The sequence below is a fragment of the Penicillium daleae genome (assembly GCF_028827525.1).
Source record: "Penicillium daleae strain IBT 16125 chromosome Unknown utg000001l_segment0_segment0, whole genome shotgun sequence".
In the NCBI taxonomy this organism is placed as follows: domain Eukaryota; kingdom Fungi; phylum Ascomycota; class Eurotiomycetes; order Eurotiales; family Aspergillaceae; genus Penicillium; species Penicillium daleae.
This window is the reverse complement of record NW_026623149.1, coordinates 2,907,774-3,045,967: the sequence shown is the minus strand read 5'-3', so window position 1 is coordinate 3,045,967 and position 138,194 is coordinate 2,907,774. Positions and strand designations below refer to the sequence as shown.

Genomic DNA, 138,194 nt, shown 5'->3' with positions numbered 1-138,194 from the left:
CCAATTTGAGGACAGCTCTCCCCTTATACCGATTGGCTTTCTAGACGGGAAAGTTAGCATTTAGGAGATTTCGCCCTGGCAAGGAGGCTTACTAACCACATTCTGAAAGACAGCTTCCGCCTGCTCCATCGGAAAGCATTGTACTTCAACCCGTACCTGCTTCCGCGCTGCAAAGGCCAAAGCCTCCTGGACATCTTGAAGGGAACCCGCATTGGTCCCTGTCACCACACATCCGGTTTGGATGAATTGAAAGGGTTGGACGGGGATGTCGAATGGTTCATGCGCTTCAGAAGGTTTGCCTAGTTAGCGTCTTGGAATTGAACCAGAGTGTGCTGTACTTACGCAGGCCAACACAAACCAGCGTTCCCCCGATACCAAGCATTCGTGCTCCCTAATACAGGAAAACTAAGTTAGGGCGATACAGGGAATTAAGAGATTGAAGATGAAATACCTGCTCATATGCGGAACGGCTCGCTGCGGTAACAATAACTCCAGCTACGCCGGAATCGGTGAGGTCAGAGACGGCACGCACCACATCCTTTACATCGAGGAAATCGACGAAAACATCAACTCCTAGTGAAAGACACAGTGCTTTCTTGTCTTGGCCTCCATCGATACCGACAACACGCATCCCCATGGCCTTGGCAAATTGAACTCCCCTGATAGGTCTCAGACTATGGAATATAAGAGGTCAAGGCCGGTTGAAGACTTACAAGTGACCTAATCCACCTCCGGCGCCGAAAATCACTACCCATTGCCCAGGCGATAACTTCGAGGTCTGATTTGGAATTCCGATCCGGAGTAAGCTATGAACACCAATAGAGGAGTGACTTTGGCTGGTGTACTTGCCTTCAGGGCCCGGTACATGGTGACACCACCGCACAACATTGGGCCTGCTTCCACATCGGAGACTTCTGGCGGGATAGGGGAGGTATACCTCGCAGGAGAGACAACATACTGTTGAAATGAGCCCGGATGGTGCCCTGTGCATTTTCAAATAGAACTTAGCATCCTGGACTCGAAGGAAATGGCTCGGATTCACCTTACGTCCAAAATGCTGCTGCTTCGGGCAATAGTGATCATTCTGTCCGCGGTTTGCTCGTTAGTCGAAAATTCCCTACCGGGCATTCCTCAAGACTTACCCCTGACAAGCAGTACTTGCAAAAACCACACGTGCTATGAATCCATTTTATGCCAACTCGGTCGCCTGGCTGGAAGTTTTTCACGTTGGTGCCGACTAAGTTAGAATGTCAGGGATTAACTTCAATCCGGCTCACCGACAGGGGGGTTCCGCATTACCTTCTGTAATGACACCTACTCCCTCGTGTCCATGGACCTTAGCGAGCCGTTAGTTACATACAAGAATCAACTGTGTAGCAGGGCCCGAACCATTGTTTCTTGGAAGTGAAGGCCAATATTCTGCCAGTCTCCGTAGATTAGGGACACGTCGCCATGACAGACGCCAGAGTGAGATAGTCGGATAAGAACATCGTCAATTCCAGGCTCAGGAATGGTTATATCCACGATATTGACTGTGGCATCCGGACCCTGTTGTGACACAACCACAGCCTTTTGCATTCTCTTCGATTCTTGGGACGTAGACATGCTTGGTGCTCCAGATCATTGCACACCCTGTGATAGGGTATGAGCTGCGGCCAGGTTCCCTTCACCTAGATATATTTAATTGTGATGCAGCTGTGGGGTCAGCGTGGATGAAAATTTTCGGCACTAGCCAATCGCGGGAGGCCAAGATTAACCACAGACACCTTGAACATACACTTGGCCTTAACCATAAAACTGTCATTTGGGGTTATGGTAATGTTGTCGGCTCCTCTTCGTTCTTTTCGGACGATCTTCGGGTAGTCTTCGGAAAACAAACCCCGCTCCCACCCCTCGAACACGCGTCATCCCCTAACCAAGAAAAAAGGATTGTTGCTTTCAAGCTATGTCAACTAATACTATCACATATATTTATATAAAAGCAAGAGTTTCGTCAATAGTAAGGCGTTGCTGCGAGACCCAAGTATAATCACATGCCCAAAGCCCTGGGAAGATATTGAGCCGATCAGTGATAATGAAAGACGGCCCAGCATCTCTTCGCATTCAGGGTCTCAGTAATCGGACCTTACGGAAGAGATGAAGGAGTACTTCTAGTTTAGGACAGAGGACCAAAGGATATTGATCGAACTGAATAATATAGGTGGTATTTCCCTACCTGATAATAGCCATCTACAGGGAGAGACTAGTACTCGAAGGCGTACATCCAGGACCATTTCAAAAGCTTTCAAGCTGCGATGAAGAACAATAGGCGTATTCTAAGCCGTAGACGAGAGATTTAATGAAAGCTGTAGGTGTCTTCAATCCTACGAGTAGGATCTATTATCTATTAAGCGCAAGACTGAGGAGAGCAGCACAATGCCTGTATCCCTCCTATATTAAATACTTGCAACAAAGTCATCGGTGGAGATACTTGCCTACAGCCGTTGATACCGGGGGGATGATACCCATTATATCCTCCAGAAGCCCCTACCGGGCTCTTCTCGTCCCATCCTGGGAGTGGTTTCCTCCATTCTCAGAAAAATAGAAAACCAGGATAAATACATTCGATCTTGCGGGAGTAAGTGCATGATAGACTTTGTTTCTATTATAGTCGAAAAGTTACGATTAATTAACCGAGAGGGAAGCAAAACGTACATAGAGGGACTACAGAAAGCAAAGCGCTGGTGAATAGGGACATGATTGGTGACCTTAGTGGATCAGGGTTGGAGCACAATCGAGTCAGCCCTCACCTGGACATATTCCCAAGTCAAACCAACTAGCTCTTGACAGGGGTCTAGGGGTTCATATTGTCACAAATCTACTTGTACAAGGTGGAGCGCCTGTCGATTAGGGAATGATATGACAGCTTTATGGAGAGAACAAGACTAGATCAGTATATCAAATAAATCCACGAACTGGTCCTTGAAGAAGGAAACTAAGTACAGGAGATATGCGAGATCGCCTGTCCCCTTTCTTCTGTTCCGGGATGACTCCATACCCTAATTGCGGGGATTTCGCATGATGGATCTACTTTCCACACACACTTCCTGCCAAAGAGGCGAAGATCGGATGATCCCTAACCGCTTTGTATCCTCTTATGTCCTCTTGATGCTGGATATCCGGTAGGTCTCTGATCAGCCCCCAGTCCGGTTCCTCCAGCACTAGAACAACCCTGGAGCAGGTGAAGAGGGAAAGAAGCTGGTATTCCAGGGCTGGGACAAAACAAATCAGGAAACATATCAAACATCGCTCCATCCCCTCTCAGATCTGGCACACTAGCATCGAGTTGGGCCACGTTGGCAGCCTTTGTGCTGCCTGTCATGGGCTGCAGAGAAGCATTGTTAAGCTCGACCCCGAAGCCAACTCTGCCGGCCTGGTCGTCGCTTAAAGCTACTTCTAAGGGCTCGTTGGGCTCATATTCTCCATTTAGTGATAGTGGCTTTATCGAGCCAGAGCAAGGTATTCCAGCTTTTAATAGGCCAGGGCGAAGTAGGTCCAACGATCGCCCAGCCTCAGTATATATCTCTCGAAGTTCGTACAGGAGTGTGACGCTTGTACTAATCTTCCGGCATAGATCACTGCGGGTAGGGCCGTGGCTGAATTGTATCTCCATTAAGTGAACCGTAATAGCAGTCACTAGAAGAATTACACTGATTATTGGATGGTAAGCATTTTATGGAGTCACGAAAAACTCTCAAGAGGAAAAAGCTGAAGAGCGTGGGTTTGGTACCTGTAAGGGGGCATATATCTAGAGAGCTGCTGCAGCAGTATAGCCTCAGCCAGATCTGTCGTCCGTGTTGCCACATGGTGCATGCGGTCCTTCGAGAGCATTCGGACGCTGATGTTGATGTGCGTTGCGAGTGCCACCTCCGATTTTGAAGGGAGGACTTGCGGTCGATGCAAGATGGAGAGAGCAACAAGGTATGTCATACGGAGTAGGATCTGTTGTAGCTGCAAGCTGGAGTCGCCTGGAGATGTCCCGTCCGGATTGACTGGCGACAGAGTGGCGTCTCCACTCAATTCCTTGAGCCAATTTGTCAGATCGGCATCGTACAGGCGAATCTTGTCGGAAAGTAAATCGCCGATCGCCGCCCCGGAGGTCCCATAACTGAAGGCCGAGTGTGAGCGAGTGAGAGCAGCGACGGAGACATGTGTTTCAAGAATGCGGTTGATGTAGATGCAGAGCTGAGTCTGACTAATATATATGATGGCCGATGTATGGACCCAGGTGTTGGAATCTTGGGACACGTTGAAGTCATCGAGTGTCAAGGGAAGGATATCACTTTCTTCTACCTTGGTCTTTGACGGAGCCATCAGTTGCTCAACAACGAGAGTATCTCGCACGAAGCAACACCACCATAGCTTGCGAAGCAATTTCTGACGCTTGGTTAATGGCACTGAGTTCCGAATTAAGCCGGGCAAATCCATTCCTTGAACGAAAGATGTAGAGAAATCTAACAGGCGACATGAGTCGCGCGGATTATCCGTCTCCTTGAACCGATATGACATGAGTAGGACTGCTTGGAGTAGTATGACGGAATCTTGCTCAATGTATAGGTCGTAGAGCAATTTTGACCTCCAAAACAGTGCCCTCCGAGCTACTAGACGCGAGTCATATCCCATTTCTTCCAAGACAGATATATGTACGTGCTAGGGGATTTGGATTATCAGTATTGGACTCGTTATGCGGAGTGATAATGCAGGAAACTTACTGAGCTGGCTGCGAAGAGAATTGCCCAGTATAATATTAGACTCAGCCTGGGATCTGCCTCGCCTTGCACATGAAAATCTGCCCCGCTATGAAACGCACGGAGCAGATCCTCTCGGTCCAACACCAGCATATACGGGTGGACAAACCGCAGGTACGTGTCGAGCAGTGCTTTGCGGAGAGAGTCAGGTGGCAGATCAAAGGCACCCTTGGCCGATAAAAAATCAAGGTCGACCTGACTGATGGCCGCAGGTAACGGCCGAATGTACGGTGGCAGGTTAACTGACAGCCTGGTCGAGGAGCCGCTTTGTGACGCGTTCCGGCTAACACATCTAAGTGGTGACAAACCGTCCAGATCGTCCTTTTGTGGTGTTGTGGTCGTCTTCATGTGCGAGGCCTGCTCTGAATACGAGCTGGGAGTGCTTTTCTTCGCTTCATGTCCAGGACTTCGAAGTAGCCCTGCAGAAAAGTATGAGTTCAACTAGATACCCTAAAATCCGTGGATAATAGACATTGCCACATACCGCTTTCCCGCCAAAGAGACTGTCCAGGATGCAATGCCTCCCTGTCCCCAGCGTTCAGCGCCGCAGCCTGATCATCTGTCGAGATACCGGCTGTGCGGGACTCAGCGGTTAGTCGTCGTCTCCGTTCTCCTCTAGTCAAGCCACTTTAGCACCACTCAATTAACTGGAACTATGGTATTGGTTTCAACTCACCCGCCCCCTCGTCTTCTCTCCCCAACGAAGCAGTGAACCTCGTCCAATCTGCAATTCGTGCATGGCTCTCCGCCTCTGACCACGTCGCAGCGCACTTTGCGCAAGCTGCAAGGGTGACAGGCCTTCGATGCCCGTCGGTGCTTGGGACGGGGTGGAGGATCGGGATTATCCTCACCACTCCGATGTTGAGTATAGGTCCACTTGCATGTGGTGTTGAAGCTGGATCCGACAGTTCCAGGCTCAGCCAGACTGGTGGACATGTTGTGCCAGTAGGGGTAATTGACCGTAGTTAGTTAGACGGCCAGAAAAGGGAATGAAAATGGATTTGTCTTTTGCTGGGGATATGTATCTTTCGGTAAGATTAAATGCGGGGAAAGGTGGGGTGTGGGGAGTTGATTCTCACCCGTTACTCGGCCATCCATCAGGCAGCTAGCTAGAAGATCCGACTGGCTCCTGCAAAGAAACTCCTCCATGTACTTGTACCAGTAGTATACATATCTTTATACGGGTGGATGTAAAATAATCGCAGTCAATATCTATAGTAATGGTGACTTATGGAGGGGCAGTTACTAACAACCGAAAATGGACCAGTTCGTCAAGATCAGTTAGTACCCACTCAACATTTCAATGATTTTACTCGTAGCCTTGTCCTCTCATCATATTGCCCGCTCCTTCTTGGCCTGGATTATTGAACTGCTCCACCCGACACAGTCGTTTTCCATCTTCCAGACTCGTCCCACCATCAATCCTTCCAGTCCCGCACTCGTCCTTCTCAATCAAGTCAACTATCACTTCTGCAACGGTTTCTGGTGTTACCCATTCGTCACCCTTGGCGATCATTTCCATCTTTTTTTTTTTTTTTTTTTTTTTCACTTGAGTTCATTACATCTTCACAGTCTGTGAACTTACGGATGAAACCACTCACGAAGACTCAGCCCAGAGAGGAGTCTTCACAATACCATGGGCCACTGCAGTCACCTTAATCCTTGAGCCCTTTTCCAAAGGCACCAGGCTTCGCACAAAACCACTACTGCTCAATTTGCTGGCGACATACATGGGCGTGAGGAGCGCCGCATCCTGCCCGGAGATACCTCAGATGTGCACGATGCTTCCTCGATTCTTCCGCTCAACGAAATCCCCGATAGTCAGCTGAGTAACTCGAATGTTGTGAATGAGGTTGATGTCTAACATCGGGTATCTATCACTGTCCGTGCTGTCAGTCGATAGGCTGCTGCCAGGAGATTACCAGAAGTTGGGCTAGAGTGGCTCGTAAGCTCTAGTACTAGGACAAACGATATCCACGCGGCCGAATGCTGCCTCCGGACGGGTGAACATGTCTTCAAGATGCCTCCATTTCGTCACATCGCTTCTTCAATATAACGCGCCGGGGGAGCTTAAGGAACGAGGTTGGTTGTCGAGGAATTCCTTCGCTTCCGGCCGAGCAGTAATATGGGCAAGCAGAACGTTGCAGCCTCGAGATAGAAGATCTTCCGCAAAACAGACATTGAGTCCCGTGATGATATGAAACATCGTCAAATTTCAACAATCCCAGAACTAACGAGGCGTATCACTTACTAACCCCCGACCCAGTAATTATCGCAGATTTGCCAAGCGCAGAAAAATACATTTGTCAAGGATTGTACGCTATCAACTGTTGCAATTTCCATAACCAATTTTTGATTGCTCTCGGTTGCAGACTCGAAGTAAAGTACTTCTTATCGCTTTAGTTCCTGCCGAGGTTGTATGGCTTCCTGCCCACCTCAACACCGGGCTCGGAAATGATAATTCCGGCGACGAAGAGGACCAACCGCCGTTGTTTGAACTAACGAAGGTTTAGCTGTGACTGCCCCTTTGCTATAAAGACGAATACGCCATTTTAGTCATCTTTGGTCACTACCGAGGCCTACGACTCGAATCAAAACTTGCCTTGTATCCCATACACAGAAGATTGGTTGCAAGTCAGATATTGCCAACAATACCTTTCTTACACCGAGTGTAACAAGCTAACATTCACAGGTAGAGGAGGCGACTTGTGGCAGATTCGTATTCAGAGAAGACATAATATCCAGAGGCAATATAGTAAGCTGGGCGAATGCCTCTGACCATTTGCCCTACCGGTGGCGGAAAATATTATTACAAGTGGGCGAAGCCAGGTTCTGCGACCTGTTTTTTCTCGTCATCCAGGCCATTAATGCCTGAACCGTTGGACGCAGAGGACTATCAAATTCCCTCCGGCATTCAACCTCAGCAGAGAGACGATATATTTCCCATTGGTATATAGTATTTTAACCAACCCAATTTAGTATTACTTATCCTTTAGGTTTGTATAACATAGTGTTAAAGTTTCTATGGCGGAGGATGGGTCCTGGGTGATCTCGAGAGCGAGGACGGTATGTATCACGATCATCAATAAGGGTCTTGTGAGGATTGCACCGATTACGATGGACTCATCTGTCGTCGCCACTGAATTCAAGGAACGATTTGAAAGACTCCTTGAAAACAAGACGGACTCATCTATGATTAACCCACCAGCTCTGGAGACTTTTCGGGGTGAGAATTGACGACATCCTTCCTACTCTAAGATCAACGTTGACTTCACGTGAATGATCTAGCGGCGTACGGTGCTACATCCCGATCAGACGCATTCTATTCAGTCCCGCTCCATAAAGAGCTGGCGATACTCCCAACAACCTATCTTGTTAAGTGCGAGAAAAACCCGCTTTGGTGAAGACCGTCGGATGTTTCATGAGACTCTCATATGATCTGGAGTCACAAGTACACTGGATTACTATGAAGGCTACCCCACTATTTCTGGACATCTCCCGTACAGAAAACCGAAGAGTTTATGAGGAATCTCATATCAGGAGTAAAATGTGTTATTAAGTCGATGTACTAGCCGCGCTAGTCTTAGCTGTTGATGATGAGTTTATGCCTGAGGCAGCCATGCAGATCATTGCCCGGTTCCCGATCGGTTCGATTGTGGTTCTCTAAAACCGAAAAATGCTTTCTCCTCCGGACTTTCTCCGCTGGGTCCTCGGGCGGAAAGTATGCGGAGATGCCGTGAACCTTCCTAGTAGGGATGAAAATCGGAAATCTATCCAGATTTGTCAGCAGCGGTGATTCAGGAGTCACAGGAGGTCTCTTGTCTTGGTAGCTTGTTCAGACCCAGTGCTGGCCAGGTCAGCGGCATATCCAGGGCAAACCTCCGCCTGGGTAAATGCTGGATGATATGACGATGTACAGTATTGTACGATTGTGCATGCGAGGCGCCTAGGGAGTGCTCCTGCTTCACCATGAGCTAACCACATGGGCATGACCAGTCAATTGTTGCGGACCAATTGAGTGGGATGATTCTTCCAAGCTAGGAAACCGGATGCATGGCCGAAGACGTCAGTGGAAGAGGGATCTCTCCCTTGCCGTGGATATAACTGAATTACCAGAGTCATGGGGCTGAATGTGCTGGTCGCAAGTGGCCCAGGGCAGCAAATGCTGTGTTGGGCAAGTAAGCGCGCCCTGGGGCATGTTCATCATTGTGATTAATGGATGGTTCTCTCTACTCAGTCCACTGGACTGAGCTCGGTGCAAACGACAGCAGGATGATTCAAATGCCCCATAAATACACCGCATGACTGGGGCGTTTGTTGGGGGATTCGGCAGGCCCAGCAGGACCAGCTAAGCTGCTTCGCAAGCCAGAAAAGGCGTCCCGGGCGAGACTTCAACGACCAATCGACGCTTCCCAGTCGTTCGCCCAGTGACTCTGACTCTTTCCCTTTGCCCTCCCCGCAAACGCTTTGAGCGCAGTCGGTGGGCCCGCCGAGAATGGGTCTATCCAATCCCGCACCACATGGCTCGTAGCGGACGGCGTTGCTGCCGAACATCCACGTTTCTCGGGGGCGCTGATCGAGGGGGGTCGATGGGAGTTGAAGGATTCACGGAGATATCGAGTGAATGGAAATCTAGAAAAGGCTCTAGCAACTTTCTTAGCCATTGAACTCAAGTTCATGCTTTTGATGAATATCAATATGGCCCCCATCGAGCATCAAACCCTAAAAAACAAATGGCGCAATTATACAAGGATGGGCCGCCCGGTGGTTTACCGTGGCTTACGGCCGATGTGTGCACTGATCTTCTTCCGAACTTTCCTAATGCTGACTCGATTCCAGGCTGTTGGGGGGGGGGGCGGAAGGATGGCAAGCCACCCAGAAAGAGCGAGTGCTGACGTTCGAAAGAGTCTTATCTTGCCCGAAGGAGTGTCTGGTGTGGTGACTGGTTCTGCTTTTACCCCACGGGGGGAGGGGGGGGTTGAAAGGCCGAAGCTTTAAATGCTGTGGAGTCGCCAACGTTCTTCCCCCCCCAGGGTTTGCGCGCCGACTTGTGCACTCAACTCAAGTGAGGATTCAAAGAAGGATTCATCGCGTGCGCTATTTCTCAGAGCTGCACGTTCACCTCTCCGCACCCCTTTCCAACTTCATCTCCTAAACATCACCCTCTCGACTCACTATCTCGACACCACTTTCTTCACACCACTGCGTTAACTCCAACTCGTCATCCATCATGAATGAAAAAGACGAAAAAGATCTCACGGGCAAGGACCCTCTTGCCCATGATGAATTCGCGACTCAAGCTACATCGCCCACCATTGGCGAGGAAAGACGTCCATCTCACGCTGCGGCTCTCAACATCGTCGTGAACCCTCTGAAGGTAAGCTTTGCCCAGGTCAACTCCCAAGACTGCGCTTGTCGCACTCTATCAGGGAGGCATCGAATATTCATACTGACCCTCTGGCTTCACACAGCGCTCCTCCAAGGAACAAGTCTACGAGGATGCCCGCGGATTCGCGGAAATGCACGACCTGTCCGAGCACGCTGACCTGTTTGGCCGTGCTGCCCTGGTTGCTCGCAGCCCCAAGGACTTTGAGGACATCACCGAGCTTACTGAAGATGAACGTGCAGCCCTGATCTATGAGCGAGACCACAAGTGGCACGGCCCGGTCATGCTGTGGTACTCGATCGCACTGTGTGCTATTGGTGCTGCTACACAAGGTTGGGATCAGACTGGATCCAACGGAGCCAACCTGTCCTTCCCTGAGGCTCTGGGTATCAATGGCAAGGGACGTGATGAATGGATTGTCGGACTGGTCAACTCGATCATTTTCCTGACTGCTGGTCTCATGTGAGTATCTAGGAAAAGGTCGATCTTTCTTGTTTCTAAGAACAGAAAACTAATTTCCCATCCAGTGGTGCTTTCATTGTTGATCCACTTAACCACTACTTGGGCCGAAGAGGTGAAATCTTCTTGACAGCTGCTTGTCTCACTGCTACCCCGATTGGTTCTGGTTTTGCAGAGACATGGCAAGGTCTATTCGCCGCACGTTTCATCATGGGTATCGGCATCGGTGCAAAGAATGCCACAGTTCCCATCTACTCGGCTGAGATGGCACCGCACCGTATCCGAGGAGCTTTGGTCATGTTTTGGCAACTTTGGGTGGTGGCGGGTATCTTCTTGGGGTTCTGTGCCAACGTGATTGTCAAGGACACTGGAGATATCTCTTGGCGCCTCCAACTTGGTTCGGCTTTTATTCCATCGTTCATCCTCATGATTGGCATTTTCTTCTGCCCCGAGTCTCCCCGTTGGCTCATGAAGCATGGCAAGCACGCCCAAGCTTTCCGATCGATGTGTCGTCTCCGCGCTCATCCTATCATTGGCGCGCGAGACTTTTACTACTCGTGGATTATTTACGAGGAGGAATTGAAGGAGGCCCGTGGTGCGGGCTACTTCTCTCGTATGCGGGATCTGTTCACCGTGCCTAGAATCAGACGTGCCAACTACGGTGCTTCGACCGTTATGATTGCTCAGCAAATGTGCGGTATTAACAGTAAGTGGTTCATCGCCCTCAATCAACGGTCATCTCTAACACCTTGCAGTCATTTCGTTCTACAGTTCAACTATCTTCGAGAATGCTGGTTATACCGCAGTCCAGGCCTTGTACGCTTCTCTTGGTTACGGTGCCATCCAGGTCGTGTCGACAATTCCTACGTTGTTCCTGATTGACACCAAGGGTCGTCGAACTTTGACATTGATCGTAAGTTGTTCGTGACAGTATAAACAGAATACGACTAACATTTTCTCTCTCAAGACCTTCCCCCTGATGTGTATCTTCCTCTTGGCCGCTGGTCTGTCTCTTCTGAACTCAGATGATAATCGCAGCCGAGGAGCGCATATTGGACCTGTTGTGCTGTATGTTTCCCATGTCGAGATTTAAACACCGGAAATACCTAACAGAGAATTCCCAATAGGTTCGTCTATCTCTTCACCATCTGTTACTCCCTGGGTGAAGGCCCCGTGGCCTTCCAGTATTCTGCTGAGGTCTTCCCTACCATCCAGCGTGAGCAAGGAATGGCGTGGGCCGTGTGCATTAACAACACCTTCGGTAAGTTGATCAAACTCAAAACACATACTTGAACTCTACTGACATACCTGCCTAGCCGGCATTCTCGGCTTGACTTTCCCTCGCATGACGACCGTCATGACTCCCACTGGAGCATGTAAGTACCCACCACCGAGTACTGCTGTGAGGGAGTACTAACCCAACTATAGTCGGCTTCTATGCTGGCCTCAACCTTATCGCCTGGTTCATGATATTCTGCTTCGTCAGAGAAACCAAGCAACTCACCCTGGAAGAGTTGGACCGTAAGTGACAACCCACGTAGAATATCCTCCAATTACCCCGCTAACATCCCCCACAGAGGTCTTCTCCGTTCCGACGAGCAAGTTCATCGGCCACGAGCTCACCGTGTGGCTTCCCTACTTCTTCAAGCGCCACATCTTCCGCAGGAATATCCCTAAGCCACCAGCGATTATCGCGACTGCCGATGAGGCGGAGGGTAAGGATAGCGACTGAACTCGATCGGGCGGAACTCATACAAACATGGGATTTTTCTTGGGGTTGGGCACATAAGATGTGTTTTTGGCAGGTTTTTGAGGGGCATGGTGGATTTGTTGGGGACCCACGTACGTGGTGCCTGATGTCTGGTTGATTAGTACCAGCTGCCGCCGGCATCGACGTGTGATTTGGATCTCCTCGAGTCATTCCTGCTTCCTCTTTCCTCGTGTTTAGTACTGTTGTGAATACCACTATCACTAGGGTGGTTAACCTTTGAATCTTTGTAACTGGTTATAATAAGATACTTCACTTGAAAGCATGCGTTGTAATAGAGATTGGTTTGCTTAATGCTAGAACCAAAGCGACCTTCTAATCCAAATATGAGCTTCGAGAATAGTACTGCAATACTTTCAATTTTCGTAGCCAAATCCAGCTGCTTGAGTGAGAATAAACCACAGTCGATGCTGGCTTCTACGCGTAGGTATGCTTGGTCCTGCTGACTATACTGAAGATGTCCTCACCAAAGCCTCCTCTGAATTGAACCCCAATTCTGAAGGGAAATCGCCGTCCCTGCCAAGCTTTGCGCGAAACAAACGGATGACAGGATGAACAGGTAATTCCTCTGCTAGCCTTGCAATATGCTCGAGAGCGAAGGCTCGGACAAATTCAGATCCTCCCGGTAGATACAAGCCCCATGGCGCAGCAATGCTCTCCTGAGATCGCTTGGCCAATTGCACTTTCACGGAGACCTGGCAAAGTCCGGGTCTGTGCCATAGGCCAGAAGGAGGGTGACTATTTCCTTCTGATCGTGCTGATTGCGTCAACTAAGGTAGCTTCTACATTGAACCCTTTGCCTAGGAGCGTTTGGAACGTTTCTTGTCGCTAGTCTCTATGGCCACAGCCGAGAGATTGATCCTGATCTACGGTCATGTTTGGCGTGAAGCATTTCTAGTGCTATACCTAGTAGGGGCCACTCCGTGCGCCTAAAGCCTATCCTTTTATCACATCCAGACTTATCCACATAGACAAGGTAAAACGACTTGAAATCTAGGATAAAATGAAAGTATTCGTCACGTAGGTCTAGGTTGCGCTCTCGGCCCTTGACTCGGGCAGTCTTTTTTGACCAGCCTTTCAATGTAAGAGCGTGGCTGATACTCAATTTTGTTGCTTGACTAGCGAACTCGTCCCATATGAAAATCGTCATTTCGTCAAGAAAAAGGTTGATTGAGATTCCCATTACCCATGTCAGGTGACTACAGGTGACCAGCTTTCCCCTGTTTGGCCTGTTTGGCTTGTTTCCTTTGTTTTCTATAAAAGAGCCTCTTTCCTGGCTAGAGACATGGTCTGCATAGATCGCTCGATACAGAACGTGTCTTTCGCTCCTTTCCCTGCTTCCCTTGCGCAGACAATTCGACAACTCGCCCTTGACACTCTCGTCCTTTGTACTGGTTAGACCATAATAGCAGTCCTGTCATCACAGCTTGGTCAATTTAATACCGAGGACGGACCAATAGGGTTGGTCATAAGATTTAAACGTGATGGAGAGACACATGCTGTAATTGGGTCTAGCCGGGCCGTAAGATTTGCTTCGCCCCCACGTCGCACCCTTTTCCTTCGAGGGAGGGTTGTGTCCAAGCCAATCCACCTGGCAGACACTGATTGTCAATGGCTACTTAACTTCCTTCAAGGAGAGATTTCACCTATTATGATATGTACGGTAACGTCATGCTGTGTCAGAAAAGTGCCAACCAACATAAATTATGGTCATGGTAATTTGGTCACGACAAGGGAAGAGGTTCTTTTGGGTCTGAAAGTCTATATCTGCTCATCCAAGGAATGTGAAAAATATCCGCCTAAGTAGTAATTGGCTCTGTATAGAGATAGGTCTAAGACGAAATGTATCATCCATCTTTAGGGGCCTGGAATTTGTTTGCAGGGTATCAAGAGCCTGTTAATCAGTGGTGAATATGTTTGCAGTTCCAGCCGAACTCACCTGAATGGCCAAAAACAGGTCAACTAAGCCAATTCGCTACGAACACCCCTCGGTATGAGCCTTATATCATGTAAAATAAAATGTAGCGTTTCCATTTTAAAGATCAAAAAGCACACAAAATATGGAAGTCTTTGGTAAACTGACGAGGGTTAGTTGAGATAACCTTTGAATCTACGCAATATGCCAGGGGTGATCGCTCTCCCTGATGTACGGCGCCATGGCCGAGACATTTTCTTTCAAGGCTGTCGCCTGAACATTGCCATCCCCGAAGTAGGCGAAGCGCCGACCGCTCCAGTACGTGAATTTATAATCCTCATAGCGTGGTGGCGCATTGAGCGTTTTCAGGTAGTGGATAGTCTACGGTTTGTCAGTCAAACAATTGTCATTCGCCAGAACCGGGTTCTACTCACCGCGCCTGGCCAGATCCATGCCTTGCCGTTCTTCTTATACCAGCTGCGGCAAGTGTCGCTCCAGACAGTTTCCTTGGACTTGTGGAAGAGGTCAAGATGGTAGATGAAGTCGTCGCATGCTTCCTGTGTCACTTCAATTGACTTAATGCCCTCCTCTTGCATTTTCCGGAATATCTTAATAAAGTGTTCGGAAGCGGTCTCCAGCTGCATAGGAAGCTTGTCAGTCATGGTCGGTTGTAAGATAGGGAGCTCGGGAAGGGAGGTTGATTTACCGCTGGAAGGATGGTTCCGCTGCAAATGCAGTCAATATAAGCACAACGTTCAGGGAAACAAAGGAGGGAGATGCTTACTTGGCCCATGTGCCGCCCACACCAACCATGACGAAGTAGTTGGGATACCTTGGAGCGGTCAGTCCAAGATAGAGGCTGCACGGCGGTCAGTACAACGATTATGCGAGCGTCAGTCCGTCCACTTACTTTGGATCGTCCTTCCACTCGTCCTGCATGTTAATCCCGTCTCCGTTGGTAAGTTTGAAATGAGGGGCGTAGGGAATGTCGAACTGCGCGCGTGATCAGTGTGAATCGATCAGATTTCTGCAATCAGTGCCAACTTACCCCGGTAGCGCACACCAGGATGTCAACCTTGTGAAGCACTCCATCGGAGTCAATCAGGCCTTCGGGTACGATCTTGGAGATTTCGTTGAAGATTGGCTGAACGTTATCCTGAGTGAGAGCTTCGAGATAACCGTCTCCCGGAGTAATCCGACGGCAGCCTGGGAGCCATTTGGGAATCAAATGTTCCTGAAGCTTCGTCAGCACGGCTCAATCTTTCCCGCATTGGGCAATGTATCGCCATACCTTCAGCTCCTCATGTCCTGGCCCAATCCGATTGTGCATCTCCTCCGTCATCACGACATGCATCTGCTTCTGCAGATCTGTTCCTCGCTGGAAGAAGGGGAACAGGAGATTCACCTCCGCCTCGATTTTCTGTCGCATATTGAGCAGGAAATCAGGGTCCTCCCTGAATTTGCGTTTCTCCTCATCGGTGAAGACGTATTGCCGACTTGCAGCGTTCTCTTCCCCCCCCTTGAGGTCTTCCTTCAGCACATTTCCCCCGAAAGGAGGACTGATCCAAGTGGGTGATCGCATGAACAGTTTGAGGCCCTTTGCAACTGTTTAAACGAGTCAGCATGTTCTGGAGTTACCTTCGTACACACCCTACCTTTTTGGAGCTCTGGGACTACCTGAATGGCGGTCGACCCAGTACCAATAACTATGAAACAGATCAGTCAGTGACAGAACATGTCATATCGAACAGCGAGGCCTACTGCCAACCGTCTTGCCTACGAAATCCACCGACTCGTCCCAGTGCGATGGATGCATCTTTGGTCCTGCAAAGTCATATAATCCTTCGATTTCAGGCCCTATGCAGTTGTCGTCAGTCATCCACATCCAAATGATGGAGCCGAACACCAACATTTCCATTTATTGAGGTTTCCCGTCGCGTTCACTAGGACGTGCGACCAGTCCTCCCTGGTTTCTCCAGTGTTGGTGTCCTCGATAACGATTTTGTAGATTCCTTCCCTGGGATGCCATGTGGCCTCCACCACCTTCGAATTCACCTGGACGAAGCGCTGGCATTGATGTTTATCCGCGAATTCTACCGTAACGCATTTCATCAGTCCGGGCCCACCCGCAACCTCGGCTGAGCGAGGGTGTTTTACTCACTGCGGAAGTACTCCAGGATTTCCGGCGCATACGCGAAGTAGGTAGACCAATCGGGATGGGGTTCGAAGCTGTAGGTGTAGATCTGCCCGTAACTCAGCTGGTTGCTCTCGTCTCTGGCTATGTTCAGACTATACTCACATGCGACGGAATCTGTCTCGACTCGTTAGTCGACGTATACCATACGAAGGTGCTTTTCTGGAATTGACTTACATCACAGGCGCAACCTATAGGAGGAACCATTCATTAGTCTTACATCGCCATGGATTACAAATGGACTAATTTATAGTTACCTGGGTATCTGTAAAAGGCACGAGGTTAGCAGCGTTCGACGTCAACCACAGCGACTTGGGACACTGACTTATTCTCATACCATGTCCCGCAAATATTGTCATTCTTCTCGTAGATAGCCAGCTCCCAGGTGTTGGGATCCATCTGATGTTGCATCTTGTAGGCGAGACATATCCCTACATGCAAGTGAGCAGCGCGTCGTGTCATGCGAACATGGCAAGCCAAACGTACCTGAAGCCCCAGCGCCAATACATGCTACGCGGATCTTCGTCTTTTTGGAGTGCCATGTATTGGGCAGAACATAGTTGCGACCTGACCCGTTCTGGGGATATCCGAACTCGTTCAGACGATCACTGGAAACAGCTGGTTTGTCTGCTCCGTTGGAGTGTTCACCTTCAGTCGAGACACTCTTGATGCCGTCATTGTGCACCCCGTTGGAGCCAGTCAATGGACCCTTCAGCGCTGGAGACATTGGGAAAGACCTGTTCGTCAATCTAATGGTAGGTAACTGGAAGGGCTTGTGGTTGTCAACTACTGATGATGGCCAAATATCAGGTACTAAATAGTAGCGAGATGCTGCGATACTCCATCAACCTAAATCTCAGCTCGGAAGCCCTTCAGCATGCTATAATCCGTTTGTTTTACCGTGGATTTCCAGATGGCCGTCAAAGCCGTCCTCGCGCACGGAAAAACAATTTCCGAGCCCCTCGATCATGGGGCAACGGTCGCCAACCCCGCGTCCGGCAAGAGTTTGGCTTCCATTAATAATTAGGTGGTAATGGATGTGGGGCAGTTTTCGTCGCAATTGTGAAAGAATCCAACAATCTAGTCTTCTTCTTGCTAACAATGGCCCTCGTTCTTTCTTCCCAGCCAGTTACCACTCGGTAGACATTACGGTGCCTCTCATCTATTCGCGGTGTCTTCAATGGGACTGCACACAATCAAATCATTACTGGTGGAGTATTAGGCATAGGCGAAGCAACGACAAGAAAACTAGCCAGTTGCAGCATCAATGTTGTCATCGCGGATCTCAATGATGCCCAAGGTAGGGACTTGGCGTCAGAGATCTCGTCGACCTACGTGGTGGATGCCCAATTCATAACGACGGATGTTGCAAGAGGAGGAAGCTATTTGGATGATTGACGTCGTTGTGTAGCCATGGGGACGTCAACTATGCCGCAAACTGTGCCGGCATTTGCATCGATAGCCCGCGATGAGGAAGCCAACGGTTTGACCAGCATATTTGAACAGTACGTATGTAATTATTATCATCAGTAGATTTAAAACTTGGAGTCATAGCACCTCATCTTGATTATACAAAACCAAAATCAATCAACGTGGACTCTGGCTTGTCAGATGTATCAGATGTAGAAGCAAGACCCAGCTCCCGCTAAACCAATACCCTTGCCAACGTTCCCCTTACCCCTCAACGGGGGGGCCATAATGAACGGCTCATCCTTGCCCGGTTTAACTGCCATGGGCCTTGCGGCTTATACTCCAACCAAATTTGCTATTCACCATGAACTCCGTTGGGTTCTATGGGCTGTACAGCCTCTGGATGAATACTATGTATCTTGGCCTAACAATGACCCAGATGCTTGGGTTTAATTAAGAGAAGGATGGCAGGAGGGCAGCATTGAGATCTAGAATACTTCTGCGGTTTCTTGGACTCATTTGTCTCGTATTGTATTTATACCGGACCCAACAAATGTATCACCTCTGCATGGCCCCAGAACTGAGTTAACCCTTGTTCGCTGGATAGGAAATGCCCGAGGTCTGTGAATAATGAACTCAGTTAGCGGTTCAATTATTATTGCAACTATATTACATTTAATTAGAGCTTGATCGAGGCACTCTTTTGTCTTAAAAAATTTTTGTGGGGCTTAGGCGAATGTGGCTACGCATTTTCATGGCTGGCTTCAAACCCGGTCATCATAAGAATTCCTGTCGTAGAATATGAATTCTCAGGGATAAAGTATCCAAAATATATCTACTGTTTTCTCTACAACTTAATCAAACATGAACTATGGTATTCCTGCCCACATCGCTTACCGCAATGTGGTAAGCGATGCGGGTGGGCATGCTACGGTACTAGGCTCTCACGACGGAGAACTAATTTTCGTAGCCCTTTAGTGGGACTGGATTTGGCAGCTACAAACGGTGGACAATTCCATGCCTAGAGTATGTAGAATTGCTCTTTGGTAATGGCTATCCAGTTAGCATACGATTCGAATGCTATTACACCTCACTAGGTAACGAATCTAATCAATATATTGATCAGAAAATAAGCCTTATATACGCGTCAAGACATGTATCAAAGCCAGTAATCTCTCCACTTCTCTTTCTGAACCTGATAGTGCAAGACTCCCCCGCGGTATCCCTCCACAGTCCCGAAGGTCACCTATAGCGGCCGAAGAGGCTTCAGCGCCTTTGGTGCAGGTGGCTTGGCAAGGAGCCCGGAGGCCGCAAAGTCCTTGAATTCTTGGCTTGCAATATGCTTCTCAAAGGCTTCACGGCCGGTGTATTTCTCGTAGACATGGAAAGTATCCGGATTGATATCGTCGCGCGAGATAACATAATCTAGAGTTCCCGGCTCGCGGAGTGTCAATTTGAGAAGGCCACGAAGATGACGTTCAACGTCATCACCACCATTTGGCACGGCACAAACCTAAGATAAAATCAGGCCGTCAGTAGAGGAATGATCGAAAAGCAAAGGAATAGCCACGGACAGTAGCGTATAGGACGAACTCATCCTCAGGTAAGACGGGGAACTGCATATCCATCCTGGGCAAATTGTGATTCGCGAAGTCAATGAGCGGTATTGCTGTGAGAGAGCGAGGCCGACAGTATGGATTCTTTTTCTTAAATAATTAAAAAATATGGTGTATAATTATATTCTGAACCCTTGAGCTTCCCGAGGTTAGTTTTGTGAACTCAATCCCTCGGCAAGCTATTCGTCTTCGTGTACCCCAATTGCTAGGGTGGAACTTGAAGGATTTCACGCAATCTGATCTCGGAAGTTGTCTGACTCACGTCCATCCAATACTAAACGTTTGGGGTCGAAATCCAACTCGGATGGACGAAAGGATGATCGCCTCGCCTCATCCAATACAATGCTTATCTCCATACCCATACCCTAGTAGTTATGAAATAGTTAGGTGAGAGGTGTAGTTGTGTATAGTACATCATAGTAGCAGGAATGGTGCCAGGATCCTGTGAACTAGTTTTAATGGAAGGCGTGGATCTCGGGTGATGCAAGGCGATGGGATGTCAAATGTCCCCGCCTTTTCCTTGTTCACATGACCTTCCAAGGCAGGCGATCGTGACTTCCCCCTCCCAGGACAAATGGGTCTCTGGGTAACTCATTTCGAACTGGGACTGAAATCATGTCAACCCGGAGAACTCGAGCCTCTGGAATTTCCGGCCGGGTGAGAAGGAAATGGGTGTTATGTTAAATCTTCTTGATCCAGCATAGGTCACTACCCATACCTATTATGACTTTCAGAGCACAACAGCTGCTTGTTGTTGGCATGACCGAGGAAAGTAGAGGCGAAGATTTTACGATTGGTAGATTTATGCAAGGTCTGCAACTGACTGACCGGACAATTGTCATGGTAACGAGACGCAATGCTCTACCCTGGAGATCCACGGTATTGAATGTACCTATCGATCCACTACAGACAAACGCACGTAAATCCCATGCCGGCACATCTTCATAGTTAGATACTATTGAAAAGGCCCAAGTTCTTCAGTCGACGAGGCCATACGCCGATCTTATCATATGCAGAGGCCTCGAACAGCTAGCTTCTGTTGGACATGGCATTCTTATCCCTTCTCCCACGCCAATCCCGAGACAGCAATCAATTGTGCTCCATGGGTATTTGGCACCAACTGGACAAATTACAGGATCAAATCGACAGCCGGTTTCATGAGAAAACCACACAACGGAAGGTGACACCGATATTCATTCATGACTGACGCGTTTGACTGATCTGTTCGTCTGGGAGCCAGAACCACATATTCTGTGCGTGGGGGGTAAGGCCACCATTTCATAAAATAGATATGGATCCGCAACCATCATTTATAATCCGAGCCGGTTCCAGAGGGAGACTGAAATTTATTGATGACAATATTGGGATCTATCCTGGTTGCCAACAATGGAGGGAGGTCTATGCTTCTTTGGAGCCCCATCGAATCCCCATTTGGCACAGCAACGGCCTTTTGATCCTTTGTTCTATCGTAACGCTTTACGCAAGGATCCTCAGGCAATTTTCGAGAAAACTGGACTGGGACAGGAGGTTCTAGGAGACCTAAAAGGCCATTTCATTAAGTTGTATCTCTCCTCGGAAAGCCCCGATCCGTATGTTATCCATGGACACCATTGTGAGGCTCAAAATCAAGGTCTAGACCATTCACATAATGTGGAATTCTTGCTCCTATTCCTTTGAAGTGCTGGGCAATGCAATATTAATGGACATCCTCTACTGGATTTGCTGAATCCGTTTGCCCTCTCCCTGAAGGTTTGTTGGAAGTCGAATTGGACAGCCCAAGTGTTGCCATGTTACAGTCGCTGGTTGTGTTGTGAACAGATGAGGCACCATTCACCCAGGATTCTCGAGGATTGTGGAACAGGTGATGCTAGCGGTCGATCTTAGCCTCCGCGCAAACGTGAGGGCTTGCATAAATATCGGCGTATTCAGCAGGACCGAGGCTAAAATACGACCAACAGCTTACTTTGGGTATATATGCTGGATCTATGCGCCTCATTGCTATTAATCCAGAACTCTTGTATGCCGACTTGGCATGGAAATTGGAGTGAATCCATGGGATGTCCGCCAATGATAAATGCGGTTAATGCTAGCATCCAGATGTCTCAAGTGAATGATGATCGGAATTCCCATGGAATATAGCAGCCACATAGAAATGACCGAGAGATGACAATCGGGTCAGGGTTATTCTGGAGATCTACTGATCCAGTGTGCACTCAATGCAAATATACCATAAATTCCCAGTTTGCGGCGATCTAGCTAGTCTGGGCTAAATTCATTATCATAGATATTGAAGTGGGGAAGCTCAAGGCAGCCTGGTGGGCACAGGGAGGTCGAGGCACGAGAGAGAACAAGGGCCAGGGTCGTAGGCAGAGGCAGAGCAAACCTCCAACAGCGAAGCTGCCATAAGAGAGGCAATAAGATGATGCAATCGCACGTTTGGTAGTAGACCCGTATCCATCAGCCTCGATAGAAATGCATAAACGTCACGTCCAGAAATAGGAGCTAGAAAAATAACAGGAAAAACTTCACAGAAAGCACGTCCATTCTCGACCTTCTCTTCGCTCGTATGTGTTGTGTTTGCCCATATTCTATATATCTTTCACTTGGCCGCTCTAAAGCCTACGATTTCCGCAGAAATCCGCCCAAAAAAACCAGACAAACAGACAGCAAAACAGGAACGACTAAGCCACATAATGTCATTGGATCCCCCACGACAATATATATTTTACAAAGTGATGGAATCATTTCGTGAAACATGGTAGGCTACGTTGCAGCAGTGGCCTTATATTCTGCCGAACAAATAGTCAACGAGATATACACCTGTCCCCATTGTCCCAATAGCTTTACTGCTTCGTGGTTTTTTAATGGACAGAAAACCTTGCTAGATCGTTCAATCAGTATCCACTGACATTCGGTTTACCCTGATAATTCGGACAATATATATGTGCCGTTTTTCATACAGTTTACATACAGTGCTCTTCTAATGTTTTTGTAAAAAAAAAATCGAAATAGTCTATTAACATCAAGCAGTATGAAATATTCATATAGCAAAATCCTAATCTTTGGTAATCATTGTTTCGTGATCCACAGCACACTCAGTGTCCCCGACGCGCGAGACATGGGCTGTATTTGCAGAAAACCCGCATCAGCCATTGCCCGGATGTTAATGTGTACGAGCAAAAATGTACTCCCTTGCAAACGAATTACAACATCGGCTTCATTGCGTGTTGGTTCATTTGTATGTCAACTGCGGCCACACCCTGGAGAACACGTGCTTCATTGATTTTATCCACCTCTGCCTATTTGACTTGTAACTATGTCCCTCATGGTCACAATACGAGCGCTCCAGGTAATTCTACTGGCCAAAGAAACTATGAAGATAAAGAATGTCTCGCCGCCGTTGCACAGGGGATGGCCTCTCTTGAGTTCACCTTCAAAAGATAGTCCTTTCGGTTTTATTGTAAGAAGGTACAGAACTATGCAGCTGCTCACTTCTGACTGCCCAGACGCTTCAAAAATCTTTTGCGGGGGTTTTTTTCAGTGGCTATGGAGTAGTTCGATAAATGACACTTCCATGAACAATAAGTTTCACGTAACTGGAAAAGAACCTCGGTAATACCAACACTACCGAGGCATGCCGGGACGCAACTAGGATATCCGAACAATACGATCCATTTGGGTTGGATGTGACCGAACCGGCTAAACGCTAGGTATCCATTCCTTTAAAACCACAACCTGAAGATTGGATGAATCGCAGATTTCCACTCTACTACTGCACTATCTGACTTGCCCTCTGGACTAAACACAGCTTTCTTTGTTAAAACAAAGCACTCTTCCTGCTAATAGGTGGCTATTCATCATGGCGAGTCATAAGCAAATTGTGGATGATGCCTACAAGACCCCATTACAATCCCACTTGAGCTATAAAGACAAGACGGCTGTGGTTACAGGTTTGTTGGGCCCACCAGACACTGTGTCTCTTTATCTGTAACACCCGGATGGTATTGATTTTTGTCTAGGTGGTGCCAGAGGTATTGGACTGGCTTTGGCTCGCCAGGTAGCAGAATTGGGAGGGAATGTTGCGGTGCTGGACTACCTTCCGCAGCCCGATGACGAATTTCACGAGTTAGAGAAGGTTTTTGGCATCAAGGCCCGGTATTACCGGTATGTCAATTTTTCTACGTTGTAAGCAGAATATCAACTTGGGTCAGAGCTAATGTGGCTATCCCGTACGAATAGCACAGATGTGACCGAGAAAGAATCACTAGAAAATTCAGTCGCTCAAGTCGTTGAGGAATTTGGGCGAATCGATGGATGGTGAGGCGCAATATTCAATCTCTTTGAATCAGCCACTAATGGTGACGGGCAGCGTTGCTGCGGCGGGTATTGTCTACGATGCACCGTTCCTTGAAGATACTTGGGAGAGCGTCACCCGGGCTCAGATGGTCAATGTAGGATCACATTCCCCGGGGTTCAGGTCCCATGTAGCTGAGATAATACAACGTTCTAGGTGGTCGGCACTTACTTCAGCGCCCAGTTGGCTGCGAGACAAATGGAGACTCAAGGCACCGGAGGCAGCATTGTGCTGATTGCGTCCATCTGTGCTCACCAAACTCTGCCGACTCAGCATGTCTCCGCATATTCTGCTTCTAAAGGGGCTGTCAAGGCTCTAGGCCATGCACTAGCTGTTGAACTTGGACCGAAGAATATCCGTGTGAACACTATTTCTCCAGGGTAGGATCCGGCTTTCTATTTCTTGATCGAATTTGTTTTGCCTTCGAGACTAACCGTCTTCAGATATATTTATACTGCAATGATCGAAGGGGTTATGGAGCAGTTCCCATCTCTCGCAGCTCTCATGAAAGAAGACCCCCCACTTGGTCGTATAGGCAATCGGGCGGATATCAAAGGTGCAGTTGCCTACTACTTGAGCGATGCATCATCGTACGTAACCGGGAATGATATCCTTATAACCGGAGGGCTGCATGCTGGACGTAGCAGTCCACCTACGACTCTGGCCAAGTGAAGTCAGAGTAACGACTCGAATCAATCAAGGACAATTGTTACGTTTTCCGCACTTTATCTAATTTACGAGGTTGTCAAGATTGTACTCCTTCATCTGAACATCTTTTCAAACGACGTGCAGTATCACTATTGTTGCATCACCCTCCCTATTGTTGTTTAACTTCCTCTCCGTTCTGTAAAATAGTGGTAATTGCACTGTCCGTTGTAAAGAAACTAGCAGAGCAAAAGGAAATAAAATCTGCCCTTTTAGGAAAGTCAAGCAATTATTCCCGGCAGTGCGACCACGTTGACTCCGTTTCGTACGAACATGAGAGCATAGTGAAACTGGCGGATATGTAATGAGACGGATATGTCCTTATGTGAACACGAATACGAACATACGCAAGCAGTGAACAGCAGCCCGACACATTTCAACAGAGCAACCCTGCTTTGCTTTATTCCAACCTACTGGTTCCGTAGTCAGAAACGTCCCTTTGACGTTGGATTATAATTTAGTCGTGACCACTTTAATATGCTTCAGTGAAAAGTGGTGGCACCAAGGATTCTGTTTTCCATTAGAGCCGTTGCAAGATTTTCGGCTAGTTACAGTTTGCGACGTCCAAATCAACCAGGAGTCAGTGGTATCGCCACACAGCTAAAGGCAAGCTAGGCCAAACGACTATCAGACTAAATCCCCTTTCTCAGACTTGGTCCACCTAGTCTTATACCTGAGTGTTCAACGCTGCCACAAGACCTTGGGACAGGAAAGCAGCATGGTCGAATTTAGCAAAATGGTAGTGGTAATCAGACCATAATACTGATACCTAGGAAGTGAGTTGTAATTATAAAGGTTGAAAATCGCAAAGGTTGAACTGCCCATCAGATTTTCGAGTATTAGAGGGTGAACCTAGTACGTAGCCTCTGGGCAAAGTGTCTGAATTCGAATAGAACGATGAAGCCGAAGAAACTGACCAGATCAGATCCATACCCTTGGATCCATTTCCAACTTTGTCTTCGAGCTTTATACTCGCTAAAACCTGTGCATTTCTTCGGCTTCTCGGGGAGTTTATATTGGATTATATCGATAATCCCCCTCTTGTTCGCCACATTTACATAGTACCAGTGGGGTCTGCCAAAAGGTACGTTAGAGCTCGTCACATGAGACAGTAAAGGTGTCTATATTCCAAATAGAAGATTTCGAACAGCTGTTCATTAGGCTCAGAGTGGATAATTAAGCCCACAGGGGTAGAATAGACATCACGACAAGGGAGGTGAAGGTGAAGCGGGACTGTAACCCAATTCAAAATGGCTAGCCAGACTACGGATTCTGACGAGTTTTAAAAGCAGTTAATGAACCAGGGCCCGTAATTAAACCGCAATGGTCAATGACGAGGCGGTAAACCCAGCGCTTTACCCTAATGGTATCATGAAACGGTCTCGTACACTGAACTCCTCCCAGTACACCTGCATCATAACTGTAAACTACAAAGTTCACTGCAGCCGCTATTTTAGCGAGCCGGAGCAGGTTAATGCATAAAAGTCCTTGATAAACGGTCGGCTCCATAGAAATTTATGTGTCACGTGTATCTGTAAAAAGCTGTTATCCAGGATACTTCTTGTAAATTTCCCCTGGCATACGATTTTCCCTCTTGTTCTGTTCTCTAAGCCTTGGACGGCGAAGTCACTGAGCCAGCTCCGCATAGTCGGCATCACCCCCGTCCCGCAAAATAGTGAATAAGTGATCTTTGTTCCCCGCCCCCTTGTGGGAGGTGGCCCAATGCGGCGGTGGGGAGAGGAAGACCCAGGGCAGGATTTCAATTGTGTAGTTTAAAAAATGGTCGGAATTGCAATTTCCGACACTAAACCTAAACTAAACACCATTCCCGCTTATGACGTCATAACAATGCGAAGGAAGCCGAGATCATGCGAGTCCACCGGGATAAGTGGCCGAAAGGTCTCTGCAAAACGGCGTTCGTACACATGCCGACGTGGGGCGTTATCGTGCACGACGTCAACGTGCGATCGCTTGGCGTTAACAAGGCCTCGGAGGACATACCGCAAGACAGGGTGATCAAAGACCTATTAGCTAGCAACATGCAGTACTGGGGCGAGGGGGCAGAGATTACCAAAATTAGCTGGCTTCGCATCCCATCAGGGAAAAGCGGCTCGTTAATCGTCGAATTCACCTCGCCAGTGCCGGCCAATGTGGCGATCGATAAGGGGGTCCTCTGGGATTGCGACAATCTGACAGCTGTCCTATACGATAGGGCGGCTCGTGTGCATCAGTGCTTCAACTGTCAACAATATGGACACATAGGATCCACCTGTGCCAACACCGTTAAGTGCGTGTACTGCGCCGAGGGCCATCAGTCTCGGGATTGCCCACGGAAAGACAGTGACACAGCAGGAAACAAGTGCGCTAATTGCATGGAAGGCAATATAGTGGTATTGTAAGGGGCTGCTGAACAACACGATCAATGAGTAATTGCTATATTTGCCAGCAGGCGACTTCATATCAATATCGCGGAACAGTAACCTGCTATATTTTGGCGTTGGCTTTTTGTTGACATATAGAACCAATGCCATTCCGGGTGTTTTAAGAGCCAGATGTTAACTCTCATCTATTATCCATGAGCCGAGCCTTGCATTGAAATCTTCATTATCCGTTCGCAAATCATCGTGGGCCTCCCGCATTGTACTTCTACAACAGGAAAGTTGCATTCAGGTCACGTTAGGTTGCCAGTGCCTTTTATTTCATGGAAGGTTTGAGAATAAGGTTGCTTATGGGGCAATTTCTTGGCTTTGAATTCATGAAATTGTTGAAAATTTTAGCCCGCTAGACTTATGAGTAGACCACAGTTGGAAAATAAGACTGGTTCGCTAACACCAGGAGCTGACGATATTTATTTTGAATTATCTTTCAATAGGAATATCAACTGTGCTGAAGGGTACATTGGCTCGATTTACAGTGTCTCTGAGCATTGTCTTTCCGGGTGAAAGTTGTTCCACACGAGCAATAAATGAAAGTTTTGACGCCCCAAGTCTTCTTTGCCAGTTCCTTGTGAGCAACAGTGACATGCCGATAAACGTCTCTCCGCTCAGCCGCAGCGTAGAAACATATCTTGCATTTGACAGGTAGAACATGGACTCGCATGTGTTTTCTAAAAACTCAGAATGCGGGAGGCTTTTGTAACGGATAGGAAGCTCACCTTAAATCACACTTTCGAAGGAAGCCAGCCTTTTCACGACATCTCAAAACTTGGCAGTGGAAAAGCCCATCGTGTGACGACGGCGCGATGTTATCATACGAAGGCATCTCAGCCTCTTCGAATATAGCATCGCCGATAGATGGCATGTCTGACGTGATGGGGTTATCGGCTTCCGTTTCTGTGATGTCGCTGGTGAAGTATGTCGGATTATAAGAACTGACATCGGATTCCAGATGAAGCAGATAGTCTTCACAAATCTTGCTCTAAAGAGACTCATTTGTGCGAATAACTTCATCCATTTTTCTCTGGTCGGTTGCCAGATCATCTGACACTCGCTATCTTGAAGGAGTGGAGTGTGGCTGTTCACTTCGTTTTCTCGAGGTTCGTTCCCTAAATTTGAGGATATATATACTCAGATGACTCGCAATGTCCGTTCCGGGCTACATATTGGTTTCCAAAAGCCCACTGTGCCCATTTGTCATTCGCCCACGTCATCGCTAAACCAGTCTACCTCATGCATGACTCCCAAGTGAGTGAGGTGCACTCATGCACAGTGTGTTGGCAAAATTCCGTCTACCGTTAGTGGACCAACCATATTGGTTGTATCTTCGGTGACGCGCAACGCCGTCTTACTGGCTGTGGGAGAATCTGAAACCCGGCGATCGTCTTTGGGAAAGAAACCGTGTGTGCCTGGGGGGTAAGTTGTTTTCGAAATCATCTGTAAATAAATTTGACTGTACATAGACCACGGCAAATAAAGTACCTAAACTGTCAAAAGAATATGGTAGTCAGTATGCGGGAGGATGATCGGATTTGGAAAACTAGGTTCAAGAGACCTTACATTGAGAAAAAGCGATGCAGATCTATGGAATTGGGAAAATCGTTTAGATTTACCCGGGTCTTAGTTAGTATAGGAATGATCATATTCCAAATCAGTTTATCGGATTTGGAAAACTAGGTTCAAGAGACCTTACATTGAGAAAAAGCGATGCAGATCTATGGAATTGGGAAAATCGTTTAGATTTACCCGGGTCTTAGTTAGTATAGGAATGATCATATTCCAAATCAGTTTATCGGTGAAGTGGATAGACTTCACTGTCAATTTGAGGATAGCTGCGATTTTTAATTACTCTGGTCGTGCAAGATCTCTTTCTGCGACTTCAATTTTTTACAACTTGAAGACAAGACCGGTGAGAACTTGGCGGCTTTTGGTAAACTCTTGGGCACAAAGCTTAGAATTGTTAGACCGTATAAGAAAAGATGAGTACTGTATTCGATTTTGTGAGTCAATAATACTGTAAGATAATCCAGAGCTTCTCCAATTAAAGATCGTCTCATTCGATTTAAACATAAAGGGGGACGCCTCCGTTCTCAACGTCAAATTCTTCATCATTTCCAAGTTCCTCAAAATTAGTGGACACCTTGTGAGGATATAACGTCAATTTTGACAACTTCTGGCCAATGGAATGCTCGGTGAATGAGGTTGTTAGGTTTTCCTGCTGAAGATTGCAAACCATCGCAGATGAGCTAGGGCGTGGAAGTTCTGTGATACCTGTCCTTGAATCAGGATGCTTGTTTACAGCTGACGATTTCCCAAGGATTTGATTGATAGCCAGTTCTCGAAGTCGATCAACCATTTTATTTAGTATATCCAATTGTTCTTTGGCCGCAGAATTGGATTTAGAAAAGTCGCTCACGCAAGGCGGTGACTAATTTGTCCAGATATTTTGATGCGATTCCGGAACAACCACTCGAGCAGGGTGATACTGGAAATACATCTCACAACAAAAACAAGCAGCTTTGCTACAAGCAATGAAAGCATCTTCTCCCGAAAAATTCATGCAATTGCGATAAAAGTATTCCAGAACCTGTACCTCCGCGTGGATGCGTGGACGTAGATTCTGGTAGTCGTTCGTAAACCTCTGGAAAATGGGTTCGATACGATTCCATTTAAGCAGACCACTCTCAACCTCAAGTCGTTCACTATTATTGTTTTTGAACATACGATTCAAAATACCGTGAAGGTTGGTATGTCTGTCAGGTGCCGTTGGGGGTACGGGTGAGATGCCAGCGACAGCATGAACTTCAAATGTCTGAAGGATGTGGCTCATATCCCTGGAGGTGTCGCAAAGCTCCTTCGATGCTCGGATGTGGTGGGCAAGTCTTCCAATATAATGTCTCGCGGATGAAAAGGGTTCATTATAATTTTCACGAGAAAGCTGGTCGTCTTGCTTTTTAGACAGGATCCGCAATTGTGAAACAAATTCCGAATGTCGATTTTCATAGACAAATTTGCAAAGCTGAAAGTGATCCTCAAAGTTTAAAAGTAAATCCAACCACTTGCTCAATTCTGTGGCTGTCAGGATGTCAGCGGTCGTAGGTTTTCACGTCATATATTTCAAGAAATACCTTCTTTCGTGTCCTGAGAAGACAATTCCCGTTGGCAAGCTTTCACTGCCGCAGAAAGACACTTGCTTTCCTTACAAATGCGGGATTTCGCAAAATCAACACAAAGGTTGGAAAATTCTTTTCCCTTGGGTTGGAATTCTGATTCTGGAGAGCTCGAGATCTCACCCAACCTCTGAAGGGTAATTGTGAGGAACTCCGGGATTTTGGGTGTTCCTTCATTTGATGCAGTCCAAAACCTGTAACATGCATCAAGCTCTTCAAGCCTGATGGCGGTGCAAGTGTCACCGCCCTTATCGAAGTCACAGATATAGGCAAGGTTTTGTAAGAACTGTCAACGATCTGACTGGGAGTTGTCTAGATCATGTGGGTACGTTTTGTGAGTGCCGCGGCTCTGCCCAAGCAATCGCAGAAGCACCAAGGGCTCATAAAACCTACTGAGAAGTTTGTGGTAAAGACCCAGCCTGGGGGGACCGGTCACGTCAGGTTTGACTTCAAATCTGTCTAGAAACATTTCAGGCCGAGGCTTTTTGTAGATCTGAGAAGGCATTGGAATAAATGCGTTGTCACGTATTATCTTCAAAACGCCGCCGATTAGCGGGGCAACGGATTCATTATAAAGACAGAATGAGTACCTGTGTTCTGGAGGGGACGGCTTTAAGTATGCGGATATTTGGGGGCAACTAGCTGGAAACTTGAGAGTTCATTATTACGGACATATTTTGTAGGATGTTGAATGGAGATGAATGAGTGGCGTAGCGCCGGGCCATCAAATTTGCGCATGAACAACACAACAATGCGGGAAGCCACCGATCCAGACTTCGACCAATCAAAAATCTAAAATTGTGGGAACATCACCAGCCCAGATGCAAACCCACGTGTCAATAGATTTGCTCATGACTGCCCGCACCTTGTCTGTTCGTATAGTTCTGTAAGCATTAGTGAAAGCTCTACCTATTTCATACTTTCACGGTTTCAGCAACTGCATTTTTAACAGAAAGCATATCAGTCGCGTAAAGCCGGATTTCCCGAGACAAGTTCCAAGTCATTTGTCATCATACTAAGTAGATAACTATAGATAAAAAACCCCATTAAATGAAAAACAAACTTACCTGTTTCCTCTGGCGCCTGCAAATCAAGACTATTATCTAAGTCTGGGTTAGTTGTTGAGTAGAAAACAAATGTATTGCTTTTAATACGATGCTACACTCTATTAAGCAATTTTTGTCTCAGACTAGACGAATATCTGCTCAAGTAAAATTAGGTAGAATTGCATCTTTTATCCATTCATGTATATCTCGGCCAGAGTCGCTGGAACTTGGCTGAAGGGTTTCACAGTGATATTTTAAAACAGCAAAACTAAGAATGAGAAGATAGGACCATTCTGGATTTTCTCATTCACCGTTTTGGTAACAATGATACTATTCTAAACTAGATCAATGCGAAGTCAAATGAGTTGCACATTATATTTTTCTCTGTATGGACTGTGTTTTGATACAGTATTGAGACCAATTGTCACTTTCCGCCGTCAAACAGGTGTTTCTTTGTAGAAGCACTGAGTCCATTCCTACGTGCAAGATCACCTATGGCGCTCCTGATAAGGCCCTTACGAAAATGGCATAGCTGAAAGATGACACGTCACCATCTACATAATTGACAAGACATCCACCGATACACCATCATATTATTAATCTCTTTCGCTCTTGGCTGAGCGCAAGTGAGATATTTTGCAGGACTTGGGCTTCGGTGCAGGAAGCAATCAATGCGAATTTGACTTTCCTTTTTCATTTTAAATTGGGGTTTAAAGGGTGGACGAGGGAGGTCATCCAGGTTACATCCTCACTCTTCGTTATCATCGATTTGAATCACTGCTCTTATTTTACCCCAGAGCATCACCATGGCCAATTCACAAGATGATATTCAACTACCCGGATCCGATGGTAAGCCTAATAACTTTTTTCTCTTCGTATCGAATCGAAGCTGACACTCTATAAAGACTATCTCATTGGGAATCTTGTGCATCGCTTATGGGTCACTTCATCCGTCGCAAGCATCGGAATGTCGCGTAGTGAGGTCGAAGTGAGTTCACCTTTCCGTCCTTCTCGTTGGTTTTCGAACTCACGCATACGCAGAATCATGTGAATCATGATTTCCAGACATTCAACTGGCATGGGATGATGGCCTCACTGAAAGATATTCATGGCTTGAACGAGCGAGATCTTGGAGAAAGCAATGTTCGAGATCATACAATCACTTTATTAGGACAGATCTATCGGCACTGCCTTGATTCAGACCGACCTATTCTTCTTTGGGGTCTCGCCGATCTCTTTGCATGTCCCACTTCGGAACAAACTCGCCATAATAGCCACGAAGTATGTTTACTGGAACCACCGTCAGCTTCTCCAGCTTGAGTCGAATGCAACATGAAAAAAGCACCAATCGCACCGGCGGCCTCCATCGTTATACGTCCAGACTGAATGAGATGGCTCAGAAAGAGGGGAGAATATTTCGGCGAACTAAAGAAGAAATCGTCTCACATGACCCGCCTTTATTCAAGATAACGGTTGAATACGGAGATATGACTTGTGCTGGCCAAGCTAGGACAAAGAAAGAAGCGGCACATCTGGCGGCAAAGGGGATTTGCAAAAAGCTAAATGAGAACCTGTCTCTTTAATACCACCACTTACTACCACCAATCACCAATTTGGATAGCCAGAAATATCATTCTGAGCCCTTTCGGGGAACCAGATAATTCCTTTAGCCACTAAACGTACTTGCCATACATATTGTGGCGTCTGAATAGAGGTCACGCGCTGTTCTGTCCGATTATGTTCTACGGAAAAACAGACATATAGCCGTGTACCCACCCGGCCAATAAGCCCTTTTGCCATCTAGAATGAAAAGTGCAGGTTTCAATAATATACCCTGGCAGCGCAGAATTTTCGGAAACTGGTGATTGGACAGCTCGCATCGATCTCGCAGCTTGTATTGGAACACTGTTTAATATCTCTCGCACGTTGACGACGCCCTGCATTATGGGCCTCCCGCATCGTGGGCCTCCTGCGTTGTAGGCCTCCTGGATTGTGGGCCTGCTATATTCTAAATCACCGTCTAGCGGAGATAAAGGTATGTTGCGTCGTGCGTTTCAAGTGGAACGTCACTGAATCCAACCTCTGATATATTTTCATTAACATCTGTCTGGGTGCTATCATTTTTCCCGCATGATTGAAACTCCAAAGGGCGACACTGTTCAGGGCATTTATTACCGCAACAATACTCAACATGCCAAGCTTTCTTCACATGCAACACAATCGTCTCCACTGAAAGTCAAGGAGTCTCAAATACCAACTTACTACCCATGTGGGAAATATTTGTCTTTTTATAGAAATATATTGTACAACCATCTTCACGTAAAGTACAAATTTGCAGCTTGCACAGTCTGTCTACGACAGGGTGACGTGAATAAAGACTATGGTCATCTTTGAAAAATTCGATTCGAAATTGCGACCTAAAATTTCATTCTGGCTTCGGAAAAACGCACAAAAAAAGATCAAGAGTCACAAAAGGTGATAAAAACATCAAATTCGGGCTAGAAGTGTCAGAAACTCCTCCCTAGTCTGCGCGTTTGAGCGCATGCATCCCAGCATGCAGCTAGTGGTGGTAGTGCTTCCAACCTTCTGTATGCCGCGCATAACCATGCAAAAGTGGGAGGAGCTCATCACGACGCCGACACCATAGGGTTTAAGGACATCTGAAATGGCAATAGCAACTTCTTTAGTCAAACGCTCTTGAACTTGGAGTCTGCGAGCGAACATCTCTGCCAGTCGGGCTAGTTTGGAGAGACCAAGGACACGGCGATCTGGAATGTAACCGATGTGCATCTGCCTCGTACTGTCAGTTCAATACGCGAGCAACTTATACCGAAGTCCATACCTTTCCAGTGAATGGAACCATGTGGTGTTCGCAGAGAGAAGAGATATCGATATCTTTCACAACGACCATTTCGTCATGGTTCTCATGGAAAATAGCCCCATTAACCAGATCCTCAACTCTCTCCTCATAACCCTTGGTGAAATAGAGCATGGCCTTGGCATATCGCTCTGGAGTCTGGAGTAGACCCTCTCGCTCCGGGTTTTCACCAACGCACTTCAATATTATCCGCACGGCTTCCGCAAGCTTCTGAATTCGCTCTTCATTTTCGTCACCTATCGACCCCAGAGGCCTTTTTTCGCTTGGGCCTAGATTTATAATTTGGAAAATATAAGTCCAACCGGTCCACAAAGGTTCAGTTTGAAATAGCTTACCAGGCCAGCTCAGATCATTAGGGTCGACTGGTGGGTTTGGGCCATCAGCAGGAGCGGGAGGACTGACAGTCGACTGTATGGTCAATTGTCTACTTCTACCTGGTAGATCACAAATAATAGTTGATTGGTCGTTGATCATAATAAACCCAAATGATCCAATAATATATCTCAGTAGGCTAGCGCAGAAGCTCTATGTTACTGGCAGCTTCTGTTTTTGTTGGAGGGGAAAGGTGATAATGAGCCACAGAAGGAGATAGGACAGTAGAGCATAAATCTCTTCCTTCGCTTAATATCGCTGAGAGTCGTTGCACGGAGCGAATAGTGCTGAAATGGAATGACTACAGGCACGAGTATTTGAAGTAAGACCTGCAGGTGTCAGAGGGATAATTGCCGCCCAACATGCGAGAGAGGCTTTATTACGGCGTTAGGGCTCTAGACCAGGGGTCAGTGCTTGATAGTATCATCTGGTCAGATACTACCACAAAACTATCCCCGTTAGTCTGAAAAGGTATTACCAGTTATTACCAGTCTCGAGATAATGACTAAAATTTGATTTGCACATACACCGTCTCACGGGAGCCAAGCCTCACTTGTGCAAAGTCACACTCAAAATCCTTATCCGATGACAGAAGGCAGAAATCTATTGGTGTGAGATAATCCCCATAGTAGCTATGGTAATGGCTTGATGCCAACCTATGAGTTTTACCCACGTGGACCCCTACTTACTAGACACGTGCTGGTTTGGACTAGAACTCGGAACCCCACCGTGAAACACTCTTCATCCCAACCAACAACCAGCTGGAGGAATTTATTATCGATCAGAGACGCTACATCGATTATCCTTTCAAGTCAAGATATGGCTGATCTCAACTATCTCCAGCAGGCTCTCCGAAAGGAGGCCTTTGAAACAACGGCATCCCTTCAAAAGCCGTTATCAGACGCACAATATAGCGCAGGATTTGATATCTTGGTGCAAGGCCCAGGGTGGATCACTTATCGAGACTTCATTATCCCTCAGGTCTCCGAGCTACTGGCGCCTCTTTACGCGTCTCGCATTCCTATCTCGGTATTGGAAATCGGGCCCGGTCCGAAAAGCATACTTGGACATCTGCCGGCCCATCTCAGAGCGACAGTGAGTAAATACGCCGCGTATGAGCCTAATGGTCTGTTCGCCACCGAATTGGAAAAATGGCTTTGCGCCAAATCAATCAAGGAGCACCCATTGCCCAACCTGAAGCAACGACCGTCCATCCATCGAAAGCCATTCGTCCTGAAACACAGCGGTAGGGATAAAAGTGGCAGTCCGAGTGAAGCTGGCGAGAGATTCAACGTCATCATACTCTGCCATAGCATGTATGGCATGAAACCCAAACATCAGTTCCTTGAGCAAGTGCTTGATATGCTGGTTGAGCTGCCCGAAGCTGGTATGGTAGTGGTTTTCCATCGCGGTCGGTCTTTGGACCTCAACGGGCTGGTGTCTCACAAAATGGCGTCTTTCCCCACTGGAATAGTTTCTGTGGCGAATGAAGATGATGAAATCGACCGCTTTTCTCGTTTCATGGCCGGGTTCGTCATGCAGGATGAAGAGACCGACAAAATCGCCCAACTTGAATGGCGTAACTTGTGCCGCAGCCTGGGCGGTCATGAAGAAGCTGAACCACACCGTCTTCTCTTCAGTTCACCCAACCTCATGGCTTCTTTCACAAGACATGCAACCGCATTACAAGAGCTAGTGAGACAAGTGCCGTTTTTGCAAGGCAATGAGACGATCAAAAATCGAGAGGCACGCCTTCACCATCCCGCTCGAATTATTAGACCGAAGGAGATCAGGCATGTCCAGCAATGTGTTCGGTGGGCCCTAGAATATCGGCTTAATCTGACCATTGTTGGTGGGAGTCACAGCGGCCACTGCCTTTGGCCGATTGTTGTTTCAGTCGATATGAGTGCTTTTAACCAGGTACATGTTGTGAGGGCAGTGGGTGGCGAGGAAAAATCCACTCCTGATTCAGAACTGTTGGTTGTCGCAGAGGCCGGCTGCAAGTCCGGGGATATTGTCCATAAAGCCATGTCAGAGGGCGTCACAGTGCCTCTGGGAGCTCGCCCAAGCGTTGGGTGCGGGTTATGGCTACAAGGGGGTATCGGACATTTGGCGAGATTGCATGGTCTCACGTGCGACGCCATCGTCGGTGCTGTGGTCGTCAGCGTTGATTCAAGCCGGGTCTTCTGTATTGGCCATGTTCCGAGCGAACACCAGCCTACCGGTGCTGAAAGACCCAGTAACGAGAACGAGCTGCTATGGGCAATTAAAGGGGCTGGTACCAATATTGGCATCGTGATCAGTGTTACTTTCAAAGCTTGCGCGGCTCCGTCCATCTTGATTCGAAATTGGGATGTGCCAGTAAGCGACGGCATCGAGGCACGCCAAAAGCTTAGCGATTTTAACGAATTCGCGGGAGGCCTTTCCCAGAACTGTTCAGCGGATGCATATTTATACTGGGAGACTGGCCAGATGCATCTTGGAGTCGCCCTATTCGAGACCATTCCGGCTGAATCTATGTATGAAGAGTCAAAGCCACAACATATGCCACCAGAGACACCTTTTGGCCCGGAAAACAGTGTTAAAGTCGTGGACAGCGTTGGTTTGTTCGAGGCCGATACCTATGTGTCAAAAATGCACGGCGGGCACGGGGGCGGCAAGACGTCCTCTTTCAAACGATGTTTATTCTTGAAGAATATTGGAACACTGAGCATTACAGACTGCTTAGTGGCGGCAGTTGAGAATCGTCCGACATCGCTTTGCTACCTCCATCTACTGCAAGGCGGGGGAGCGATCCGCGACGTGGCGGCCGATGTGACCGCTTTTGGCTGCAGGGATTGGGACTTTGCCTGTGTCATCACCGGCGTCTGGGCTCGCAGCCAAGACGGAACCAAATCTGCTCAAGCAGCCACGAAATGGGTTTACAATGTTACCCGCGATCTACTCCCCTTCAGTAGTGGAGTTTACGGCGCAGATCTTGGGCCAGACCCCAGAGACGCCTTCCTCGCAGCTAAGGCGTTTGGGAGGAATCGGAACCGCTTGGCTTGCCTAAAGCAAAGATCAGATCCAAAGAACGTGCTGGCATACGCCTGTCCGCTTCGAAGGATAGCGATGGAACAAAAGCTGATAATCCTCGTTACGGGAGAAAACGGCGCCGGCAAGGACTATTGCGCTAGCATCTGGGCCTCCATATTCATAGCGTATAACCCTGAAGGTCTCAAGGTGCGCGCAGTTAGCATTAGCGATGCGACGAAGAGTGAGTACGCGATAGCTACAGGGGCCAATTTGAATCGCTTGCTTGAAGACCGTGCCTACAAAGAGCAGCACCGACCAGCGCTCACAAGGTTCTACCGCGAGCAATTGCAGGATCGGCCGGGGTTGCCGGAGGAGCATTTCTTGGACATCGTGCGTGACGCCCAAGAAGTTGACGTATTGCTAATCACCGGAATGAGAGACGAGGCGCCGGTAGCAGCCTTTTCGCATTTGGTGCCCAGCAGCAAATTGCTGGAGGTCCGCGTCCAGACCACTCACGAGGCGGGGCGTCCTCCAGGAGAGTGCCATCGCGATAATGATTTTGAGTGCCACCTGGAAGCTGAGAACAATAAGAAATATGTCCCCAATCTGAAAATTCATGACGATTGCCCAAACTTCGTGTTCCACAACAACCATATGGGAAGCCAGGCAGCAGCAGAATTTTGCCAAAACTTTCTGCTTCCATTTATCGACGAAGATTTTCCCCAGCTGGCCAACATGGTTCGCTCGGTACCTGACTTCCCATGCCAAGGAATTGAGTTCCGTCACGTGCTCAATATCTCCCAGCAGCCTGCCGGGCTAGCCCTTTGTACTTCTCTGCTGCAAAAGCACTTCACAGGCGACTGGACCCAAATTAAAGCAGTAGCGTGTTGTGAGGTTGGTGGCTTTGTTTTTGCCTCGCCATTGGCTACACAGATGGGGATACCTTTAGCCCTGATTCGCGAAGCCAAAAAGCTTCCTCCCCCAACCGTTTCGGCTGGTACAATTAAGTCGCACATCTCGTCTGCTGCGTTTGAAAGTCCATACGAGAAGTTCCTCGAGTTGGAACGGAACTTGATTCCCAAAGGAGCTTCAGTAGTGATGGTCGACGACGTCCTCGCTACGGGAAAAACGCTGTGTGCGGTCCTGACTTTATTAAAGAAAGCTGGCATCGATGCCGAGAATGTCAGCATTATCGTGGTGGCCGAGTTCCCTGTTCACCGTGGCCGAAAAAATATACGGGAGAGTGGATTTGGCAGGGCAAGCATTCAAAGTCTTTTGGTTTTTGACGGGGCTTAAAAATGGGCATGCTACTGTAGTCATAGGCTTCTGATTCAATTGAACTCCTAATACCCTGTCTGATGGGCGTACAGATCCTTCACCGGGCTAGCAATGGCAGACTTCACCTATTACAGGTTGGTAGTAGTAGACTTCCACTAAAATTCCATGATCAGCTAATGCGAGTTACAACGCACTTGATTTCTGCATAGATAGATCCCATATGGAAACAGACCATGGGACGCGGCGCGGCCAGTGTTGTAGACTTCGGCAGGTACAGCTTTGGCAGCAGCAATCCCATTTTCCGAGAGGGTCAATTAATCCTCTTCATCTCCGCTGACGTCGTGCTTATCGAGATCATAGATAAAGATGCAAGTCAGCAGGGTTGAGCTTATAGCCGTTGCTGGACGGACGACCGGTCGGGTAATTACCATGTCGGGAGCAGAATTTGATGTATCGCGCATGTCAAGATTAAATGAACCATTAGATGGAAGGAAAGCGAGAGTATTCATCGGATTATCGCGGAAACTATTGAGGATCGTTACAGTAGAGTGGCGACCGACATCACCTTCCATGTTGGGGAACGCTCTTCCAGACCATAATCACATGATATGGTAAACTTACACGCTTTGTACCTACCCGCAATAATTCAGATTCATGTTTCTAACCTGTAGGATAGAAACAAGAAGCGAATTTAGAACTGAAAGATTCCACGCTAATGAGCAAACAGGACAGGACAGGCGAAGCAACGTTTGAACTTGCAAAGGGTCAACTATCCCTTCCGCATCTCGGAGTTGCATCGCTGCAGTGATCGTCGGACTCTCAGTAAGTTTTCGCTTCGGGTCTTCATTATCGCTTATTATAAAGCTGTAGACTCACATCTTGATTGATACCACAGAATACTGACTGTCGCCTTCCAACTCTACTTAGGTCATACATAGTCCACTAGTTAGTTAACTGACTGATGAACTCATTGGAAGTTGTTTGCGATGACTCATAGCTTTATAGTCACAATGCAATCAAACCCCAAAAGCCGACTGATGGGACGGAAGTTCAGATTATGCCCCCACTTGTTCTCTCCTAAGTACTGCCCGAGGTTGTGCCACAGACCAGCGTACGGGGCCCAATAAATCCCTCTGTGGTCATCCCCTGATCAGAATTGGCTGACACCCGGGCAGAGATTACTATCTTGAAGTGTGCTATTGCTTTCTTCCCCTCTTCAAATACTATTGCCAGCTTTGGATAGCTTTGCAATCCTGCCTCTCGAGGAGTGAAGGAAGTCATGCCACAGCACAATGAATACTGCGCAATTTTTCCCGGGCGTGTAGATGCACCTACAATATTTTCGTCATAGTAATATGCTATCTTAGATCACAGGTATGATCGGTCCTAACCGAAGTGGTAGGGGAGATCCACACCCCCGAGTGACAGGCTGTTCCTCATTGCACGGTGCCTTTGAAACGCTCGAAGACGCCCGCGCCTACATAAAAAGGATGGGTGCGACCTAGGCCAAAGGGGTAATAAAGGTCGACGCAGGACAAACAGCACCGTTGAACGGGAATGGGTTCTATGCGGTTGCCAATGGGTTAAACCCTGGTATCTATGAATTGTACCGGTAGGCACTGTAGTCGTCTTCTACAGAGAGCATGATAGCTAAGTTGAGAATACTAGCGGTAGGTGCGGCGCTGATAGGGAATTTAGGAAGGAGGCTGGTTCTTGTCACCAAAATATAGAACGAGGGCCTAAGCCGAAGCTTTCATCAAATATTGGAAGAAATCTTATGCTGATGTTTGGCGGGAAATGATAGAGGAGGTATTGGACCCGGATTTCAGACCTCGTGATTTTGAAGCTTTGAAGAGCGGCCGTATGAACTGGATCGTTGAACAGTTTATGTACAAGCCGGGCAAATCTACTGAGATGGGCGAACTCACGAACAAGGCCATGCAGCGAAAGATGCAACACTTGAAAAGGAAGAATTAACGCTTAAATCAAATTTGGCATTCGAATTTAATATCAACTGAAGATTCTAGCTGGTCTTCATAATAAAAAGGGAAAAGCAAAGATGAATGAAAAATGGTTACTCTTCTCCCTTCTACCAAGAATTCCAAGGCAGAATGCCCCGAGTTCTGGTGATGCTAGTGATGCATTGTTGAAACAAAAGGTACTATATGATACCAATAGCAGCCTAGTAGCACTAACATAACCAGAATTAGCAGCATCATAATCCATGACCTGATAGATAGGACTCCGTCACTGTTTATTCAGGCAAATCTGAATGATATTTAAGCCCATTTCTTCATTATCTACTTACAAAGATCTTTTGTGCGAGCCAAGTGTGTACCGTTTGTTGTTAGGACTGCCGTACTCGCAGGGTAGATCCTTGCAGGCATAGAGAACTAGAGTAGAGGAACCCCCAGAGGGTGCTTTTGGATTAAGACTAAACACTAGAAAGCTAAGCTCTACTGACATTATGCGGGTGTATGGTAGGGTCGGGTAACCTCCGGGCTATCTGTGCAGGCGTTTGGTAGGCGTTTGGCGAGGGACCATAACATTTGTGTATAGTCACCTTAGGGCCCGCTATGGCCGTGATAAGCACCTCTCAAAGAGAACTTACTTCACTGAACCATGACCATCATAAGAGATGCTGATCTAGGGCCGGAACGGCGATAATGGGTAACAACTTCTGGTGCTATTATTGCTGTCATTAGTACGGCTATGTCCAGCGCTGCACGTGGTGGTGAAAGCTATTTCTGAATCAGTAATAAACGAACATTACAGTAATCGTCTGTCTCGAATTTTACAGTTCGGTATTGGAACATTATCTAAGATACTGGAGTAGCCATAACTACTAGTTAACTTGCAATTCATGCGGGAGGCCACTCATGCGGGAAGCCACTCATGCGGGAGGCCACTCATGCGGGAGGCCATTCATGCGGGAGGCCATTCATGTGGGTGGGCATTCGTGCGAGAATAATAAGCGAAACAGTCAAAGTTCTTCCACTTAGTGGCCCTTTGGTGTAAAGCAACATTTTTTGCTTCTGGGTGGCATCCCGAATAGAGACTAGCTCTCTATTGATCTTGTTGATCGAAGCTAACGAGCCTATAATCAGAGCCCTTCCAACACAGCTCTGTATTATACTCACCGCAATTTACATCTTAATAGACCAGGGATTATTAGAACCAGTGACTCACTATAAGAGCAAGTCATTGGAACCATATTGAGGAAATATTTCTGGAGAGCATATTTCCAAAATGTCTTCATCTATGTGTCATGAGAACCGAATTGGTATGTCTCTGAGGAAGCATACTGTCTCTTGCTGTCACCAACTTCTTGGTCAATATCAGAGAAAATTCTAATGATTTCAAGATCAAAATTTGACATATCATTTAAGTTTGCTGAAACTTGACAAATCAAATAGCCCTTCTCGCCCCCATTTTGACAAGCGCAGTGCTCAATCAACCTGCACTCGCTCCATTGCAATATGGGCTTCTGGGGGGTGTAAAGGAAATTGAGACACCTCATCAAGTTGGCACAGAAATCAAACACCCGAAAGACAATCCCCGGTTGTTTTTCAATGTCTCATCACCCTCTAGTGTGTTTATCTGCGGATCTCAGGGTTCTGGAAAGAGTCACACACTGTCCTGTCTACTTGAAGGATGTTTGATCCCATCCAGAGCTGGGAGGCTTTTGAATCCACTCACAGCTGTTGTCTTTCATTACGATACATTTATCTGTGATAATGGGGGTTCACCCTGTGAAGCTGCATTTCTGGCGTCTCATCCAAACATCAAGGTCAGAGTCCTCTGTGCTCCAACCAATCTCCGGACTATACAGGTAAAGTGAGCATACTGCCTACCTTTTACATTGCTCATAATACCATAGGGAACCTATTCAAGATTCAACATCAAAGTGGAGCCTTTACAGATAGACCAGTCCGATCTAAACACTAAACGTATGCTGGATCTTATGGCAGTCGATCGAGATAATGGTGCAGTTCCATTATACTTGCATACGGTACAGCGAATATTGCGAGAAATGCGGCTGTTGCAGCAAAGTGCAGGATCTCAATTTGACTATCAAGATTTCAAGAGCCGAGTTCTTTGTTCAGGGCTTCTGCCGGGTCAACTTGAGCCTTTGAAGCAGAGGCTGGATACCCTCGAGAGCTTCATGGCACCCCAACAAGCAGGCGCAAGCTACCAAATGAAAGGGAAGACTAAGAAAAAGAACGCAGGCTCCAGCTGGATCCCAAAGGTAATTTCCTTCAGCACTTTCCCAGTTTCCTCAAAGGCTCATCATAAATCAGGCCTCACAATTGACGATCGTTGACCTTTCCTGTCCGTGCATCTCACCCGACACGGCCTGCAGCCTCTTCAACGTCTGTTTTGGAATTTTTATGGAGCAGGAAACCAAGATTGGTAGGATTGTAGCGCTTGATGAGGCTCATAAGGTGCGATTTACAACTGAGATCGTAATTATATTGACATTAATTGGCTTTCAGTACATGAAGGATTCTGTCGAAGCACAAGGGTTCACAGATACTCTCCTCTCAACGGTTCGATTACAACGTCACCTTGGCGCCCGCATCTTGATCTCGACGCAAGAGCCAACAATCTCCAGTGACCTTCTCAGTCTGTGCTCCGTCGCTATTGTCCATCGATTCTCGTCGCCTGCATGGGCACGCACACTGCAAGCTCATGTGGCTGCGGCAGCCTTGAGTCTGCAGTCAACAAAGGAGAACCAGGCAAATTATGAGCAGGGAGCGCTTGGGATTCCCACAAAGCTATCCATCTTCCACCGAATTGTACACCTTCAAGTGGGTGAGGCCTTGCTCTTTTCACCCAGTGCCGTGGTCAGCGTTACGCCTAAGCAAGCTGATTCGCCGGGCATGATCAGGCTAGGTTCGGGCTATGTGGCAATCAAGATAAGGGACAGGCTTACAGAGGATGGTGGAAAAAGCGTTCTATCCTCTAGATACGGTAGAAAGTTCTCATTCAGATGGTGGACCAGGTTCTTGTCTTTGCCTTTTGAACGCGTATACAATGTCGTAGGGATTTAGTACAGGGATAAAATTTTTCTAGAACACCAGTTACGAAAGTCGCAATGATAGACTTGTTATGCAATATCACCAAAGAATTCAAACCGATGGTCCTCTTGGATGAGAGATGGATTCATAGAGAAGCGTATAACTTACTAGGATACTGGTAATCGCCCACCACCATCATCAGTCTCCGAGAACTGAGATATGGTCAAGGATCTTTTTCTTGACTTTAAATGGGAATATTTTGCTTGATTTTGCAATCCATTTGGTCATCGAGGATAAAGGCTTAAGCAGAGCGTTCCGCAAGGGTCTCCGCTCAAATTCCGAACAGGGAACGCAAGCCACAAGGTCTGCCATGGAAGATTTAGCATACAGAGCGTTTGTATGCAATTCTCGCTTGGTGGTTGTCATAGACTAGATCGAAAACGTCGCAGCGATTGCATATGCTCTTGCCGAGTGGAACGCCACCGAAGTGAGATATGACTAGCTGAAGTTCGCCGCACAATCAAATTATAGATCTCGAAGTTTGGCAGACAGGGGATATATAAGGAGTGGATCTCCTTGCATATGTGGACAAGATTTGTTCAGCGGTTTGGGTCCTGTTGAGGTATTTTGCTACTATGCATTCCATGGAACATGCTCCATAGCCATCTTGAAATTCCCTTCAACCAATACAAGTGGCCACAAAGGCACAGTTTGGTCGTGTTCGCATGGTACTTCAGTGCGAAGCTGGAGTTGGACCAATTTTCCGTTGCCCGCACATGTTCCGAACTGGACAGCGTACCTCAGGGCATTCTCTCCTGTCCGATTTGCAGACAAAAGTCAACATTCTTATAACCGAGCAAAAATAGGTACGTCGGTAGGAAGATGGGTTTTCGGAGGTGCTGTCCAGATCGGCTGGGTTTTATGTTAGGATCCCTACCTCCCGAATCCACCTATCCTTCTGCATTCCGATAATGGAACAGAGAGGGATATTGCAATCGCCAGGAAAGAAGAAGGAAGCCAGCAGCCCTGCCACTGGTAGAATGCCATCACACCTGGATGGATACTGGACCCGGTCTGAAGCTTGCCATCCTGGGTGCCAGGCTCCAGTGGGTCGGTATCCATGTATCCTTACGCCGTGAGCACCACGTCCGGGCTCGTTTCATCCCGTGGTTCGGCGGCCAATCGCGCTGACTGCCAACCGCATCCCAGCCCCAAGGGCAGACAAAAAGCATGTCAACGCTGGCCACTTTGAAATATGCCTTCTATGCAGAGTGGAGGTCTTCGAGGATCCCACTCTCAAAGACGGGCCAAACCCCGGCCGCAGTGAGTGGAATTTTTCTGTCCAGGCTTCAGTGATATGTCAGGAATGGAGGGGCTGAGTGGTCTTGCGATTAGCAAGGTGTCGGGAAAGCTCGTGGCAGAAGGATTGGAGACAGAAGTGTTTCAAAGGAGTCGGACGAGCAATGCAGAGTGGAAAAACTAACCCAAGCGACAGCAACAGCTATCAACCACCACACACCGAGTTGCGATTTTCTGACTGCTCGGCGTGAGGGCTCACCGTTGATCTTTAATCCCAACCACAGGATGTCAATCGCTCGTGCCGCAAATAACAGGAGAGCACCATGTTGTACGCGCTCTGGAGAGATCCATGCTTCCCCTCTATCAACCTCTAGGCCTTTCGGTCTGATACGAACGTCTCGCAAACTTGTTCAACTCCCAGCTAACATCAGCTAGAAACTCCTCTGCATTAACAGGTGCCATGTATTGATCATATTGGACGATAAAAGGTTCGTCCACAGAGCACGATCTTTTACGTTTGCGTGAATCAAAGCCAAGTGCTTCAACTTCGCGCAGTTTCCAGTCGTCCGTCTTTGTCCTTGCAGAGAAAGGATAGCTATCGTCGTCTGAAAATGAATCATCTGGTGACTCAGAGTGGTGCTGCTCTTCCCAAAACTGTCCATCTTGAGCCCGCTTAGGTGGATCACCGGAAATATTTTGACCAGCCTGACTGTCTGGGTTCCTTGACACTGAAGTTGACTCCAACATATTTATACTTGATAGTTTGGTCAGCTTGCTTCGTGGATCGAGTGGTGTATCCTTGCCAGATGTCGTTGCACTCTCCGACCATGGCATTGGCTCTACAAAAGCCATCTTGGCAGCCATGTTCTCAATACAGGACATCTCGTAGTGATGCCGCAGGGCAGCCCGATCTACAGACCTAGGCACTTTGGCGACAGCCCCATGATACCCAAGAAGGACATCATACGGCATGAAAACTCGTATCTGCAGGGTCTTGGGGTGTATGGAAAATAGCCGGGCATCGAAAAGTTCATGGAGGTGGCTTAAGAGAAGAATCCCATTAGTCGGATCCCATGTATTTTCCCAGGCCTGCATCAAGCGACGGTTACTGGACATTGCGCTCTGAGGTTGTACTTCGCCGGGAACCGCTTCCGGGTCGGGATATAAATGGTAATGCTGCTGTGGCACAATATGGCATGCGTGTAATGCAGGGCCGATCGTCGGATTGGCGTACCATGACCGCCCCATGCCCGAGACCGCACACTGGCGAGCTGATGCGAGACATGAATCTCGGAATCTGGCAATGACGCGTTTGGCGCGTTCGGCCTGGATGTTTTCTTGGGGAGGCGTAACCATGTCGGGGAGATCGTCTTCTTCGACCGAAGGCTGGCCGCTCTCCGAGTCCTTACTCGGGGATACAGAACCAGACGTTGAACGTTTCGAGGGTGATCGAGAGCCTTTCCGTACCCGTGCGGTCTTTCGAAGAGGGTATGCCGCGAATCGTGGGTCAGCAGAGGGCTTCTTCGGCGGTAGGTAGCGTGGTTCTACGCGACGGACTGGTTTGGAGATGTGCTTTGCACAGCCAGCTATGGGTATGGTTAGCGATAAGCCGTCACGCACATAGTGCAGCGCGTGTACCAACCGATGAAATGAGCGTCCACTGGGTGGTCAGTCGACAGGGTGCACCCCCGGTGGATAAACACACGGTACTGAATTACCGGCCGATCGTCTGGCATCTGCGATGTCCCTTGTGAAAGGGCTGGGACTGGGCGATCAAGATTCTTGCTATGTACAAATGTCGGGATAGGAGGGTGATCGTCGGATATGTTTATCAAGCCTACCACGCCGAAAGCGACGTCATCCCAGATATCCGCAGAGCCGGTACAGCTGATAGAGTTCCATTCGTCGTGCGGGATCTCGAAACACAGTCGCATCTCATCCACGATGTCGCGGAAAGTAATAAATGAATTTTGGTCGGGTTGAAACGTGCCAGCAAACAGGATGTCCCCGCGCGTCGCCAGGAGCTCGATGTTCCAGCCGAGCGTACGCATCGTCGGCGTCACAGCTGAACTGGACATCCTGGGTAAATGGACAAGACCAAGAGCGTAAGGGCCGGATTTGAAGGATTCGAAAGGCACTGTAATATTAGCAGTCTCAAAATAACGATATTGTGTCGCTGCTTAGTGGGCGACGGATTAGTGTTGATCCGAAATGGTTCACTATTCTTATTGGCTGCCCGCACCGATGTCCCGGCTTATGATGGTTGGCCCAACAACTGAAACTTCGCATGTGGACGCGAATGGACATCACGCCACTCACGGCGCGAGGCAGCACTTGTGCACGTGATCGGAGGTCGCAAAATGTCGAACACAGACAGGGCATAGTACCGCTAGACTAAAAATGCTCCATGGGCGACGTTCTTAGTCATACGGGCTGTTTCTTGTTCCGACACACCCCCTCAGGATACAGCGAATGTCATGTGGTTGTGTGCTGTTTTTTCATATGAGGTGGATCCTGAATGCTTGGAACTCTAGCCCCTATCCATGATCTTTCTCTGCTAGGTCATTGGCCATCATATTTTTGTGAGCGGTGAGATCCTTTACACCCTCATCGGAATTTTTCTTATGGCTTAGAGAAAACACCTCAAAAGACCTGTCCTCGGCTGGGTTCGTACCCGTGACCTTCTAGCAAGCATAGCGCGAAACGACAGTCGGGCTCATAACTGTCGAACACAGACAGGGCATAGTACCGCTAGACTAAAAATGCTCCATGGGCGACATTCTTAGTCATACGGGCTGTTTCTTGTTCCGACACAAAACCGCAGGCGGTTCGAATCACTCGGATGAGGGGAAAAGCAACTTCTTAAGTATACAAAGAGACCATGCCAACGCACAAATCGAGACGGGTATAGAGTGTTCCAGGTACTTGGGAATTAATTCCAATAATACGGCTCCGTTCTTGATCTGCACCAGCCTCATATCACAATATCACAACAGGTAGGAACCTGCCCATCTGTTAGCATCTCCGAACGCGTCTGTCTGCTCTCCCACCAGCACTGACAGTATGCTGGAGCGGATGTCCAATTCTCTCGCCTTCAACGTTGTTTCCCTACATGTGCTGGCTTAAAATGTCCTCCCTAAGGGCACTTTTACTTTTGATATACGATATACTTACCTGTGTGAAAACACCGACCCAGAGCCGAACGCGTCATGGTGATCACCAGACTCCACTATGAATTACAATTCATACCCGTCAACATTCATTTACTACCCCCTATCACTGTCAATCCTTCGAATGCATATGCAGTAAGCCCGGTGGCTCACACCCAGCCATAGAAATGTGGACATATGGCAGCTGCCCAGAATCAGCCGACCCCAAATCCCTTCGATCGCTACTTGGGAGGGACAGGTGGAGCCAGCACAACAATGCCGATGTCTGAATACCTTTTATAATGGGATACGGGTGACTTAGGTGGGATGTAGCCTGCTAGAGGCAACCGGCAAGGTGTGAACCTGTGACGGCAACTTATGGTCGGTCAAGTATATAGGGGCGCACCATCGCCCGCTTTCTTTCTGATTTCTTCCCTGGTGCGCGGACATCTCACAGCACTTTTGGGACCAGGTAGCTATTTTCACCTTCCTCTTCGTCTAATGATGAAGGGAGAGCAGCGGACATAAGCTAGGATCGGACCTTTTTCGAGATGGCGGACGAACTGTACTTGCCTAATGAGAAGCGCTGTTGTAGTAAAAAGGCTCTGAAAATCGAGTACGTCGGAAAAACGAAGCAGAATGGGAACGCGGGCCGTGGTTACTACCGGTGTGGCCGCTACAAGCGGTTTCGCTGGAATGATTCTCGGGGGATACATGAGGAAAATCCTCGCTGTCGCTGTGGGCTTCTTAGCCGCTTGTATGCTGAAAAGGCGTATATTGACGGCGAGAGATATTGGGGATATTGGAAACTGTTTTACAGGTGCCAGGACTCATTTTGCCGCAAGGTTAGAAGGGGTTTGATCTGAGAATGGGGTCGAGGCCTGCCGCTGAGGATGATGTTCTGCAGGTTTGGACGGCAATACTCATTATGCAAGAATTGGAGACCATGAATTGAGGTAACGAGACTGGACAAATTAAATTGTGGCGATATTCGTACACGGCAGATGATAGGCGCCCTAGAAGCATTTTGCGCTTTCTTGGTCTTAATTGATGGGGACATATGAACTGTGGATTCAAGCCTGTTAGTCTTCCTCTTCGTAGAGAAGCTTGACTAGAGACTCGATCGCTTGTCAACCAGATACTATACAAGCCTGGCGGCGCAGGTTGGACTTGGCTATACATGTGGACTCTGGGGTCAAGAGAACCCTACTACCGCCATAGTCTCTTCGGAAACGGCCGACCATTTCACGCTTTTTTGTCCCGGCCAGCTGCAACGACCTGTCCCGCCATTACAGCCAATATCTATGCCCATGTGCTTCCCACCCATGTGCTGTTTAATATATGTAGGTATCATTATCATTGGTCAAACCTTGCGTCGTGTAGTTAGCTATCAAAGATAGATTTTGAACCTGAGCTAGCTATTGTAAGACTTATTAGACGTTCAAGTACCGAGACTACTTTGGAGAATCCATTTACTACGATTTACCCGCCCGAGGGGGACATGGTAAGTGGTTTTGTGCAGTACAACAGACATTTTCGGGTCATTTCCTTAGTACAATTTGACCAGGAAGATAGATCAACATCTGGCAATCAACATCTGGCAAGGCACTGCTAGGGTATAGTATCAGAAGATTTACAGCCGACAGTATCGGATACTTAAGGGACACATATCCTACTGTCAACGCGCGAACGCTCGAGGGAGAAATTTTATATTCGTTGTCGGAAAGTAATGCACTTTGACTTGTCATTGACGATCTAGTGTTGAAAATCTGCTTCAGAACTCATGTATTCACCAAGGATGAATAAAGATCTGTGGCGCATTAGGTGCTATTTTCAACAATGTAGATACCAAGGTTTCATGCAAGACGTATGCGTGATGGTTGCTGCAAGATAACATACCTGTACATAAATTTCTACCAAGCACGAGCTTGAGGATACTTGATTATTCCTCTCTCTCTGGCTTTGTAATTCAATTCTCAAGCTAGGCTCGTTCTTATCTAGTAAACCAACTCGTTATATGTGAACCTTCCAACATCCATACGTTGGACCAATCAGATGCCTTATTCTGATTGAGAAAATTAAAAAGCTTTGTCTTGTGACTTTCCCCGATCATCAACCTTGTAATGATAAACAGTAAAATAGACAGAATCAGGAAACTTCTTGACCCGTCACTCTAACACAAGCTAACCTGATCCCGACAGCGCTATACGAACAAGCAACAAAGCGATCATGTCCTTTGCCAGAGACTATTCAGGCTACGTAACGCGCATTTAGGGCTTTTCATTTTAAAAAGTGTTGATGGGGTGACGTTCTTCTCGCCTCGATACTGATGCCTTGAGCGTCTCAAAAGACGGGTTTACTCTTTGGTCTCCTCCATATTTAGCCGCTTCAGATTCGAAACCAAGCTTTCAACCGTATCTCCTTCGTTTTCCATCTTGACCAAGGCCGATGCCGGATTTAACCTGAGGCTCTTTGCCTTCCATCCGCCGTGTAACCCTTTTCTAATCTCCCTTCGCCATATATCAGCGTATGCATCGTTCCAGTCTTCAATGAAATCTTTAGCCTCGCGCTCGGTATTGAAACGCTGGTGACAAGCGTCCTTATATCCGCTGGTTGACTTCTCTACTGCCCTACTTCGCGTTATTAACTCCCTAATTTGCTTTAGCATGATGCGTACCTCCAATCTCTAAAAACGCCGATAGTTCGGCCATTTGCCACAGCATAGTAATAATTTCCTCGAGGTTGCAGCGTAGCTGCGTCGCTTGCCTCACATTTGAGAGCTTCGTCAAATTCTTCAAATCCTTTTCGTCTCATTGAACTTCGCGCATCTTCGAGGCTCTTGAAATCTTCATGTTCTGCGCCATCGAAACCTGTCACCCTAGGATGTACATGTCCCCTTAGCGAATCAGTAATTAGCGAACATATCACTCGTGCTAGAACTAAGTCTTGTTTACCAGGAAGAATATATGGCTGGTCTGTCAACACGCCCCTTATATATGACGTAAAGTTTTCCTTCATGATGATCTGGTGGACCCATTGCTAGTATGAAGCATCAAACAGAATGATGGATGTACTGTAGGTTGTCACGAAAGCTTGGGATGCAAAATAAAATGGAAATTGTGAGTACCGGCGGGGGTTTTACTTCGCTGCAAGAAAAATCTTTGAGCGCGTACCGCTGCCCTTGGAGGGGGCTTGACGTGTCTCTGCATAAATGGGCAACTTCCGCACATGACTTTGGGAGGTGACGAGGAAATGGAGGAGTACTGTAAAATACACCCGAAATAGTTTAGTTTCATTTGTGTCGTGACATCTTTCTTTACGCTCGGGGATTCCCGACATTCCGAGAATTGGGACTTTTGACACCCTCCCCCTCATGTTAAGCAAGGACACCCTGTTTAACGTAATCCCTATGAAGCGCTGAAAAAGTAAAGCATGACAATTGAAAGGGGAGGAGAGGGCGGTTTTATTGAGGTGTTGCAGATTTCAAGAAGCCCTAGCGGTCTCTTGAACAATCAAATAATTCAAGTGTTCAATATCCTAACAACAGAGCATTCAAGTAGCTCTACATCCGGTTTCCCACCACATTGATGCAGGTCAAATATTCACTCCTGATATAGTGCAGTAAGAGCACAGGACTGATAATGACGTTTTCCCCTCAATCTTCAAGAATTACCGACATGAGGTCTGTGCTGTCCCTATCGAAACCAACATCCTTCCGAACTCCAGCTCCCAGTCCACAAGCCCTCTGCGTTTCGCGACTGAACATTAATCTTTCTCAAATTATGTGTAGTAATATTCAACTAGGGACTTGAATTCCCTACTCGCCCCGACCTGGACGGCGTCAGTATATACCCATAGACCAGCTGCAGTTATCACGAGAATGTCCCGTAGGATGCTTCGCATGAGGGTTGGCCTACTGTTTTAACATGGAGATCCTGCACATCTCGGGCGAATCCTTCAGACTGATCTCGAAAAGCATTCACTTCCCTTCTCCAGGAGACCCACTTGGCAAGAATAGCGTCAAGTCGTCACCTGTCAAACATGATCGGGTTTTCCACCGCAGAGTCAATTCTATTCTTTTCGATCTTTTTATCCTTTGAAGCACAACTTACCCTTTAGCTCTTTGTATGATCAAGTTAAACCTGATCTGTCTGGGCCATTTTTGGGTCCTCAAGGCTTTGGAGCCACGATCGCATCCTTGATCTGACTGATTCAATCTCCAACCAGCTGTCCCTAACAACTTCATCATCGGACTGTGGGGGAATATTGGAAAGATTTGGTCAAGGGAGCGAAGGGTTTGTTTTAAAAAGACAATGCGCTCATCAGGACTCGGGCTATAGCCGAGGTTTTTGAATGATCGTTCGCTGTTATCTATGCAGGCTTCGGCGGCTCTCGCTTGGGATAGCATTTTGAGCCCGATCCGAAGTGTATTTATGTCTTCGTCCGAAGGTCGCGAAGCAGGGAGAGGCATTATCTTCCGACGAGTCATGTCGATGGTCGATATGAAGGACAAAAGGTTGTGCGATCAGTTGCCCGATGTAACCAAAGGGCGATTTTAAGAAAAGTGAGTTTTGGCAAAATGACCGCCCTTGGGCCAACTGTTTATATGGAGTGGGACCTAACCCTGGAGTGTTTCCTCTAAGCCTCGAGAGCGGTGTTGCGCGAACGATCTACCAATGACCATCGGTTTACAAGGATTTGCCGCCTAACAACCTCCAGTTTGAAAACTTATTCACGTGTGAAGAAGCGGGGAACTACGTAACAGAGAAGTCAGGATCCAATCATTTAGCGCCGGCACCTGACCCCGCCCATGACCATAAATGTCTACGGAAAGAGGTTGTAAATATTACCATATTTTACGGACCCTCCCGTACATTTGCAAGAGGTCAGTTATTTGCTACCTTCAAGAATACTGAAAATAACCCGGGAAAACCGATCAAGTATTTTCTTTTTATTGCCGCAGGGGCAATACATGATTTCCTAAAAGATCTACCGGTGATCAAAGCCGCAATTGCAGATCTGACACCGTAAGCCGGGCCTATTCCTATTAAAGTCGAGGTTCCGAGCGAGACGATGCTAGGGCTGATAAGATAGCATCAAATTAGGCAATTGGAATGAGCCAGAGCTCCATGGTGGTGAATTCGACCATTCGCCATGTTCTTGGCCTATTTGAGGATGAATTGTCACCCAATATTGAGGTTCGGACGCCCTGGCATATACATTGGCTCCGACCACAGTCTACTTTATCCCCGCATCTTGCGTGTAATGACATCCTTATATTCCGCGTCATATTGCACCAGCGCCGATGGGCCCTCTCGCTCAAACGTCTCCCAGTCAATCACAAAATTGACGAAGAAGACTGCCGGTTCGGTCTCGCTGGCGTTGGCACTAATCCGATGGTGACAGCCTGGCGCCTCGTACCAGGAACCACCTTGGTCAATCACTTTCATCGGATCGTTGTTCATTTTGTTCAAGAGAGAGCCATAGATGACATAGGCGAAGACCGAGGCGCCTCCGTGGCGGTGAGGAGGTGTGGCACCGTTCGGAGGATATTCGACGAGCATGCCGGCGATGGTTGTTGCGGGACAGTTGACCAGTTGATACTGACAGGTAATGGTGGTCTTTGCCATAGGGCATCTAGTGAGGTTATGCGGTGAGTTATCTGGTCTGGTTGGATGCGCGGTCTTTGGACGACCTACTCCGGGTTGTAGACTGGCTCTTGCATTGTGACAGGACGAAGGTGATGGGCTTGGTTGGTTTGGTGGGTTATGAGCGAAGGATAGTTCGAAGATGTAGGGCGCCCATATATGTGTAATGTCTTCGGACCTCAAACTATTCAACATTTACTCTCAGCGAGGATGATTGTATTGCGAGTAAGGGCGCTGCTGATAGGCTAACCGGGTATCCGACATTTCTCGGAAAATACTACTTCTTCCCGGCGGCCGTGATCTGCGAACATCGGCCTCCTAGATTAGACACTGTTGGGGCGTCATAGTTGTCTTAAGCCGTTGCTTCCGTTGAAGTCGATGACCGACAACAGCTCCCTGGATTATAAAAGTCTCTTTCTGCAGGAAGAAGAGCGGCGCAAGCAGCCCGAAGCACAACGGCATTGTTATTGGCGTATTAATTTTCTCTCTGAGGAGTACTTAGATCGGGTTGAATTGATAGCAGCTATTGCCAGTAGCCCCCTTTCTCTTTGGGGGCCCGATGGATATGAATGCACATGTATTTATTGTACGGGAAAGCATCAGATACACGAGCTCCTTTCCGGCATAGATCTGTTAACGGAAAGAGTCAAAGTCCCTAATCACATGATAAGTTACAATGAGTCGCTGAACTGCGAAGTCCAGAGAATGCTCCATCGTCGACCCACATCCCGTCTCCCCCCACTCCTGTTCCAGATAATGCATGGAATCAAATTATAGGACGGTATCAACAGAGTCAATCTCAGCCGCAACGAGATTGTGTCGAGACCGCACGGCACGTCTCCGAGCTCACACCGTGGGTGAAGCGTACCGGCATTTACATCCATCTCCTAGGGCTTGAGCTCAAAGAACTCGGTCCAAGCTACTATCTCCCTCGGGAGCATGAAGAGCCGTCGTTATTCCTGATCTGTGAGAGTATCGGACGGGTTCTAGAGAAAACGATGACGGTCCTTGTGCACGACCAGAAAGTAGAGGCCCGATGCCTCAGCCGGCGCAATGCACGACTGCTCAATACTTTTACGCGGAGGGAGACCTCCCAGGATCCCATCACCGAACTACAGAACCAGCAGTCTCGTCGGAAATATATCGATACCTAGCAGAGGCTGATCTGCTACTGGGACCGCGTCGTCGAGCAGGGCCATCTCCGGGACACGCTGTTGCAGCCAAGTAGCCGACAGCTCGAAGCATGGTGCGAGGTGACGGAGGCAGCGAGCGAACTCACCAGTCGAACAGATCCCGATCGCGACGAGGTGGACATCGAGGCTTTCCATGACCGGCTCGATCGGGCTGTTCTCAAGTTTAGCCTGGCTAATATCCAACACTCCGTGCGCCATCGCAAGTTCGATTTTGTCCTTGTGTCGTATGCTGCCGTGCGGTCCTGGAGCCATAAGCAAGGCGCGTGGATGCTCATCGGGAACTATACATCGATTCTATCGCAATTAGTCTACGACTGTCAGATGGTGGTGCTTGCCCAGGTATTAGCAGAGACCAGGGATGACCGGGATGCGGACATTGGTGCTATGATCGTCGAAATTCGGGATCAGTGGTTGTTAAATGACACGGAAGGCCCCGTCGTTGAATTTCCGGATTGGCCAGACCGAAGTTCCACCGGCACAATTCCGCTGGCATGCCGATGGAGAGACACTGGTGTGGTTGGATGTGATCTTCCACCTATCAGACCTTCATCGGATCATCTTTGAAGGGATTGCGGAAGCTCGGCGGATTTTTGACCAAGAGCTATGCCTGAGTGGCCGGTCTAGCCCTGCGTGTGATATTCCTGGTCTGGACCTCGGACTCCTAGTCGATAACTGGGATGCTACCGCGCCGGGTCGGTCATTCCTGACTGACTCACGGAACGCATCCTATTTCGACCCCCTTAAGGACTGGCTGGTCTCTCGGGTAGGCAAGACCCAGGCGTTGTTCCACACGCTCTGGTCGCAGACGGCAGCGGGTACGTGGGAGGTATGCGCAGACGCCGTGCAACAGTATGAGGATGCGGTGCAGCGGTTCCTGCGCGCGCTTATGGTCCCGTTTTTCCTTTGGTCTGGCCAGCAGGGACGTCGTACGGAGTTTATTGCGCTCCGGTGGAGAAATACTACCTGGATCACGCGGGACCTATTTCTCCTTGACGGGCAGATGCTATTTATCCTCAGTTACCACAAGACCCGAAACCAAAATAATGCATCTCGATGGCCGGTTCGTTTCCTTCTCCCGCAGGTCGCTAAGCTCGTTACCCAGTACCTCGCTCTCGTTCAGCCATTCCGAACGTTCCTCCAGCACGAGACACTAGGGTCTCGGCGCATCTCTGACTACCTATGGTCCCGGGGCCCTGATCTGTTGGGAGCGGATGGGATGACTCGGGTCATTGTTGATGCAGGGAAACTCACATTGGGGAAGCATATCCATGTCCAGAGCTGGCGACAAATCACGGTGGGTATCGCACGACGGAAGTTCGCGAGGGCCGAGGCGAATCTACTGATCGAGGATGGTGGAGATGACGAGGAGGCAGATCCTGCGCTCGGTAGTATGTCGGACGGGCTCCACTGGCAGGCCGGCCATCCCCCCTATACCGGTAACCGTGTCTATGGAGGAACGGTGAACTTTCGGGCCGGGTTAACGGGCACTGGACTCCAAGAGTTCCGACACGTTAGTCAGCTCTGGCACCGATTCTTGCGCGATCCGGTCCATTTCCAGCCTGCACCAACCCAGCCACATCAGGCAGTCGTACCCCGAACGCCGTGGGTCTGGGGAGAATGGGATCAGACTCCAGGTAGTCGTCCTAGCATCACTCGGAACGAGGCGGCCAGTGGTAGGAGTGTGCCCGGCAGTAGTTCGATTCGAGCATCTATTACTCCGAGTAAGCAACGCCGGGATGAGGAGCTAGAGAGCCCGATTGTACGGCGCATCGCGCGACGGGAGGCGCCTGCTCGGACACGGCGGTGATGGCGTATGGACCAGGCGATGGAGGTGCTCCAGCGGATGTATGGCTGGAATGCCCAGTATCGAAGCAGTGGGCAGCAGCAGGCGATGGAGTATATATTGGCGGGCAGTGGCCAGGTCTTAGCGATCCTGAGGACCAGCGAGGGAAAGAGCTTGCTATATCTCCTCCCCTGTCAGCTTCCTGGTGCCGGAACGACGGTGGTCATCCTCCCCCTTGTGGTGTTAAAGGCTGAGATGCGGCGGCGGTGCGCAGAGGCTGACATCGAGGCGCACGTGTGGGAGGCAGACTCTGACCCAGATCGGCTACATTCCTGTCCACTTATCATAGTTGCGGTTGAGCAGGCGTGAAACATCGATTCCGCGATTTCTTAACTCGGTTACCAATCGCAAATGAACTGGACCGGGTGGTGTTCGACGAGTGTCACCTCGCCATCACGGCGGTGTCGTATCGGACTGCAATAGGGCTCCTGCAAGTGCTCCGGAAATTGGCCGTTCAAATGATATTTCTGACGGGCACAATGCCACCATCTAGGTGCCCGAATTCGAGCAGGCGATGTTATTACGTGGTACGCGGATGGTTCGCAGCCTTACCATGCCGCGGGATATATATTTCCACGTCAGCCATTGCCCTCCGAACCGTGATTTTGTTCGTGATTTTGCTGTCCCTGGAATCCAAGATGTTATCAGAGGTCCTGCGGTTGGTACGCATGCTATTATCTACTGCAGCCTTAAGGATGTGGCGGAGGAGGTTGCCCAGATGATCGATGCTCCGGTGTACCACTCTAAGTCTGGCAGCGTCGAGGAGAAGGCGGAGGTCCTTCTGCAATGGCGAGCTGGAGAACCGTCTTATATCGTGGCTACGTCTGCATTTGGCATGGGTATCGACCATCCGGCGGTCCGGTGGGTAGTGCATGTCGGGGTACCGTGGAGTGGTATCGACTTTGCGCAGGAGGTTGGACGACTTGGACGGGACGGAGGCGGAGGGCAATCGGTCGTTTTAATTCCCGCGCAGTGGAAGGCCACGACAACTGACCGAAATGGACGACCACTGGACGGCGCTGAAGCGGCAATGCAGAGCTACATCGGGGCCAGTGGCTGTCGGGTGTTGGAGCTATCGCGTTTCCTCGATGGTGACGGTAGTCCTTGCACGCGAGAGGCACTAATGTGCGATAGGTGTCGGGATGCTGGTGCGGTCCAGCTACCTGCCAGTCCGTCTAACGGACATGGGCAGAGTTTAGAGGAGACGGACGGGGATGATGACCTAGGAGATTTACAGGCTGGGGCGGAGCTACTTCAGACTCGGATACAGGGGCAGGAACGCGGATTGGCGGACTATATAGCGTCTCTGGAAACGTGGCGCGGAGTATGTATGATCTGCTACCACCTCCCCCGGGCGGGGTCCGGGCAAGCCGGGCATGCACGGCATGGGCTCGCAGGATGCGTGAATCCGGAGCGGTTTTGGTTCTTCGAGGCGAAACGGGAGGCACAGTCCCACGGACAAGGACGTGGGGGGTGGTTCGGACGGTATAGTAGTTGCTACCGGTGTTTTAACCCGCGGGTTTTGTGTGAGCAGGTGGGGGCCGGAGGGTGCGAGTTTGCAGATCTTGTGATGCCTACTTGCTGGGCGATCTTTCAGAACAAGAGCTGGGTTGCGGGGAACCTTGATGAACTCGGCGGCGGACATGTGGCGGAGGACGAGGCCGGGTATATGTTATGGCTTAGAGAAGAATAAGATGTGTTTGGGGAAGCAGGATCGCGGGCGATTACAGTAACGGAGGTTGTATTTCGGCAGATGGCAGGGCAGGAGGGGAAGGAGAGGGCTTTGAGAAAATAGTTAGGTGTATAGAAGGGTGGAATAGAGAACTGGGTGATATGGTTCAAGGTTGGAAGATTGACATAGATATACGGCGAGTGCCGAACGTTGGTTAAGACTGTTGATATCGGAGAGATCCGCTTCTGGAGGCTGTGGGAAGAAGACCTCTCGTAGTACCTCCACCTTCTCCTGCATCTTTTCCGCGACTATTTCATCTCTTCCCTTAAGCGCTGGGATAATGCCACTGCTCACCTGACTCCGGTTACGGGGCCATTTCGCAGTTCTCCAGAGGCCCCGGGGCCCCTGGTTAACTGTGTCTTGAACCTATGAACGAAACCCTTTGCGGAGAGCCTTCGAAACGGATCCTTCCCTTGTCATTCCTCGCCAATCGGTATATTTCCCAGTCTTCTTCTGTGTGCGTGGTGGTGTATTGGCGTCGGAGTCGTCGCCTCGTTTTGACGGCATCACAGCATCCCGTTGTGAAGCCCTATACTGTGTATGCGGACGGACGGGGCCATGGCGTTGACTCTTCGACACCGCGCTGCACGATATCAAGTAAGTGTCCTACTGTGTCGTCGATCTCCCGATGCATTAATCCCGGTCGAGGCACATCCACACCTTTCCGGAAAGGTTCATTTTCACGAATTTGACGAACTTTGCCCTGTCCATCGCTTTCCAGTTGCGTAGTCTAGTCAGTTCCATAGTTAACGTTGCTATGTCGAGTATCGTGCATATCGGTAAGTGATCTGAATCCGCATGGATCCTCTGGTTAACCTCGCACGCTACCATTCTTTCCTCTAGGGTACCCGAAGCGAGGACCAGGTCGATCGTCGTTTGGCATCTTGCCTGGTCGGGGGTGATCGTTCCTGGTTCGAGCCATAGATCCAGACCGGCCGTGTCCATAAGCTCAAGTACATCCTCCGACTTCTCATACTGCACCGCTTCATCCCCTTCCCAGGCCGGATGATGGAGTTAACTATGGATAGTATTGCTGTGCCGTAAGCTCGAGATCTCCGTAGCCCGCCCAGGCTGCCCCCAACCCCCTCCCCTGTTGTAATCTTGCGCCAGCTGGGTCGAGATTCGGACTCAGTTCCCTTTGAAATCGAATCGTCCATTCCGGAGCTCCTAAACCAAATCCGAGGAGTAGAAGTCTAGCTTGTAATAAATTGACAAGTAAATGGTTTGTACCGTGAGAGATTATGCACCTACCACACAAAGTCGAATCTTCCAAGGTCTGGAAGATGGAGAAGTAAATTTGGGTACATACGCCCCTCTATATTATGAGCAAGTAATCCTGCTATTGGTTCCCTTTTCTGCAAAAGCTTGTACTATAAATTACGCAGATAATATAAATCATCTTCTTCCAGCTTGGCCGAGCGGCCTCTTTTGCTAGTGTGGCATACTAAGCCCGAGGGAGTGTACAGGCCACAATACTGTTCAGCTAGCTGCTCCAATAAAGGCCTAGATAACTGGCGGGATTTGAACAACTCCGCCACAGTGATTCATGGGATAACCGTTCCTGCCAAGATTCGGGTTGTGTGTTCGGGTGAAAGATTTCTCGCACTAGGCGAACCTAACCTAGGCTGCGTGACCGGTGGTGATTGTCGTAGGCACGTTTGTGCTGTTGGAGTTCATTCCGTAGTTATTCGCACCAATATGATAGATATTATCGCGGTAGACAAGAATTTGGGGCTATGCTTTTCCCTAGCCTGAGACAAACCCCTTTGTCTACTATTTGATGTTACACCCTACTTATCTCAACCTCGACAGACTTGCTATAACTAATACAAAAAAATATATTATATAATCGAACTGTTCATCCAAGCTTGTGGGTGGCCGGGGCCGTGCCTTTAATGAGATGTACTGGCTAGCCGCAAGAATCCCTGGTTAGGTTTAGAATTCTACTATACTTGTGGGAGGCGTCCTATAGTATTGATTACAATAACCATGAACAACCGAAATCATATCTATTAGATATGATGGCACTAAATATATCAACACACCGCCAGAAACCCCGTAGAAAGAGGTACAAAATGTTGCTTCTCTCGCACTCGACAATCAATCATCAATCCCACTAATCCCAACATACATAAACATGACAGCCATAATCTTATCCTTCCGCCCATGATGTTGCATGATTGGATGACTTTCTTCATCAAACTGTGCAACAATATGTAGTTTATCTCCCTTTCTAATTTCTCCTGCCTCGTAGCAAGCCCCGGCTCCTGACAAATGAACTCCATTGGGAGATGAGTACCCAGGGCGTCCCCCATAAGTTTGTTGAGACTCGCAGACAGGTACTCCATTGATATAGAGAGTCACATTTTGTCCACCATCATGCATATGCCCACGGGCTTCAAGAATAGGCCCGGATACTGTTGAAACCCACACATCTGAAATATAAGTTGTACGGCCAGGTTCGGCGGAAACCTCGCCATCGCCACATGGCGGCCCAATATTGACCCAGATTAACTCAGCATCCCTGTACCTTTTGCCTTCATCGGAAGATGCAGGCACCCATTCATAGGTTACAGTTACCTGAACATCAACTGGGCTTGGTCTCTCATTCATAATTTCAACAGCAGTTACCCATTGGTCGGTAGGGTGTACATAGTAACCCCATTCACCATTAGCATTAAGCCTCCACACTGGTCGCTCATTTCCCGACCCATAGAAGTAGTGACCACTTAGACTTGGGCAAACAAGGTCGGTTTGATTGTTATTAAACTGCATGAGGTGGTGCAGCCAAACGCCAGAATCCATGTGAAGTGAGTTGCTGTTGGTATCTTCAAGTCTCGTTTCCATCATCGTGAGATAGCAATCGTTGCACGGTTTTTCATAGGTGAGTTGTGGTGTATGGGGATACATTTTTCTCGCGCCAACATAGAAAGGTCCATACGTCACATTGGTTCTGGTTGCGCCCGGGGTGATTGGGATAACATTCATTCCATTGTCTTTCCATGAGGTCGAATTGGCAAGGCAGGGCTGTAGTAGTGTCGTAAGTGTTATGGCTCCCGCTGCGAAATACTCCAAGAAATACTTCATTTTCGGGAATAGAAGGCGGCGGGCAACGACCTCAGTGGCTTAAAAGGTATAGAGAATAGGAAGAGTGCAGTTCACAGCGTTAAGTTAGGAAATATCCTAGGGAGGTTTGGGTTCCTCTCATTTTGTGTAGTGACTTCCAGGATACTTATAAGCCTTGAGATCTCTGGCATGACCATTTTCTGGCATAAGAAGTGCCCCTGAATACATAGCCGAGGGCAACCATAAAAAGGTGGTGGGTCTAAGGTTTATTCCAATTTACAGTTAGGGCCAGGAACACGGCCGTAAGGGCAAACTATTTCCCTCTTTCTGGATGATTATTATACCAAATTTGAAGAGCTATACCCAGGTTTCAGACGGAATAACGGACGATTCTAACAGCTTCATTAGAGCCCGGAGTTAATAGGAACTGCCTATAGCTTCGCCCTATTCAAGCATTCATGTGTATTAAAGCTAAAGGCACCTGTTGAGCTAGGAACATCCAATTAAAAGTGAACTTCGCAAGTCCACATTTGGGCCAAAGCTCAATCTCCGAGGTTTAAAATTGTTGTGTTAATATATCTTACAATCTTAAAGAGCGTACTGAGGTACACTGTGGGTGTGTTGGACTTTGCTATTTGAACTTACTAATCATATCACGGCATTTAACACCGTGCTCTTAATATATAAAAATAGCTGAAACAGTGATATATCATCTCATAATTCCAAATAGACGCTTCCAAACCGACGTTTGGGGCTACGGCCGTATGTAGATCAACAGAGTGATAGCTGAAGTAGTGATATCTCATCTCACGCTTCTAAATAGACGTTTGGGACTACGGCCGTATGTAGATCAACAGGGTGATAGCTGAAATAGTGATATCTCGTCTCACGCTTCTAAATAGACGGTTGGGACTACGGCCGTATGTAGATCAACAGAGTGATAGCTGAAATAGTGATATCTCGTCTCACGCTTCTAAATAGACGTTTGGGACTACGGCCGTATGTGGATCAACAGGCTTATTTTTTTCTCCCTCTTTTTAGTTTCCTCCTTATGACTATTCGCGTCAGTAAATTTAATAAGCTGAAAAATGTGCCACTGGGTCAGACTTAAATAGCCCATATTACGTCCCAGTGAACAGCTACTAATTGCCATCTGCGACTTTCATTGTCTATTATCCCTGAAGCAGCTAAAGTCGCGTATCCAATTCACTACTATTCAATTCCTTTCATTCTATTACACGAGCAGCCTTCCCAATCAGCTTCGTTTAGGTCCCTCGTGGTCTATACAACAGAGACTATGAAGATTCTGGATGTTATTGCCTGTTCCGCCTCTATCGCAGCACTACTGCCGGGAGTGGCACTAGGTGCTCCTAAAGATGCAAAACCCCTACACTCCCTGGAATCAGCACAAAACCCAGAATCCAATTGGAAGGAAGAGCCTGTCCCTGGCTGGGCACCAAGTAGCAATGAAGAGGACATCCCTCCTGAAGATGAACCAACATATGTGGAGGTCAGTATGCACAAGTTACCCGTTAAAATTAATATTCGCAGTATATTGACCATCTATCCAATATTTTAGAGGCGTGAGCGTATTATAAATAATGGAGATTCATACTGTGCGGTGATGTAAACTTCTTAAGTTTCTACCTTTAGGGGCCAAGTGAATCATGTTTCGTGGAAGTGAGTTGTATGGATATACATATTTAGACGGAATATTTAAGACTTCGGCTTGGATCACATAATGGAAACGCTGTTTTGCTATATTATATTGCCAGTTTCTGATCAAGCGATTTGAAGTTAAGAGTTTCAACACCTGTTGTAAACGCTGTTTGTTTGATTGCTTAAGAGTTCTCTGGAGGGAATAACAAGTATTATTCAAATTGGGTCACAACGTTCTACGAACGTTGGTCCTGGTAGGTAGTATCGTGCTATCGCTGATGATGATGATAATGATGAATCTTATAACCTGATAGAGCCTAACTAGTACGTAATAGCTATGCAGGTGGTCTCCAAGAATCAGTCTTGTTCTTATCCTTCTTCTTATTCCAATCCGACTTGGTCGCTTCTATCTCCAAACACCTTCTTCTCCTTACCTAGTTAACAGGCCCCTGTCCTGATAAACAGCACCCTCTTACATTGACGGGCTGCCCTAAATACCCTAGCTCCCGCGGTGGGGTCTGCGGTCGCACCCCATCAAAATTAATAGACCAACTTCAACCGCGCCAAGCTTACAGTTTTCTAGACTGGATTGCTCTGAATTCCGTAGCGTCAAAGACCGACCAAAATGGCCAACTGGTGAGTTTATTGGGGCATGGTGTCACTAAAAAGATGACAGGGATTTGGGTTGAAAAATGGCTGGTATTCGCCGATACCAGCGACCCCCATGAGATGCCACAATTCTCGTTCACCGTACATAATAAACTATCGGTATAAGTCGCTAACCCCTCGATGGGTCGCTGGACATGCGTGGGGAAAACTAGCTGCTAGGGATCGTGAACCCACCCATCCCACATTAACAACAGTCTCCTGCACATGCCGGGCATACGACGGGAAGATATTGTGGTTACCCCGTCGTAAATGCTCTACGATCCCCGTGGGCCGCACGGCATACTGGCACTTGCGACATACGATGACCTGATACTTGGGTAACCGGATGAATAACTGGTCGGCGGTTAGGCCTGGCACGACGGGCGGGTGATTGATTGATTGATTGATTGATTGATTGATTGATTGATTGATTGATTCATACTCGGATCTGTCAGGCGGTAACCGGCCCCTTACAAAAAGCACTTCTTCCTCTCGATATCCATAGCTCTCTAGCGGCGTATAAGGTATTCAGGATGGCGCTTAAGGAAGCGGTTTAACCACATGCCGCCGATAGTCGGTGCCGGTACTGGTCGGTTTCTACCGGTCGTATTGCTAGCAGGTTGGCCAGTCGCATCGCTAGTAGGTTGGCCAGTGGCTTCAGCGTAGGCGGCAGCGAGGATAGCATTAGCAGCAGCAGCAATTTCTGGGCGAGAAGGAGGCGCATATATCGAATCAAGGATGTCGATATATCGGCAGAGGGCAGATTCTTGTGCTCCATCAAGCTTCCGACCGCTAGGAGAGCGCTCAGAGCGAGAATGGCGGCCCTTGTAGCGCGCCAGAAGCCGCTGATATGGTAGGTTATGAGAGCGCGCCCACGCTTTGACATTAGGCTTATCCACACTCTCTAATTCGTGGAGAGCGATTTTGATACGATATTCAATAGATTTATAGGATTCGGCCATAGTGGTAAGTAGTAGACACGTGTTGAATGAGAAGGGTGATGCGGGACCGGGAGAGAGGCTGGCGGTATTAGAGAGGGTCTGCGAGGTCAATGGCTACTATTATAAGCGATATAATTAGTATTTTTGAATTGGCGAGTCAACGCCATGGCCCCGTCCGTCCGCATACACAGTATAGGGCTTCACAACGGGATGCTGTGATGCCGTCAAAACGAGGCGACGACTCCGACGCCAATACACCACCACGCACACAGAAGAAGACTGGGAAATATACCGATTGGCGAGGAATGACAAGGGAAGGATCCGTTTCGAAGGCTCTCCGCAAAGGGTTTCGTTCATAGGTTCAAGACACAGTTAACCAGGGGCCCCGGGGCCTCTGGAGAACTGCGAAATGGCCCCGTAACCGGAGTCAGGTGAGCAGTGGCATTATCCCAGCGCTTAAGGGAAGAGATGAAATAGTCGCGGAAAAGATGCAGGAGAAGGTGGAGGTACTACGAGAGGTCTTCTTCCCACAGCCTCCAGAAGCAGATCTCTCCGATATCAACAACGACCGAATCCTTCACGGACAACAACTTCAGTTCCCTCCAGTCACGCAGCAAGAACTGCTCGATGCTATGCGAAGGGCTCCGCCAGACAAAACACCAAAGGAGGACTCATTACCGAACAAGATATAAAGGATCGTGTCCGCCAACGACGATTTCTTTAAAATTGTCACCTCGATCCTCGACTCCTGTATACGAACCGGATACCCCCCCCCCCCCCCCCCTGGAATATATGATATTTAGATGTAATGAATGAAATATCTTAGTTTTCGGTGGGAAAGCCAACTAGAAAAATTCCCCTGCCTTAGTTCCGAAGGAGGAAAGGCCAATAACAATAGGCACACGGGTAACGACGTATAATCATCGTCTCATCGTGCCGTCGTCTTACAATGGTCAACAGGAGTGGGGGTACATAACATAGGACCCATCTTGTCTCTCTGATTCAACCCATCTTTGCTGTTATGCTTGATGACTCTAATCATCAGTGGATCGGCGCACAGAAATTGAAAGCTGAGTCAAAGACTAAAACGCGATTTCCACAAAGCTTCTAGGTCTTGTCAACGAGGATCGTCGCAAACAATGGCTCATAATCGGTCACCTAACAAAAGGGGCGCGTGGACGGCCGCGGGAGATAGGGAATTGCAGGAGCTGAAGATGTGTCTGGCCTAACGTGGTCTTTATTCAGATACAAAGTACTCGATGGCCACTTGATGGCCACTTGATCTGGTTCCCGGGTGGACCGGGTAAAGTTCATTGTGCCTCAGTTGCCTATACAGTCACGATGAACACCCGCCGCGGTCGCGGGTTTATATATTGGTTGATAATTGGAGGAGAGAGAGCTTTCATTCGCGTCAATTTTTGAATTAGATCACGCCGGCTATAGCTTTTCAATGACGGACCTTCTGGAAAAATTACGAGATGCATCAACTACCAACGCCACCTGTGTTGCAAGAGCTACAATCTCCCCGCGCTGGTCCAGCACTACAACGTCTAGATCCCCACGACTTCCACGGACCATTTTTGTGGTCACTCGGCTGTGGAGCCATTCAACTCCTTCCGGTGGAAGCCTCCTTTTTAAATCAATGGTCATTGTCACAGTTGGATACCAAAAAACCTTTTCGAAAGAGCGGACCTTCATACCGGTATCTCCCAGTAATCCAAGGGACGAGAGGCGGCTTATTTCCATCGCACACATCCGGTCTGATGCTGCGGGGAACATATCCACTAGAAACATGACTGCCTCATTTGACCATCGCGCCGTTGTTTGTCCCTCAGGGCAGAACCTTGCCCATTGATCGACCGCACGTTTCATTCGGCTGCCAAGAGTTGCTGGATGCTGGGAGCGAGGCCCATATATCTCCAATTGCTTTGTTGCTTTCAGGACAGGTGAGAACGTATGTCGCATCCATTGACCATCGGCACAGTCCTCCAGTAGCGCTGGAAAGTTGATCGAACCGTCAGCGAGCGAGCCAGGTGCTGGCGGTGGATAGAGGCTCCAAGGTCCTGCAATGCTCGGTCCCCCTTCTGCCTCGGGAGGGCTAGCAGTGATATATGCCGCCAATTTAACCTCAAATTCGCTATTGTGTCTGGTCAAGGGCGAATGATCGCGTTTGAAGTCCATAACCTTTGTCAGATGGCTGTCAGGAAGCTGAGATAATGTGACATGAATTGTGCTTATCCGTCCCCCAACCTTCATGTCTTGAACTTTAAGGAGCGCAGGGCCAACACTAGTTCGATTCAAGAATGATATTTGGAGTGTGGTAGGCTCAGGGATTGTTCTAAATCGAGAAGAGTGCGTGTTTTTGAAGTGCGTTGCTCCTAACCTGTATAGAATACTTGCTGTGTATCCCCCGTGCGGCACTGCGATATAGTACTGGATCAGCTATTGAGTTTTTCCTGACCAAGTATGAAAACCTACCACTCCCCATACACCAATTTGCATCGAGGAAAGCCCAATAGGTGTGAGAGTCCACCGGCGTAACGCAGATCGCCTGTTCAAATGTCGTTGAGTGAGAAGGCTTCTCCATAACTGGAGACTAATTCATTGAACGATATTGTAAAAGACCTGGGTTTCGAAAACATCCTAGGGTATGGTAAAACTCGATAGTCCTACCGTTGATGATTTTATCTCGCTTTTCACACGGCCGTAGGGTGCATTGCGTCATCCATTAAGGTGTTTCTAGCCTATTATTGCAAAGCCTCCTATTGATACAGTTACGGCCGTTGCGGCCGAAACGATTTGGGAAAAGAGAAAAAAGCACGTCCCTCTGCATTAGTTATCAGGTCTTTTGCTTCAGTCGAAGAAATGGAGCGGTAACTTACCGCTAGGACAGGAGGATTACAGATTGACCCACATTTCCTTATGATTTGTACAGTAACTTGGTATTCCTGGTAACTTGGCTGTCGTAACCCCAAGTACCAGAAACATTCAAGGGATATTTCAACTTACCCCAGGGCATCTTCTATTTACTTAACCAACCATCTTATTCATCTGATGCTGGTTCCGCTTGATCTCATTCGCCAATATGCATACTAGTCTATACTGTATCAGCTTGCTCTGACAGCTAGTTAGTAAAACGTGTTGTGTCCGTATCAATTCCCGTTTAGCTAACTGTCAGAGCAAGCTAAAACAGTATAGACTAGTATGCGACAGAGCGGATGGGATCAAGGATCTGTCTATTGATTGTGGTTCGTTGTGTCTGGTTGTTCTGTGTAACAAACGAAAAGGGGCACATGAATATATGCGTAAGCGGGCGGATCTAGCTAGATGTGGCTAGTAGCTAGCCGGACGATACCGGTGGACCATATCTCTCGACACTAACTACAGCAAACCCGAATCGTCTAAGTCATTCATGTTGCAGTAATGTACATAGGAAGCTTGTTATTCTCATTCATGACGGATACAAGACGCTACTGTCAAGGAAATGGAGCCGATACTTACGGCTAACTCGTTTCGGCAGTTCCACCTCCCCATCTCTCTTTGCTTTTTTGTAACTCCATGCTTTTTCTACAAGTAACCTTGGGATCCTTCGACATCTTTGTCAAGCCTCTCACGGGTATTTCGGCATTGCCCAGTAACTTGGCCTTGCTCGAAGGGTATTTAACATGCCCTCTCACCTTCCACACTTTTAATTATTCAATCAATTCAATCCTTTCAACCCTTCTCAATTGGTTGCCCTTGGTAGATTTCTCCACTAAATGCATACTAGTTTATAGTTACTGTTTTAGCTTGCTCTGACAAAAGAACTGTCATGGGGCAGGTTGAACTACCCCATAGATGGTTAAGATACACGGTGTTACGAGAACCGTAATGCCAAGGATACTAAATTACTATACAGAACACGAAAGTAGGTCACTCAGTATAACCCCTGTCCTGGCGGTAAGTTACCGCTCCATGTCTCGACACTAACCTGCCGTGCTGGTAGTAAAATGTGCGGTGTCTGTAGCAATTCCTGTTTTGTGTCCATATAATTGTACATACGGCCGTACCCCCACATACTTTGCGAGACATTAATAGTTTCTTTCAAGAATTCCCTTTACAAAAAGATTTTCGAGCACTTGCGACGCCGCATAGCCTCCTTTCAACCCTTACAGTAACATCTTTAGGCAATCTCAAGCGGCCGTGAACGATCTTCCCTATGATATTAAATCATATATCAACAAAAATCGCTGCAACCTGTGAATCCAACATCATCTTCCCAAGTGAACATGGCGCTACTTACCAACTTCCGCAACGACTTGCAGCAACTGTATCGTCAGTCTGCTTTTTTTGTCACTGATTGGTCTATTTGGATTTGCGGCTGTGCGATCATCGTTGGTTACTTTATCATTCGAATTAGGCGCGCCCGGTTTTCATACCTAGACTTGGTATGTGATGGCAGTTGTCCTAACCGGCACTGGAAGGGAATCACTCTCTTACTGCGATTTGATAGCCTCAACCACCTCACAATGCTGTTTTTGGTCACCTACTTGCGATGGGAGAGGTTGCCCGATCCCTTCCAAAGGATATTTCACCGCACATTATGTTTACTCAGCTACAACATAAATACAACCTTGGGTCGCTCTTTACGGTGGACTTACGCCCGTTTGCCCCGGACAAGACTTTAGTTATTGCAGATCCGATTCTAGCGAAGAAGGTTACACAGGCACCAGTGCTACCGAAACATCCCGTGAATGGAACTATCATTTCTCATGTTGTCGGCCATAAAAGCCTTATACTATCAGAAGGTAAGGAATGGCAGGCAATACGTTCTATCTTTGCACCAGGCTTTGCTCCTAGTAAGATCATTGATCTTGCCGGTGCAATCGTGGACGAAACACTTGTCTTTTGCAATATCTTACGTCAATATGCGCAAACTGGGGAAACATTCAGACTTTGGGATGCTGTAATTAATCTCACCATCGATATCATTGGACAAGCAATCCTTGATGTTAAGCTCAAGTCCCAGACTACCGAGAACGAATTTGTGGTAGCTCTGCGCCATCTCATCTTATCTACACCGAATTTCGGCAGTCTGAACCCATTTGCGAATCTGAACCTGATTCGGCCAGTCATACACTGGTACTATGGACGCAAGGTAGACAATTATCTTTCCAAAGTTATCGATATGCGGATGAAACTCGTGACAGAAACGAAAACCTCAAAGCCTGTTCTGGACTACGCACTGGAAGAAAATGGTCGAAATGGCCGGACAATCATCCCCCAGCACGAGCTGAATCGCGTTGTTCTTGATAATATGCGTTCTTTCATCTTTGCAGGTCATGATACAACAGCTAGCACTATTTCCTACATATATCTTATGATTGAGCGCCACCCGGATGTACTCCGGAAGGTACAACATGAACATGACCAGGTCTTCTCGACAGATTTATCCCAAACGGCACAAAAAATTAAAGAAACCCCCACGCTCTTGAACCAACTTCCCTATACACTTGCTGTGATCAAGGAGGTCCTCCGGTTATACCCTATTGGCCATCCAGCGAAAATTGTTAGTGACGGGTAAGTATCAATCTTGTTTCATGAATATCTAACGTGGATCCTTTTGAATTTTCTGCTGACTCCGATAAAGATATGAACTTACTCATGATGGAACAAAATATACTTTGAAAGGTAGCTACATGATGATGATAGCCACACACACAATGGGACGATCCGCGAACCTCTTTGCGGACCCCGACGAGTTTCGACCCGAACGCTTTCTACCTGGTGCATCAGATTCGATTTCCACCGATGCCTGGCGCCCTTTCGAGAGGGGGCCTCGCAACTGTATAGGTCAAGGGCTAGCATTACTAGAGATGAAAATTGTCATGGTGCTTACATTGCGCGAGTTCAACGTGAGGTCAGCCTTTATAAAGCAGCAGTGTGGAACACCAGATTCCTTGCGAACTATGAACGGTGACCCGGCTTACCAGGTACAAGGCATCGCGGCGAAGCCCAAGGATGGTTTACCGTCCAAGGTTATCGAACGCGTGTTGCCCGTTCACAAGTAGCCTTTCTGATTTATAATCCAGCACTTGAACAAACAGACCTAACTGAGGTCGTCTACGTTATCGGCAATGAGCCACATTTGTCTGCCTGAGATTAACGAAGACCCATCCAACTCTACCATGTAACTCTACCATGAAAGTATCGACTTTTGTCCTGGTGCAAATGAGTGTATTCGAGTACTAAAGTCGGTACTGATCGTCTATTGCGTAACGTGGGCGCTGGAAGATCACTTGCTCTTGTTGGCGAGCCCGAAAGATTATCCCAAGCCCTGAGGATCCTTCATGTAAATGTAAGCTTTCCATTGTGTATTAATCAGTAAATGTTTTCGGAGTGGTCGGGCTGGAGGATTGTTGATATCTAACATATTGATTATGCCGGGTCTAGATCAATCTTGTATCTATGTCTTGAGCGAGACCCGATGATGCAAGCACTGTACATGATTCAATGAGCCTTTTTGGTTCATATACCTTAATTTCCAGCTTAGAGAACTGTTACCTAGCAAGTTCATTAAGCTCACGTTCTTAGGTGGAGTTGGGTTTGCGGTAGGATGATTCTTACTGGCGATATTGTCTATGTGTAGAGCAATATCTCGGAAGGCACTTCTTTTGCTGGAGCAAAAGCCTGGCTTAAACAACAGCCTAAACATAGTCGGGCCATGCCCCGCCGCCGGGGGGGGACGGAAATTTAAGGTTTAAATTCCCCGCCCCCCCCCCCCTCTCTCTACTAAATAATGGAATTTTCCGATCGGCTCTTCGAAATCTTTTAATAAGATAGCCTAATCTAGCTATCTATCAAAAAATATTACTAGATTTCTAGCTCGAAGGGGGTTACCCTACAGGGCCTGGGTTATATGAATTATTTTTTTGATGGGGGATGCTAAGGCCAGGTTTAGCGGGTAGACTATACTACTTTCGGCTATCCTTTCTTAGCCTATCTTAGTAGCCTTAGCAATCTGGCTATCTAGGGCTAACTTAACGTGGTCGGCAAGCGAGCTGCGCAGCCAAAAACACATAGTAAATGCGATAAAATACATCCTAATATCTCAACAACAATAACATATTTCAAAGTCTTATTATAGGCTAATGCTCTACATAGTATGTCTAGCATGTTAATGAGGTCCAGGAGTATTTATAGGCAGCGTGCTTGGGACATATATATTTGGGTTGCTACATTCAGTGTAATTTTTGGTAATATGGTCGACCAGTAATAGGGCAAACTTCAATTTGATAAATAATACTTAGTTCACCGAGAAATGCTAGTACACTAAAAATCAAGTAAGAATATCTTGTGGTTGTTGATATAGCATCTTGCATTTTCTATGTGTTTTTGGCTGCGCAGCTCGCTTACATGCGCAGCTCGCTTGCCGACCACGTTATAGGCCTATTACTACGAAGCCTAATAACTAGCTAACTAGCTATGCTATTCGAATCAAGTTTTTTGTATTAGCTAGGTAGGAAATCTAGCTAGAAGGCTAGTAGGGGAATTGATAGGGACACCGCAGATTTGGCTAGTTAGTTAACGTAATTCCCAGCCGATCTGGACACCCGGCCGTCCTGGACACCCAAAACACCATAGTAAATGCGATATTTTACGACTTGATTTTTCAACACTCAAGGCTTAGCATTAGGTCTAAGTTTATCCTATCACTAGATGTCTCTCTAAAGATATTTATCAGGTTAGTAAGAATTTTAAGGCTTCACACCATTAAGATATATATCGGCATCAGTAGACCAGAGCGTATTTTTGGTAATGTGAGTAAATAATAATTTTTCGCATACCTTAGTTATGCCATGCTATTTCTAAAGCTCAGAAATGCGATACTACAAAAAATCGAACAAAACCATCTTCTCGTTGTTGATATACTGTGACCTAAGAAATTGTATTTTGTATGATGTTTTGGGGTGTCCAGGACGGCCGGGTGTCCAGATCGGCTGGGAATTACGTTAACTAGTTAGTTAGTTAGTAAAAAGCTGCTGTGTCCCTAACAATTCCCCCAACACCGGGAATTGCTATAGACACCACACGTTTTACTAGCGGCACCACACATTATGTAATATCCCGATCACATAATCAACTTTGCCAAGAATCCTTACCATACATTACCGCAGCAACTACATTACTTACGACTATAGCAACTATATTCTATTAACTACTATTATAAGAAGCCCTCTCTTTTTCAATTGATCTTCCTTCATTTCATATTATTTATATACACTATTATACCCTGCAGGAACGGATTGTATGGCCAATTTCTCCGCAATTGGAGCACTTCGAGGGCGCTTTCTTCTTAGTGTTCTTTTGGTCTGATGATTTGTTGTTATCTTGGTTTGATTTCCTTGGTGGCGGCGGTGGTAATGTATGGTAAGGATTCTTGGCAAAGTTGATTATGTGATCGGGATATTACATAATGTGTGGTGCCGCTAGTAAAACGTGTGGTGTCTATAGCAATTCCCCCAACACCCCTTTAATTACATAATATACTGCTGGTCGCAAAACCTCCGCCAAAACTCCATGAACATATAACCTACTACATAACTAACTAATACACACCTAGCGGTCCTAGTAGGGCGTATACCACCCTTCTGATTCGATAATTGCTTGCACCCGATTAGGCATAGTCTTCTGACCGCAATTGCGAGAAAACTATTCTTTGCGTCATTGCTCGCTGTATTCTTCAAGTGATTCGTATCCTATTGTGGTTATTTATTTTCATTTATATCAGTTGCCGGGGAAAGCTGACAGAATAACATACTTTGCACTTTTTCCTCGGAGGAAAAGTATCACAAATGGTCATATCATGTGAAATATCGCGATCGTGTCGAAAACCTGCTGAATGTTATAAAATGTGAGTTTCAATCTATCGGGTCGTCACTGAGGACCCATCGGGAAGGCTACTCGAACCCTGCATTTCGTTCTAAAAAGTCATCCCATGCACTCCGGCTTTTGAGTATGGAACCTCGAGTCTGATTCCGCACTAGCAGTCTCAGTGGATTCCAAAAAATTTGTCATGCGTCGTTTTTCCTTTGGCGGAGTGTTAATCACAGGGCGTCTTACTTGCGCAGTGCGTGGGTTACAGGAATAGCGGGGTTGGATGTGCAACAGAATAGTTCGACTCATTATCCGTCTACAGTCCATTCAACTCACTCCATGCATAATTCTCCTCCTGGCCACACAGACCATAAAAAACTTGCGCGTCTTTAACAGGAGCTCCGTGGTGTTCATGATGACCTGATCTGCAAATTGTTAATTCGATTAGGACACCAATATTCGCTGGCTATACCACCGAATGTATAAAGTGACCAATCGTCCGAGTCTGAGGAGATCAGCTTCGGCAAGGTCAAGATGATTGAGCGCCGCCTGAAATCGCATGTCGATAACGTCGTCGATAGTGCAATGAGCGAGTGTCGTGATCAAATCTACGACGAATGTAAAGCGAACGAAGCCGAACTTCGAGAACAAATTGACGATGGTAACTCCGAGATCCAGAATACAACCAATGAATGTATGAAGGAAACGAAGAGCAGACACAAAGGTACATGCATGAATTAGAAGACCAAGCCCAACGATACATGGACGGTATCGAGGACCACGGAATCGAGGTGGGGTTGTGTGCGGAGGAAAAAATCGCAAAGCTCGAGTGCTGGTTCAATGGTCCTGTCCGGTCCCCAATTGATAGCAAGTCTGGGCCTAGCCATGACCTGGACGCTAATGCCAGACGCAGACTAGGCTTGCTTCTGTCATTCACCGGGTAGATGATTATTGACACCCGGCAGAAGATGCGACAGCCAGCAGCATGTGGAGGCCAACAGGTAGATTCAATATTCTGCATTGATACTAGTAATCCTGTATCAGCCCATGCATTGAGAAGGGAGGCTCATTACCCCAGTTTTGTCTCACGAACGTCGTTTTTTCAATCACCATTCCATCTTGGCTTCTCGACCTGAAGCTGACTTGGGGGCTATCCTGCGCGCGTCGCGTGTTGTGGCCCTCCTCCTTCGACCCTTCCCACGTAGGTGGGTTGGTACTCATTTCCGTAGATTCACTGGATCCCCCTTTTTGTGTTATCCTGTGATACCGTTTGGTCTCTCTGTGGACTCCGAACATCAAACTCAAGACAGACATATACATATGGAAGGTTCCCCAACATGTCCACTTGGGACCTTTCCTGAATTCCTGAGTTAAAAGAGGCAAGCCTAATTCACTCAAGGGTGACATGAACTTACGAGGATTATAGAGGTGGCATGAATATCACGAGGAATACTACTGCACACCAACGCGACGTCCCAATCCATCTCGTTGCTGGGCATGCTGCGTAAACGATGCTTTGCGAAGTGCTTCATCCTGCATTCGCCACACAGGCCGTATCATTTCGAGAAACCGGGGTCCGAAATTATCTTTGATTTTTCCAACGAAATCATCATCGCGCCCATATTGAGTTGAAATCGGTTCTGCGATATTCGTGAACTCTTTGAAAGTCAGATATTTCCAGAGGTCTTTCCAGTATGATATTGATGTTCTCGCAACGGGATGCTCCAAGTTGACATTTTTGGCGATCAGATAGAATGAGGGCTTTATAGCATGTATCCTGGGGTGTTTGTAGAGTTGAACGTCGGAAAACTGGTTGAATGCGTTGAGAATACACACAGTATCCCAAGACTCTGGAGTAGCAACAAGATCGAACCCCTTTGCTTTAGACGGTTCATTGCAAACACCAGTTGCGAAACTGTTAGTCGCGATGACTCACGTTTTTCCCGGTATGGCTCCCCCTGGTGACTTTTGCCAACAACTCCCCCACAGATCACAATGTCGTATAGATTTCCCAAGAACGGCCGCCCCTTCTGGAATTTGCTGTGGTCAGGGTGTTTACTGGAAATATCCTCCTCAAATGCCATTTTCCTTGCATACATCATGATATCGGCATACTCGATATTTTGGCAGACTTCCTTGTCAATGACCTCGAAACCACCGTCTCCAGAAGGAAGCGTAACGGCATCGACGACTGCCCCTGGAAGGTATTTCTTGGCCGTTGCAGAAAAACCACCGGGCGCCATGCAGAGGTCAAGTACATTTGGGCATGTAAATTCCAGTTTGAATATCCTTGTTCTTTTCGCTAACCCATTCCCTACTGCCTGCGTCATTCTGTCGAAGCCGTCTTTTTGTTTTCTGGCTCGGATTCATTGCAGCTCGATCTCGACGCTGAAAAAATCTGTCGCCGGCTTCATTTGACCATCCCTTCACACTATGATTAGGTTTCAGCCTGTAAAAAAGCAAAGACGAGCACACTTGTTCTTTCAAATCTCTTAGTTCTTGATAGAGGCTAAAAAATCTGTCCACCTATGGGGAAAGCCATCCTTCTCTTCGATTTGAGGTCTAGCAATAACGGTGGCTTGGATTGAAAGTGCCGTAGAAGGTTTGCACAATCAGCTCAAAATATTGGAAGAAAACGGTGAGCTAGAGTGGATGTCGAGGGGGCATCAAGCGCGGAATGAGGCTCTGCACGAGATTTAGGTCTTGGCAAACTATCGGGATTAGTGAAGCACCCAATCAGCTTAGACCACATCACATACGTTGTACACCATGACCACGTACACTGTGCAGCTGCATCATACCACCCCCGCTTCACACGTTAGCATGCACAGATTCTATTGAACGATACGCAGAAAGATCCTTGCAAGCATACAGCGATGATGACAACCACGGTAACCAAATCCCAATAAGCATTGACCACGATACCTTACATGGTCGGTGTTGACATGCTGTACGATAATTCACGGATTACCAACCTGGGCTAATGGCTTCATCTGTGTGGTACATAAGATCATTTGCAACCGCCTTAGTATGATGTTGCTTGAATACCAAAAACAGCACCCGAAGAATGAACAATACAAACACTATGGATTCACCAACACACATTATGGATCCGGAAGGGGAAGTAATTCTATGTCTGATCAATGATGATGGTCCATTCGCGGTGTGGGATGACATCTTAGTTCCCCAAAATCCTCCTGAAGAAGATTTGAAATCAATGATTGGTTCTGATAGCAACCATCCAGAAATTCAAGGAGTCGCATTTCCAGGACAGAGAACCTTCGAAGTGGAAATGACTTCAAAAGAGAGGAGGAAAGCAAGGAAGAAGAAGAGTAAAGGAGTCCCTCTCTCTACCTGCGACCAGGCTTCACTTGACTAACCAACCTCCTTGAGAAGAGTTCATTGTAGAGCCTGTGGAAGTCGCCGAGCCTGTTGAAGCAACCGTAGATCTCTCTGCTGACTCGCCGGTTGAGGAGTTAGTCGTCGGCACGATTGACGAATCTGCCGAATCACCCTCTGCAGGGATCTCCCACATCGACGGAGCCATGACAGAGCGGTGCAAGAGTAACGAAGACTTTTCCAAAAAGAATCTCAGAATCCAAGTCTCGGCAAAGCATTTAACACTTGCATCGCCCATTTTCAAGAATATTCTGACGGGTGGTTGGAAAGAGAGCGTCACTCTCTTACAGCAGGGCTCTATGGAGTTGACGACGTCAGGATGGGATCTCGAGGCACTTCTGCTCTTACTGAAAATCATACATTGTCAGCATGACCACATACCTCGGAAGCTCTCTCTCGAAATGCTTGCCAAAATCGCTGTCATAGCAGACTACTATGATTGCAAAAAGATTTTGAGGTTTTTCTTGGATGTGTGGATTGGAAACCTGGCTGAAGTGCCCGAGATATATTGTCGAGACCTCGTCCTCTGGCTATGGGTATCCTGGGTTTTCAAGCTCCCTCGTCAGTTTGAAAGAGCGAGCTCGATATCCATATCACAGAGTAAATATCGGATTAGAGGCTTGGCATTACCGATCCCCAATCATGTACTTGGTGAGAATTCTCAGACCTCCCATATGCCTGATCTAATAGAACGTCAGATGCAATGAATAGCCGGCGAGAACATAGTATCGAAGACCTGGTTCATCTGCTTCACACGCAACATGCGACTTTTCTGAATGACACAAACGGTTGCAGTTTCGAATGCAGGTCAATCATGTATGGTGCTCTCACAAAGCAGATGCAATCAAACGAGCTGCTTTCGCCAATGCCTGTAACTCCTTTTACTGGATTGAGTTATCAAGGACTTGCGCAGAAAGTGCGGTCGTTTAAGTCGCCACAGTGGCGCAGTTCATCTCCAGGTTATCCAAGCTATGGGCCCCACAGTTGCTTCCATTCTACTTTTGAACCCCTTTTTGGTCACCTACATGACAGGATTGGAGGCCTTGCGCTCGATGATGATAATCTAGACGTACAGGCGTAAATTCCGCTTTCATTGTTTATTTTCCGGATTTCCTCTAGCAATAGAGAATTATGAACAGCCGCGCAGCCCAATTCAGGTTATTCCATTTAGCATCGTGTTTCTTTTTTACTAAAGCGGGGGGCGTTTGTAAAACCGTAAGACTAGATAAGTAGTGGCCTACGGGAGAAATCACCTCAGTCTCACTGGGCGGAAACAAAATATTTGCGTAGAATTGCCTTTCATGCCTGTTCCTGTACTTCTCAAGCCCTGCCGCCTCAATCACGGGTAATACTCGTCCACGGGACAGGGGTGGGAGATCTAAAGTTCGCCAAGTAGCTTCGTCCTTTTCCTTGAATGGGATTGTTTCTGGCTTCTCGGTGGCTATACAGCTCTTTTTTTTTCTCTTGATCGAACGGGACGTTTCTTGTGTTCCGGTGGCAGTGGCGTTCCTGCCTAATCCGAGGTATGGCCATTAAAACATGGTATTGATTCCTTCCGTTTTGGGACGATGATGACGTGAGGGAAAAAAGCGGCCAAATTCTGACCGTCTGCGAAACATGGTTAGCAGGCCAGCCTGTCCTATATAACGAGTTTAGTCTCACTATCCTCCTTGCATTGAAAATGCCCTTTGTGTTTCATAAATGGATCAGTTTTTCTCTATGTTCAAGAACAAAAAATTTTGATATGTAAGCTATGCGCTTATGCAATCCCACCAACACTCCTACACATTTGAAAGGCCACCGGAACCAATGGCCAGGTGTAGAAAACGCTGGGGATATATTAATACTGGAACAGAAGCTAAGAGAGCTTCCTTTGGTCGATCCATCGAAAGACATAGTGAAGGTTCCTTTACCAGATGCGACAGCCTTGCCATACTTAGCAGTTCAGGAGGGTCTTTAATGCAAAAAATGCGGCTATATCGTCTGCGCCAAGGCTCGGACCCAAAAGCATATCTAGAGTCACTGGTCGGTAGAATACCCGCGCGGTCGACTTCGCAAAATAGCGGAGAGTATAAAAGACTCTGAGGATGCTGGCCAACGTCTATGGGAGAGGGTCCCTTGCCAGCGCCTTTTTGACTCAGGCCCCAGAGGCGGTTCTTTCGAGTGGCTCCGCCTCTTGAGCCTACAACTAATCTGGTCGATATCATTCACGCCTAAGTCGACGAGCAGATCCAGCAGTGTGAGCAGAAGGAGAACTAGTACTGCCAAAAAGTCCCGGAGAGGGCGGAGAACAAGATTACATTATAAGTACGATCCCAAAATCTCCCTGAGCTCAAGAGCAAAAGGATAGACAGGTGTTATAAAGAACATGTAGTTGCTGTTGGGGCGGGTAGACGCAAGCATCGGTTACAATCACAGTTGTGTGGTCGGGCAATTATTGGACTGCTGGCGCTGCAAATTCCGCCAAAATCCGAGCGCGTCTATCACGTGCGACTGTTCTCTGATGCATTGTTATGGCAAAGTTGCGCGCTTCCGTATCGCGATACCTAATCAAGTCCCTAATGTGGACATGTCCAGCTGAGGACCAGGTAGCCTTGTTATCAAGATGGATTCTGCGACGCATCGACCTCGGTCTGACATTTTCTTTCGCCGGCTGAGTAATCACTTCTGTGGCCGCTTAGTTAACTAGCCAGTCAAAGACACGGGAACAAGTTTACCCGTATTCAAATTAGGGGCCTCTGAGAGCATCCAACCTTCCGTTTTTCTTCAAACAAGGGAGGCTCAAACGCCTCAAACCCACTCAAGATGCCCACTAATAACGAGGACGTCAATGAGCCTTCTCCGACCACTTGTGACAAGTCGGACGACTTTATCACCTACAGCCATGATAAGGTGCTTCGACCTCTCCGGTTTGCCGACATCTCATTTTCCGAACTCTCATCTGAACTGGAAGGTTACCTGTCAGTGTTAGATGGCGGAGCCAGTATTACTTTCAACCGTGGAGAGGAGTTGTCCAGCATCCGCTTGAGCGAGATATTAGAGACCTTTTTCAGAAACCCAACCCCCACCGTGCACGAGGGACCTCCATTGACATGGACGGCGATCGTCCTCCACGCCGGCCCTGATTTTTGAGGGCGCCCCAACGCTCAGGATTGGACAGTCCTTGGTTGAACTTGCAAAAGATGATCTTGAACTGCTTAGGTCGGGGAGACCCTGGCGGTTTTTGAACCCCTGGCCTTATAAAGGCGATTGCAAAAAAGAACTTCAGTCTAGTGAGATGGCAATACAGGAGATCAATGAAACCCGGCAGACTATGCATCAAGGTATCTAATTCACATTCTTGTCTCTTGAATGGCACATGACATGCTAAACCGGGTGAGGTCAGTCTTGAATAATATGGCGGTCGTTGAGCAACGCCTCACGAATCATCGCAATGTCGTGGCTCGACTGTTTGAAGATCAACATCCTTCTACTCTTCAAGAATAAATTCCGGAACAAGTTGTTGCACGAGACGTTTCACTTGAAGGATGCGCCCGCTATGCCAGCGTTTCGAAAGAAAACGCCTCAAGTGAAAGAGATCGACCTCCCACCCGTGCAGACATTCATGAGTCTAGCCGTGGTCAAACTGCGCGACCGAAAATTAACGAACCGAACCAAGATAGGCTAACAGATAGCTCCACTGTAGGAAATATCTTGCAAAAAGAGAGTCCGCAGCCAAGTGGAAGAATGAGTTGGAATGAAGGAAGGTGTGGATGAAAAGAAGTTGGTGGTGAAAGCGGCAAATAAAAGCGGTTGCGCAGTTGAAAGACCCGCCACGTGAGGCTCTCTCTCGATGGCCTGGGAATTTCACCGACTCCCACTGGCCTGCAATTCGGGGCAAAAGTCAGTCCAATTCCATCTGCGTGGTACATTCCACGCTCGCTCAGTGGACTAGGCACCCTGTCTGAAGAGTTGCCCTCGGGTTGCACCGTGGCAAATCGACGGTGCGCTGTGGCTGAGTTCTGCTTCTACTGTCGTCCCAGTCCTCCACTAGTGCGTCTGCAGCAGACTATGTGGATATGTGGATGCCGATGTGCAGAGTATTCTTTGTTTACTTCCTCCTACTCACCGTGGATGCTTGATAGACTTGGTCCACGGGTCGACTCTGGGCTTCCCGGGCGGCTTTCCATGGAAACCGGGCTGATTCACACGGTTTGTCTGGGTCTGGTGGGCCAGCGCCCAATACAAGGCCCGATTTGTCAACCTTGCCCATTGATCCTCAAATATGATGCATCCATCAAGGCGCACTACGGTTGCCCGATTCTCATCAAAGACCACGTTCCTTTGTTCATGGCTATAAGTCTGCGGCCTGCGCCCCTTCATCAAAGAATGTGTCGTCGACAACGGTCAGCAGGAAACGCTGCGCCTGATCTCTCGGGTGCCTAACCCGTCTTTGGGTTGGGCCTTGGGAATTTGGGTGATAAAGCTATGATGATCTTTCTGATTAAGGTTACCATGATGAGCTCTGGTTGAGGATAGTACTCCTGGTAACAGGGAATCCAAGCTAATAACTAACCTACGCTACGATGGAATTCAGAACCCTCCACACGGCTGTCACTGTGGGGGTTGTCGTGATGACGTCAATGGCTCCCTCAACGCGCTTGCTTTGTTTGGCCCGCCGCTTCAGCTGGGAAAATTGTGAACTCAACCGATCAAATCATCCTATCATACTGAACCAAACGGAAATAGGGCTTTTTGATTCTCATTAAAGAGCTCGACGGGCCGATCGTACGAAGATGGCGAAACCACTCTGAGGAAATCGCTTCGGCCGGGTGATTGGTGCTTGACGGGCACATCCTAGGCTTGACTCTTTGGTGATACGTGTAACAGCTCGAGATGAGGCGTCCTTGTTCGAGTGTGTGACTCGAGCGATTTGAATTTGACGTTGGTTGTAACTCGCTGCGCATATGTTGTGTAACCCAATACTAGACAAGGCAGTGCCGGACAGGACATTGCCCTCGTTATACAAGGGGCAATCAGAAGATTAGACATCTGGAGGCGGAATCGAACCTCCTCGATCAACCGAAACTAAATGAACAAATTTGGTACATAAATGGTTCCATTATGATCTGAAATACCCATGTTTCCGTTGGTTTGAAGCGCACGACTAATGTATCCCACCATCTTGTGTACCTGTTCCAGACTACTCCATCGATAAGGCTATTGAGGGCGGCAATATATCTTCCACTGGTGGTCTATCTTTGGAAGAGAGTCTCTTTATCATTCACGCTACATTTGACGGGAGTGAGAAGTAATTGGGAATGATAGGGTAAAGTCCTCTAGTCGATAATTGACTTAATAAACTGGCCAACGGCTTCAGTAGCGGGAGATTCAAAGTGTCCATTTCCAAAATTAACGGAGACCAACCATCGGGATGAGGCTCTGCTGTACGATTAGGGGGCTGTAAGACGCTGTGGCTTTATACAACGGATTAGCACACAGTCTTCAACGAGCAATGGTGCTGGCCACATTTCGCCCCAAATGCTAGGATGTATAGAAAAAGAAAAAGAAAAAACCTATCATACGTCGCAGCTGGAGATCCTTTTGTTATCATCAAAGGTCATTAGTTCGATCTATAGATATAAATAACAATTCAAGAAAAGACAGACATTATATCAACCGATGTAACTCCACCGAGAAAACCAATTGTCCAAGAAATTCACCAAAAACTCCGCTCCAGCATAGTGCCGGCCTCCATGTTCAGTTGAATAACATCTGGTTCAAAAGTTGAAAGTCCCCCAAATCATTTCAAATCCTTCGCTCCCTTGGACTCTGCCTCTCACTTCATCTTTATCACATCTTGATCACTGACTGCGCTTCCGCTTCAGTTGTACCCAGATAATAACCGCACAATAAAACAACCAAACAACCTCAGCCACAACGCTATACCCAATGATAGCGCCTCGAGGGGCGATGGCCAGTTGAAGCCCCAGCCCACCATTGAGGATTCCCAAAAGAATCATAATTCGTCCAAACCACCGATGAACATAGGCAAAGATGCCCTTCCCTCCAGTCTTGCGATAGGAGCGATGTTGCAGTAGGCCCATGGCCGGCTGGAACACAGTAAGACCTAAAACGACCACAAGCCCTATAATCGGGTGGTGGTTGTTCAACAACTGGACTTCCCTGGCCATAGACACCCCGAGCCCGAGCCCGACCAAGGCCACAATCAGCGAGAGCATTTGAAGCAATCCGTGAACGGTGGCCGTCCTTGACGATGGGAAGAAGTGAAGCGTCAGCGCGAAGAAGGGGAGCATGATTACGAACACAATGCTCATCATTATGCCATGGGCCGTCCTCTTCTTGTTGAAAAAGGAGTTTCCATCTACAGCAGTAGCTGTGGTAATTGTCGCAGAGGAGCCGGACAATTGGAGGAAAGGATTATCAGAACTCCCTCCCGTGGCTTTCACCAAATCAATAGAGACCGCGCCCGAGTCGTCATGTTGAGTGAGTTCCGCAGAGACATCGCCCGAATTGAGCGGCGAGCCGTATTTCACAGACCAGATCCAGCCGCTCGAGGCGCTTGTCACGTCTGCGCTTCCTCCGGGCCAGGTAATACAGCTGTCGCATCGTATATTGGCGGTTATCGCACCATCGGCGGAGACTCCGCTCCCATCCAAAAGTGAGACCCGGGCAGCGCTATTGTACAGTGGCTCGATTTCGCCCACCCCCAGCCGCGGCGAGACCGTCACGTTGTTGCCGTTGGGGTACACAATGAACATATTCCCGCCCACCATGCGCGTGCCTTGGCCTAGGGCGAACCATCGCACTTGGTTTGTAGCGCTTGATTTTAACTGGAAATATATCGATCCCGAACCAGACTGTGCGGTGCTCTGAGGAATATTGATGCTGTGGGTAAGATCATCGTGGCCAGGGGGATGAAAACTCTGAAGTCGAGCAAGGCTGGTCGCAGCCCAAGCTAGCCAGCAGAGGTGCAACATGGCCATGCTGTGGAAGCGACCGAATGGCGATGTGAGCAATGTGGGATTTCTCACGGCGTAAATAGAGTGAGCTTATGTGGAGAAACGATTTCAACGAAAATAATCGATCATCTCTCGTCAGGAAGAACGTGCGTCGATCATCCAAGTAATCATCAGTCATTGAGTTTTCGTTTTCGTGTCAGCAGCGGGCCAGGCACCATATCTGGCATGGAGAGAGGGGGGGCCACTTTGAAGGGCAACCGCCCCAGTAAATGTACGGCCTCATTTTCGTATCCGTTGATATCATCGACAGATCTGATCCTTGGCTCTGGGTATCTTTGTTCCTGCGATCTGCGACCGAGATGAACGCACAGCCTCGGGGGTACGGGGTCAGTCTTAAAGCAGCAATACACGAACTGCCGCATTGAGCAGGGTCCTTGGCATTCATCCCTGACTTTGGTGGTTCCGCGGGCGATCCTCGAGAGCAGGGTAAATGATATCACACACACACACACACTCCTGTACTTCCACGGAGACTTTCCGTGGTCACTAAAAATAGGTATCGTGGTTTTAAACCACCAGAATCATATGACCGTAGTCTTAAAACTACTGTGGTTTAAATACTTCCATGGAGACTCTGGTGTCAAATAGGTGAGCTTCTGGGGCCCCCATAGCTTTAGGGAGACCGTTTTCCGGCCTGTGTGGTCTCCTGGCTGAGGGCGACCCCATCTCCAGTGCCTGAAGGCCCCTAGTGAAATAAATCCTGGAATTGTGTCCAGAAGGGCTTTGGGTCTAGAGATGTGGATCCATAGTGCTTTGGCTTCAGGCCCCGTGATCTAGAGCAGTTGATTTGAGGCTTCGTTCCCAAGGCCGCGGACGCGGATCCACTTTGGACGTACGTCCACAGCTCCCGGCCTACCACAGCTTTCAATCCGTCAACTGGCGGCTTATACGGCCAAGTAGCCGTGAGGGCCACAGATCTGCAGACTACAGTCTATACAAGCTACAAATCTCTGGATTCAGGGCTCAAGAAGGATACATTGTTCAAGTCTGATGCATGCGTTTCGCCGGCCGATAATAATCATCATCGCGGTCGGCTTGGAGTGCCCTTGTGATAGATTCTACCGTCTCCTCACTTACAACCAGATCATCCCCGAAGGTCATAAAAACCGTGTTCGTGCCATCCTCAATCGCTGCCTCGAAGCACTGCCGTCATCTTGTTCGCTTGCATGCTCTTCCATGTTGGCATCTTCCAGGGACTCCCTCCCAGCTATACTCTCTTCACTCCCTCGTCGTGGCTGCTCGTCCTCAAATCCTAACTCAGCATGACCTTCCGATTCTTCATTTGCACTGAAACTTGGCTCCTCCCGAATGGGTTCAAGGTGCTCGAGTTCATCTGCTACAGACGGTTCCATGTCAGGAAGACTCTGCTCATTTTCACCCATTATACTGTCACTTCCAGATGACCCGAACTCAGTCTCGACCGGCGGCTCCAATGCCTCTTCCACACCGCTACCATCCGAATGAGTGCGCTCGATTTCCATATCAGACTCGGGAGGCAACATTGACAAGTTTCTGGAAGGAGATACTGAATCATGGTCGGAATGTGAAGATTGGTGCCTTCGTTGCTCTCGTTGTTGTCGTCTCTCTAACTTCTTCGCTCGCTTCTGCTGTCGTCGCTCTCGGTGAGCATCTTTCAAGCATTGCTGATCTAAATTGCTTTCCCATTCGGCTATCTCATTTCGTGGCGAATGATTACTCGGGACAAAAAGCGGAGACATTGGCAAGTCAGTATTTGGGGATGCGCCCGTTGTGTCGCCATTCACGCTCGGCATTGACAACTTGCTGAAAAAAGTGAAGTAGACACTGCTCCTCACCAAAATGGAAGTCACCTTCCGTTCATGTTTGATGGAGTCACCTTCCGTTCATGTTTGATGGAGTCACCGTGGATTCGGTCAATGAAAAGAAACGGGCAATCTTGCATTTGTGCATCGGTTTGCGAACGTCCACATCGAGACTCCTTTTTGGCCTCTCTTCCACCAATGCTTCGCACTGGAAGCTGATGGTCAAGCGGGATAGCCCTCAAGAAGCACTCGGTGACTTTGTTGATCAGAGACTCAATTTCTTCCTCGTTGTACCGGTAACGATCTGGCTGACGGGCTCTCAACAGATGATCTTTCTGACTCCGTGAAATTTGAAAAGATTTCGCCGCTGTGTACGAAACCTTTCACAGCGGTTCTATCCTTCGAGGAGACTCCAGGTGCCAGAAGTTGAAGTGTTTCCACGGTATGCATGTCAATTCTAAGCATTTTAGCACGATTATGTCCCACAAGTGAAGACCAGAATTGTAGCAGCTGAGTTGGTGCATGAACTATCTCCTACGGCCAGAATCAGCATCCCTTTTGTCTTGAGAGTCGGATGATCCTACCTCGTCGCAGCCAATTGCAAGAGCCTGGGGAAGAGACCCAACTTGCATTCCGTGTATCAGCAACGAGGGCAAGGCGAGTAACGAATCAAAAGCAGCTCGAACGGTCGGATGAGACTCTAGTCCACGAAGCCGCCTTGCTTTGTTGTCTGACAGCCGCGACAACTATCGATTCTCGAAGTGTGCATTTGCTTGATTTCGATATTGGCGGACTTTAACGTAAATTTCACCATCGCTTGGAACCCTCTCGTTGCAATATTCGTCAACGAGGCTAGCTTGGAGATCCGGACTAATGTCTTTGGGCTGTCAAGAGGGGTTTGGTATGGAAGAGGATGTGGTAAGATGTCTGGCTTACCATCCAAATACAGGTCAACGGCCCACCACTGGTCGATCGATGGTAAAAACTGTTCTCCGGCCTTTAATCGATGTTGGCCATGAAGGCATTCTATAGAACCAGCGGGAAAATGGAGATGTGGAAAGCGACTCGGTTGATCGGTCAGCAGGTCAGCGGTGGTTACTCCTGCTGCTTGAAGAGCCTCATGGAGATGCTGAATTGACACAACAGCGCTCACATAGTTGTCGCTATCGAGTCTCCGACAACCTTCTTTGTCAAAAATTCCACAGAGCCTCTCTACATTCTTCTCACTTATATGTTGCGAGACAGACGGAGGGACAGTGATCTGACTGATATTTATCTTGGCTGTCCCTTGGTATTTCCGACACCTTTCGTTCAGGGTTCGCAGCTCGGGATCTGCGTATATAAATTCTACCATGGCTGTTCATGAAGCACAATTGAGAATTCTCGGAAAACGCGAATGTTATTTATGTCCAACAGGTCTTAGCTCACGGAAGTGAGGTCCCACTTATTTTCTGCTGACTCAGCGTCCTGGTGACCAATGTAGTTAAACATGATTCATTTTATTGATGGAACGGCAATATATAGTGCCCTCTGCGTCTCCAAATGCCCTACCTTTCTACCCTTTTTTTTTTTTTTTCCTTTTTGAACCTCTAAAGTAACTACAAATATGTCGAGACAAGACAAACACTGTACAAAGATTGACTTCACGAGCTACCAAGAACTGTCAGCGAACAGTCCATCACGAGAGGCGGCCTCGAGCAAACATACGCTGCCTCATGTGCCCCCACAATTGAACCGTAATCCCAACTCGAAAAAAAGAGATATATCTCCCCAGAGCGAAAGTGCACGAAAGTAGTGAGAGGAAGCCCCAAAAGCTTACAGAGATATATATATTTAAGTCTTAAATGTCAAAAATACGCGGTATTTAATGGTAAGCTAATAAAATAGTCCTAGAAATAATTCAAGATTTGAAGATATTGTTCTTTAAGCCTAGGAGAGCTTATATTCTAGAATGATATGACCGAGATTGATGGTCAGAACTCCTCAAAACCATGACAAAATGACGGCGATAAGTGGTGCATACATAGTGAAAAGGAGGTAGAATACTAGGCGGATCTTGCGTTCGCTCTAGTCAAGTTTCCTCAAAGTCTAAGCATTTTGCCCTAAATTCGCTCCGCAACATGTAACTAACCCCATCGTCCTGTTCCTCCTGGGTAGCTCTTGGGTTGGATAAAATAGAGTCAAAGTAGTTAGTGCAAGCCTAGAAATGTATAAAACCCTACAGTAGTCAAGCTCAGGAAAAGTAAACGTACGGTTCTTTCTTCTCGAAACACGGATATAACGATTTATTTGACTGGGAGCACTATCGAAAATTCAGGGAGAGATGTATTCTGAGGCGATTTTTCAACTGGCTACATCCGCAATAGCATCTTTCTGCTGTGGGCTGCCGCGGTTTTGGGTCTGATCACATCTATTCCGCTCCTACTGTTTGAATTGAGGTGGACGAAAAGTGAAAAATCCAACGTCCCTATTCCAGGCCTGTCTTGGCCAATACTACAGCAGGAGATTGGCAGTGTATTTCTTTTACTGAGTAAGCAGAACCAAACTACAGAAGACTCGGACTCCGCACTCGGCCGACGACACATAGGGAAGCGGATATGACGTAATGGGAGGCGGAAGCGGAAACCAAAGCAGACAGAGAGAAATTGCGACGATATCAGTGCCTTTCTGCCCACCCACCGCTTTCGCTTGTGCGAGGATAGGAGGACTATTTTACCTCTATCTTCCCACTGGCTTGCTCATTATCGTGTTTCTTATCCTGTTATCCTGTTATGCTATCTTGTTATTTTGTAATCTGTACTATTTCTTATGTTAACGTGTTAGGGGATTTGTTAACATGTTATACAGGTTGCCCATGTATGGCTGGCCGGGACAATGTTGACGCCTCGGCGGACGACTCCGGGTACAGCTCTAGATTCGACGGCATTCTGTTACAGTATGGAGAAAAGCTCCAGGGGCTACACAACAACATCCTGTAGGTTTTAGTATGCCATACTCATGGTTTTAATACGCATGCCATGCATGTAAATCAGATAGTAGTAGAATGGCTATAGTGCTGAATACACCCACACTCGCACTTGCAAGAAGCAAACTGTTCTGTAGGCCGGCAGCGCATCGAACGGAAGTGATTCGTAGGCTCGCGAGCTATCTGCCATATCGCCTAGTATCACGTACGTTAGGAGGCGTAAGATAAAGAGATAGATGAATAAAGAATGCAAGATAAAAACATGGAAATATGCATTGATGGTGACCTGCATTCTTGCTCTTCTGGCAGGTTGCTACAAAGCACCTACTTGTAATCACGTCGCTAGGCCGACATCTCAATACAAGAGACTCCATACTATATTCCTAAACCCAGAAACAGTTCTTCCTTGATAACCTTTAAAAGCATCATTACCTCCTCCTTTCCGTAAAATGCTTCGTTGAAAGATCCACTGAGTACAATTTGGCCGGCCCAAGACCACAGAAATGCTTCGATCTCCGGAGTCTGCATAGTATCCGCTAACCATACGTCCTCAATCTTCCATTCAGAGCCAAATGAGCTGCTCAGAAATCTGTCCATAATCCCAATGCTAGACAACACTGGAGTACTGCTCAGTTGCGGTCCTGCAGCGAACGAGTCTGTGACTAGCTCTCCAAATATTGGAAGCAGGCCGATATTCACAGACTCAGTCTTGAAGCCAGCCTGGTATTGTTCATGGACCTCCAGGCATATGCCGTCAAATGATTTTCCTTCAGCAGTGACATGAAAGGGAATCCCGGTGTGGTAGCAAGAAACAGGCTGCTCTTGTGCGTTAAATGATGTTGGGAAGTATGGCCGCAAGTCAAAGCTCGTGAAACTCGTATAGGAGGTTCCTATCTCGCCTGCAGTAGCTTGAATGTTCCTGACAGCAAATATCAGGGCGGCATGCCAGGCAGATGTCACACTAAAGTGTCTTTGCTTGCATACGCGAATGACTGCATTGGTCTCCTCGATTGAGAGCTTCAATTCTTGTCGGGAAGTGCCTGCTGGAGATCCTCCCATATTTTTGACCGGCATCATAATCGGTTTATCCTGCAAATATCGTTCAAGAAGCAGTACAGCATTCTTTCTGTCGCGTTCAGTCGAATCACCAAGCCCAAGTAATTCGTCTTCAGTCAATGGCAGTCGGGAAGCTTCACTCGTGAGGTTGAAGTCACCTGGATTTGTGAGTGCACTGAAAAACGCATTATATAGTAAAAGCATTCCCCTCCCATCCATAAATGTATGAGCGGTAGTAATCATGAGTTCCTTCGACGATGGGAAGCAGTGTAGTGTAATGAAAGGTGCCAGAACAAGTTCCCTCAATATCTGATTGGCAGATTGGTCTCGGTGAATTTTGAACGATGAAGCAAGCCATTTCGTTAATGTGTCGTCATTAACAGCCCGGTATACCTTTTTGTGGCCAACCACTTGGCTTGCAAGAGCCGGGTATTTATAGCGCATTTCTACCCAGGCACTGCGGAAGGCATCCTCAAGGTGAAGTGACGGACCGCTATAATTGTACTTGACGGCACTCGCAATCATCCAATGCATTGGGTGGCCTTGAGAAGGTGTAAGTGAAGCGTAGAACTTGGTCATAAATCCGAGCTCTTGCTCCCAGACGCCATTTCTTAACTTCCAAGCTTGTTCATTCGCCATTATGAGCAAAATTAAAGCGGTTCTCCGCGTGAGATCCCTGGCTGTTTAAATGAAGACGGAGAACGGAACACGACTACTGCAGGCGTCGTGGTTGTCGATGTAAAGAAGCAGAACGAACAATTAAAAAGCTGACATAGATGGCAGAGTATGGGAAGGCAAGTTTCCAAATTTATGTCTCAAGTTGGCAAAATATTGCGGCTTTAAATATGCTGCAGAAGTTGCATGCTCCACCTTCGCGGAGAAAGTCCTCTCGAGAACGACGGGCTGTGTAGTGATAGTTAAGCATATTCAATACGGCGAGTCTGACAGGCTTCCCTTTAAGTGGAAATGAATGGGACATTAACCAATCAGAAACGAGCATGTTAAATCCGGTGTCCTGAGTCCTAAAATTAGTGGGAACCGTTGGCACTAGGATATCGTACGCCCACTGAGTAGTGGAGAGAGATTTAGTACGAATGAGACAACTAAGCCCTTTTTTGGTTCCGCTTCCGATGTTATCCGAGCGGAGGTAGCTTCCGTCCACAGACGTAGACCACTATTCACTACAAAGTGGTGAAATTGTAGTTATTACTTACTGTACCATACGTCCGACTTCTGAAGGATGAAACCGTCATTGAAACGTGAGTGATAGGGTAAGTTATCAGCATCGTGTCCTTAAAGACCCTAGCCCGCGCCATATCTACTGCCACTAAGACAGTAAGGTACCCAGACAAGCTCATCTGCAGAATGCCATGGAGAAAAAGGCTCAGGTATATCTCGTTGGGGTTCACATCCGCGTCTCAGTCTCCAATTAGGCACATCACAACCCCGCAAATAAGAAGCTCCAGCGTTAACACGGCCTGCTTACGTTTTGTGTTACGAATCCTCCAACTAACCAGGCACTCGTCAGCTTTGAGCCGGGCTGTACGGAAGTTCCTCAGCTTGGACAATGTATGTATAACCGGCCCCTTACAAATATTACATATTTTACGGACCCTCGCGGAGCGAGGGTCCCCACCCAAACGATATCGCGTTTTCCCATAGTAAACACCCCTTTTCTACACGCGATTTCTCGCCACAACCATGCCTAAATTGAATGAATCGAACGAATCTATCGAATCTCGCATCCAATTGGCCATTCTTGAATTAGAGAATGTTGATAAGCCTAATATTAAAGCGTGGGCGCGCACTAAAATCCTGCCGTACCAGCGGCTTCTTGCGCGTTACAAGGGTCGCACATCGCTCTCTGAACGGCTACCTAACGGTCGTAAATTGGATGAATCGCAAGAATCTGCCCTTTGCCGGTATATCGATTTCCTCGATTCGGTCTTCTTTCCTCCTAAGCGACCGGTAATCGCGGCTGCTGCCAATGCAATTCTAGCCAGTGGCCATATTGGTACAACTAAACCACCTACAATCGGCGACCACTGGCTAAGACGCTTCCTCCAACGTCATCCCGAGTATCTCTCTCGTCGTCAGCGAGCTATGGATATAGAGAGAAAGAAGTGCCTAGATAGGCAGGTTGCAAGAGAGTGGTTCAATTCCTGCCAGGAGACGATTGCCCAATACGGAATTACTGCGGACGATATATGGAACTTCGATGAGACCGGTTTCAATATCGGCGTAGGTAAAGACCAGTGGATTATTACCCGCGAACCTAAGCGCCAAATCTCTGGCGGTTTCAGTACTAATCGCGAGTATGCAACTGCTATTGAAGCGGTCTCAGCCACTGGTTCTACTATCGCTCCCGTAGTAATCCTTAGCGCTATGGTCCTTCTACAGCGGTGGTTTGAGATAGTAGGCGATGAGAGAATTGCCGTGACCGAAACTGGCTATCTTAATAACGCCCTTGCCCTACAGTGGATACAGCTATTCAATAAGCTTACCAAGGATTCGGCTAAGGGGACGCATCGTCTACTAGAATGTGACCAATTCGGCTCGCATCTTACATACGAATTCGTCAAATACTGTGAGGATAATAAGATTATCCTCTTCTTTCTACCGCCTCACTCAAGCCATATCCTTCAACCACTAGATGTTGGTGTATTTAGTGCATATAAGCACTGGCACAGTGAATGGGTATACGATGCTACCGTCAGCGGCTATGAGAAGATTACCAAGGATGATTTCCTTGGTGCGATCGCGCAGATTCGGCAGAAGACCTTCAAAACTTCTACAATTAAGCTTGGCTTTCGATTGACAGGCCTATGGCCAATCAATCCGAATATAGTCCTCGAGGACTTAGTCGATTCGGTCGAGGAGGATTTCGGCTTTAATACACCAAGTCCGCCGTCATCAATTGCTAGCGGTGGCCAAGATTCGTCAGATCTTAGTACACCAAAGACTGCTGAGCGTGTAAAGAGGCTAGAAGAGAGGCTGGAGGATAAGATTACTCGTATGCAACAATCGCCCTCTCGTCGCCTACTTAGAAAGATGGCAAAAGCTGCGACCGAATTCGCATATCTTATTGAGGAGCTGCAGCAGAATATCGAGAATTCGAATTACCTGCGAGAGATCCGATACGCTCGCGAGAATCGGTCGCGAAAGGCTTCCAAATTGACTGGGATAGTGCATTCTAGCCAGGTTGAACGTATGAAGCGAATTCTAAAGAGTGGTGATGACCTGAAGGCTATCATGAAGTTACGGCCATATTTCAAGAGAGAGGTCTTGCCGGAGTTGAAGGGGTTTGCAAGAAGAAGGGCTATTTCATTAAAAAGTAGCATCGCTTTCTGTATTGGCCAATCAGATGGCTGCATTTCGGTATATTAATTATCTTCTAAATCGCACTGCTTTGGTGGTTTAAATTGCATTGAAACTAGGTGGTTGAATTGTATGGAGATCCGATATCGTTTGGGTGGCGGACCCTCGCGGAGCGAGGGTCCGTAAAATATGTAATATTTGTAAGGGGCCGGTTAAGTAGTGTGAATTGGTGAAAACGGCCCTTCCGGTAGCAAAGGCCTTTCCGGTGTAGCGCACCCAGGGAAGCAAGCGGTGTGGGTGGGCCGAAGGGCACGAATAATCACTAGCCAGGTTGTGGTATACGGCCGTAGCCTAGCGACATTTGTGACTCACACCGATTAGGGGCTGCAATACGGCTGTATCCTAGCATGTTCCAGGATATTTATTTTGCCGGATATAGAAATACTTTCCAAAGGCCGCAGAGTAGCTAATATTCCAATTCGGCCCCTACTGGACAGTTTCGTTGGATTCCACCATTCCAGCTTTGTTTATTTCATTATAAATTCAGTGCCTAAAATTTGAGTTTCCCAGGCAGTGGTAGCATCATACGCAGCGAAAGAGTGATTACATCATGCTTCCAAATCAGAAAATAACGGAGGCATTAGAAGGGGGATGCCTCTGTGGCTTGATCCGATATCGAGTTGCCCGGCATGATAATAAGCAACTCTTAAAGGCAAGCCAGGCACCCTTAGTTATACCAAACCCCTTAGCACTATTTCTGACACATTTAGCGTTCAATTAGATCGTGATATGTCATTGCAGAGATTGCAAGCGAAATACTGGCTCGGCATTTTCAACCAATATTCTGGTCCCAAGGCTGTCCCACACATTCTGTGGCTCTCCAACGGTGTTTAGTCGCCGCAATGAAGAAGGCCAGCTGATACTACAATATATGTCATCACTGTGGGAGTACCCTGGCAGCGGAATCACCGAAATACCCTGGACTTAGAGTGGTGAAATATGGCACATTGGATTCTAGCGATGGCCTCGGCGTGCTAGACGCACAGATATTCTGTTCATCGGAGGAAAGTTGGCTTAAAAGATTGAATGATGATTCGATGGAAAAGTTCAGTGGGAAGTTTGAGAAGTGATATTTCTTAACATATAGAACAGTAATTTTATCTTAGAATCAAGTGCGATATTATGAAATGTTCCTGCTAAGGAAGAACGTAGTTCCAGAGGTTTGTGAGAAACCCGAGTTTGATCTCTAGGGTTGATTCTCGTGGCACTACCCTACCTTCCCTTTTGATGGTCAATTTAGATTGAACGGAGGTCTCGTCCATAGCGATGGTCTCTGTTGAGAGAGACAATGAGTTCAAAATGTTTGCAAGGTTGTCCCCTGTCGACTCATCATCCTTTACAACAGGCTTCAAATCACCAACACATCCGTCTGTCTCATGGCGCACGAGAAAACTCACACCACCGAGATCGGTAGGAAATTATGCGATGGTGCCCAGTGCTGTCTCTAACCTGAGGGATGGTGTATGCTTTCTCGAATTCATGACCAAAGCCCCGGAATTCGCCCGGCCCAATTACTTCATAGGTAGCGGTCTCGTCACGACAGAATATCGCAGTCTGAGCGGCCATATCCACCTGGATGGTGAATGGATCGAGTCCATTTTTGGTCAAAGTGGGCTTGATAAACGATAGAAGCTTGCGAATGTTGTTTCGGTCGGTCACGACGTCAATTGAGCTGATGTCGAACAAAGGCTGCTCGATATAAAGGGAGCGGAATAACGGCTCTAGAGGGCTATCAGGATGACGAGCAACATTCTGAGCAATATAAACAAGGCCGCTATCTTTCTTCACGCGTCGTGGCCCTTGAGGAGCAGACCATCGAGCTGGACTGCCTGGGACAGCGATGGTGGGTGTGGATGCTTCGACCCAGTTATAAGAAGCCAGGTGCTTCACATCAGTAATGATTGCTTTTGCTGGAGCAAAGGAGTCGAGACAGAGGCGGGAGATCTCGACGAGCTCCTCGGAGGCTGTTTTGGGTTCTGGCATTTTATGAATCTTTAGCCTGCGGATTGGAAGTTTACCAGCCTGAGCCTTGGAGGAGGGTCGTAACTGCATAATAAGCCGCCGCGTGGTGCAGTCAAGTACAAAAATTTCCACACCACTTAATCTTTTGTTAGCTTTCCAATGGTGCCAGCATCAACTGATAGGGTGTATGTCAGGAGTGAAATGCAAGTTATCTGTCAGCAATCTGTAACTCGCAGATCTGCTGCAAGCCAAGCAAATCGCATTTGAACACGTTTTGACCGGTCGTAGGCAGCTTCGCATCGCATGCTCATTTGACGTATCATAACCTACATTGAACAGCAGAACTCTTGGCGGCTCTCGTCGTTGACAGTCTCTCTTCCCTTCTGCACTCAGGAAGAGAATGTAGCCATCGTCAGCTTTTTATCTTCAAACATGATAAGCAGGGCTGCTGCAGAGGCATCCAGAGTCGAAGAATTTGAAAGAACTGTGTATCCATGGCTCGACTTATTAGGACGAAGAGTCGATCTGGTATGATGGTTGAATAGGCAAGGACTCTGGCACCCCTAGAGTCACTGCTAGTGTCCGCAAGGCGTCTTGCCACACTAAGCACTACCGAATAGGAGGCCATTGTTGTAGTTGTATCTTGCCAGTGACCCACTTCACCAAGCAATGAACACAATGGGCCAATGGAATCCCTCTTCCCTGGAAGCGAGGACAAAACCGCTGAATTATGACCGTTTAAGCAGCGGGCTGTCGTAGGGTCTTAGAGTCGATCGAAGTGTGATCTACCGACGTAGGAAAATTGGCTGGCTCTTACGTGGCTCCGTAGTGATCGGGCTCGGATCCTTGGGAACCCAGTGATGCGTGCGCCCCATACAGAGCCAATGCCAAGGCCCATATACGCACCGCGAAGTCACCTGGATGAACCTAAGAACCACTTCCTTCAGCTGAGGGTCAGCAAGGCCTCTCTGTCTAACCTCTAGGTAACGCATGGTAGTTTGAATATGGCGTCCACCTCCGTTAAATTTAACGGAGCCAATAATGGACTCCAGGTTGGCAATAATCCAGGAAATATTATAACAAACCTTAATTCGTCTCCGGGTAAGTATCTCAGAATCAAATGCGTCGACTAAGTTAACTGACTATTTGACGACCTGCAGCCAGCGACATAACCAGTACTGGCGATGGAGCTAATTTCGGCGGGAGTTTAAACGCAACTCGCGACATACATATAAGTAAGAGAACAAGAAACAGGGTTAAGCTCCGATTGCTAATCAGTCAAAAATAAAAGATCATATCACATCCATACCTCAGGGCCTCGCTGGGCAAAGACGAGCAAGGGATGACAATTCTGAGGAATTATCTACCTGCTCAGACGAGCATAGAAGGAAAAGGGTTCACCAGGACGATAATAGAGGCTCCTTTTCTTCCGAAGGAAGTGAGTTTTGGAAGAGTGCTGACCTTAGTATTCTTGACAATCCTAGGCATGAGATGCTACGGGACGTTCTAGAGCCTTCGCAAGTGACTCAGAGTACTGAAGATTATGGAAGTCCTCTAGATAGTCTCACTAGTGACAAGGGCGTATCTTCCTCGGAGGAATCCTCGGAAGACCAAGGGGTCGCTTTGGTTGAATTCCACAGTGAATCGGGGTCCTTGCAAGATACGCCACTTTCGGATTCTTTAAGTAGCTCTGAGGGCGATGCAGAATAAATTAAGGGTTACTGTACCCAAGTGACAGACAAAGGACTCATAGGCACCATTGAGCCACGCCAAGCTGATCAGCGGAGGTGGATTCTTCAAGAGGTTGACTATGAAGAATTATTCCAGTTGACTTTTATTGTGTTGCTTAATTTGGGGGGAGGATCCACTCCTGAAGCACTTGTTGTGATACAAGGCAAGACCACATCAGGAACAAAGGCCGCATCAGTACGATTTGGGGCCAATTCTCGAACGGGAAAGAGTGCTTTTGTGTGAGACTCGGGAAGCACACTGTGTTCCTATTGAGGGACGACTCCTATTTTTAGCTGACTAAGACGGGACGCAACCGGAAGGAGACGGCAGTATCCTAACACTTTGTACATCGCTCGATCAAATTCTTCTCCGGCGCGGTGTCTACTAGTCTCCAGGAAGGTGAAATCTACACCCGTCGCTCTCCGCTCTTGAGCCTATCCTAGAGTCTTGGAACGCATGGGCTGGCCCTGGGAGCTGTCATCCTATTATGATCGGTTTTCTGCGTCTAATGCAGACATCCTTAGGTTTGCCACTGAACTGAAGCTTTATTAGACTCCCTCAAAAGCTTTCTGGTCCCGGGATGGGCAAGTTTAATCCTAGGAGGGGTTTAAAGCTCCCAGGATCGCGGGTTAGCTTCCTAGGAGTGTAAAGTCTGTCTCTGGGAACATGAACCACCTCTCCTGGGAGCTATCTTGCTCCTGGAAACTCTAGGCAAAGTTCCCAGAGGCCGCCACTCATCATCCCAGGATCGACGGAAGTGTCTCTGGGATCGGGTTCCTTCAAGTATGGATGAAGAAACTTTAGGGCAGTTTCATGTACGGATCCACTCCTTTCTTTCACAGCCCTATCGAGTTCAGGAACTTATTGGCCAGCCCCGGGAACTCTACGGCCCCCGGAAGCTCAAGCCGTACTTAAGAGGTAAACAGCGGGTCTTCGGGTGACCGAATTGCCTCTGGGATCGCCCGGGGTGTCCCAGGGATTGGTCCCTTGGATCGATGTCAGGGATATACATGAGCTTACATAGCACTTCCATCAGCTCCAGGAACGTGTAAGTCAGTCCTGGGAGCTTTGTTGCTCCTGGAACCTCCAGTACAGTTCCCAGAGGTAGCCGCAGGTCCCTCGAGGATCGAGCGGAGTGTCTCTGGGATCGGACGATTTCCATGTCTCCTTTTCTTGCGGTCTCTTGAGCCCTTATTTTGACAGAAGCAACTGCCATGAGGCAAAGACAGTTGGGATATGCTGTCTATTCAGAGCAATACTAATTTGAGATTCACTTTCCTGCCTGACCCATCTCTAAAACACGAGGAAATATCAACGCATGTTGGGGATAGAGCCAGAGGAATGACATCACTAAACCTTATTGGTGGTGATCGGTGGGGCATGGTGGCGATTCGGGACTCCTAACCAAAAATGGACCAGATGCCCTCAAAATGCAAGGGCATAATACTGAACAACGCGACTGCGCGGTATACCATGTCCGCCAATCCTACAGGACTGCTCCGGTGGAGAGCACATCACTGCTAACGCAGGCCTACTCGAAAACTACTAGTTCGGAAAACAACCTTTTCGACGGAGCTGAGCGTTGAAGTCGGCATGTCAAAAGATGAGGCAATCAATCCATTGTAGCTAGGATACATGCCTGGGATTAAATTAAGCATTAGTGGAGCGGTAGTCAACGGTGGAACGATATAGTCAATACCTCGGGGAAATTTGAGGCCTAGGATAAGTTAGTTAGCTCAATTTTATTTTGACGTTGATGGATCTTGGAAAGATGAGGGGATGGGCTAATCTACCAGATAAGACATCTCGGTTCAGAATACGCTTTAGATTGCATTTAATTGGCCCTGCCGAAATTTCGCGCACGTGCACATCATGGGTAAGAATAACGTTAGAGTACTTAGCCGGCGTCTTGAGGCAGAAAAGGATTGATTGTTTTAGCGGGAATCAGGCAATAAAGAATATTGGATGAGGAGTCTTCCAGATGACGGGAAATATGCCGACATGACAATATCTTGTCAAGAACATAATTTCAAAGGCCACCGCGCCATCATCTGCTCTCAGTCACCCTTCTTTGACGCTGCTCTAAACGATGGGTTCAAAGTGAGTGGAGTTCTGGACTTGCCCGTTGTAGTCATGATCGAACTTCTAACAGACATGATAAGGAAGCAAAGTCATCACAAGTCAACCTACCGGGCGATAATGTTGATACCATAGCCCGCGTTTTGTCATTCTGCTATCTCCAAGACTACGGTCAAGTAGATGATTCTATGAATTTAAAGCCAGATGGAATACCACGCAGTCATCGTGGAGTATATTTAGCTGCAGACAAGTTTGGTATCTTTTCTCTCCGAGAACTCGCAAGCAGCCGGATCGTTAATTGGGCAAAATCAAATTGGAACTTGGGATGTTTCCCGCACATTGTCGAAGATATATGGTGCACTACCCCGCCTCATGAGAATGGACTTCGCGATGCGATTGTAGAGGTTGTTTCAACCAATATTCAACATTTCTTGACACAGAACGAAGGGAATAATGTTTTTAATGATAATCCTGCATTTACAGTTGCAGTTTTGAAGCGAGTAGCATCTCTTCATCCCTTACAGCGTTCTTGAACGCCTCCCATCCAATTTGGCACGACAAACTTGTTCTTTATAACAGCACACTTTGGTTGCTTCATATTGACAGTGTGATGATTTTATCAATCCTCCCCTGTATGGAGTCAAGCTCCGTCTGAAGGAAGGTGATTGGTTCAGTATAATGTTCACTGCTGACAGCACTCTGTCTTATGCTCCGAAGTACCTCTGGTGCAACATAGTCCTGACTCCTTAACTGATTCACTAGTAGATCCACTTCATTTCGCCTTCTCTCCAAATTCCTCAACTCTGACAACACCTCTCTAGCAGATTCACTGCTGCCATATTTATGGTCCAGGCACACGCTGTACAATTGGCAATAGCAGAAGGCCTCTTCAGGGCATACAACGGACTCTGAAGTTCCCAGAAATATCATATGCCAGAAGAACTCGAAGACCTGTCCTGCATCAAAACTTGACATTGAAGTCTGCACCAACCAGTCTCGCATATAGACCAGCCATTCCAAACGAATATTTTTAACAGCCTGCCGAGTAACAGCAAACTGGCCACCTCCAGCGGCGGAAATCACAGGAGGGATCCCTTGGTCGGGAAAAAGATCGCCAAATGCACTTTGGGCACGCAGAAAATGAGGGTGGCGTGGAGAGTTTGGCTCTGACTGGACTTTATTCATTTGAAGAAAGTCAGGGCAACCCCGAGTCCAGTCACACCAGAGATTGACAAACCCTTTCTCTGCAACATAACTGCGACGTAGAAGACTAAGCATCCAACAGACATCGCGCTGGAGCAATGTGTTGTTATGCCAGCTTTGTCGGTTTGCGTGTACAAATATCATAATTTCAGGCAGACGGTCATAATGGTCAATCAGATATGTTAGATATTGCATCGCCTCTCTCCCCTTATTTAACGGTGGGTGATGCTCGGCTGTGAAGTCATCCGCAACATAGACCACGATATCATCATAAGACTGTAGTCCAAGTCGATTCTCAGCCCAAGACAAGTTGTCCCCCTTTACAGAAGCAATGATAACTGTTGCAGGATATTCTTTGTCAAATAGCGAAGGTGTGCCGGGACTTAAGGTTGCTGCAGAATGTGCAATGTCGCGTAGAAAACTGAGGTTGGCCCATAGCAGTAACACGAGAGATATCCATAAAGCAACCACGAGATAAGATCGACGACAACGATGCATTCTCAATCCATTATCCAAAAAAGACCGGGGGAAAGAGACAGTAGTAAGTTACAGAGTACTCAGACATACCCTTATATATGTACTGTTGAGCATGCAGGACGCTCGGACCCCTGAACAAAATGGGTACTCGCTTGGTGTGGGTCTAATACCCCAAAGTCACTGCCATTTCTACCTGGTGGTGAGACCCCAAAGATGCTTCTAATGTTATAGTAACCACAGCTTACCAGGTCACGTTGGAGTCGGAGAGTTGCTTATATTGGTGAAACGAATCACAGAGGTAAGGGTAGAAGAAGCTATCACAGCAATATGTAGAGTCTCCAGACTGTAATAGATGGAATTACTTCTCTTAGTAGATTGATTGATTGAAGAACTAGAAACACAGAATAGAAGATAACCGATCCTTCCCCTATCGCCTACAGGATCCCGGTTACGCAACAAATAGGGGTCGGAGGATAGCGGAATATATTGGGACCAATCATATTCCTTTATCAATTGGCTATTGCCTATATCGGGTACTGCTTATTGAGGATTTACTGTATAGGGTAAATGATCTAAAAATATAGAAGATTGGGCCGCGAAGGGCCGAATACTTGATAATAATAGCAACCTGTGATGGCTGTGGCATATTACTGTACAAGTTGACTCACAATTCTAAGTAAACCTGTCAGTTCCGGCACACATTCACAACTTCTAGCGGAGATACACCCAGCCACGGACAACTGTTGGCCACCTTATCTAGGAACTCATTATGGCCGCGCTATGAGGGCAGCCTAACACCGCGAACGGCAAACAGGCCGCGATAGGCCTTATCAGGTGAGGCTCAAAGTTCACTGGTCAGGAAGTTTTGGATAATCTTAGTAGATCAATTACCATGTATTTACAAAGTTGTTGTAGCCTGCATATCATTCGCGAAGTTGGATTCTAAACCACAACCCCACTAGGCTGGGTACGGATTCCTATTTTAATCTAGTTAGGAAATCAACTTTCTGCGAGGGGTCAGGGTAAATGACATACACACGCACACACATAATATAACAGCAAGCAATTTGCACATGGTCACCCGTAATAGTTTCTTCAATATTATCTATCTAGGTAACCCCGTGGTGATTTTCTGCACTGCCCAGATTTACTAACATCTCTCCCATTCAACAAATGGTGCCACTTCCAATACCTGAGATAAAACTGATAGGACCAAGACTTCTATCCATTGCCTACCTAGTAATATCTCACATCCCCTCGTCTGTGCCCTCCGAAAGGCATTGATTTCTGGTTGTTCCAATTTGTTCGCCTGTCCAAAAGTCCCAAGAATTAGTCAAGAGAAAGCAAACAAAAAAAATGTCAACTAACCGCTAGCATCATGTAAAGTTCCATCATCTTCGAGATAAACGTCACCATATTTGGACGGCCATTTGTATACAGATCCTTCACAATTCGATAGCCAAACCAAAGCCCAACCATTGGCAACGTTATTGAAGGTGCGCTCATATCGGTTTACTCCATCTGTCCCCTGCAGCCACACTTTGTTGTGTGCTGAGTGCTGTTGGTAGGGAAGCTCTGTTAGTTGAACTAGTTCCCGAGGTATTTTATGTATCAGGGAGAAGCAATACAAAGGTAGTGGCTGCAACAAGCTCAACAGCAGCATAGGCTAAAGTAGCACAGAGAATGGATAGACGCATAGTGAAGCTAACGAATTTCTTAAGTTTTGTAAGTCTGTATTTGGCTGGACGGAAAGTGAGTACTTTGAAAATATTGCATATGTAGCTTTGTAGGACAATCGAGATAGTTATATAAATCCAAGTTGCGAATGTCAACGTAATACTTTTAAGGGGATCCTCCGTACCGATTTATAATACATACGGCCGCAGGGAGGGATAGATTTGGGAATCTAATATATTCGGCCGTAGAAAAGTATCAGCGGGGCATACTATCGCTTCTATTCTTGGCTAGATAAAACAATCCGCATGAAAGGGGCTAAAACCTGTTCTATTATTAGTGAAAGTCCACGGCCTAGGTGATAGCCAATGTGCTTACCGCCGTGTGGAACTTACCCACCACCTACCCAGCCTTTCCAATGGATGATTAGGCATGTTTAACATGCTGACCTTTTTTCGTGTTAAAATCTGGCATAAGTTCAATAATAGTATCATTTTATGGCATGCGCTGTTCGGTGGTTGACTGGTTTATAGCACCTCTTAATGACCATCCTTTTTTCGAGATCGCTAACTTAACGGAATGGTGAAGTCTACATATTCGGAAACAAGTATGAATATATAATGATTCATACATAATATAACACTGCAGGAATAGGCCCATCGCCATTAGATCCCCCAAGTAGAAAAGGTAGCATATCAATATAATTATCCCCCTTCACCTCTTTTGCTGCCACCCCCACACCAGCTATTAAATGATGTTCCGTTCCTTCGCCCGCCTCCTCACTCCTTCTCCTCTCCTCTCCTCTTCTCTCCTCTAGATGCCCCTTCGCTTTTCACGCTCTCCTCTTACGATGTCGGACCTCTTCGCTACTATTGAAACTCCCGTCACTAAATACGAGCAGCCTCTTGGCTTGTATGGCGTCTTCCTAACCTATATACACTGTCTAGTCCCTTTCTAACCGCGTACTTAGCCGGCGTCTTGAGGCGGAAAAGGATTATTTTAGCGGGAATCAGCCAATAAAGAATATGGGCAAGATCAAACTACGCCAACTAGCCAGAGCTTCGGTCTAATCGATGGTCGACAGATGCATCGAAGGCGGAGTATCCCACATTCCCCAGTAGTTTTCTGCTGGGAGGACTCCAGAACATCAAGTTCTTTGCTGCGTTCTGTAATGATAAAATCAATAACACGCTGAGAACGAGCGCGAATTGAAGGACGTATATGTTAACCTCAATAATCGGCACATTTCTACGTGCAGGGCAGCAGATGGAAAGCTTAGGCAGGCGGCCATAGAAAATCGGTATGCGAATTGAAGTACCTTGTTCCAAATACTAATGAACGGCCACGGTAGAGTGGATATCGTCTTTTTTCATGCTAGCACCACCTTATCTCATTCCCTCCTGATTCGGCCACTATCAAGCCAATGGGTACCATGTACCACTCGTATCAATCATGAGCTCACTAGGGAAATTTGACATCGTAGTGGCTAATTTTACTAACAACGTTGACCAGAATCTTCAGCTCCCCACCTTTCATTTGGGCAAAGAGATCTTCCTAGGTTAAGTCAGTTCCGTTCCACCCCCGTTTCGCTTTTCGGCAGCGGGACTTACCCGCCACACATCATCCAAACGGGTAGTCATCAATCGTGTTGCCAGTCCCTCAGCCTGAGGGCTCCATGGTTCGAGTGGACTCATTTGCGTTCGAAGACCGTTGATGATATCCGATAATGCAAACAGCTTCAGCGCGTCAGCATTCATGTCCGCTGCGTGAATTTCGCAACTGCGTTCCACGCCCACTGATGTGGGGAACGATCCGACATTAGTACCCAGCCCATCCTGGTGTAAAATGAGTTCCAGCAAGTGGATTGGCACCTACCAATTCTCACGCTCCCAGAATCGGTGAAAAAGATTGATTCGTACGTGAGGGAGGCAAGGGCACGGTTCGAGTCCCGTAAGTATCGAATTCCCTGGATGATCTGAACGGTGGTGAGCTGCGGTGCTAGAAGCGCTAATACTGTATCGCAAGGCAAGAAGGGGAAAATCAAAACTAACTGGCCACACTATAGACACAAGCTCTGCTTCCCGGATTGCGTACTTTGACCCCATAAGCTGGGCCAAAGACAGCTCCACGGGCTCCCAAACCAAGAATGCCGACCCTTCGTAATGATAGCAGCACAGAAGTGGAGGGAGTGGAAGAATTGGGGGTGCAAAGTGACGTTGGGCAGTGGAACACCCACTTCGTGGCACGGTTAGTGCTTATGATGGCGTTGATCATCACTCAAAGGTGCCAAATTTGGATATCAGGGGTTGGTGAGCAATGTAACGTAACTCATCATCCTGTGATGAATGTGAGTAGCCAACTTCTTTGATAAGGAAATGGTATTGAGACCTGCCGTAATCACTGACCCAAACTAACTCCAGAGGTAAGGCGATTCAAGTGTATAAATAGGATGGCGGGCACCCTTGAAATGGACAATCGAAACCACAATCTTCTTGCCAATCCAAAGCTGAGACTTGCACTTTTTAGCAATATCCTCGATCTCTTCACCAACACTCACCCACCGCCATGCGTCTCCTCGCCGCCCTCCCACTTTTTGCTCTCCTCGCTGTTGCTGTGCCCAGTCCTAAAGGGCAGGAGCTGGAACAGCGCGAAACGGGCGGCTGCTGTGTCATGGGAACTTGCCAATGTGACATCTACGGGGTCCCTCTGGAGCTAGAACAGCGCGAATCGGGCGGCTGCTGTGTTATGGGAACTTGCAAATGCGACAAGGACGGGGTCGCTCTGGAGCTGGAACAGCACGAAACGGGCGGCTGCTGTGTCATGGGAACTTGCAAATGCGACAAGGACGGGGTCCCTCTTGATGAGAAATGAGCGCCTGCTGTATCCTGTATCGTGGGGGGCTGTCCGTGCCATTAGATGACTCGCTCCCGGATTTCACCAAATTACTAGCATCGGATGGGATTTAGGAGGCAATGGGAAGATGTATTTCACTTTGGTTACTGGGTAGTCAGTCCTTCAATTTCAACCCGAATCTCGATCATTGCTATTGGAGTTATTGTAACTAACTATAGTATATGCTTTCAAGTATGTTATACTCACTCTGAATACCATTGTTGCGAGGTATAAAAAGTGGTACGCAAGATACCTAAACAGAGCAGTGACATAGAGCTACCCAGAGGTATTTGATCTCTTGGCATCGGGAAACACTGTTAAGCCAAAAACAAATGCTGTTTAAGGGTTTCGGTTTATATTCCATCGAAGAGGAAGATAGACTTGAAATTCACGGCTTACGAAATCGTTGCGGATGGTGGAAGTGTATCTCTCTGCGCTCTGCTGTTAAAATACAGGAGGTCAAGGTTAGTCGACTTTTGTTGAATGTTAACTTTAAAATCTGACCGTACTTATAGATCCACGCTATACGAGCGCAAAGCAACAAAGAAATCGAAGTTACGCTGCTTCCAATCAATTATGCCTCAGAGATAGCGGATATACAAAGAGCGATTGAAGAGCTATCTCCCGACACAGCTTTGATAGGTATGTCCCTAGCGTAGAAGCGAGATCCTCGGCTGAAATATATCCATATGCATGATTTATAGCTATTTTTGACTGCTTTTTCGCAAAGGTCCTTAATATTCGATGATCTCGTATTGGTTTTCGGCGAAAGAAAAGGATTAGTTTCTGCTTTCGTGGTAGACTCTAATTTCACAGGGACTATCGTTAGAACCACATAATTATAGTCAGTCGAAATACAAACTCACCGACCGTTACGGCCAATCTGACAATTCCGTTTGCGGAATCAAGGCTTATTATGCCTCAATGTTGAGAGTAATATTAGTCTTGGATTCTTTAGAATAGAGTAGGGGAAATACGGGCCGAACGATGCTTATATGCATGGCACAACACACAACACTAAATATAAACTACTGTAAGATGAAGTCTCTACGCTGCGATTGGACTGAAATTGGCGCTTAGGACAGTATGTATAGGCGCTATTCCACTGCGAACGATATCCCACCCTGGCGTTAGCTGCTGGTATACTCCCCGTATAGACCAACTTCCTTACTAGCTAATAAGACATATTTAGCTAATCGATTCATAGAGTACGTAGGCGGGCACGAAGAGTAGGCATCTAGAGAGAATTTCCAACAAGATATCACCGATTTCCTTTTAATCACTAACCTACTTTCCTACCTTAACGGTTTTTAGACAAGCAACTTTTACCACATTTTGCGGTGTCTAGTTTTAATTACTATTGAGAGCCCTTAGAAAATGCACATTATTAGCCCTTTAGCTCAAATGCGTACACTAACGACTACCGAACAGAGAGTCGCTACGGTATTAGTATCCTTCCTACTACCCCGGTGCTTTTCTTCTACTAGACGTATGTCTCGTGAAGTTTCTCTTATTCGCTTGGTCTGCTTATACCTAAGAGCTATCTGCTTCGTATTGCCTTCGAGCTCTATATGCTAGTTTTTAAATGAGGAACGGCTGATGGTACAGCAAAAATTTCGGTCTATTAGACTAAACACACCTAGAAATCGCTGCCGTGCCACGTCGACATCGTCGACATCTCCCTTGTAAAGCTAACATCAGTACGTGCTATCCGTCATTCCCACAGTTTCTAAGCAATAGTGCTTCGATATATAAGTCGAGAAGATCTTTAACAAATTCGGGCACGCTTTAGGCAACACTATTATAGGCTATCTGAATAGCTTCCTCCCGTAGATAACTCGAAATATTGATCCGCGCAACGCGTGCTGTATGTGAAGGGCTGAAGCCGACTTGATTCAATCTAGCTAGGCCACGAACTGTTTACAACAATCTTGGGGAAAGGAAGGAAAAGGGGGCGTTCGTGCATGACTACGACAATATGCTACCGCATACGGAAGCTAGTGTGGGTTCGATAAGGAGGCAGGCAAAAGCAATATAGAAGGCCATGGTCACATGGCCACTCTCGGGCAACAGCCCGTTGCATGTTAGCCTAGTACAATTAAATCAATTCTGCTCTAGCCCTTCATACCTACTAACTAATAGGCAATTATTATATATAGAATCTATAAGGAGAACAGGATAAGTAGCCAGCTATTTTCAAGTTATGCGGTCTAACCTAAGGGTTCGGAATAGAGCGGAGTTACCTATATCGTTGTCCTTGTAGATAGGCTGAAATAATATTCTTCCTAGCGTGCTAGGGGATGCGAGACTATTAGGAAATACACAGACCTAAGGTCTAGGTAGCGAAGGAGTTTGTTTAGCCAATCCTATTTAATTAACCCTACGTTCCCAGGAAGAGGACGGTGTTTAAATGAACACCTTTTCACCACTTTCTGCGGCCTTATATTGATATCTGTTTAGGTATCTGTATTCGTGAGCAGCCGAGTAGTATATAGATTCTACGCCGATACTACGGGTTTCTAGGCCTTTATAGGAGCTTAATTAGTATATATTCTCTTTGGCTGATTTTCCTAGGACTCCTATTACCTAACCCTAGATCAAATCACCCAAAATGACGTCACTAGCTGGAAAAATAAAGGTTTAGCGAACAGGGGAAAGTGAAAGAGCCAAAGCTGTTATTTACTTCAGTAGTTCAGTCATACCTAAACGCCGTTTCTTTGTTATCTAGAACGCTGAATCTGTTATTCTGTCTAAAATTTACTTTCTACACGGGACTAGGGAGATACGGATTTACTGCAACATGTCTTAGGAACTCTGTAGCCGTAATATAGAAATAGGGTCGCTAACGCTTACGGCCGTATAGTTGATTGTAACGCTATAACAACTGTCGAATCATGAATGTAGCCGTAATATAGAAATAGGGTCGCCAACACTTACGCCCGTATAGTTGACTGTAACGCTATAACAACTGTCGAATCATGAATGCTAACTCCCTATATGGTTGACCCACATTAGAGCAAAATAGAGGGTAGGATATCTTATGACTGGTATAGGTTACCAAGAGGGTAGTATTCTGCTCAACACTAGCGCTGATCACTTCATTAGTATCACTATCACCTCATTGGAGTAGAGTGAAATCAAAGCATGATAAAGGATTAGCCGTGGTAGAAGGTGGTAGAAGACGGAGACAGAAACTCCAAAGTAGTAGTCTAAAGTCCCTATGTGAAAAGCTATAAAGGGCCTAAATACCATCCCATAATTTCTCTTGTTTCATGAGACCTAAATCTATCCGTTAAACAAACCTGATCCACCAAGATGAAGCTCTCGGTTGCTAGTATTACTCTTTTCCTCGCCGCCACTGTTATGGCTGGTCCCCCAAACAAAGATTGGAAGCGGGCTGAAACAGATGCTGCCCTCCCTGGCCCACCAAACGAAGATTGGAACAAAGATTGGAAGCGGGCTGAAACAGATGCTGCCCTCCCTGGCCCACCAAACGAAGATTGGAACAAAGATTGGAAGCGGGCTGAAACAGATGCTGCCCCTGGCCCACTAAACGAAGATTGGAACAAAGATTGGTAGAATATCAATCTTGATAGAAATGGTCATGCACGATTTCTTAGGACCAATTATAAGCGTGGGTAATACTTCTAAGGACCTCAGGGGAGTTGAACATACTAGGATGACTGACATGGTGTATAGTACAACATTGTTGATATCGCACGTAACCGACCTCATTTTCAAACAAATCGGCCGATGTCAAGAGGGGGGAAACTGGTATATTTTGTGAATTGTTCTATTGCCAACACACTCCTTAAATAGAATGACTTTACCTCTATTACCTAGGCCACTCCCAGGCCTCTTCTAATATCTATTTCCTCACTTCGTTCGTTTCTGTGCACCCGCTGTGTGTAGACATTTCCAGCCGTCTCTTCGATTCAGAAACTCCCCTGCTTTCCTATTACTTCAAAATGAAATTTTCTTCCCGGCAATGAATGTGGGAAGTGCTGGTCTAGCATAGATCAAAGCATGATTCCCATATTCCTTCAACTTATTACTCCAAGTAAACTCGCTAACCTTCACAATCTTTAGTTCTGCTCGCTGAAAGTAGTTCCAGCGCTCTGTACTTTTGCTTCCGCTATATTAATACATCACTAGAGAAGCACGACAAGCCCCTCTCCGTCTTGGCTGTTATTTTTTGGACATGGTTAGGAGTATCGTAAACACATCTCTATTGCAGCTTTTATAGGGATAAAAGCTATTAATCTACCAATATAGTAACGAAATAAAATCATCCTTACTATATCCACAAGCCCTAGTAACAAATTTAAACTCGTGATCGTTTCTGCAAGTCGGTAGGTCTAACCATTCAGTCTTCAATATAAGTTGACACTCTCCATTACCTGCTTTCTTATCCTCTCCCTTAGCAGCATCGAACATATACCGAAGCACTGCCCGACAGCCTATCTGCGTCCTAGCGCGTCTGTTATGAGATTTCTATCATGAGGCTACTCCTATGTTGATGCCCTAGGCCCTGTAGGGGCCTGAGGATCCTGTTGGACAACCAGCCATTCCTCCTTGATGGCGCAGCTGAAGGCTGGTTACACAAGCTCGTATTCCTTCTAGGATTCCCCCTCCTTCTTATGTTTACCCCTCCTTCCAATTTCACGAGGAGACTGTATATAAATATGAGTTGTGAGGAGTAGGTTTCGAACTCCTCAAGAAACAGTCTCTGACTCAATTGGACTTGGTGTTTTTCTCCTACCTGATTGACAGGCCTTCTACCCTGCAAGTAGACCATACCTCTACATACGGGGCTATTAGCCGTATTAGGTTTATATATTTAGATAATTTCTTAGGTTAACGAGCACTCACCGACGATCTAGTCCATAAACGGAATTTATAGATATCTATATTACTTGTGACGATCGAGGACGATAACGCACTAGTCAACTGGTGTTTGACGGGAGGTTCCTTTGGCCTACAACAAAAAGGCTTCCACGCGGTAGATAGAACCTTTCCTCCTTTTCTCCCCTAGATTTAGTTGCTTCGTTGAATGCACCGATTTGAACCCCTTCATCTCGCCTGGCTGTAACATACAACTAAATCTCATCTTCTTTATCTCTTTCCAGTTGACTGGCTGAGCGAGGAAACGCGTACACACGCGATCTCCTGCTACCCGGCAACTCCCTCTTTTCAAACCGAACCGAAGAACTCCTAATCTCAGTAGAAAAATGGCTGAGAAGGTGACCGATCGAAGTCGCTCGAGACGAGAGAAGAGCGCACGCAGAACCTCGCTGGTATTCGGAGCCCAGCAGGATGACAACGGTGTTGAGGTAAACACCGTTGACGAACTGATCGCCTGGATTCAGGCCGAACACGAGACCGCCTGGCGCCTGCTGTTTAAGCGTCAAGGACAGATTGATGAGCTACGGATTGCTCAAGAAAAGAAGGATTTGGAGCATGCGAGCGAGACCATGCACCTACGTGAGCAGCTAGCTGCTTTGGAAGACCGAATGACCCCTGCCGGACCTGACATGGAGGAGGAGTACGCTCGCTTGCGTACGGAACTTGACGATACCCGCAAGGAGATGGCCGCCCTGCGCAGTGAACGTGATAGCCTGATGACCGTGATGCGCCTGATGGGCCTGTCAGTTGCCAACCCGAACCAGATAACCGATGACCGAGGATCCCCTGCACCCTCTCAGCTCGGAGGCAAAAGATCCACTAAGATGCCCGATCCTGCGATGTTCAGCGATGGAAAGCTGGTGAAGTTCGACGACTGGATGACCGACATGAAGCGGAAGCTCCTCCTGAACGAGGACCATTACCCGACTGACGCACATCAGCTCGCGTACGTGAGTAGCCGGTGTGAAGGAAAGGCCCTACGACACGTCCAACCCCGTATGAAACAGGGAGCCACCGAAGCATATCAGACTGCGGAAGACGTATTCGACCACCTCGGAAGCATCTTCCTCGATCCCAATCGTCGACGAATGGCCCAGGACCAGTACATTGCACTGAAGATGGACCCGAAGCAAGGTTTCAACGACTTCCTGTCCGAATTCACCTACCTGGCCGACGAAGCAGACCAGCCGAAGGGAATGCGGAAGGATGACCTCTACCGCAAGCTCCCGACTCTGTTACAGAACCAAGTGATGGCCGATGCAGGCGAGGACTCAGTGACCCTTAGCCAGTTCGTGCGCAAGTGTCAGGTTACATCCCGCTTGATTTCGCAGCAGATAATCAGCCGCGCAGAGAACCGATCTCGAAACCCGAACCGAACTGATACGAACGCTCCAAGCCGGAACCGAAACGATCCGCAGACCCCGAAACCCTCGACCCGTCTAGATGACAAGGAGAAGGCCGCTCTTCTGAAGGAAGGCCGTTGCTTCGTCTGCCGCGAGCAAGGTCATATCTCTCGCAACTGTCCAACTAAGAACCAGACGACCGCTGCCGCCGCTGCAACCGAAGCCACCGGCAAGGATCGGAAGGAGAAGCGCAAGGAGGATCTTTCGACCGCGGAGGAGAGCGATTCGGGAAAAGAATAAACCTGGGACAAGTCTCCATCCCAGGTTCGATGGTGTCAAAGGTAGACTTACGGAAGCTGTTGTCCCCAGCTAAAGATAGCTTAACGTTTAGAGCTAGAGTAGCTATCAATGGACGAACAGTGGACGTTTCTTGCCTTGCGGATACCGGAGCAGACGGATACATTTTCATCGATTACGACCTCGCAAGCGCGATGATTGGAGGCCTAGGCCTGCGAACAAGAAGACTCCCCCGCGAATGCCCAATCACCGGGTTTGATGGAGCGCTTCGAGAACCGATAACCCACGCGGTGAAACTTACGCTTATGATCGATGAACGTGTGCAACAGCGACAACCGATGCTGGTGACCGATTTGGGGAATCATGACCTGATACTTGGAAGAATGTGGTTCGAAGCCCACGGAGTGCTCCCAGACTGCAAGAGTCGGAGACTTCTGTGGCCAGATCAACCTTCTCTGCAAGAGGAAGTCCAGATCAATTTGGCCAAGCCGATCCCCCGACAGATCCTCAAGCGGCCGAATACTTGCGAATCTCACCAAATCGATGCAAACCGCCGGGATCAGCTGATAGCCGAGCAGGACGCGGGTAAGAAGAAGGGGATTCGGAAGGCCTATGGTCACTCTTATCAGGAAGACACGCTAACTAAGATGAACCGATCCCTGCGCGGTGAATCGATTCTCCCACCGCACGAGATGACCATTACCGACGAACTTCCTCGAAAGAGTATCGAGATTGCGGCGATCGGAGGAGTTGGATTTCACCGCTATATGCAACGTGAAGGAACAGAGACTTTTGTGACCTCCCTAGCCCAGATTGACCGAATCCTCGAAGAGATGCATAGCCCGGAGCGTACGCTTGAAGCCGAAGAGATCAGAATGCGTATCCCAAAGGCTTACCACCAATTTGTCGACGTGTTCTCGAAGATCGATTCCAACAGGTTGCCACCATTAAGAGGTGCACCCGACCACCGACTCGAACTCGAAGGATCCGTACGTTTGAATTACTGCCCGCTTTACAAGATGAGCGAAGAGGAACTCCGATTTGCTAAGGACTACATTATGCAAAATCTCGCGAAAGGATTCATCATCCCTTCAACGGCCCCGTACGCATCTCCAATTCTGATGGCCGCAAAACCAGGGGGAGGTCTCCGTTTCTGTGTGGATTACCGGAAATTAAACGAACTGACCAAAAAGGACCGGTACCCTATTCCACTGATTGATGAGTTGCTCCAGCGAGTTAGCAAAGCAAAGTTCTTCACCAAACTCGATATCCAGCAAGGTTTTCACCGTGTCCGAATGCATCCTGATTCAAAAGATCTCACGACGTTCCGCACGAGATATGGCTCATATAAGTACAAAGTGATGCCTTTCGGATTGACCAACGGACCCGCTACGTTCCAACGATACATAAACCACGCACTCGGTGACTACCTTGACGATTTCTGCACGGCTTTTATCGATGACATCTTAATTTACACGGACGGGAACGAAAGACAACATACGGACCATGTCAAGAAGGTTCTGGAGAGACTCAGAGCAGCGGGATTGCAAGTGGCTATTCAGAAATGCGAGTTCCACACGCAAGAGACTAAATTCTTAGGCTTTATCATCGGGACTGATGGGATCCGTGTAGACCCAGCTAAGATCGAGGTAATTGAAGCGTGGCAGCAACCGAACACTGTCAGAGGCGTACAATCGTTCATAGGCATGTGCAACTTCTATCGAACATTCATCAAGGACTACAGCAAGATAGCGAAGCCCTTACATCGATTAACTCGAAAGGAAGTACCGTTCAAATGGGATACCGCATGTGAGGAAGCTTTCCAAGAATTGAAGGGAAAGTTGACGACTACACCAGTTCTGGCACACTATGATCCCTTTGCACTCACGCAGATAGAAACCGACGCTTCTGACGGCTGCATTGGAGCGGTACTCTCGCAAAAAGGACCAGATGATCACTTTCACCCAGTCGCATTCTTTTCAAAAACGATGAATCCGGCCGAGCAAGGATACTACACGCACGATAAGGAGATGTTGGCAATTATTCGCGCACTAGAGGAGTGGCGAGCGGAACTAGAAGGATTGCAACGACCCGAACGATTCGATATCTGGACAGACCACCAATCTCTGCAGTATTTCATGACGAGCCGTATGCTTAACGCCAGACAGGCCCGTTGGGGCGAGTTCCTTTCCCGATTCTTTTTCCTGATCCGCTACCGACCGGGCAAAGGGAACGTGGTCGCTGATGCTCTATCCCGGAAGGACAAGTCTAGTAATCAGAAGGTTAAACAGACCCTGTTGCCTAGAGAAGTGTTAGAACAAGGAACCTATCCAGATGACTCCGAAACCCTTCAGACAGAGACGAAAGTGGCTGCGACTTCAATCTCACTCTCGCCGATTGTGCAACGGATCCTGACGGCAAATCGAACGAGCGAAGCCTTACAAGAACAGCGTGACCAAGTAGCTGGAAGCGATGATAAGTGGACACTCGAAGATGGATTATTACTATACGAAGGAAGGCTGATAGTGCCTGACGATGGGGATCTCCGAACGAGGTTACTCGACGAAATTCATCGCCAACCATCAACCGCCCACCCAGGACGGGAGAAGACAAAGCGGATGCTTACTTCTAGATACTACTGGCCAGGGATGATCAACGATGTGAGACGATATGTGGATAACTGCCAAATCTGCAAGCGAACGAAAGCATGGAGGGACCGAACTCCAGGATTGCTACAACCACTACCAATTCCCGGAAGACCTTGGCAGCATCTCACGATGGATTTCCGCTCGTTCCCGAAGGACCGCTATGGATATGACACCGTCTGTGTGTTCGTGGATAGATTGACCAAACAACCGATTTCGATACCCTGCCATAAAGATATTAACGCGAAAGGAACAGCTCGGTTATTCGTGGACCACGTCTACCGATGGGTGGGACTGCCGGAGTCGATTGTGTCAGACCGAGGGCCTCAATTTGTGTCAGGATTTTGGAAGGAGTTCTGTCGAATTCTCGGAATCGAAAGGAAGTTGTCCACTGCCCATCACCCTCAGACGGACGGCCAGAGCGAAATCGTGAATCAGTATATGGCACAAAGGTTAAGGCCTTTCGTGAGCTACTACCAGGACGACTGGTCAGATTATCTTGCAATGGTGGATTTCGCTTTCGCATCCTTACCACAGGAAACGACAGGAGTGTCACCCTTCTTTGTGGAACGAGGATATGAACCACGCGTGTCATTTGATTGGAAACCAGCGGAAGCCTCTGATTGGCTTAGCCAGATTGCGCCTCGAAGAAGGAACCTGTTATCGCAGAGCGAAGAAGCGAGCGAGTACACCAGCAAGATGCAGGAGATTTGGGAAGAAATACAGAGAAAGGCTACCCACGCGCAAGAACGTCAGCGTCAGCAGGCAAATCGTCACCGCAGAGCAGAGGATTTTAGCGTTGGTGACCGAGTGTATGTGACAACAAGAAATTGGAAATTGGACCGACCAGGCAGGAAGCTCGCAGACCAAGCAAGTGGACCTTACACGATCGTGGAAAAGGTTGGTAACGCATATAAACTGGAACTGCCAGATTCGATTCGCGTACACCCAGTGTTTTCAGCAGAGAAACTCCGATTAGCCGCACGAACGGAGCCATTACCAGGGCAAATCCAGGACTCGAAGCCGCCTGAAATCGTGAACGACGAAGCAGAATGGGAAGTGGACGAAATCGTGGCAGTTCGCTTGCATTACCGAAAGCTTCAGTACAGAGCAAAATGGGTTGGCAACGAGGATGACGATGAGTGGTATCCGGCAGGAGATTTCAAAAACGCACCAGAGAAGCTGTTGGCCTCCCATACGAAATACCCAGATTTGCCAGGACCGCCGAAGCGGTTGAACGCTTGGATTGAGGCTGCTTTGAATGATCGATTTGAACCGGATCACCCAGACGATAACAGAAGTCTCTGATTGGCCAGATCGAATTGATTACGTGAGAAAACGTGACCTGGTGGGCCAGGTCCTTTTAAAGAAGAGGGCAATGTGACGATCGAGGACGATAACGAACTGGTCAACTGGTGTTTGACGGGAGGTTCCTTTGGCCTACAACAAAAAGGCTTCCACGCGGTAGATAGAACCTTTCCTCCTTTTCTCCCCTAGATTTAGTTGCTTCGTTGAATGCACTGATTTGAACCCCTTCATCTCGCCTGGCTGTAACATTACTGCTCTTGTGTCCCGTGGTTGTATTAGTTAGGGCACAGGGGTATGTTAGAAAATCTTGTTCTCGTAGAAGCACTCTTGACCCTGCTCGTTTAAGATATCGAAGGGGCGCAGCCTATTTCTAACGGGTACGAATACTATAATAGACCCCGGCCCTAGGAAACAAATCTGCCTATATATCTCCGGATCGACGTGCTCGGGCCTATACCCGATTAAACGTAGCGGGCCTAGTAGAGCTTTAGTGATAAATTATAGAAGTAGGTCGCCGTTCGTGTGAGTATATTAGAACGTCTAAAGATACATAGGTAGCGGAAAGTTAGCTTTATTTTGAACGCCGCTATAACTAAGCATAACTGTAAAGATATGGTCTACTTGCAGGGTAGAAAGCCTGTCAACTAGGTAGGAGAGCAAAGCACTAAGTCAAATTGTAACAGAGACTGTTTCTTAGGGGGCCCCTTTGCCCCGTTTACTGCTGGGCCTTATATACAGTAAGCCCCTCTTTCGAAGGAGGGGTAGACATGCAGGGAAGCGGATGACTATCCTCCGTGGGAACAGCGGGGAAAGGGTGATGATAGATCACCGAACCAATATATCATGGTTGGTGATCCTTGGAGGCCTGAAGCCTCAGGCCTCAACATAGGAATAGCCTCATGGTGCAAAATATCATAACAATAACTATTTTTAGGTGTTAGTAGCGTAGCGAACTTTTCGAGTCGATAGGCCCTTATAAGACTATACCTGTCCTAGAGCAAAGGCCACTTTAAACTGCATAATCCAGAACATGATTGTCCACCTCACTTTTCCTTGGTTTGGGGCGAATGGCGCAGTTTTTTGATGAAATAGAGACCTCCAGAAGGGGAGGACCTCACAAGTACCATCACAGAATAGACGCCCATCTGGGGCATGTCCATTTTGGGTATAGTCTAATATGGGCTGGAAGAAAAGAAGAACGGCTTGCTGACTGGACAATGGGTGTTGGCGAGTAAGCAGTGACTGAGTGATCACTGAGCATCCATGATTGTTAACTAAGCGATCACATGACTGCACTGACCAGATCACTGAGCCTGAGCCCAGTCTCCCTCATAAAAGAGGAAAGCCCCACTCGGCAGACATTATCATGTGTATATAGCCGCATCTACAAAAACATGCTATTCATCAAGCTTCAAGTACAATGCACAATAAAGGTGACTAAATCCCAGATAGTTTCGGTTTTGTTCTCATTATCGCTTCTCATGAAACCCCCTCGGCTCTTACTCCATTTTGCAGATTAATTCGGCAAATGCGCAACCACTTCAATCTCTACGCGCATGCCATCCTCTCCAAGGCGGGGAACACCAACGCCGGTCCAAATCGGTTGATGTCCGGGCATGTACTTCTTGAAATTGCGTACCATTGCCTCCAATGCCTCATTATTGATGGGCACATGGTACGAATTGACACGGAACACCTGGCTCCACCCTTCACCACCGGCGTCCTTGAGGTTATGTTCGACATTGGCGAATGCTTGGTCAATCTGTGCATTGATTTCCCGGGAAATCTCGCCAGTCTCACGGTCCCAGCCACCTTTGAATGAAAATCTCAGGAACTTGAACAAGTATGTCTGTCACAGTCAAGTCTAAAATGAAGACTTACCTTGGCCAGCACATTCGATCCGGTCGCCAATTCTGACAGCTTGGCTGTACTTGAAAGTTTCGCGGTTCCGCTCGCCAACGCCCTTGTAGGAAAAGTACTGAAGGTGAGACATGGCGAACTGGTTGTCATTGGATTATGCTCGAGGTCGGGAAACCAATTTATATAGGAATCTTATCTGTTCCAGGGGCCCTGGGCTTATTCAAAAAGTTGGCATGTCGGAAAATAGAATTCCGGTGCATGCGCTGGCAAATTGCCTCGACGGGGCGGCGGTGCGACTCCCTGAACTGTCTTTTCCAGATTGAGTGGATCATAGGTTCGGATTCTCTTTTTATCTTTGACCGGGAACGAGGTACGATCATAGTCATAAGCCTGCTCAACCTTTACGTCAATACCACTCCAGCCATCTCAGCGGGAGGTATTTATGGACATAGCAGAGCACTCGAACTCATACGTAGTTCCGTAATCGAAAATTGGCCGACCCAGACTGTTCAAATCCTCGTATTGGTGAATTAACTAACGAGATGTGGGATTAAATTACTGGTTGACCAATTTGTAGAGTTGAATAATGTCGGCGCAAGCTGGGACAGTGTAGGCTAGTAATCCCTGTAGGCGAATGAGATAGAGGGTAGGGCCAAGCGGAACCAATCTTGGATGCAAAGGTTGATTGATTGAAGAACGAACGAATGTCGTTGGGCAGGTTGAAATACCCCATAGATGGCGCGGGTACACGGTGTTACGACATCCGTAATGCCCATGATACCAAATTACTATACAAAACACAAGGGAAAGTTGGTCACTCAGTATAACCCCTGTCTACGCGGTCAGTTACCGCTCCATGTCTCGAGACCTATCAACACCTACGGCCGTAAAGGGCCCCGGCTCGGTGGTTGTCGGAAACATTCTGATTATTCTAACAACTGATGAGCTGCTGGCCCGGCCGTAAGAAGTTGGAAAAAAATTGTTCCGCTTACCTCGAGCTGGAATACGTGGGCGTCAGCTGCCTGACAAGTATTGGATATAAAAATTATGATGTCCTCTCTGCCTCAATCGGGGAATGATCTGGCCAGTTTTTGTCGATCCGAGAGCATCCGTTGCGCATCACGCTATCCCCTCTACACATTGCGCGGAAGCTGGCCCTCATCCCCGAATACATCCCCGACGAGAATCCCGAGCGCATCCCCGTCCTCCATGCGATAGCCACGTTTTCACCCATAGTCAGGGTTTATCGCCATGTCTGCAGAACCTCGCGGTGCGGACCCTGCGTCCCCCGCCCAATCATTACCCGTCATGGCTATGACAACGATCAAAGTGGATGGAATGGCCTGCGGAGCCTGTACATCTGCAGTTGAGGGCGCATTCAGGGGAGTAGAGGGGGCGGGCGATGTGTCCGTCAGTTTGATCATGGGTCGCGCCGCTGTTCAACACGATCCGTCTATACTTTCGCCCGCGAAGGTTGCGGAGATGATTGAAGATTGTGGATTCGATGCCGCAGTTCTGTCTACTGAAGAATATGCCAAATCCAAGGATATCGGTGCGTCGGATGCTCCGGTAGTGCGATCCTTGACGACCACCCTCGCGATCGAAGGTATGACCTGCGGCGCATGCACTTCTGCGGTGGAAAGTGGACTCAAGGATGTCGCTGGAGTCAACTTGGTCACCGTATCGCTACTGTCAGAGCGCGCGGTAGTAGATCATGATGCTCAGACCATTACACCGGAGCAAATTGCGGACCTGATCGAGGATCGTGGCTTTGGCGCTCGCGTGGTAGAAACAAAAGCCTCATCTGTTGGCCAAAAGGATTCGTCCCAGCTTGCCAACCGGACGGAGAATAAGTCAGGGCATATGGTCACGACAATCGCCATCGGCGGTATGACCTGTGGAGCTTGTACATCCAGTGTCCAAAATGCTGTCGCCTATATGGATGGCGTGGTCCAGTTCAACATCAGTCTGCTAGCTGAGCGCGCCGTGATTGTACATGATCCGTCAATACTCCCAGCACAGAATCTTGTCACGATGGTGGTGGATGCTGGATTTGATGCATCTATTGTGTCGTCTGAATCCCAGGAGCCGCTCTCAAGGAAGACCCAGCAGCTCAATCTTAGTATCCATGGTCTAAGGGACGCACCGTCTGCTTCGGCCCTCGAGGAAGAGCTGCTCAGCCGACCAGGGATTCAGTCTGCGTCTGTCAAACTAGCAACTTCCCACGTACTTGTTGCATTCGACACATCTGCCATCGGCATCCGATCTATATTCGAAATCATCGAGGGTGCCGGTTACAATGCATTGATTGCTGATACCGATGACACAAATGCACAGTTGGAGTCCTTGTCTAAAACGAAGGAAATCCAGGAATGGCGGCGCGCTTTCATAACCTCCGTCTCTTTCGCCGTTCCCGTGTTTCTCATCAACATGATTTTCCCAATGTATTTGCGCGCCATCGACTTTGGCAGATTCCAGTTAATTCCAGGTCTTTATCTGGGTGACTTGATCTGCTTCGGTCTTACGATACCTGTACAATTTGGCATTGGTCGACGGTTCTACGTCACCAGCTACAAATCACTCAAACACAGATCTCCCACAATGGACGTTCTTGTCATGTTGGGCACGTCTGCAGCTTTCTTCTATAGCTGCTTCACGATGGCCATGGCTCTCTTTGACGATCAACACAAACGGCCAAGCACTGTTTTCGATACCAGCACCATGCTCATCACTTTCATCACACTAGGAAGATGGTTAGAGAATCGGGCCAAGGGACAAACATCCGCTGCCCTGTCCCGTCTCATGTCTTTGGCCCCCTCCATGACCACCATTTACGAAGACCCTATTGCGGCTGAAAAGCTTGCCGATGGATGGACCTCCCAAGGGACACCGAACGAGTCGAAGCCCACATTATCAGAAGATACATCGGTGAACCAAAAGGTTATCTCCACCGAATTGATCCAAGTCGGTGACATCGTCATCCTTCGTCCTGGTGATAAGGTCTCTGCGGATGGTATTGTCATTCGTGGTGAAAGTTATGTCGACGAGAGTATGATCACAGGAGAAGCCCTGCCCATCCACAAGAAGAAGGGCAGTCATGTAGTCGCTGGCACCGTGAACGGAACGGGTTCCATCGACTTCAAGGTGATCCGTGCAGGCAAAGATACCCAGCTCAGCCAGATCGTCAAGCTCGTGCAGGATGCACAAACAAGTCGTGCTCCGATCCAGCGCATGGCCGATATTGTGGCTGGTTATTTCGTCCCAACAATCATCGGTCTTGGTTTGGTTACCTTCTTCGGATGGATGGTCCTTAGTCACATCCTGTCCAACCCGCCCCAGATCTTCCAGCCAGAGGATAGCGGTGGCCGAGTGATGGTTTGCCTGAAACTCTGTATTTCGGTCATCGTCTTCGCCTGTCCGTGTGCTCTTGGCCTCAGCACCCCGACTGCCGTCATGGTGGGAACTGGTGTTGGCGCTGAGCATGGTATCCTCGTCAAGGGTGGTGCTGTTCTCGAAGCCGCCACCAAGGTCAATCACGTTGTCTTTGACAAGACGGGTACCTTGACTACGGGCCGGATGAGTGTCGATCACGTCCGAATGGAGCCTCACTGGACGGTCAATGACTGGCGCCGCCAGCTGTGGTGGCTGCTTATCGGTCTCGCAGAGATGGGCAGTGAACACCCAATTGGCCGGGCTATTCTTAGCGAGGCTAAGTCCGAATCTGGTCACCCAGGGGAAGACGGGTTACCTGGAAGCGTTGGCGATTTTGATGCATCCGTCGGAAAGGGTATTTCAGCTGTCGTTGAGCCCATGTCCAGCGCGGAGCGTGTCCGCTACCAGGTTCTTCTAGGCAACACAGATTTCCTACGATCGAGAGATGTCCCCGTGCCTGCAGCGGCTGACCCTGACTCCTCGGCAGCCGAAGAGGAAACGGGACAGATAGCCCCCAAACCTACAAGTGCTGCGTCCGGCATCACACGTATCCATGTTGCCATCGACAACCGCTATGCAGGAACTATTTCCCTCCGCGACAGCGTTAAGGACACTGCGGTTGCCGCAGTTGTAGCCCTTCACCGTATGGGGATTTTCACCTCCATGGTCACAGGCGATACATTGTCGACTGCGCTCTCAATTGCCTCGGCCGTCGGCATTCCGGCATCCGCAGTCCACGCATCTGCCTCTCCGTCTGACAAGCGTGCCATCATCTCCTCGCTCCAGCTCAATGGTGAGCGCGTCGCCATGGTCGGTGACGGAATCAATGACTCCCCAGCGCTGGCAACTGCATCTGTGGGTATCGCTCTAGCCTCGGGCACCGACGTCGCGATGGAGGCAGCCGACATTGTCCTAATGCGCCCCGATGACCTGCTCTCCGTACCAGCCAGTCTATCACTCTCCCGCTCAGTCTTCAACCGCATCAAGCTCAACCTCGTTTGGGCCTGCCTCTACAACGTCATCGGCCTGCCCTTTGCCATGGGTCTATTCCTCCCCTTCACTGGCTTCATGCTCCCTCCCATGGCTGCCGGTGCCGCCATGGCAGCGTCTAGCGTCTCGGTCGTGGTGAGCAGCTTGCTTCTGAAACTCTGGCATCGTCCGTCCTGGATGAAGGTCGAGCGACTGGAGAAGGAACTTGGTTCGGGAGATATCCCTGCCGATGGCGTCTTGCGCAAGGCTGGTTGGTGGGCTCCCGCTACCATTCTCTCAGACCATCGTCGTTCGATCCGCCGCTGGGTCGGTGATAGCGTGGCCTCCTTGTGGTTCACGGCTACTGGGAGGCGGACTGCTGTTCGCGAGGATGAAGGGTATGTCCCGCTGCAGACTGTTGAGCCTCTTGTCTAACCTGGAACGTTGGCGTGGACTCGAAATTACTGTCATGATTCCACACCCGAATGGAGTTGGTTCGGAAATGGGATATAAATACGTATTTAGATATTGTTTCGGGAATGGGCTGGCTTATTTCAAGCCGGCCTCTCAATTGGCGGCGTTGCGATTGTGGGTTAAATTGTGTTTTTATTTCTGCGTGTGGAACTGAATCCGACTTGGACCACGCTCCAGGATTTGCACATTGGCTGTAATCTCGACCGTAGTGAAATTGCAGCGAATGCGTGATCTCTCCATACCCTCAAAAAGGTCTGGAAAGGTGAAAAAGGAAGAAAGGCGGATGGGTTGTCTTTTAACCTCCTGCGATGGGCCCTGACCCATGCCGCCAATGCGACGGGTGGCCCCCAATCATGTCTCTTTCCACAAAATTACATACAGGGTGCTGTTGTAACCCGACGAATATTACGGTCACATATAATCAGGATAAACCTAAATACTTTGGCCAATACGCCATTCGTGGATCTGCCTCGCATAACCCTGCGTCATCGGAGAACACCCTCAGCTTGACCACGATGCTCGCAGCTCAGTGGCCGGCTCAATCATCCGAACCTGCAAACTACCTAATAAATAATTAATAAATTTTCTCAGACCCTTTTTACAATAATATTCTATCAATAGGAAAGTCTGGTCTCGCCGTTGCCAAACGCACAAATCGAATATGGCAAGATCGTCCTGAACGGCCCAATACGGTGTTATTATAGTACGATGAACCTGGTGTACAAACCCAACATCCGCTTCTCCATTTCAATCCTTGTCATTGTATTCTTTGCATACTATGAGGATGTGTGGCCGGATACAGTATTGTGATAAACTCAAATAGGAATACCATGGTCTTCGCAAGTACTCTTGATTTGTCCCATCTTTATCCTTTACCTGGATAACCTCCTCATTCAAACCCCTACTTCCGGAGCTAGTCTAAAGATCCTGGATTTATCCGATAACAAGGTTTTCCAGGATATGGGGAGTCGAGGATACATTGGGGATGGAACAGAGGCGAGACATTGCCGGACATTACCAGTCAAGGTAGGAGGCTTGTGGAGGGGGCATTTTTTGATGAATCCTGTACGGACACTCGTCACCTGTGGTTTCTCAGTCGTCACATGATAAGGCTCCACTCTCCCCTGGAACATGGTAGCCGATTCTGAACGTACATACAGGATCCAATGGAGCTTGAGCTGGATGAATCCCGCGAATACCTGCCTGTAGCCTCTAGGGTTGTTACGAGGACGGCCGCTTTGCACGCCATCTTGGAAAAAGGAGGACAGCGGTCGGCGGTGGACAGCCTTCTATTAGGCATATGTCAAGGCTTTGTGGGCCCCGCGCCTCAAGTCCTCATTTACCTCTTTCTCGTAACTCGACTGTAGACGATGTTGGCCTGAGTTATAGAAGATCGTCCCCGGTTGGAGGGTACAGGGTTGTTGGCCGTATTGGATTTACACATTCAGTTAATTCCTTAGGTTAACGAACACTCATCGACTATCTGGTCCATTCAACGGAATTCACAGATACCTACATTACTGCTCTTGTGGCCCGTGGTTGCATTGGTTGGGGATATATTGGAAAATGTTGTTCTCGTGGAAGCACTCTTGACCCCGCACGTTCAAGATGTGGAAGGGGCACGGCCCATTTATGACGGGTACGAATACTGTAAAAGACCCTGGCCCTGGGAAACAAATCTGCCTGGCGCGTCTCCGGATCGACGTGCTCAGGCCCATACCCGATCAAACGCGGCGGGCCCAGTGGAGCTTTAGTGACAAATTGTAGAAGTGGGTCGCCGTTCGTGTGAGCATATTAGAACGTCCAAAGATAAACAGGTGGCGGACGGCTGGCTTCATTTGAACGCTGGAACCAAGCAGAACTATTTTCAGATGTTGGTGGCGTAGCGAAGTCGTCGACTCATTAGGCCCTCATAAGACTGCAACTGTCCTGGAGTTTCTGAGCGACTTCTTGTACTTCTTTTTCTTTATCCCAAAGACAAAGTTAATACCTGAGGTAAGTCCTCGGGTTCTTGGGTGCAATGTACCTAGTGATAACCCCATGGTAGGATGCACAGAAACTGTTTTGTTTGATTTTGCCGCGTCCATCAGCAAATCCATTCCCTTCGACATTGTATCAGCGACAGGGGACCCTCATTATTCGTACGATTAACGATACGATTGCGGATTTACAAGCACAACGATGAAAAGCAGGAAAAAATCAGATCCCTTTCGGAGCTATGTAGAGGCCACACGGAGCCAGTCACAAGTGGCAGGATTCTTGCGGGACCTGCGAAAGGAGAGAAGGCGACTTCTACGGCGACTCAAGCAGATTTACGTGCAAGTCGGGTGAACTTCGGAAGAAGGGTGCAGAGGGTTGCGGGACCAGGCCATCAGAGTCGTGGCCCTTGGTATTTTACTTGAGTCCCTGATCCAGAAATCAACTGTACCCGACGATATTTGTTCCGGAGGATCGTGAGATCATGCTGAATGTGTTAATGGAGCTCGATTGCCCCACTGGGAGCTCTCAGCTTATCCAGAAATATTGACCACATTGTTATTTTCGTAGCCCGGGCCATTTCTCGTATGAATTGTAAAGAATTACTACTACGCTTCGCACAGACGGTTCTAGCGTTGGGAGACGAGCCAAGCATTGGGAAGGACCAGCCATCGCAGCCACAGGAAAGATGGACCCAGTAAGTTTCAGCTAATACGGAAACAATATTTCAGTTACAAGAGCAGTTCCGTTGGTGTATAATTGCTGGCATGTTCGTCACTGGACGAGTCTTTCTTTGTTAGAACGTACAAATCACGGTTGAGATCATCGCTCAGTAAGATTGTTGAACGCTTTTTAGTTGGCCTGTGGGGTGCTACAAAACAAGCAATAAATTACCCACTTTCGCACCTCGAACAACCTCCTGGCAAGCCTGGCAAGGGATTTTTTTATAAGATTCAGTCAGCCTTTTGCCTTTCGTCAACTCTTCTTCACCATGCCAAAAGCCGCGACCACTTCGAGGAACCCAATGGTGCCGCCCCAACGGGCGGTTCGCCGGTCAGCAGCAGGGGCAGGAAGATCTCTTGCGCAGCCCATAGGAGCTTTACCTGGAAGCGATGGTGGTGGTCTTGAACCAACGTCGCGACGGCCAATGAATGTCAGACAAGTACCGATCCGCTCGTCAGTGTCGCGTTAAGGGGCGTACATTCTTACTCGCATACTTTTTGATAGGAACGAACTTCCCACACCTCTAGACCAGTGAATCAAGGTGACACAGATGAAGACTTTGAGACCGTCCACGCGGAATGCAGAAAGGATATGGAGAATGCTGATGCGGTCAACCAAAACCTGACGGCTCGGTATAATGAGCTGCGGCGCGAAGCCTCAGCTAATGCACAGCGGTTCGCTAGAGAACGAACCGAGACCATGAACAAGATTCACCAGTACCGTGTGGAGATACAGAAGAAGTCAGACGAGGTACAGCGCTTGAATGGAGAAAATACTAGGCTGGAGAAACTTCTTGAGTTGGCCAACTCGAATGCCCGTAACCTGCTCTCGCGAAGTGAACTACAATAGATCCTGCAAGGCATCCATACTGCTTCCCAACCTTTCATGACCCATCTCAAAGCTAGAATGGACGAAAACGAAAGTCAGATGGACGAAAACGGAAATGCGCAGAATTTCAGTCAGCTGCCGGGAATAGATGTGACGGGCGACTGGCTTAACATAGAAGGGTTCGATGTGAAAATGACTCGGAGGCCCTTGCAGAGATGCCAGGCACTATGTTCCCTGCACTCGACCTGGAAGGCGTTCCAAATATCTAATCTGTTGTAGTGGAGCTGGATCATTGGGCCAATGCGCCATGCATGTCATCCTAAGTCCTCAATGGCAACTTGCGTTCGTTAAGACATCTGCCTGCAGTATGTTCTATCAAATATTCCCCTGCGATTATACGAACAAGTAGAAGTAAGTATCTACTTTGTATACGGAGCTGGCCCATTTCTGTTGCCGCATTTCAGCAGTTTGGAAACTCCTCAACAGCTAAGGGGCTCGTATGTTACGGTATTAAGACCGGCGGGTTGTGTAACTAGAATTCAGCACTCTCCAGGTCAAGGGGAAGTCCTTCAGCGACCGTCGCTGACATCATTCTTCAAATAAACAACTAAGCCTAATATCACCTACTCTGCATTCTCCTCAACCTGGCTCCTCCAACGTGGGTTCGTCCGCTTGATGCGCTCTCTATTCACCTATGCACGCACGCTGAGTCGTGTAGCTATCCAACTTTAAATCTACGTTGACCTGCACGGACTGCTATTGTTCCATGGCCGATAAAACTTGCAAGGGAAAGCCACGACATGTTAGAATGATCCTGGCTTGGCGATCGTGTGGAATTGTGATCGATGCCAATGTGCCCTAACCGCAACGTGTGTGCTCATCTCTTACTGCAGGTAGATAATCACTTTTATGTGAATCAGCTTTTGTGATCGAAACGATATTTGACAATACGGCTCCAGCAAATCAAATAGGCTGTGCCGCTCTTCTAACAAGCTAAGTACACTCGGTTGGGCCTAGCATGTTGGCCTGGTCTCATATGAAAGGAAGGGTAAGACACGTTTTTGTCAGGGCGGGTTGCCACCGTACTTTGCGCTCTCTGGCCTAGTCGTTTCGAGCCACTAATCACATTGGCCGCATCAAGCGCAGATATGAATAGGTGGTTCACCCGATCCTACATCTTTCCTGTGACCTACGTCTCGTACCTCCCCTTGGGTATTGATCTGCGGGCCTAGTTTGCTCCTAAGGGGCCACGCACAGGAAGCTAGGCAGGGATATGGCCCTCGGATAGTGCCATTTCATCCGCTGCGTCCCAATTTGTACATCCCGCTCGGCTTTACATGGCGACCCGATGGTGCTATTCCGATCACAGCAAATCTGAGAGCTTATGTCCTCGAGATCGGCTCCGTTACCCGTATCAGTCTCTCGCGAGGAGGCCAACCGGGTGGAGTGCGCATGTTGAATAGGTCCAGAAAGCTAAAGCGTCACCAATGGAGTCACCAACGGAGTCACCAACGGATTCACCAACGGCCCCTACAGGCAACACAATATTGGCTGAACACACCGAGCCTTTCTCTAAGGTTAGTCAGGATGCGATAGCACGATAGGTTGTGAAGCGCACATTCTGTTCTTGTTAGAGAAGGAATCGTCATCTTGATCAACAAACGCTTTACTTCCCTCGTCACAACACCGGAGATGTCCGAGAAGTTGGTTATACAGTACAGGCACTTTCTCATCTTAAAGTCGATTTCCGTTCCAGAAAGGAGAAATCTCTCAAGCAAGTACATGCCCCTTGGTTGCCTGCAATATATATGCTATACATAGCAGCCACAACCTTCACGGATGAAGGAGTAGTCCATACCATGCTCCAACAAGCACAAATCTACGAACAACACGGAAGAACTAGTGTAAATAAGGTACTTTGTCACCCCGTGGCCGATGGCTAAGGTTGCCCTAGTTCCTCGAGCGTGCTTTTTCTTCGCCATTTGCGACTGCTTGCATACCGGATTTGAGGCACGTGACTAGATGAGAACATCGTCCGCCTACCATATCTTATTCGTAACCAATGGGGCTCTATGTTTTGCGCTTTTCCATAGCTATCGGTGCGCCTTGATCGACATTGCCCATGCAAAAGCAAATACTTGAAGCAAAATTACCAGGGCAAAGCAAGGTTGAGGCAAATCCTAGTAATGAGCTTTGAGAGCACCTGTTCTGGGCCAAATGGAACAAGACCAGTAGCAGCGAAGCTATTTTGAATAACATGTAGCTGAAAGGCCTCCGCACGCACCCGAGGGTAATCCGCGAGGAAATCGAGTTTGTCGATATGATTATATCCAACACGAGCTATATCGCTTACGAACCGACCGTACGCGCGTTTACGCACAGCAAAACATCCAGCATCAAGCGGTTGTAGTAGATGCGAGGAGGCATAAGATGGCTATCGTGGCCGTCAAGAATCAATAACCGACATCAACCGCGTACGCGCGAATTCGTCCATGGAATAAATAGCTTTTGTAGCCAGCGAAGGCCAATCTCATCAGTAGTCTAGCCGTTATTCGAGACCTCGATCCGCCGATCTCCTAGTAGGTTTGATTCAAACCAACCGGCGATATAGACTTTGCCCTGAAATATCACCCATGGCGGGAGCGAAAAGCCATCGGCGCAAATTGTTTCGATCGCAGTAACCCATTCGCGATTTCCAGGTTGTAAAGCCGATCGCCGACCGTAGTAATCAGCTCGAGTAACTACTTTTTGCGCTGAAATAAGACCCATCGCAAAGCCAGTCTCATCAAAGTTATAGATATCCTCCGGTTGAATCTCGATCACGCGTTGTACGGTAGTAAATCACTCTCGTAGCGACTTAGGTTCCTCACTTAGGGCACGTTGATCATTGTAGCGTCTCGAGAAGCGTGTACAAAGCTCATCGCGGCGTTTAATAAAATTCGATGCCCAGTTAACGCCGACGGTCAAGGGGATAGTCGATCCACGCGCTGCAAGAAGAAGATTGGCCATTTCTCTTACGGTAGAGCGCCTAGAGGCTGCTCCACTCGAATCCATAGAGAAGATCTAGTCAACAAGCGAATCCTCTTCCAATTGTGTCAATTTTGGTTGGTCTCTACGAGGGTCAACTGTAGGTAATGTTTTCTTGGGTTCGGATAACGTCCGTTTGAGCCTTGTCGTCGCTGGAATTATCATTTCCGGCCGGGTGACTGGGATGGGGCGGGACACCATCATAACCCGTCCACTGCCGCTTCGTAGCAGCCCTGTACCCCAACACCCTAAACTGCTCTAATACTATGCAAAGCGGAAGCGGAAACAGAAGGGAAATAACTTCGCTCTTAATATGAATTACAAAGCATAAATTCCCTATCACCTAACATCAGGAGTGTTACGCTCAAGCACGGGGATATCAAAATCAACACGGTAGCGTTCAACGAAGCCCAAGAAGGAAGATGGAAAGTATCTAGCTGGAGGTCTTGTTCATATCACCCCCTACCCAGTATCTTCCATCTCGGTATCTTCCTGATATCTTAGGCATCCGTCATAAGTAGTCCGCGAGAAACACTGCAAATGAAATTTAGAATGCTACGACATTATTGTCAGGTACACACACTATTGAGCCAGCCACCCCAGAATGCCTACCATTAATCGATGAATACTCGATTGTACGATGCCGGGCCTTGTATGTGCAGTCTTAGAATATGCGAGGCGCTATTTGAGCTACTAGGCCCAGTAGAAAGATTAGCAGCTGCCATTTCTGGCGTACTATTATTCTACCACGTCAGTACATATGGTACCCCAGGAGATCTGTATTGGTTCCATACTGTGGACACTAGTCTCCCCCATAGACCCGTAAATTGCGCATGCGCAGATGACAGTAATATGGGGAAACCGGGGAAAGGTAAACTATAAAGGGCGTCGGCTGCTCGCCAAATAAAATCAAAATGACTGTTGTTGTCCCCTCCATCCTCTCACCAAGCCTGAAATAGCGGCAGCTATCACAGTGCTGAACGAAGTAGCTACCGCCTCTGCAGAAAGCTGTGCCTGCACTGTACTGACCCCGCACCACTGGTCATTGAAGTTGGAAGTTGCCGCTGGATATTCTCTTTTCGATCATATCCAATCTGTCCTCATCAATTTCAGGGGCGGTAAGATGCAGAACATACTTCTTCAGGGCTTAGGGCTGGGGCTGCTGCTAGCCACGATAGGTGTCAACGGTGTCGCTTTAGGTGGGAACCCCGGTACATTCTCTGTGGTGGAGTCGGAGTGCAACAAATATATCACACCGGCTGCGCGGCTGACCTATCGTGTAGATTTCACTCCACCTGACCCCAAGCACCATTCGGGCTGCAAGTGCTTCCCCGGCGATAACTGCTGGCCGCGACAATCAGACTGGAGCAGACTCAACGCCACCGTCAACGGCCATCTTGTTGCCACTGTCCCCCTTGGTTCGCCGTGCCATGACCCACGATGCCGCCGAGTGCGCTAATCTGCGCGACCAATGGCTCTACGCGCCGATACAGTAAGTTCAAGATCTTGCCATTCATTTCCCCCTTTTAACAACCATACAAAATGGCATCTATCCCCCGCCATAAGCATCGTCGCATCTATTGCGTCCTATGGCTCTTCCATGTTATGACTCTTTTGTGGCTGACGTGTATCTCGTAGCTATTCGTCCTCCTCGTCTGTCATGGCGCCCCTATTTGCGAACCAGAGCTGCGATCCCTTTCAGCCTCCGGCAGGCCCCTGTATACTGGGTAACTACGTGCGATACGCCGTCAACGCGACTGGTACCAGTGACGTTGTGTCTGCACTTGCTTTTGCCGAGGAACACAATATCCGATTCGTGATTCGAAATACGGGACATGATTTTCAAGGTCGATCGACTGGTGCTGGCACGCTTTCTGTGTGCACGCATAATATGAAGCGTATCAAGGTCCTGGACTGGAATGATGCGTATTATAATGGCAAGGCACTTACAGTCGGCGCTGGTGTGCAAGGCTTCGACGCGCTAGAGGTGGCACATGCTGCTGGTCTTACTGTCGTCTCGGGCGAGTGTCCGACAGTTGGTCTAGCTGGAGGGTATACACAAGGAGGCGGTCACTCTGCTCTCAGCACCGTCTTTGGCCTGGGTCCTGACAATACTCTCTCGTTTGATGTTGTCACGCCGACCGGTCAGCTTATCACGGCCTCACGTACTGAGAACCAGGATCTATACTGGGCTTTAAGCGGAGGTGGCAGCGGTAACTATGGTATTGTCATCTCTATGACTGTCCGCGCACATCCTGATTCTAGGGTCAGCGGCGCCGAGTTTACCATTTCCGCGTCTGGGGATAAGCTGTACGATGCGGTTGATGCCTTCCACAGTGCATTGCCTAACATTGTTGACTCTGGCGTTATGGTTCTCTACTTCTTTGGGGAAGGATTCTTGCAGCTCTCTGCTATGACGGCCTATAACAAGACCAAAGCTGAGGCAGAGCAGATTCTCCAGCCCTTTGTCAATTCTCTAGATAATATTGGCATTGCGTTAACGCCTAACTTTACCGAGTACCCAAGCTACCGGCAGCACTATGATCATTATTGGGGACCTCTCCCTGTGGGCAAGACTCAGGTGGGCAACACGCTCTTTGGCGGCCGCCTGATACGGCGTTCTGTGCTTCCTGACTTCTCCCCAACTTCCCGCAAGCTTATCGACATGGGCGTCACCTTTATCGGCGTGGGTCTCAACGTGTCTCATTTCGGCCTAGACAACGCCAATGCAGTGCTACCTCAGTGGCGCAACTCGATAGTCCACGCGGCACTCACGTTGCCTTACAGCTTCCAGGCGCCGTTTGAGTCGATGGTTGCTCAGCAGGACAAGATTACCAATGAGGTTCAGCCCGTTATTGAAGCTACTACGCCAGGCGCTGGCGCGTATATCAACGAGGCTGATTTCCAGCAGAAGGACTGGCAGGAGACCTTCTTTGGATCTAACTATCCGAAGTTGCTGGAAATTAAGCAAAAGTATGATCCGAACGGCTTGCTCTATGATCGGATTGCTGTGGGTAGTGAGAAGTGGACTGTCCACACCGATGGGAGGATGTGCCGAAGCGGGTACTGATCAGCGGCTGTGCGGTAGTGAAGAACTTTGGACTTCATGACTGAATAGTTACAGTCATTGCGGTTACGTTGATGTGCGGGTGAAGCTGGCCCAGTATTGATTGTGCATTACCTCTGATGGTGCCGAAGATGTTCACCGAACTGGAAGCGGAATTCAACATTACAAGGTATTCGGGAAATCAATGACCTGCAAATTATACTCAGTAGGAATTTTGTGTCTGCAAACTTGCCGACCATTTGTATGGTGTTCACTCGCCTAATACCTTCTAGAGACCCGCGCACGAGAGGTTTTAGTTTCATAGATCATTCTTCTTCCCAGAAAAATATGCAGGCTACCTCCACTCGTAAGAGAAGGTTCTGGGAGGTTGTTGCCGCTAGTTTGAGCTGTTCGTGAAGGCCAGGGCTAGAGTAACACAATTGTTCCCTCGGCAGCAATGAGGAGGACGGGCCTATATCAGATTTATCAACGAGTTAGAGTGACTGGGCACGAAGAATGCTTCTAGCAAGGTAAAAGTGGCGAGGAAAGATCTGCGGTTGGCGGGATACCCTCCTAACCAGCCCGCATATTAAAAATATATTCCTGTCATTTGACGTCCACTGTCCATGTTTGACGATCCGATTACTACAATACTTGAGTTTGCAACTGCTTCCACAACTTTCTACTTTCGGACTAGACCACTGGCGGAGTGGGAGGATGGCCAGGTCTAACCTGAAACGATCTGCTATTAGGACGTGTCGACCTGGCCACAGTATCCGGGTTATCGCCAGTCATATATTCCTCCATTTCATGATCACAGTACAGCTTTACCATGTCAAATGGGCCATGGCTTGTTACAGGACCAGTGGCAACACCGTATTCGCTTCCGGCGTACCTGTCCGGCAAAAGTGCAGCCGTCTACAAGGTTTGTAAGCATCTCACTTAGGAGGTGAGAAAGGTAAGCTGCAAGTCACAGACACGAAGATGGTCACCCGGAAGTGGGCGGCTAATCTGGAGATATCTTATTTCATTGGAAATTCCACCGCCAGTCCGAGATCGCGAATTTGGGGCATCTTCACCCACACCACGAGTTTAGCATCGTACTCGGCCAAGGTGAACCTTGCCATATACGGCAGCGGATGCCTGCATCAAGCACCACTATATTGCTCTCGAGACTCTATGCTTTAGCTGCTTGCACTATCTTAGAGGTCCGTGGCGAACATTCAGAGTTGACTGCTTCGCTGGTCATTGTTCCCATTAAATAAATCCTTCACACCGAACCGCGATCTTTTCTGCGAATCGCTATGCTTTGACCGTGTTCGCGTACCTACATGAACCGCCAATGTCCAAATGTTGTGACGCGAGGTACGGCCTCTCGATGATAAGCATCCTCGCTCGGTCCCAGTTAGATCCGCGCCATCACGACTCTCGGAAAAGAGCTTCACCTCTACAGACTACTACATTTGCAACTTGGAAGTGATGGTACGTGTGACAAACGGTTTGCATGCCAATCTGTGATTCCTCATCATAGAATGACGCTGGTTTTGGCCAAAGTTCCTGATCGTGCAGCCGAGTTTTGAGTGTTGCATGATATAAGTTCGTCCAGTCAGCCGCGAGTTATATCGACTGTCTTTCGGTTGTATTTCAAGTTGAAAGCGTTTGATTTCTCATGGTACTGGCCGACTTCGGTCCAACGTTAGGCCAATCGCTCGCGTCGCGGAACATCATTCCCCGCATCCCCGCTTACGCGTCGCGTGCACAACAATGCTAATCTCTCGGAGCCCACCCAACTTGCATGTTTATCTGACCCTACGGAACCTTTGTGCTTGGGGATCGGTGCTGCAGGAAGTCACTTGGTGGGGGCTGGACTCTGCTCGAACTAAACGTCTGAATTGTGAGCTTTTGCGATTGTTACCCCTGTTTACCCTTGTCTCGCATCGAATCATGTTTCTGTTGAGCGTATGGCGCTGTTCTAGTCTACGGACTAGGTACACATTGGTTACGTCGTAAGGCTAAATATGAGATAAAGAAGTAGTCACGTGACGGAGTCAGGAGTATTTTTTCGAGCAGATAGCTGCTGCGGTTTCCTCTTTCCCTTCCCCCCCCCCAGATTCGAAGTCTTCGCGCTTCGATAGTACTACACTGCCAGATCTCTGGGCCGGATTGTAAATTCGTTGTCACAACCTGCATGTCCAAGTCTTGCTGGTCATATCCGTTTGACGCTAGCACCACCGCCCTAGTCGTTAGTATTCACCACTCCAACAGGGTACTTCTTCTCTTCCTGCGCTTGCTATTTATATCTCTCTCACTCTCTTCCTTCCTAACATAGATAGCACTATGCATTTGCATGCCTGCCCGTTCATATTCCCACATCGTAGCCTTAACAATAATGAATCAAGCAGTATCCAGTGCTGACTCTCAGATGTCAGACCCCCGCAATTGGAACACAACAGCGATTCTCTAGGTAGAACGCACCATTGAGTTTATGAAGTGCCATAGATTCCAGGATACCTTAAACGAAGTAATAGAGCGGGACATGTAGAAATACCCAACTCGTCTTGCTTTGACCACATCCTTCTCACCTATGGAGTGGAGCGATATTCCAACGAAATAATATACCATGTCTCAAAAGGATTCTCCAAAGAATCCTACTTGTTAGAGTCCTCTTCTTACATTTAGGCATAATTCGAAAGAGCGTTGGTCAATTTATCTGCACGAGTGGTGAAATCTATCGTGATGATGTGGCTGGTGGATGTACTTGCCGAGAATTCAGCCCTCATGGTACCTGCCCCAACCGTTGTCCAGTTCGTCAAACTACTTGTCTGGTATTAGATTCAGGGATCTACCTTGCCGACTGCAATTCTGGTTGTACATCAACGACAAACAAGGACTACGATGCCTGTGGGGTATGGCCCCATTCACTCTGTCAGTGCGAGCAGAATCCATCACTCTGTGATTGGCAGCACGGAAAGGGAGTGGAAGGCTGGGTGAAGATCGCTGGGAAAAATTTAGCCACGCCAAATCAGCCGATCCGCAACATCTTGGCTCTACAGAATCACCAGAGTCTTGCAACGACCGGTTGGGACTTTGGTCAGCAATTTTCTGTCCTAAGTGCTCAAGGTCTGACTATCAATCCTGTGCAGACTATATGCGCGACTTTTTAACTGCCGTGTCCACCGCCTCTATTTCAGCCTATCAAACACTACAGAAGATTCCACTCAGTGGAGCGCAATTTATACGAGGCTATCCAGACGCACTGTGGTGCCTCGCTCCACAAAGCAAAAACACACCTATCAACGGGGCTCTTGTTTACGAGGCTATTAACAGCGTACGCCCTATGCCGGGCATATGCAATTATAATGTGGCTGCTGCAGTGATGCGTGACAAGAGTGACTGTACATGGGGATGTGTTACAGCTGATTATGGTGATGCAGAACATAGGTTTTTGAACCAATGTCGAATGCTCTTGACTTGCCTGCTTAAGTAAGTAGGATGATTCGTTTTATTTACCAGTTGATAAACCTTCCGCTCTGTTGGAGGCCTTACCTTTTAGTATATTACCTTGCAGCACGATTGAAATTGCAGTTGCTTCCCTGCAATATATTGGAGTTTGTTTCTCTGTGTTGGAACACAGATGAGTAAGCCATGTAGGTGCACTATCTGGCATCCTAGAGATTAGGCCTCTGTATGGTGCGGTCTCGAATTCGGAGGTTGAGACCGTACCAATAGTGAACCGCAATTGCATAATTCTACCAAGACCTTCCCTTTTCGGCTGCATAAATTGATGATTCATCCCTTTTGTTTACGCCCGGTGGCTCCACCAAATCGAGAATGCCCGGTCAAAGCTAAGTCTGAAAGAGAGATCACCAGCATATATCGTCAGGGATATCCAGCACCGAAAATGAAAAAGCGGATTGATGCTGCAACACTGAATCAGCGGATGATTGAGATTTGCTCGGCGAGAGGATATACGGGCAAGCTTGTTAGCACATGAGCGTTAGCACATGAGCATCTATGGAGCTGGGCGTTGCATATTGTGTCAATTTGTGTATTGCAAAAACAAAGTATAGTAACTGTTGTACAAATAACCAAAGCGCGAGAAACGGATACTGTAGATTCCTTAGGACTCGGGGCGATTCAGGTGTTCAGAAGAAATATCTCAAATCGTCATGTAAGGCGATGAGTGCGCATTCTGCCGACAGGCCCCCGACAACCTGATCGACGGATATATAATTTCCGATTCGCTCGCAAGTGGGTAGGTCATTTGGAGCCGGATTGGTTTCTTCGCATCTCCGACATGTCGTTCGAAACATCCACTGGGACTCTTTGTTTCCGGGGTGCTTTGAAAATTTAAGGAAAGCAAATTTTTTTTTTTTGCAAAAACCTGACAAGTGCTAAGCTCGAGCAGCGTTGGCAACGAAGAAAGAGACGATATGGAAGGCATTGTCCTTGATTTCTCATTTTTCGGGTATCTTGAGAATCGGTATGATGTTTGAAAAAAAAAAAAAAAAAAGGATTGTCTTGTTATGTGAGAAGACAAAATGTGAGTGAAAAGGATGAGGTTCAGATATAGCGAGCGCTCGGAAATGATAACAGACATCTGTAACCAGACCATATAACCTTCTTAAGGGAAATATCTCAATTGCTGATTTTCTTCAAGGGGCGACTGACGATCAGGCCCCATAAGATTAAAGAAATGTTCGGCCCCTTGGTGTTTGATAAGTTCAATCTTATACGAACAAGACCGGTGCTGGATCCATCAAATTTCTGCCAGGCCTATTATATATGGGGGAAATTATTTGCGAGGAATGTAAATCTGAAGTACAGTATGTCAAGTGCGCTCCCTGCTTATCGTCAAGAATCTATTAGAGAATTCAATTTTTATTTCTAGGTGCGTGAAGGTTTTACGAGTATTTTGTGCTATGTACAGTACGGACTCGAATGACATCGAGCCACTTAAATCTCTCCATACATCTACATTTAGTGATATTCCACCGGCTATGCAACCATGTCGTATTTCTCAGCCCTGGTTATTGTGCTGGGACTTCCCCGCTCTGTGGATCGGACTATTTCGGGTAGAATTAAAAAAAATGGTCCAACCAAGTGCTCCAAAAGCTGGGTAAAAGCGAGCGAAAGTTGGTCAAAATAGAGGGGGCGCACAGACTGCGCAAAAACGTGTTCAAAAGGTGTCCGATTGGGCGATCTCATTTCTGAGATTCCGAGTAGCAGGTCGAAGCGGTCAATTTGGCATGATTTATTGGCAGCGATCGATTTTGAGATCCATTTATTCAGCCTTTCATCGGTCTGACTGTTAGGGATATGCAAAAATATGCGCTATTTGGAGTGAATTCCGGGATTCCTGGTCATCATTTGGGATACCTTCGCTTGCTATGGTGTGTAATATGGAATGAGCAAACAGGTACGCCATTAGGACGAATTAATTTGCTGTGTTAGCGGATGGGCGCATTTTCAGGGTGGAAAATAATGTAGGGATGACAGATTGATCAAACCAGAGAGAGCAAAACGAAATGCGGAACAGGGATGAAGATTGGATTCAACAAAGTTGAGCAAAAATTGGGCAAAATCGAAGTCAATAAATAACGCGCAAAAACTGGGCGAATAATTCAGTAAGGAAAACCTAAAGCAATGAAGAAGTGGAGCAAAAAATGTGCAAAAGGCGTGCAAAAGGATGGCGAAGCGTGGGCAATTCAGCACGTAACTCTGGGCTCCGAGATTCCTGGGGGTGATCATCGAAGACAAAGACGTCACCATAGCCCGCTACAATCAGAAATTATCAAAAAGACCCCAAATTCTCTGAACCGACAAGAGCGGGGAAGTATTGGAGCGGCAGCGATCACATGTATTGAGGATCAATAACGTTCTTAGCCAGATGGGCGA

General features: G+C 47.9%; 37 protein-coding genes across 37 annotated transcripts in view; 18 read left to right on the top strand and 19 right to left on the bottom strand.

Moving 5' to 3' along the window:
• The window catches only part of N7458_000972 (zinc-dependent alcohol dehydrogenase), a gene marked incomplete at both ends in the record, with an annotated part of 1,583 nt that extends 5 nt beyond the window's left edge, over nt 1–1,578 (bottom strand). Inside the window, 10 exons of the mRNA XM_056904366.1 lie at nt 1–40; nt 97–284; nt 343–391; nt 452–659; nt 714–806; nt 866–983; nt 1,048–1,084; nt 1,143–1,237; nt 1,300–1,336; nt 1,390–1,578. The exon at nt 1–40 is cut by the window's left edge and continues 5 nt beyond it. Coding sequence (XP_056772133.1) covers nt 1–40; nt 97–284; nt 343–391; nt 452–659; nt 714–806; nt 866–983; nt 1,048–1,084; nt 1,143–1,237; nt 1,300–1,336; nt 1,390–1,578 — 1,054 coding nt within the window. The remainder of the gene's footprint in view (nt 41–96; nt 285–342; nt 392–451; nt 660–713; nt 807–865; nt 984–1,047; nt 1,085–1,142; nt 1,238–1,299; nt 1,337–1,389) is intronic.
• Nucleotides 1,579–3,286: 1,708 nt separating this feature from the next.
• On the bottom strand, nt 3,287–5,723 carry N7458_000971 (transcription factor domain-containing protein; the record flags this gene model as incomplete). Its single annotated transcript, XM_056904365.1, has 5 exons — nt 3,287–3,689; nt 3,770–4,689; nt 4,752–5,206; nt 5,272–5,402; nt 5,464–5,723. Coding segments are annotated over 5 exons (2,169 nt in total), but the record flags the coding sequence as incomplete, so codon positions are not given.
• A 373-nt stretch (nt 5,724–6,096) lies between these two features.
• On the bottom strand, nt 6,097–6,309 carry N7458_000970 (NAD-dependent 15-hydroxyprostaglandin dehydrogenase; the record flags this gene model as incomplete). Its single annotated transcript, XM_056904364.1, has 1 exon — nt 6,097–6,309. One exon carries the CDS (start codon nt 6,307–6,309, stop codon nt 6,097–6,099), a length of 213 nt encoding a protein of 70 aa, XP_056772131.1.
• A 3,708-nt stretch (nt 6,310–10,017) lies between these two features.
• Nucleotides 10,018–12,364, top strand: N7458_000969 (sugar porter family MFS transporter; the record flags this gene model as incomplete). The annotated part of the gene is made up of 9 exons (XM_056904363.1): nt 10,018–10,164; nt 10,259–10,635; nt 10,701–11,338; nt 11,388–11,545; nt 11,600–11,700; nt 11,760–11,893; nt 11,949–12,008; nt 12,061–12,153; nt 12,210–12,364. The coding sequence occupies 9 exons, from the start codon at nt 10,018–10,020 to the stop codon at nt 12,362–12,364; spliced, it is 1,863 nt and encodes a 620-aa protein (XP_056772130.1).
• Nucleotides 12,365–14,510: 2,146 nt separating this feature from the next.
• N7458_000968 (flavin-containing monooxygenase) lies at nt 14,511–17,236 on the bottom strand (the record flags this gene model as incomplete). The annotated part of the gene is made up of 16 exons (XM_056904362.1): nt 14,511–14,696; nt 14,750–14,953; nt 15,022–15,040; nt 15,100–15,174; nt 15,226–15,308; nt 15,364–15,549; nt 15,607–15,920; nt 15,971–16,021; nt 16,077–16,172; nt 16,226–16,408; nt 16,477–16,558; nt 16,615–16,626; nt 16,687–16,700; nt 16,767–16,774; nt 16,835–16,940; nt 16,996–17,236. 16 exons carry the CDS (start codon nt 17,234–17,236, stop codon nt 14,511–14,513), a joined length of 1,860 nt encoding a protein of 619 aa, XP_056772129.1.
• Nucleotides 17,237–19,165: 1,929 nt separating this feature from the next.
• On the bottom strand, nt 19,166–19,547 carry N7458_000967 (putative quinol monooxygenase; the record flags this gene model as incomplete). Its single annotated transcript, XM_056904361.1, has 2 exons — nt 19,166–19,432; nt 19,494–19,547. 2 exons carry the CDS (start codon nt 19,545–19,547, stop codon nt 19,166–19,168), a joined length of 321 nt encoding a protein of 106 aa, XP_056772128.1.
• A 3,847-nt stretch (nt 19,548–23,394) lies between these two features.
• N7458_000966 (short chain dehydrogenase) lies at nt 23,395–24,561 on the top strand (the record flags this gene model as incomplete). Its single annotated transcript, XM_056904360.1, has 7 exons — nt 23,395–23,485; nt 23,555–23,699; nt 23,775–23,852; nt 23,905–23,986; nt 24,046–24,269; nt 24,333–24,479; nt 24,537–24,561. 7 exons carry the CDS (start codon nt 23,395–23,397, stop codon nt 24,559–24,561), a joined length of 792 nt encoding a protein of 263 aa, XP_056772127.1.
• A 9,171-nt stretch (nt 24,562–33,732) lies between these two features.
• N7458_000965 (GTP cyclohydrolase I) lies at nt 33,733–34,555 on the bottom strand (the record flags this gene model as incomplete). Its single annotated transcript, XM_056904359.1, has 2 exons — nt 33,733–34,035; nt 34,088–34,555. Coding segments are annotated over 2 exons (771 nt in total), but the record flags the coding sequence as incomplete, so codon positions are not given.
• A 759-nt stretch (nt 34,556–35,314) lies between these two features.
• N7458_000964 (uncharacterized protein) lies at nt 35,315–38,806 on the top strand (the record flags this gene model as incomplete). Its single annotated transcript, XM_056904358.1, has 1 exon — nt 35,315–38,806. The coding sequence occupies one exon, from the start codon at nt 35,315–35,317 to the stop codon at nt 38,804–38,806; it is 3,492 nt and encodes a 1,163-aa protein (XP_056772125.1).
• Nucleotides 38,807–42,037: 3,231 nt separating this feature from the next.
• Nucleotides 42,038–43,842, top strand: N7458_000963 (uncharacterized protein; the record flags this gene model as incomplete). The annotated part of the gene is made up of 4 exons (XM_056904357.1): nt 42,038–42,071; nt 42,205–42,620; nt 42,669–43,037; nt 43,189–43,842. The coding sequence occupies 4 exons, from the start codon at nt 42,038–42,040 to the stop codon at nt 43,840–43,842; spliced, it is 1,473 nt and encodes a 490-aa protein (XP_056772124.1).
• A 1,629-nt stretch (nt 43,843–45,471) lies between these two features.
• N7458_000962 (HNH endonuclease signature motif containing protein) lies at nt 45,472–47,186 on the bottom strand (the record flags this gene model as incomplete). The annotated part of the gene is made up of 2 exons (XM_056904356.1): nt 45,472–46,694; nt 46,751–47,186. The coding sequence occupies 2 exons, from the start codon at nt 47,184–47,186 to the stop codon at nt 45,472–45,474; spliced, it is 1,659 nt and encodes a 552-aa protein (XP_056772123.1).
• A 3,427-nt stretch (nt 47,187–50,613) lies between these two features.
• Nucleotides 50,614–51,071, bottom strand: N7458_000961 (RNase H1/viroplasmin domain-containing protein; the record flags this gene model as incomplete). Its single annotated transcript, XM_056904355.1, has 2 exons — nt 50,614–50,887; nt 50,935–51,071. 2 exons carry the CDS (start codon nt 51,069–51,071, stop codon nt 50,614–50,616), a joined length of 411 nt encoding a protein of 136 aa, XP_056772122.1.
• Nucleotides 51,072–53,500: 2,429 nt separating this feature from the next.
• N7458_000960 (cupin domain-containing protein) lies at nt 53,501–53,982 on the bottom strand (the record flags this gene model as incomplete). Its single annotated transcript, XM_056904354.1, has 2 exons — nt 53,501–53,894; nt 53,957–53,982. The coding sequence occupies 2 exons, from the start codon at nt 53,980–53,982 to the stop codon at nt 53,501–53,503; spliced, it is 420 nt and encodes a 139-aa protein (XP_056772121.1).
• Nucleotides 53,983–54,891: 909 nt separating this feature from the next.
• On the bottom strand, nt 54,892–55,350 carry N7458_000959 (uncharacterized protein; the record flags this gene model as incomplete). Its single annotated transcript, XM_056904353.1, has 2 exons — nt 54,892–55,017; nt 55,078–55,350. The coding sequence occupies 2 exons, from the start codon at nt 55,348–55,350 to the stop codon at nt 54,892–54,894; spliced, it is 399 nt and encodes a 132-aa protein (XP_056772120.1).
• Nucleotides 55,351–55,516: 166 nt separating this feature from the next.
• N7458_000958 (ATP-dependent DNA helicase) lies at nt 55,517–56,905 on the top strand (the record flags this gene model as incomplete). Its single annotated transcript, XM_056904352.1, has 1 exon — nt 55,517–56,905. The coding sequence occupies one exon, from the start codon at nt 55,517–55,519 to the stop codon at nt 56,903–56,905; it is 1,389 nt and encodes a 462-aa protein (XP_056772119.1).
• Nucleotides 56,906–57,494: 589 nt separating this feature from the next.
• N7458_000957 (uncharacterized protein) lies at nt 57,495–58,634 on the top strand (the record flags this gene model as incomplete). Its single annotated transcript, XM_056904351.1, has 1 exon — nt 57,495–58,634. The coding sequence occupies one exon, from the start codon at nt 57,495–57,497 to the stop codon at nt 58,632–58,634; it is 1,140 nt and encodes a 379-aa protein (XP_056772118.1).
• A 4,402-nt stretch (nt 58,635–63,036) lies between these two features.
• On the top strand, nt 63,037–63,326 carry N7458_000956 (uncharacterized protein; the record flags this gene model as incomplete). Its single annotated transcript, XM_056904350.1, has 2 exons — nt 63,037–63,253; nt 63,319–63,326. 2 exons carry the CDS (start codon nt 63,037–63,039, stop codon nt 63,324–63,326), a joined length of 225 nt encoding a protein of 74 aa, XP_056772117.1.
• Nucleotides 63,327–64,555: 1,229 nt separating this feature from the next.
• Nucleotides 64,556–65,008, bottom strand: N7458_000955 (uncharacterized protein; the record flags this gene model as incomplete). The annotated part of the gene is made up of 1 exon (XM_056904349.1): nt 64,556–65,008. The coding sequence occupies one exon, from the start codon at nt 65,006–65,008 to the stop codon at nt 64,556–64,558; it is 453 nt and encodes a 150-aa protein (XP_056772116.1).
• Nucleotides 65,009–66,424: 1,416 nt separating this feature from the next.
• On the bottom strand, nt 66,425–67,574 carry N7458_000954 (thioesterase family protein; the record flags this gene model as incomplete). Its single annotated transcript, XM_056904348.1, has 2 exons — nt 66,425–67,407; nt 67,466–67,574. 2 exons carry the CDS (start codon nt 67,572–67,574, stop codon nt 66,425–66,427), a joined length of 1,092 nt encoding a protein of 363 aa, XP_056772115.1.
• Nucleotides 67,575–69,255: 1,681 nt separating this feature from the next.
• Nucleotides 69,256–71,037, top strand: N7458_000953 (cytochrome P450; the record flags this gene model as incomplete). Its single annotated transcript, XM_056904347.1, has 3 exons — nt 69,256–69,414; nt 69,480–70,546; nt 70,617–71,037. The coding sequence occupies 3 exons, from the start codon at nt 69,256–69,258 to the stop codon at nt 71,035–71,037; spliced, it is 1,647 nt and encodes a 548-aa protein (XP_056772114.1).
• A 3,340-nt stretch (nt 71,038–74,377) lies between these two features.
• Nucleotides 74,378–74,787, top strand: N7458_000952 (uncharacterized protein; the record flags this gene model as incomplete). Its single annotated transcript, XM_056904346.1, has 2 exons — nt 74,378–74,537; nt 74,588–74,787. The coding sequence occupies 2 exons, from the start codon at nt 74,378–74,380 to the stop codon at nt 74,785–74,787; spliced, it is 360 nt and encodes a 119-aa protein (XP_056772113.1).
• Nucleotides 74,788–75,295: 508 nt separating this feature from the next.
• N7458_000951 (uncharacterized protein) lies at nt 75,296–76,086 on the bottom strand (the record flags this gene model as incomplete). Its single annotated transcript, XM_056904345.1, has 2 exons — nt 75,296–75,723; nt 75,780–76,086. 2 exons carry the CDS (start codon nt 76,084–76,086, stop codon nt 75,296–75,298), a joined length of 735 nt encoding a protein of 244 aa, XP_056772112.1.
• Nucleotides 76,087–77,241: 1,155 nt separating this feature from the next.
• On the top strand, nt 77,242–78,323 carry N7458_000950 (uncharacterized protein; the record flags this gene model as incomplete). Its single annotated transcript, XM_056904344.1, has 2 exons — nt 77,242–77,893; nt 77,941–78,323. Coding segments are annotated over 2 exons (1,035 nt in total), but the record flags the coding sequence as incomplete, so codon positions are not given.
• A 1,724-nt stretch (nt 78,324–80,047) lies between these two features.
• Nucleotides 80,048–80,374, top strand: N7458_000949 (uncharacterized protein; the record flags this gene model as incomplete). The annotated part of the gene is made up of 1 exon (XM_056904343.1): nt 80,048–80,374. One exon carries the CDS (start codon nt 80,048–80,050, stop codon nt 80,372–80,374), a length of 327 nt encoding a protein of 108 aa, XP_056772110.1.
• Nucleotides 80,375–80,675: 301 nt separating this feature from the next.
• N7458_000948 (uncharacterized protein) lies at nt 80,676–80,909 on the top strand (the record flags this gene model as incomplete). Its single annotated transcript, XM_056904342.1, has 1 exon — nt 80,676–80,909. One exon carries the CDS (start codon nt 80,676–80,678, stop codon nt 80,907–80,909), a length of 234 nt encoding a protein of 77 aa, XP_056772109.1.
• A 2,176-nt stretch (nt 80,910–83,085) lies between these two features.
• On the bottom strand, nt 83,086–84,228 carry N7458_000947 (cytochrome and DOMON domain-containing protein; the record flags this gene model as incomplete). Its single annotated transcript, XM_056904341.1, has 1 exon — nt 83,086–84,228. One exon carries the CDS (start codon nt 84,226–84,228, stop codon nt 83,086–83,088), a length of 1,143 nt encoding a protein of 380 aa, XP_056772108.1.
• Nucleotides 84,229–85,361: 1,133 nt separating this feature from the next.
• N7458_000946 (uncharacterized protein) lies at nt 85,362–85,766 on the bottom strand (the record flags this gene model as incomplete). The annotated part of the gene is made up of 1 exon (XM_056904340.1): nt 85,362–85,766. One exon carries the CDS (start codon nt 85,764–85,766, stop codon nt 85,362–85,364), a length of 405 nt encoding a protein of 134 aa, XP_056772107.1.
• Nucleotides 85,767–89,385: 3,619 nt separating this feature from the next.
• On the bottom strand, nt 89,386–90,705 carry N7458_000945 (uncharacterized protein; the record flags this gene model as incomplete). Its single annotated transcript, XM_056904339.1, has 1 exon — nt 89,386–90,705. One exon carries the CDS (start codon nt 90,703–90,705, stop codon nt 89,386–89,388), a length of 1,320 nt encoding a protein of 439 aa, XP_056772106.1.
• A 1,062-nt stretch (nt 90,706–91,767) lies between these two features.
• On the top strand, nt 91,768–93,453 carry N7458_000944 (uncharacterized protein; the record flags this gene model as incomplete). The annotated part of the gene is made up of 1 exon (XM_056904338.1): nt 91,768–93,453. One exon carries the CDS (start codon nt 91,768–91,770, stop codon nt 93,451–93,453), a length of 1,686 nt encoding a protein of 561 aa, XP_056772105.1.
• A 1,365-nt stretch (nt 93,454–94,818) lies between these two features.
• N7458_000943 (geranylgeranyl pyrophosphate synthetase) lies at nt 94,819–95,427 on the bottom strand (the record flags this gene model as incomplete). The annotated part of the gene is made up of 1 exon (XM_056904337.1): nt 94,819–95,427. The coding sequence occupies one exon, from the start codon at nt 95,425–95,427 to the stop codon at nt 94,819–94,821; it is 609 nt and encodes a 202-aa protein (XP_056772104.1).
• An 8,604-nt stretch (nt 95,428–104,031) lies between these two features.
• On the bottom strand, nt 104,032–104,327 carry N7458_000942 (uncharacterized protein; the record flags this gene model as incomplete). The annotated part of the gene is made up of 2 exons (XM_056904336.1): nt 104,032–104,124; nt 104,181–104,327. The coding sequence occupies 2 exons, from the start codon at nt 104,325–104,327 to the stop codon at nt 104,032–104,034; spliced, it is 240 nt and encodes a 79-aa protein (XP_056772103.1).
• Nucleotides 104,328–105,135: 808 nt separating this feature from the next.
• N7458_000941 (uncharacterized protein) lies at nt 105,136–105,441 on the top strand (the record flags this gene model as incomplete). Its single annotated transcript, XM_056904335.1, has 1 exon — nt 105,136–105,441. One exon carries the CDS (start codon nt 105,136–105,138, stop codon nt 105,439–105,441), a length of 306 nt encoding a protein of 101 aa, XP_056772102.1.
• Nucleotides 105,442–108,777: 3,336 nt separating this feature from the next.
• Nucleotides 108,778–109,041, top strand: N7458_000940 (uncharacterized protein; the record flags this gene model as incomplete). The annotated part of the gene is made up of 1 exon (XM_056904334.1): nt 108,778–109,041. One exon carries the CDS (start codon nt 108,778–108,780, stop codon nt 109,039–109,041), a length of 264 nt encoding a protein of 87 aa, XP_056772101.1.
• Nucleotides 109,042–110,693: 1,652 nt separating this feature from the next.
• N7458_000939 (uncharacterized protein) lies at nt 110,694–112,010 on the top strand (the record flags this gene model as incomplete). The annotated part of the gene is made up of 1 exon (XM_056904333.1): nt 110,694–112,010. The coding sequence occupies one exon, from the start codon at nt 110,694–110,696 to the stop codon at nt 112,008–112,010; it is 1,317 nt and encodes a 438-aa protein (XP_056772100.1).
• Nucleotides 112,011–117,476: 5,466 nt separating this feature from the next.
• Nucleotides 117,477–117,953, bottom strand: N7458_000938 (RidA family protein; the record flags this gene model as incomplete). Its single annotated transcript, XM_056904332.1, has 2 exons — nt 117,477–117,772; nt 117,842–117,953. The coding sequence occupies 2 exons, from the start codon at nt 117,951–117,953 to the stop codon at nt 117,477–117,479; spliced, it is 408 nt and encodes a 135-aa protein (XP_056772099.1).
• Nucleotides 117,954–119,071: 1,118 nt separating this feature from the next.
• On the top strand, nt 119,072–122,656 carry N7458_000937 (heavy metal translocating P-type ATPase; the record flags this gene model as incomplete). The annotated part of the gene is made up of 1 exon (XM_056904331.1): nt 119,072–122,656. One exon carries the CDS (start codon nt 119,072–119,074, stop codon nt 122,654–122,656), a length of 3,585 nt encoding a protein of 1,194 aa, XP_056772098.1.
• Nucleotides 122,657–130,680: 8,024 nt separating this feature from the next.
• Nucleotides 130,681–132,320, top strand: N7458_000936 (FAD-binding oxidoreductase; the record flags this gene model as incomplete). Its single annotated transcript, XM_056904330.1, has 2 exons — nt 130,681–130,742; nt 130,889–132,320. The coding sequence occupies 2 exons, from the start codon at nt 130,681–130,683 to the stop codon at nt 132,318–132,320; spliced, it is 1,494 nt and encodes a 497-aa protein (XP_056772097.1).
• Nucleotides 132,321–138,194: the final 5,874 nt, after the last annotated feature.